Genomic DNA, 144,179 nt, shown 5'->3' with positions numbered 1-144,179 from the left:
CTATTAAAAATGTACAGGGGTGCAACTAAATAGTTAATGAGAAGTTTTTTTTTTGTTTTTTTTTTTTATAGAAGGAGACCAGATAATAAATAAAAATGACAGATTAGAGTATCATTATTTTTTTCCTTTTTAGGTACTGGGGATTGAAGGCAGGGTTGCTTTACACTGAGCTACATCTCTGGTTCTTCTTAAAAATTCTAGTTATTTTATTTTATTTTTTAAAGGTTAAGGCAAAATTTTATTTTCATAATGAATTAATCTCCATGAAAGGTATTTTTTTTTTGCACTGGTAAATACACTTTAAATGTCTCCAGAACTTTGTCCCATCTCCCAAACAAGATTATCAGTCTTTGAAGGCAGGTAACACTATCCTTTCTTTACATTCCTTTTAGCATACACCTCACAGAGGCAGCACATACCTCTGAGCATTTACTGACAAGACTGAAAAATAGCTAGAAAAACTAATTTCCACGTTAGATCCACAGCCTCAGAGCCACTGACAAGCATATTTACAGGTACAATCTGAAGTTCAAACAGATTCATCCCAGGAAAGAACCCCATCTCTAGTCAGTGAGCCTAAAAAAACGGACCCAGACATCTGAGACAAGAGTTTCACTAAACTGTCCAGACTGGCCTCAAATTTACAATCCTCCTGCCTCAGTCTCTCAAATCACTGGGATTACAGGCATGTGCCACTGTACCAGGTAGAATATCATTTTGCAACTCCTAGTGAATTAAACGATCTAAGTTATGATCATCAATGGCTGTGACAGAACACATTACTATTTCCTATTCTTCACACTATCCTGTACACATGCTTTCTGTCATGTAATTTGGTAATTTCTGTTCCTCCGAACTTGAGAGTGATACTGTGTCAACTTCAAGTCTCAACCTTAACAGGTACTTTGTATTTCTGCTTTCCCCTTTTATACTTCTATTGTCACAATGATTAAAAATGTGCCCTTGGGTCAAGAAGGAAGAGAGACAGGTAGAGCAGACCTGACCACCACCTGCATCTTGGAGATGATCTCAGCTGAACTCATACTGATGCATGTATAGGAATAGGGGAGTAGTTTGTTACTTTATTGTGGTAAATCCTGCCTGAAAGAGCTGGTAACATCACAAAACGAGAGACAATCAGATATTAAAAATCCCCCTTCTTTCCCAAACTAAAATTATTAGCAAAATACAAAACAAACCCAAATCTGACCAATTCTCTAGCTTTCACAGGAAATTCAAGGGATTACAGGAACAGACCCAATACTACCAATGGGATGTAGTCAGCATTTTTGAGAAACAGACAAATGACATGGTTTCTTCAGCAAATAAGCTACAAGGGGGATAAACAGACAAGGAAAAAACCCATAGCTTATGTAACTTAAGGGATATATTAATAAGTCATAAAATGTGGATTTTAAGTTCCTGATTCAAACAATAAAATTATTATTTTTTAAGTTATAAAACAAATATAGAAACTTTAATATTAACTAAATATTTGATCACATTTAGGGATTCATTGTTAAGATTTTTTGAGTGTGACAATGGTATAGAAGTTAGGTTTAAAACAAGAGTCCTAGCCTGGTGCAGTGGTGCACCAGCAACTTCGAAGGGTAAGGCAGGAGGATCACAAGTTCAAAGACAGCTTCAGCAACTTAGGGAGGCCCTGAAGCAACCTGGAAATACCCTGTTTCAAAATAAAAAATAAAAAAATTCTGGGGAAGTGGCTCTGGGTTCAATCCCTGGTACCAAATCGATCAATCCAACAAACAAGAATCCTTATCTATAAGAGATATTTATTGGCAGAAATACGATGATACTGGGATTTAATAAAAAATAATCTGGGGCTGGAGTTGTGGCTCAGTGGTAGAGTGCTTGCCTGGCATAGGTGAGGCCCTGGGTCTGATCCTCAGCATCACATATAAATAAATAGATAAATAGACAACTAAAAAATATTTTAAAAAAATCAGAGAGGAGTATAGATTCAACAAGATTGGCAATGAGATGACTATGGAGATTAGATAATAGAATCATAAAAGTTCATTATACTATTCTCAGCATGTTTAGAATTTTTCATTATAATGAACTAAAAGGGGGGGGGGGGATAAAATGGCTACCAGTGAGTAAAATCAAATAATTGAAGACACAAAGTAATCATTACTTTCTCCCACTTACCTGTTCTGTTCTTGCGTTTTTCTCGCTCTGCTTTAAGCTCCTCCATGGCTTGAGATTTCTTATCTAATTTCTCATCCCGTTTGGAACGTCGTTCCTTATTGTGGGACGTTACCTAGGAAGGAAAGGATAAGTAGGCCTTTTTTTGAAAAAATTAATAGTTGATAAGATTCTCTATACCTACAATTAATATTCAGTCTCCCATGTGAATTTCTGTTGGCTACAGAAACTTAAAACTTGTATAAGAGGAGAGTATCCTCTTGTGGACAAAGAAAACAGAACAGCAAAATCAGTTTATCTGCCTAATAAACGGCAAACTAAAGAATTATCCAAATAAACTCTTTCTGTAAGAACACATAGATTATGATCTAATATTTGTTGATAATTCATGATGAATGCAGAGATGACTTATTTTCCTAGACTTATTTTTCTAGACTTTTACCAAGTCTAGAATCACATACACCTGAGTAAACATCATAATCAATCTTACCAACTTTTCCTCAAGTTATGCTCACTCTAGTGGGCTCCTATTGAAATGCAGATTTGAGTGGCGATGTCCTAAGAAGTTAACCAGTTTGGCTAATGGTAAAATGATACATCCAGAGATAAATGAACTAACTAACCTTTCACTAACTATCCTTGGGTGATTAATATAAACCTAACTCTACCTGAAAGAGAAAAGGTAATCTCTTTTTATAAGGACCACTGAATCTCCTACCTGAGATTCTTGAATCTGTGTCAGCTTCTTCTTTTCCTGTTCCTCTTCTTGCTTTTTCTTTTTTTCTTTCTTTTCTTTCTTTTTGGCTGTTTTTAGTTTTTTCTTAATTTCAAACCTGGTTAAAAATATTGTTTGGTTTAAAAAAAAAAAACAATGAAAAATACATAAAGATTGATTTCTGTTAGGCGAAAGGAAGTAAGGATAGGAAAGGAGTTAATAAACACTTTGGCCTCCTGCAAGAAACTCCAATATACTTTGTAAACATATCAAAAATACTGAATATAAGTACAACAAAAATACTTGAAGGCAGTAAATTGGAATAGATTTTTTTAAAAACAAGAAAAAATACACAGGATACTGTTGTACTCTTCTTTAGACTTATGGTAATACCAGTTCTTTAGTTTTCATGTAACAGAAGAAAATAATTTATTCTTGGGTCAAGTGAGAAAGCAAAATTACAATGTCACAATTATTGCTGTTATTTGTGTTATAGAGGGTTGAACCCAGGATCCTGCACATTCCAGGCAAGTGTTCTATCACTGAGCTACGTTCTCAGCCATCTTTATTTTATTTTGGAATAGGGTCTTCCTAAGTTGCCCAGGCTGACCTCAAACTTGTGAACCTCTTGCCTCAGCCTCTGGAGTAAGTTGAGATTAAGGTATACATCACTACATTTGGCATGATGTCACAATTTTAGCGTTCAGGACAAGGATTTTTTTTTTCTCTTTCTGAGGTATTGGGGATTCAACCCAAGGCCTTGTGAATGCTAGGAAAGTGCTCTACCACTGATCTAAACCACTACCACAAGAAGTATATTAAACTGGGGGTGGCAGCACATGCCTGTAATCCCATTGACTCAGAGGCTGAGGTGAGAGGATCAAAAGTTCAAAGGCAGTTCAGCAATTTAGTGAGGCCCTAATAACTTAGGGAGACCCTGTCTCAAAATAAAAAATTAAAAATGGGTTGGAGATGGAGCTCAGTGGTAGAACACTTTCCTAGCATGCTTGAGTCCCTGGGTTTGATCCTTAGCAACACACACACACACACAACCACTATCAAATTGTACACTTTAGTGGGTTACTTTAAATAAAGTATTTTAAAGTGTTTAAGAGCTTATATTTACATGGTGTTCTTAAGTATATCATCTCATTCAAGGCTTTCAACACCACCTGAGGAAAAGCTGAGCCAGGAGGAAGGTAAGTCATTTAATTCAAGATCACTGACCAATGGGGTCTGGATTGAACCTAGACCGTCTTCTGACTAACATGTCAACTTTTTCTTTTGTTTTGTTTGTTTTTTGGGGTTACAGAATATTGAACCAAAAGCAATGCAAACGGTAAGCAAGCACTCACACTATCACCAAGCTAAGGTTCTGACCCTAAAATGTCAGTGTTCTTTCTGTGATTAGGCCATATTGTATGCTGCCCGTTCCCCTGAGGAATCCAACACCTGAGAGTAACTTCACTACTGGTATTGCTGATTAGAGAACAGGACATTAATGGTGCTTATATAAGACTGTTATATCTGGGCAGAGTAGTACATGCCTGTAAACCCAGCAACTCAGGAGGCTGAGGCAGGAGGATTCCAAGTTTGAGGTCAGCCCCTGCAACTCCGGAAGACCCTGTCTCAAAACACAAAATAAAAAGGACCGGAGGGGGGGATCCAAGATGGCGGACTAGAGGGAGGCTGTATTCCTTGTCACTGCGTAACTCCGATTTCAAGCAGAGCAGAGGATATCTGTTTCTTGGTAAGGCAGTTTTTGCTGCTTATCAATCCCCCTGCTATTTACCTCATTTGTCTGCTGTGACCACCTGCAGTCTGTCAGTATATGGAGGCATTTTTTGAGTGCAGATTGCTCACTGTCAGGCGCCTATGATCCGCCATTTGCCTGCCTCTCGCCTGTCCATCGCCTGCCTTACACCTATCTATCACCCAATGCATGAGGTTCACCTCCTGATCGTCCGACAACAGTCAGCAAACTGATCACCGACCGCCAGTGGAGCACCAACTGCCTGCTGTTGCCTGGAAGTTCACTGTTACAGTACCTGCAGGTTTGATTACACGTGGCTGTCGCCATTTTGAGACAACAGCCAGGCCCTGTAGGACACCTGGCCGGACTGACTGAGCTCTGTCTCCAGGATCCCTCAGCCCGACTGATCACTCCCTGCATCTGGAGCCCTCACATCGACTGACCGCTCCCTGCCGCCAGGACCCCCAGACCAACTGATTGCAACCGGCCTCCAGGATGCCACAACCACACCAAACACACCCGACCTCCAGGACCCCTGCCTGACCAACCGCATCCCACCTCCAGGACCTCCTGCTGACCACGGCCACACGCTGAGCTGCAGCTCCCTATTTGCCAACACATTTTGAAGCCAGAGCAGCCATCTTGGATAATCCTGGAAGCAGTAGCTCTGATCTTTAGGTGGGACAAAACCCATCCTGACTTGCCTGCTGGAGGCTTGAAGCTCATTGTCAGGTACCTCTCATGCACCAGGCTACTGGACTCTGGGAGGTTTCATTACTATATGACTGTTATACTGTAGATTTTCATTTTTCTCCTTATTGAAAAAATTTAAGTTTTTATTTCTTTACTTTTCTTGCTCTCTTCTCCTTTAGTTTATCTGTTCCCTGAGTCTCTTTCTCCCTTTTTTGCATGCTAACATCCAATTTCTTTTGATTACACTCTCACCCTTTCTATTATCTAGAACTTCTGTATATTCTTTTCTTATCCCATTAACAGCCACATTCTACATCCCTCTGCCTCCTCTTTGTCCTCCATTTGAAATCGCAGACCTTATTGCAAATTTGTTTGTTTTACTGAAGATAATATTTGAACTCATTCTGTTTATTATGACAATTTTGTTATTGTCCTCATAGGGGCTATTTGGTCTAGGATTGCATAGTGTCTGAATTGGGCACTGCTAATATTGGTCTCCCCTTAAAGAAAGGGTTTTGGAAATGTATAGGGCCACTATAAGCCTATAGGGGGAAATCTGTAATACCCCAAATCTGCACTACTAGAGGGGAAGATACATGAACAACATGAAAAACCAAGGGAAGAAAATGATCCAAATAAATCTAGATTCTATATTAATAGAATCCAATGACAGTATGTTAGAAGAAATGTCAGAAAAGGACTTCAGATTGTACATGAATAAGATGATTTGTGAAGCAAAGGATGAGATAAGACAGCAAATGCAGGCAATGAATGATAATACCAATAAGCTGAAAGAGCACCTGCAGGAAGCAAAGGATCATTTCAACAAAGAGATAGAGATTCTCAAAAAAAAAAAAAAAAAAAAAAAAAAAACCCAAACAGAAATCCTTGAAATGAAGGAAACAATAAACCAAATAAAAAACTTAATGAAAACATCACAAAAAGACTAGACCACTTGGAAGACAGAACCTCAGACAATGAAGACAAAATATTGAATCTTGAAAATAAAGTGGCCCAAACAGAGAATATGGTAAGAAATCATGAACAGAATCTTAAAAATCAATTATTTGGGTTGAGGGAGGCACAGAGATATAAACCAAAGGAATGAACAAAATATTCAATGAAATAATATCAGAACATTTCCCAAACCTGAAGAATGAAAGGGAAAATCAAATACAAGAGGCTTACAGAACACCAAATGCACAAAATCACAACAGATCCCCACCAAGGCACATTATAATGAAAATGCCTAACATTCAAAATAAAGATAGGATTTTGAAGGCCGCGAGAGAAAAAGCATCAGATTACATAGAGGGGGAGACCAATACAGATAGCAGCCGACTTCTCAACCCAGACTCTAAAAGCTAGAAGGGCCTAGAACAACGTATTTCAAGCTCTGAAAGAACATGGTTACCAACCAAGAATCCTACACCTAGCAAAACTAACCTTCAGATTTGAAGATGAAATAAAATCCTTCCATGATAAACAAAAGTTAAAAGAATTTACAAATAGAAAGCCTGCACTACAGAACGTTCTCAACAAAATATTTCATGAGGAGGAAATGAAAAACAACAATGGAGGTCAGCAAAGGGAGGAATTACCTTAGAAAAAAACCACTCAAAGGAGAAACCAAGCCAACTTAAAAACCAAAAATAAGACAAATGACTGGGAATACAAATCGTATCTCAATAATAACCCTGAACGTTAATGGCCTAAACTCATCAATCAAAAGACATAGACTGGCAGAATGGATTAAAAAGAAAGACCCAACAATATGCTGCCTGCAAGAGACTCATCTCATAGAAAAAGACATCCACAGACTCAAGGTGAAAGGATGGGAAAAAACCTACCACGCACATGGACTCAGTAAAAAAGCGGGGGTTTCCATCCTTATATCAGATAAAGTGGACTTCGAGCCAAAGTTAGTCAGAAGGGATAAAGAAGGACATTTCATACTGCTTAAGGGAACCATAAATCAGGAAGACATAACGACAGTAAATATTTATGCCCCAAACAATGGTGCATCCCTGTACGTCAAACAAATCCTTCTCAATTTCAGGAAACACATAGAACACAACACAATAATTCTGGGTGACTTTTAACGCATCACTGTCACCACTAGATAGATCTTCCAAACAAAAACCAACCAAAGAAACCACAGAACTCAGTAACACAATCAATAACCTAGCCTTAATAGACATATATAGAATATTCCATCCATCAACGAGCGGATTCACTTTTGTCTCAGCAGCACATGGAACCTTCTCAAAAATAGACCATATGTTATGCCACAAAACAGCCCTTAGGAAATGCAAAAAAATAGAGATACTGCCTTGTGTTCTATCACATCATAATGGACTGAGAATAGAAATCAATGACAAAAGAAAAAACAGAAATTACTCCAACACCTGGAGACTAAATAATATGCTATTGAAGGAAACATGGATAACAAAAAACATCAGGGAGGAGATAAAAAAATTCTTAGAGGTCAATGAGAACAACAATACAACTTATCAAAATCTCTGGGACACTATGAAAGCAGTACTAAGAGGAAAATTTATTGCATGGAGCGCATTCCAGAAAAGAATGAGAAGTCAACAACTAAATGACCTAACATTACAGCTCAAAGCCCTAGAAAAAGAAGAATGGAATAACAGCAAAAGTAGTAGAAGACAGGAAATAATTAAAATCAGAGTTGAAATCAATGAAATTGAAACAAAAGAAACAACTCAAAAAATTGACAAAACAAAAAGTGGGTTCTTTGAGAAAGTAAACAAAATAGACAAACCCTTAGCCACACTAACAAAGAGAAGGAGAGAGAAGACTCAAACTCCTAAAATTTGTGATGAAAAAGGAAATATCACGACAGACACCACTGAGATACAGAACATAATGAGAAGCTACTTTGAAAATCTGTATTCCAACAAAATAGAAACTACCGAAGACAATGACAAATTTCTAGAGACATGTGCTCCTCCCAAACTGAACCAGGAGGACATACACAATTTAAACAGATCAATATCAAGCAATGAAATAGAAGAAGCCATTAAAAATCTACCATCCAAGAAAAGCCCAGGACCAGACGGATTCTCAGCCGAGTTCTACAAGACCTTCAAAGAAGAAGTCATTCCAATACTTCTCAAAGTATTCCAGGAAATAGAAAAGGAGGGTACCCTTCTGAACTCATTCTATGAAGCTAATATCACCCTCATACCCAAACCAGGAAAAGACACATCAAGGAAAGAAAATTTTAGACCAATATCCTTGATGAATATAGATGCAAAGATCCTTAACAAAATATTGGCAAACCGTATCCAAAAACATATTAAGAAAATTGTGTAACAATCAAGTGGGGTTCATCCCTGGAATGCAAGGATGGTTTAACATCCATAAATCAATAAACGTAATCCATCATGTCAATAGACTTAAGGATGAGAATCATATGGTTATTTCAACCGATGCAGAAAAAGCGTTCGACAAAATACAACACCCTTCATGCTCAAAACACTGGAAAAAATAGGGGTAGTAGGAACATACCTGAACATTGTAAAGGCTATTTATGCTAAGCCCATGGCCAACATCATTCTTAATGGAGAAAAAATGAAACCATAACCTTTAAAAACGGGAACAAGACAGGGATGTCCTCCTTCACCACTTCTATTCAACATTGTCCTCGAAACTCTAGCCAGAGCAATTAGGCAGACCAAAGAAATTAAAGGGATACGAATAGGAAAAGAGGAACTTAAGCTGTCACTATTTGCGGATGACATGATTCTATATTTAGAGGATCCAAAAACCTCCTCCAGAAAACTTCTAGACTTCATCAATGAATTCAGCAAAATAGCAGGCTATAAAATCAACACGCATAAATCTAAAGCATTTTTATACGCAAGTGATAAAACAGCTGAAAGGGAAATGAGGAAAACAGCTCCATTTGCAATAGCCTCAAAGAAAATAAAATACTTGGGAATCAATCTAACCAAAGAGGTAAAAGATCTCTACAATGAAAACTACAAAACATTGAAGAAAGAAATTGAGGAAGACCTTAGAAGATGGAAAGATCTCCCATGTTCTTGGATAAGCAGAATTAATATTGTCAAAATGGCCATACTACCAAAAGTGCTATACAGATTCAATGCAATTCCAATTAATATCCCAATGATGTACCCTACAGAAATAGAGCAAGCAATCATGAAATTCATCTGGAAGAATAAGAAACCCAGAATAGCTAAAGCAATCCTCAGTAGAAAGAGCAAAGCAGGGGATACTGCAATACCAGATCTTCAACTCTACTACAAAGCAACAGTAACAAAAACGGCATGGTATCGGCACCAAAATAGGTAGATCAATGGTACAGAATAGAGGACACAGACACAAACCCAAATAAATACAATTTTCTCATACTAGACAAAGGTGCCAAAAATATGCAATGGAGAAAAGATAGCCTCTTCAACAAATGGTGCTGGGAAAACTGGAAATCCATATGCAACAGAATGAAACTAAACCCCTATCTCTCATCCTGCACAAAACTCAACTCACAATGGATCAAGGACCTTGAAATCACACCAGAGACCAGAGACCTTCTTATAGATGAAAAAGTAGGTCCAAATCTTCAACTTGTTGGCTTAGGATCAGACTTCCTTAACAGGACTCCCATAGCACAAGAAATAAAAGCAAGAATCAATAACTGGGATAGATTCAAACTAAATAGCTTTCTCTCAGCAAAGGAAACTATCAGCAATGCAAAGAGAGAGCCTACAGAGTGGGAGAAAATCTTTGCCACTCATACTTCAGATAGAGCACTAATTTCCAAAATATATAGAGAACTCAAAAAACTCTACACCAAGAATACAAATAACCCAATCAACAAATGGGCTAAGGATATGAACAGACACTTCACCGAAGATCTACAAGCAATCAACAAACATATGAAAAAAAAAATGTTCAACATCTTTAGTAATAAGAGAAATGCAAATGAAAATTACACTAAGATTCCATCTCACCCCAATTAGAATGGTGATTATCAAGAATACAAGCAACAAGAGGTGTTGGAGAGGATGTGGGGAAAAAGGTACACTCATACATTGCTGGTGGGGCTGCAAATTAGTGCAGCCACTCTGGAAAGCAGTGTGGAGATTCCTTAGAAAACTTGGAATGGACCCACCATTTGACCCAGCTATCCCACTCCTTGGCCTATACCCAAAGGACTTAAAATCAGCATACTACAGAGATATGGCCACATCAATGTTCATAGCTGCTCAATTCACAATAGCCAGACTGGGGAACCAACCCAGATGCCCTTCAGTTAATGAATGGATAAAGAAACTGTGGTATATACATACAATGGAATATTACTCAGCCATAAAGAATGATAAAATTATGGCATTTGGAGGCAAATGGATGAAATTGGAGAATATCATGCTAAGTGAGATAAGCCAATCTCAAAAAACCAAAGGACGAATGATCTCACTGATAAGTAGAAGATGATACATAATGGGGGGTGGGAGGGGTTAGTGTTAGGGTTAGAGTTAGGGTTAGGGAGGCAGGCAAGAATGGAGGAAGGACTATATAGAGGGAAAAGAGGGGTGAGAGGGGTGAGGGGGAAGGGAAAAAATAACAGAATGAATCAAGCAACATTACCCTATGTAAATTTATGATTACACAAATGGTATGCCTTTACTCCATGTACAAACAGAGAAACAACAAGTATCCCATTTGTTTACAATTAAAAAAAAAAAAGAAGAAAAAAAAAAAATCCAAAAGATGAATGATCTCACTGATAAGTGGATGATGACACATAATGGGGGGTTGAAGCGGGGCAAGAATGGAGGAAGGAGGGACTGTATAGAGGGAAAAAAGGGGTGGGAGGGGTGGGAGGGAGGAAAAAATAACAGAATGAATCAAAGATCAAAAAAGAAAAAAAGGGCTGGGGATGTGGCTCAATGACAGAGCATCCCTGGGTTCAATCCCTAATACTGTAAATATAAAAACAGACTGCCCTCCCACACCAAAAAAAGGCTACCATGAGATCCATATAATGATTGAATGACAGCCACATAAAGAACTTAAGTAAAATATATGAATGAAATTTTCTGAGTTATTATATTGTAATGCCCTAAAGCTAAACAAATGAGCTACAAAAATATCAATTTCCTGTGCAAGGCTCTGCATCTCTGTCTTAATTATCATAACCCTTCTAGTACTAAAAATTGTTGCTGAAGCAATCAACTGCCTTATTCACATAAGGCAAAAAATTTAAAAACTGAATGGGAGTGTAACTCAGTGGTTGAGGCTTGCCTAGCATGCTGATGCTATGGGTTTGGTCCCAAGCACTAAAAATAAACGAACAAACAAATAATTCAAACAAACAGATGAACAGAAAAACGAAGCTTGAGGTGAGCCATTCATCACTCTTGAGTTACTGTGATTTAATCATAAGGTCATATTGGCATTATACAACAAGCTTTTTTTATGGTCTTCACAGTTCAGAAATATAATTTTTACAAGTCATAACCAATCATCTGGCAATTCCAACACACTTTAAGTTCTGTTGGTTCCAACACAGGTAACCTTGGAAGCATTCAGTCAAAGCAAATGTCTACTACTTTCTGCTGACTGAAAGCAAAAACATTCTTGTCTAGGATAACTCACCACACTTAATATGGTCTCCAGAAAGGACAAATAGGCTCCCAGATGAAATGGAACTAACTGCTGAAAAAAAAAGTGCTTTGATTTTGTTTTAATGATATTGGGTAACTAGGAAAGGATACTGGTTCTGAGGACTCTTATTTCCAAAGACAAAAGACAAGTTTGTGGCAAAAATTCAGAAAACCGAAGCATCTTTTGATTACCAAGAAGCAATCTGACATTTCAGATTTGAAGAAAATACAAAGACTGCCAGGCACAGTGGTGCATGCCTACTGAGGTACAAGTAGTACCTCAACTGCTTGAGAAATCAAGGCAGGTGGACTGCAAGTTTAAGGCCAGCCTGGCAACTTAGAGAGACCCAATCTCAAAATAAACAATGAAATGGGCTGGGAATATAGCTCAGTGATAGAACACCCTTGGGTTCAATCCCCAGTGCTTTTAAAAAAAAAAAGGACAGATACCTAATGTGTACATAATGAGTAATTCCAAGTCTTAAATCTTATGAAGACCACATTCCAAATGTGAATTTTAGAAAATTATTTCTACTTTGGGAGCCTGGAAAATTTAAAATCAAGCTGTAAAACATAAAGCTGTGAAACACCATTTGTTCATTTAATTTTTACATATCATCTGATGTCTTCCCACCAAATGTGATCCTAAATATAAACACATTATTTGTTTTTGATTTTATTAACAATACCATTTCCAAATGCATCTTCATATACAGATGCTCCTTAACTTATAACCACATTATAAGGTGAAAACACCATAAGATGAAAATGCAGGGAATACACCTAACCTTTCAAACATCATAGCTTAGGCCAGCCTGCCTTAAATGTGCTCAAAATTTCACTGAATATCTCATGTAATTTACTGAATACTGTACTGAATATGAAAGTCAGGCTGGTTGCACGGGTATGTTTTGACACCCTTGTAAAGTTGAAAAATCTTAAGTTGAACTGTTGGACCACCTATATAGGTCAGATGTGAAGGACAGGGGAAGTACAAGAGACAAGAAATAAACAGAAAAGGCAGGGTAGCTACACAACCTTACCTTCTTTTCAACACCTCCCTCTTCTCTATGCGGTTGAACAGCTCTTGTTCTCTCTCCTTCTCTGTCATCTGTTCCAGACGGGCCCTGTCTTCCTCATCTCCCATTAGATCCTCTCCATAGCCATCATGGAACTCTTCATCTTCTGAGGAAGAATCTGAATCTGAACTAGAAGAGGAGCTATTGCTGTCAGAATCTGACACTTCACCTGCAACAGAGACCCAACATGCAATCACATGCTACGTTCCAGTGACTCCACAATGTTGACAAGCATTACCCTCTGCCTCTCCCAGGTAAAAAGGCAAAAGGCCACCTCAACTTCTTTGGGACCAGTCCATAGACTGCTCTTGGTAAATGCAAATAGAGGTTAGAGAAATTAAGGCTGGAAAAAGAAACTTGCTTGTTCTTTTCCAATTCTTTTATGCCTTTTTTATTTTGAGACAGGATCTTGCTAAGTTGCAGAGGGTAGTCTTTTTTTGTTCTGGTACTGGGAATTGAACCCAAGGTGGCTTAACCACTGAGCAACATCCACAGTCCTTTATTAAATATTTTATTTAGAGGGGCTCGGGTTGTGGCTCAGTGGTAGAGTACTTGCCTAGCATGTGTGAGGCACTGGGTTCAATTCTCAGCACCACATATAAATAAATGAATAAAATAAAGATCTATCAATATCTGAAAAAAATATTAAAAAAAAATATTTTATTTAGAGACAGGGTCTCACTGAGTTTCTTAGCACTCCACTGTTGCTGAGGCTAGTTTTGAACTTGTGATCCTCCCCCCTTAGCCTCCTGAGCCGCTCAGATTACAGGCATATGCTACCTTGCCTGGCTACTTTCTCTGTCTATACATATAAAAAATTGTAGCTGTGTGAGGTGGCACAACTCAAAAAATAACCATTTTTTGGGGGAGAGGACTGGGCATTGAACTCAGGGGAACTTGGCCACTGAGCCACATCCCCAGCCCTATTTTGTATTTTTTAATTTAAAAACAGGGTCTAACTAAGTTGCTTAGCACCTCACTTTTGCTGAGGCTGGCACTGAACTTGCGATTCTCCTGCCTCAGCCTCCTGAGCAGCTGGGATCATTGGCGTGCACTACCGTGCCTGACTCTCAAAATTTTTTGAGACAGGGTTTCACTAAGTTACTGAGACTGGTCTCCTGCCTTCTGAGATCACAGGCATGCACACTGTGCCCTGTGAAAGAAAGTTTCTTACATAACAAACCAGATAATTGTCAAATTTAGAATATTTATCATTGATGCAATTCCATTATCTAACATATTTTTACCAATTGTTAGTACTCAATTTTTACCAATTGTTTCAATACTGACCTTAATAGTCACTTTTTATACCAAGTAGGGTCCAATCTAGGATCACACATTGGTTGCCATGTCTCTAGAGTATCAATTAATCTGGACCGTCTTTCTTCTTTTTTTTAATATTTTTTTCAATTGTCAATGGACCTTTATTTTATTATTTATATGCGGTGCTAAGAACTGAACCCAGTGCCTCACACGTGCTAGGCAAGCGCTCTGCCACTGAGCTACAACCCCAGCCCTCAGACTTTATTAAAAAAAAAAAAAAAATTTAATTATTATTTTTCAGGTGTTACTTGGGATAGAAGACAGGGCTTCATGTAGCTAGGCAAGAGCTCTACCACTGAGTTACATCCCCAGTCCTTTTTTTTGTTTGTTTTATTTCAAGATAGGGTTTCACTTGGTTGCCCAGGCTGGTCTTAAACTTGTGGTCCTCCTGCCTCAGCCTCCTGAGTAGCCATGATTACAAGTGTACTCATCTATAATTAATGAGATGGAACCTTGTGATTTTGTCCAGACTGACCCAAACTCCTGAGCTTATGCAGAAGATTACTTGAGCCCAGGATCCAATCTAGGGGTTCACCATGTGTGGCTTGGACTAGATTTTGTCTTTCAAGCCTCTGAATTTTTGAAGAGTATAAGTCCACAAAATTGTCTAACAGAATTTTGTAAGGTAGTGATGAAAATATTCTCTGAACAGTAGCCAACACAGGTGGCTAATGAACAACTGAAATGTAGCTAGTGCAACTGAGAAACTAAATTTTAAATATTAATTCTAATAACAACAGCTATTAAAGGTCTTGGTTTGTTTTGCCAAGAAACAATTTACATTATGAATTTTTGGCAAGAATATTCTCTAAATGATTGTGTCCTTTTAAAGATATCACATCAGAAAGCATCTAACATCCAGCCAGGCAAAGAGGCACACAACTGTAATCCCAGAAACTCGGGAGGCTATGAAAGAAGGATCACAAGTTTAATGCGAGCCTCACCAATTTAGCAAGACCCTGTCTTCAAAATAAAAAATAAAAAGGGCTAAGGATGTAGCTTAGTGGATTCAAGCTCCTGAGTTCAAGCCCTACTACAAAAAAAGAAAAAGAAAAAAAAAAAAAAAAACAGAAGAAGCATCTAGTATCTGTATCATTACTGGTAATGTTAATCTGTATTACTTGATTAAGGTGGTGTTTCCCAGATTTCCTCTCTGTACAGGAACCTTCTTCCCTCTGCAGTTAGTATGTATAGGGAGATGCTTTTAGACTATATAAACATTTTGTTCCATATTATATCAACAGTTACCATTAAGGTTGAAAAATAATGGAGATTTTCCTAACCCTATAATTTCTTCAACATTTATTAGTGTCATTTAAAAAAAAAATTTTAAAGAGTCATAAACTAATTAGTCATTTCCTAATGACACTGGGTCTTGAAAGGTGGCATGTAAAGAGTCGATATATATTATTAATGAATATTAAGTTAAAACCAGCCATTTAATAAGAATTATGTTTAATTCAATTTGAGCCAACATTCACAGATATGGTCTTTATTTATTTATTTATTTATTTTTTATTTTTTATGGTACTGGGGATCAAACTCAGGGCCTTGTGCTTGCAAGGCAAGCACTCTACCAGCTGAGCTATCTCCCCAGCCCGAGATATGGGCTTTAAACCAGGTTAGGACAATATTCTATCAGTTGGTTTGCCAAGTGAACTTTACTTTTTCAAGAAAACTTAAAGTTTATTATTCTGGAACAAGTTCAGTTGTTAAACTAGTGTTATTGAAAAGTTCTGGAATTTGGTTTATGAAAAGAATATTTCTTCTAAATTTTCCATCTGATTCAAGGATTTACCTCCATGGACAAGAAAAAGACACTCAGGAAAAAGTGAGTGGAGACTAATGCAGGAACTCCTACTACTCCTGGGTTCCTTGGTTGGGTTCCCAGGTTCTCAACCACCCCTCTGGAAATGCATGATTTTTCTTGCTTTTCTTCAGATTCTCAAAGGATCCATGACCACTGAAAAAGCTAAGGACTACTGTCCTGAAGGCGGAGATCAAGCTGTAATGTGGGCTCCTTTCTTCCCTACTTCTGCCTCTGTCTCTCCAACCTAAGAAGACTAGGAATTCACAGCCCCAGGTCTGGGTATTTGGCTCACCTTCCTCAGGCGCTGAGCTCTCAGCAGAACTGTCTTTGTCTGAACTGCCTGAGGAGGCAGTTTTGTTGGCTTGTTTCTTCATGGTTCCTTTCTTCTCTATTTTTCGGGCTTTTCCTTTCTTCTTATTTTTATTACTCCCAAATGTCCACTACAATGAGAAAAGAAAAAAGGAAAACTGAAATAGGAACTTTGCTGAAAAAAAAAAAAAAAAAAGAAAGCGGAAAGATTCAGGAGTGAAGACTCTCTGTCTTTCAACAAAATGATTCCAAGAATCTCTACCACTTTGAACCCACCCCAAAATATATATTTACATGAAGAAAGATACACTTTTAAATCAGTTGGTCACCTAGCTGGCCTCCATGCTGTCACTGTGTTGTATTCTGCAGCCTACAGTCTCTGTATGTCTCAGCAAAGGTCATCTGATATGAGCAGCAAAGAAAGATGGGGAGGTTTCAGAAGAGGAAACATAACAACTTCCCCATACAACCAAAGAAAGGGGAAGGATATTGGTTCACCTTTACCGGTGATGGCCTTCAAGTCATTTCAGCAAGAACTGGATTGCAAGGCATGACAAATATGAGAGACTTGTGAAATTGGTTGGGATATAACTGTTGAAAGTTTAAGAGGATGATCTTTCTCCTCTGTAGGATTACAAGTACTCCTGAAATATTGACTGAATTATAAATCACATTGGATGGTATCAGACAAAAAATATGACAGGTAGCCCAAGAGCTATCAGGAGATCAGTTCCATCTAGCTTTCACTACAGGACTGCAGGAATATGCACTGCCTCTTTTTAACACTTCAAACACAATCATTAGCCAGTATGGATGAAATTAACAACTGCTATTTACAAAAGAAGATAATGGGAAAGCAAACAAAACTCCCTCCTCTGATGAATAGGATAAGCAGCTTGTCACTTGAAGACTGAAAGTCACCCCCTTTTATTGCTTTCTGGGAGTGGCTGATTTAACTGCAGAGATGAAGTGGATGTGTATTAATAGTGTGAGGAATGGGGACTCGATACTCCCTTTGAAGTGAAACTGGTTTTTAAGTCAGATTTAGAATGGGTTCTCCTTCACGGGCCAACATTCAGTATTACAAGGTCTCTAAGAAGCTGTATACAATAAAACAACGTCTGGTCAAAGTGGAATGCTTGTTATGTTCTCAAAGTCCACAGTTTAGAGATTCCAAAGCACATGCTGACAGATGTATACTCAGTTAAAACAGAAATGAGTGATCAGGAAGAGCATATTTCCTAGAACAACATCACTGGCTATTATCTGAAGAGAGACCAGTTTGTAAGACAGTTACTCAGCAATTCATCTGAATTTATTGTGGCATTGCCAGAGAAACTTTTTTTGCGGAGCTGGGGATTAAACCCAGGGCCTTGTGCTTGCAAAGCAAGCACTCCACCAACTGAGCTATCTCCCCAGCCCACTAGAAACTTTTTTATTTATACTTTTCTTAAATTGTATACAAGCTATACACAAAATTATCAAATGAATCAATTCTTGTTATTCATGGAAGTATACATACAAGTGTTTGTATGTATGCCTATTTGACGGTTTTTGCTAGTTAACCTTTATCACTGATCTGTATTATGTGAACATGATTCAGACTGCACTTTCTCCCATACCATACTTAATTTACTTTGTATGAATTTTGGAGTGATAATTAAAAAAAATTTTTTTAAGTTGTAGATGAACACAATACCTTTATTTACTTATTTTTATGTGGTGCTGATGATCAAACCCAGTGCCTCACGCATGCCAAGCAAGCACTCTACCACTGAGCCACAACTCTAGCCCATGGAGTGATAATTTTTAACGAAAGCAATTTAAATTGGTGATTTTGTTAAACTTTTTTGACTGAACTTCAGACTTGAGCTTCCTACCTAAATTTCTTGGCAATGTATTCCACACCTCCAGAATTGGCTTAATCCATAGAACAAACTATTGTAAATTAATAAACTATCAACACCTGTAATCCCAGCAGCTCTGGAGGCTGAGGCAACAAGATCACAATTTCAAAGTCAGCCTCAACAACTTAGTAAGGCCCTACGCAACTCAGTGAGACCCTGTCTCAAAATTAAAAATAAAAAGGGCTGGGATGTATCTCAGTGGTTATGTTCTGATGGGGAATTGGAACTAACATTTTAATGTTTTTACTGATAAAGTTGAGTTGAATTATATACTTGTACATAACTGAAAAGCTTTCATTATTGATTATTTAGAAGGATTTTTCCTCCCTTACCATTATATTAGACATACTTGAAGGTTTTCCTATTCTAGCATCTATCAGAAATGAATTACAATGAAATTTTGAAATACTAAATGAATCCAAACTTTTATAGTTGTCCTGTAGTATTGATAAAGTTGCCAAAAGAAAATGTATCATGCACAGTTCAGCAATAAGACAACTGGCCATACAGTTGAGAGTAACAACAGAGCACGGTGGTGTACACCTGTAATCCCATCAGCTCTATAGGCTGAGAAAGGAGGACCTCAAATTCAAAGCCAGCCTCAGCAAGAGCAAGGTGCTAAAAGCAACTCAGTGAGACCCTGTCTCTAAATAAAAAATACAAAATAGGCTGGGGATGTAGCTCAGTGCCAAAAAAAAAAAAGTAAAGACAGTAATAGTCTCTAGCACTCTTTAGAAATGAACTTGCCTACTAAAATTAGCTATAGATTATTACTTGTAAAGCTGACTTGAGCATGACAGTACTTACTGGCTGACAGATATTTCTAAACCAATTGGTTTTGTGAGTTTTGAGAATCTAGCTACTAATTATCTCTGTTTGTAAGAACTGATTCTTGAACAATGTAATTTTTCAAAGAATACTACCTAAAGGAAAATAAAACACAGATATACCTGATAGGTTAGGTTTGTTGTGGTGTGGGTGGGTGTCTCCCTGCACTAAGATCTATACTGCTAAATTATAATTAATCCCATTATAGTTTTGTGACTTCTACCACTTGAATTTGAATTTATAATGTTAAAAGTAAAATAATAGTAATCAGTATTTTACAAATGTTTAAAACAAGTCTTTTGAGTGAAATATTAAAATTTCTTTTCTTTCTTTTTTTTTTTTTTTTTTTAAAGGAACACCCTTAAAAGCTTGTTTAAAACTTTATAACAACTAGCTTGGAATTTCTTACTAATAGAAAATTTAGATAAAACATAAAATCTAATTAATTAACTTTCTATTGCAACAGAAAAATAAGTATACTAACTTTATGACAAGTCAACAAATTTAACCAAGTGAGAGAAAATGGCTTCTCATGTTTTCTGTGGTAGAGATGGCAGGAACTGCTAAGAGCTGGTATATCAGGACTTCAGTACATAGAGAATGGTTTAGTGTTGAGGTGGGTCTCAGGAAGGCAGGGAAAAAAGCTTGTGCCTAGGAGAAAACTGCACAATGCACTGAGAAAGGATACGAATCACTTTTAGGTATAGATAGCAGTACCAGCAATAACTCCAAGAAGGCAGAAGATAAAGTAGATCATTAAGCATACGTGTGTATATCTTTTTTTTTTTTTAAATATATATGTGCTATTTTTAAAAAATATTTTAGTTGTTGATGAACCTTTATTTTATTCATTTATTTATATGTGGTGCTGAGAATTGAACCCAGTGCCTCACAATATGAGGCAAGGGCTATAGCACTGAGCTACAACCCAAGCCCATGTGTGTATCTTACTTAAAAATCTAGGGCTAAGAATGTAGCTTAGTACATCCTTAGCTTAGTAGAGGTCTTGCCTAGCATGTGCTAGGCTCTGGGTTCACTTCTCAGTACTACAAAAAATTAAAATAAAAATCTGGATATATTACACTATAACAATGTTTAAACTGGGTCAGAAACAGGAAACCTCTACACATAAGAAACCTTCAATTTGTATCACTGAAGTAAGAGGCAGACAACTACAGTTAACCACTCCTGGACCAAAACAACCATCTTGATCAAGCATTTTAATTAAAAGGTTGAAAGTCTGTATAATCATTTAAAACTTTCACAAACACTATTTAGTTACTATTAAACCGTATCTCCTTTGATATGTTATTTATTTTTTTATTTTTGGTACTAGGGATTGAACCCAGGGATGCTTTACCACTGAGCTACATCCTTTCTCAGTCTTTAATTTTTTATTTTATTTATTTTAAAATATATTTTTACTTGTAGATGGACACAATAACTTTGTTTATATATATTTTTGTGGTGCTGAGGATCCAACTCAGCACCTCACATGTGCTAGGCAAGTGCTCTACCATTGAACTACAATTCCAGGCCCTAATTTTTTTATTTTGAGACAGGTCTTACACTTGGGCTCCTCCTACATCAGCCTCCCTAGTAGCTGGGATTATATATGTGCACCGCCATGCCCAGTACTTCTTTGATATTTTGACTTATTTATTTACAATAATTTTTGGTGAAAAATACTTTAATATTTTAAAAAAGCACAGTCTTTCCTCCTATTATAATAGGATGATAAATTAACCTCCCATTTCATAATAGCCAAGATCAGAAGTAAATTTATTTTGAACTTTTTCTTGGAGTGGGGAGAGGTAGGCATAGGAGCTATTCTTAAGAACCACAGTCTGGCCAAGTGTCATGGCACATGCCTGTAATACCAATGACTCTGGAGGCTGAGGCAGCATTGCAAGTTCAAGCCTGGACAACTTAGAGAGACCCTGTCACAAAATAAAAATTTAAAAGTCCTGGGGGCTGAATGCAGCGCACAGGTCTGTAATCCTAGCAACTCAGGAGGTTAAGGCAAGAGGATTACAAGTTTAGTGAGGCTCCAAGCAACTTAGTGGAGACCCTGTCTCAAAATAAAAAATAAAAAGGGATGGGTGGGGATGTGGTTCAGTGGTAAAGCACCTCTGGGTTTAAATTCCTGGTTACCCCCCCCCAATAAATAAATAAATAAGAATAAGAATATAGAAGTAAAGTGCCCCTGGATTCAATTACTTGTATCAAAACACACAAGTAAAAAACCCCACAGTCTGTTAAAATATTGTGAAAAGGGTGTTATTTTAATCTATTGATTCTAATTTTAATTTAGTTATTTTAATTGTTATGCTCATAATACAGATATTACTAGAATTAATAATATATAAGATATCTTTGACACTGGTTCTTTTTACAAGAAATAGCACAATCATACACATAATACTCAGTATTTGTTTCTTGGTTATAAAAATGGCCATGACCCACCTTTTCCAAACAGAGTATGGAACTTCTACCCAATAGGAATATGAAGAGGTTGAGAGCAAAAGGTTGAGCTATCAGGGTCACATGTGTGTCAGAGTGGCTAGGTCTATTTTTGTCTACAGGTTTGGGTTTCTCATATGCAATATAGCCAAACTCTGTGGAGTCCCTAGGGGGTAAAAAAAAAAAGTGTTTATGAGAGCAAAAACGACATAAATGTGAAGTTACACAAGTAAATCCAATTTAGGAGGTGCTAGGAAGCCACCTGGCTTCCTTATCCTTCTACCCTCTGTCTGCTGTAATATGCCACAGCCTGATCTTAGCAACTGTCACTCATTTGTAGTGTACAATGTTTATCCCTTGCAGGGGAGGGAGAAAAAGCAAGGGTTAAAAATAGAAGAAAAAAAAATGCTGTCATTTAAAAGGAGCTTTCCTGGCTAATCCTGAATGTGAGAAGAGTATTTTTTTTTTTTTTTTTTTTTCCTTACAGCAATTTTTGAAAGTAAGATGACAAAGCTGTCTTACCTCACATGAAGCTGACTTGGGGTTAGGAGGGAGGTGAATCAAGCCAAATGCAGACAATCAAGACCTCAATCTGTGGCAATGTTTCAGGGGAATTGTACTGCAGATGACTTTACTTTTAAAAATAGAATTTTTTTTTCAGGTGTGGCAGCACACTTCTATAGCCCCAACTACTCTGGAGACTAGGGCAGGAGGATCATTTGAGCTCAGGAGTTTGAAGATAGCCTAGGCAACACAGCAAAACCCATTTTAAAATAATAATAATTTTTTTTTTTTTCAATTTCTGAGGCTGGGGATGGAGTCTGGTAGAGTGCTTGCCTACCATGTGCAAGGACTTAGGTTCTATGCCTAGCACTGCAAAAGGAAAACAACAACAACAACAAAGAAAACTTTTTAAAATCTGTATTTTTACCACCCCAAGACAAATAATTGCTTGCAATATAGAGGTGAGTCTTATTATTATTATTATTATTTTTTTTTTTTTTTGCGGTGCTGGGGATCGAACCCAGGGCTTTGTGTTTGCAAGGCAAGCACTCTACCGACTGAGCTATCTCCCCAGCCCTATTATTCTTATATAATTCCAAGAAAGAGACTCGAATGGGTCCCAATAATTATCCTTAGTTTTTTTTCCTACTTGGAGAATAAATCACGGTTGTAATATTTTACATTTTGTAAACCAGAAATTCCTGAATTGTTTTTGGTCTAATCACAAATTTTAAATACTTGCCCAATACCTCTTCTTCTAAGAGCACAGAGTCTTGCAAAAGTCTTATTCTCATGACTCTAAGACAGTGGGAATATGATTTCTTTCATTGCCAGAGTATGGTAGTAAATGGAATCTAAAGAGTAAAAAACAGAATTAAAAGAATGCTCATGTGCTCTCTCCAACTAGGAGGGAGCAGAGAAAATGACAGAGCATTTTAAAATTTGTGGGCTGTACCAATAGGCAACTCTGTTGTAACCTTAAAAGGTGAGAATGCTGGGGTCGTAGTTCAGTGGTGGAGCACTTGCCTAGCATGCATGAGGCCCTGGGTTAGATTCTCAGCATCACATATAAATAATTCAAATAAAGGTCCACTGACAACTAAAAAGAAAATTAACAAATTTTTTAAAAAGTGAGAATGAGAACAGAGTGCCACACTGGTCTGCATCTGAATTCCAGGACAGAGGCCAGAGCATCCCCTAAAGAGTTGTTCAAAAAACACTGGGGCAAGGTATGGTGGCACATGCCTGTAATCCCAGCAGCTCCAGAAGCTGAGGCAGGAGGATTTCCAGTTCAAAGCCAGCCTCAGCAATGGCAAGGCACTAAGCAACTCAATGAGATGATCTCTAAATAAAATACAAAATAGGGCTGAGGGTGTGGCTCAGTGGTCAAGTGCCCCTGATTTCAATCCCCGGTACCAAAACAAACAAACCCACCTGGGAAAGGGTATTAGACACATTGACATTCTGCTTTCCTAAGCATAAATGTATGCAAGCTTCACACAACACCAGACAAGTATTATGTAAATAAGAAGTAAGGAAAACATAAAATAGAACCTGGAAGATGTTTTGTTATCTAATAAACAAACAGATTAGCTGTTTGACCCTCTTTAATATAACAGATATTCTAATGGACAGTAATTATCTAATGATACAGGAAGGTATGTGCTACAAAACTCTGTGTCACCCTGAGTGTATGGGGATATTACAAAGTAGTCCCTATTCTTAGAAGTTGCTGTCTTTCCTGGTACTCAGATAAAACGGGATGGAACATGGGATAAAAGTGTTGCCTTTGGGGTTAGGGGATGGGAATAAGAAAGAATGAATTGGACATAACTTTCCTGTGTTCATATATGAAATACACCACCAGTGAAACTCCACATTATTACAAACATAAAAACGTGATCCTAACTAGAATAAGTTAAAATCCATGTATGCATAATTTGTCAAAGTGCACTCAAATATCATGTATATCTAAAAAGAATAAAAACAAAACAAAGTGGTTGCCTTTGGACTTGGGTGGCATTGAGATCCTGAGTACAATGAGCATCCTGGAAGCAGAAAATCAAATACTTCAAGATTTATCTCTAAGGGGTGAGGAATATCCATATTCCTATGTTTTAGAAGAGTAGAAATAATTTCTACCCAGTTACTCTGAATTGAATTTATAAGTGAAATGAGCCAGGTGCAGTGTCACACACCTGTAAACCCAGCTACTTAGGAGGCTGATGCAGGAGGATCACAATTTCAAGGCCATCCTCAGTAACTTAGCAAGGGCCTAAGCAGCTTAAAGAGACCCTGACTCAAATTTAAAAATAAAAAAAAATAAAAAAAATTTAAAAAGGGTTGGAGATGTGGTGCAGTGGTAGAGTGCCCTGGGTTAAATCCCCAGGACCAAAAAAAAAAAAAAAAAAAAAAAAACAACAACCAAAAAAAAAAAAAAAACAAAACCACCAACAACCAAAAAACAAACAAACAAAAAAAAAAAACCTGAAAAGATAACGAAGAAATGTAAAATATAATTAATATTATATTCCCCTTGAGAATGTGTCAGAATTTGTTGTAAACAAATTTGAGCAAATGGTCCATGAAAATCACTTCATTATTTCAAATTCTTTGGTTGAGATTTTAACTGTGTCTAGATAAATATGCTACTGTACAGTTTCTACCTCACCAAAAGCCTAAAAGTACTGTATAAAATAAGGCTTATGAGCAATTCAAATAGCTATCACTAAGTTCAAGTACTGAAGCAATACATTCCAATCTAAATTCTACCAGGTCCTCTTGTTTTCCTGACCCCAGAGCAGATCACATGCAGGAAGCCGGAAGTAGGTTACCAGGAGATGAGCACTTCTTACCTACAGTACTGGAGAAAGAAAAGCTATAAAAAGCAGTACCACACAGCTTGATATTTTGGAAGGCATTCTTTCCCAGTACAAGAACTGCCATTCGGCCCGGTATGGTGGCGCACACCTGTAATCCCAGCAGCTCAGGAGGCTGAGACAGGAAGATTCCAAGTTCGAGGCCAACCTCAGCAACTTAGTGAGGCCTTGTCTCAAAATAAAAAGTAAAAAGGGCGGGGGATGTGACTCAGTGGTAAAATACACCTGGGTTCAATCCCCAGTACAAACAACAAAAAATAAAACTGCCATTCATAGTTGTTTTAAATTTCAACCAGAAAAGCTACTACATAAAATAAAAAAAAAATTTCAAATATAGCATCTCATATTTTAAACTTTCAAGAGTTTAGTTTTAGTATTGGAATTCATCTATGTGGAAAATCTTGTTCTAGAGGTATATATAATATGAAAAGTTTACTAAACCAATGTACAAACAGGAAAACATCAGCAAAGCAGTGAAGGTCTTTTTTCTTTTCTTTTGTACTTGGGATCAAACCAAGGGCCACTCTATTTTTATTTTTATTTTGAGACAAGGTCTTGTTAAATTGCTCAGGCTGACCTGGAACTTGGCAATCTCCTGCCTCAGTCAGCCGAGTTGCTGGGATTACATGTGTGCCACTGCACCTGGCTGAAGAGTAAAGATCTTGAATGCAAGCACGTGGTTAAGTATGTATTATCTCTTATGTATCACGCTCTTTGATATCAAGTCAACTTCCTGGAAAAGTTTTTTCTAAATAAATTTACAAGTAAAAGTTGTATCTTTCTCAGAGTGTTCTATTAATCTTTTCCTATTAATAAATACACTTGAGTCAGCAAGAGATTACAGAGTGTGAATAGCTGCAAAAGTAAATCAAACTGGGAGAGCCTGAAAGACCAGATGAGAGATGAGAAAGAGAAGGAAGAAGCTTCAGAAAGAAAGAAAGTAGAAAAAAATGAAATACAGGAATAGCAAGAAGAAATCCAGTCTTCGAAGAGGCAAGTAGAGGTACAAACAGCGAAGGCTGGGAGATGTTCTAGGGAAGAACAAACAGGTGTGACAAGTGATGAACTATAAGGCTGGGCCAAATCCTTTTATTTTTCAAAAATATTAAAAACAAGACTAAATATGAAGCTTTTAAAATACCTTACATAGAGGGTATTAGATAACAGTTTCTTTACTTTGACTAATATAGTTATATTCCATTCTCAACAACAAAAAAAGTTTTTTTATTGTTAGTTTTTGTTTTTTGGTTTTTTGTTTTTTTTTTTTTTTTTTTAATCCAAAGTGCTGTTTACTCATAACAAGGGGAAATTTAGGTTTCCTTCTTATCTAGCTGGCAGCTATCTATTTCTATATGCTCCAGCTCCTCTTTATAACCTTCCGCAAGAGGTGTGTACTTCACATTTTCCCAGGCTTGGTTCACATAGACTCTATTATTACAAAAAGAATCTTGCTTACTTTTAAATATACCTCAAGAATCACTAAGAATAACTGATTTACCAAAAATAATACACAAGCATATTCTCTGTCACTAAACTTTGGGGGTTTTGCCCAATTCTGCAAAGACCCTATACATGAAACATCTACTTATTCTCTCATTAACTGGACTTAATGACTATTGCAGTACACACTTTTTTCTATATAGGAAATTTTCATAGCTTCTGTTTTTACCTCCTCCCATCAGTTAGCTTGCTGTTATCTTGTTCTAAAATTTCTCCATGTAACACACTAACCCATTAACTTCTTTTTAAAATATTTTGTTTTAGTTGTAGATGGACACAATAACTTTATGCTGAGGATGGAACTCAGGGCCTCACACATGCTAGGTAAGCACTCTACCACTAAGCCACAACCCCAGCACCCCCATTAACTTTATTATTTTTATTTTTAGTTGTAGATAGACACAATGCCTTTATTTTATGTATTTATTTATTTTTTATGTGGTGCTGAGGATTGAATCCAGTGCCTTACACATGCAAGGCAAGCACTCTACCACTGAGCTACAATCCCAGCCCCATTAACTTTTTGACTAGTTGTTCTTGGCCAATTTTCTGTCCTAGCAAATCTGAGGCGGCCAACACAATTCTTTATATCTATAGACACAGCTCACTAATGTAAAAACTAAAGATGGCATACTTTAAAAAACTCCAGAATAGCTTCTGGCACAAGCAGGCTCCATCTGACTGAGGATGGTCACTTTAACAACCAAATTTCTAAAATAATTTACAGGTAATAAAGATTAAAAACCAAAGCAGAATGAGACAACACAGTACACTAACTTCAGTATGTATTTTTCCCCCACAGACAGATGTCTGAATATTCATTATGAAAGAGGAAAAAAGGCAAGAGCTGATACCTCAAATTTTATATCCTAAAGATCTCTCAGAAGTCCCCCACCATCCTAAAAAGCCTATAGCAGCCATAATTTGAGTTCATGGTAATACCACTGAGTTCTAGTGTAGGATCAGTAGGATTTTTCTTTAAAAAAAAAGGTTTTATTTTCCTTTTTCTTTCTTTCCTTCTTCTTTCTCCTCCGTTTTTTTTTTTTTCTCTTTCTTCTGGTGCTGAGGATTAAAATCAGGGCCTCATGCATACCAGGCAAGCAGTCTACCGCTAAGCCACATCCCTGGCCCTTTTTTTTTTTTTTTGAGGTTCTTGGGATTAAACCCACAGCCTTGTACATGCTAGGCAAGTGCTCTACCAGTGAGCTACATCCCCAGCCCTTCTTATTATTTTTGAGAAGGTCTCTCTAAGTTGCTCAGGGTAGACTCAAACTCTTGACTCTCCTGCCTCAGCCTCCCAAGCAGTTAAATTATTTTCTTTAACTATCCAAAACAATGAAATATTTGTTCTAACTCTGAAATGCTCTGTGCTAATAAGCTAGTAGTAGCCAGAGCCAGAGAGAGATGATCTTTAGAATGGCCTTTAATACAGAGGCTGCTATTCTTGGGGTGGAGCAGAGTAGAACTACAACAAACCTGTGGGCCTGGAGGCAGCAGAAGAGCTAAGAACCTTTAGGGGCTAAGTCACTTACATTTTCATTCCCTGATGGGCAGGTGTAGCCAACCTGTTAGCTTTTTTCCTCCTTTAAATACATCAACAACTAAGAAGTAATCTAAGGTGAAGACTTACTGACAAGTTGCTGGAAGCAACAAAAGAAACTCTAAACTGATTTTTAGGGACAACAGCTCTACTCTAAAACAAATTTTGGGCTCCTCTAATGTGGAGGTGACACACATACACACACTACTCTTTTAACAGAAACAATTAAAAAGCATGAAGGGAGCTGGGCACAGTGGCACAAGCTTGTGATCCCAGCTACTCTGGTAGTTGAGGAAGGAGGAACATAAGTCCAGGCTGGGGATATAGAACTTGCCTAGCAAATATGAAGCCCTAGGTTCAATCCCTAGTATTGCAAAAAAAAAAAAAAAAAAGAATGAATAAATAAATAAAAGGGCTGGGAGTCTAGCTCAGTTGTAAAAAGCTTCACCCCTCAGTTCAAACCCCAGTACGATAAAAATAAATAAAAAGATGAAGGGGCCAGATGTAGTGGTGCACACCTATAATCCCAGCACCTCAGGAGGATCAGGCAGGAGGTTCACAAGTTCAAAGTCAGCCTCAGTAACTAAATGAGGCCCTAAGCAACTCAGCAAGACCCTGTCTCCAAATAAAATATAAAAAAGAACTGGGGATGTGGCTTAGTGGTTGATTGCCCCTGGGTTCAATCCCTGTTACCAACAGAAAAAAAGAAAGATAAAGGGAAAGCCAATATTGGTGACACATGCCTCTAGTCCCAGCTACTTCAGAGGCTGAAGCAGGAGGAATGATTGAGCTCAGTTTGAACAGAGTAAGGATCTATCTGAAAAGACAGAAAAGGAATCGGGCAATAACTATATACTCAGGACTCTGACCCAACAATAGGAATTTGGAGAATGAGAGTTCCAAGTATAGTTCTACTACTCACGTTAAGGAACTGTAAAGACCACAAATACAATACAGGGTATTATAGACATAGCAAAGATTAAAACTTAACAGAATACAGAAAAGGAAGGAAGAGCCACAGCAGTTGACTACTGAATGTGAAAATTAGAAGTAGATGCAAGAACAGTTGAAATTATTTCAAGATTTTCCTGTATTCTCTGTGCATTTAAAAAAAGAAAATAGCCAAACCAAAAGCAAATTACATCATAGACCCTACTGCTTTTCTAATAAGTTATTTTATTAATTTGAAGGGAATTATAGGTCCTCCACTGAAAATAAGCAAAAGAATAAACATTCCCTACTCCTTACTATAGAAAGTAATTTTAGCAAATTCTTTAAGACTAAGAGAATATCACTATAGTCAATCAGAATGCAAACATTCCCAATCTGCAATTCAAGGTACTGGTAAATACTGTTCAGCTGTTAATTAAATTTCATGACATTAAATAAACATACTTTTACTGTTAAAAATATTTTCCTAGAAATGTGGTATATATACACAAAGGAATATTACTCAGTCTTAAAGAAGAATGAAATTATGGCATTTGCAGGTAAATGGATGGAACTGAAGCGTTTCATGCTATGTGAAATAAGCCAATCCCCAAAAAACAAAGGCCAAATGTTTTCTCTGAAAAGCGGATGCTGATTTGTAATGGGGGGTGGGCAGGGAAGAATGAAGGAACTTTGGATTGTACAGAGGGGAAGTAGCGGGGAGTGAGGGGAGGGGTGGGGTGGGTGGGGAGGGAAAGGACGGTAGATTGTGAGACAGACATCATTACCCTATATACATGTATAAAAAGAATTTTTAAAAGCATATTTATCACTGTAAAAAAATTAATGAAAATAAATAAATAAATAAAAGTTTTTAAAAAAATATTTTCCTAGGCACACACCTGCAATTCCAGCAACTCAGAAGGCTAAAGCAAGAAGAGCACAAGTTTCAGGTCAGTCTTAACAACTTAGCAAGACCCTATCTCAAAAAAATAAAAAGGGCTGGGGATGTTGCTCAGTGATTGAGAGCCCCTGGGTTTAATACCAGTACAAAAAAAAAAAAAAAAAGTATTTTTCTAGCCTGCCTTGGTGGTCCATACCTGTAATCCCAGAAGGCTCACAAGTTTTAGGCCAGCCTGGGCAATTTACTGAGACCCTATTTCAAAATAAAATTTTAAGAAGAGGTGGGAATATACCTTAGAGACTGAGCATTTACCCAGTATGTGTGAGGCTCTGGGTTCAATCTGTAGTACCAAATAAAAAGATAAAGATAAAAAGATGGTCTGTTAAAAGATAAACAGAACTGGTATAACTCTCTCTAGGAAATGACTAAGAGGGAAAAAGTACTTTAAATCAAATGAGGAACATGTCTGGAGTGTTTCAACATCTTTCTTCTCACTGCACCTTCCATTCAGATTCTGGATCTTTAAGGGTCTTTCTTTACTGGTGGGCAATTTGGGAAAGTCATATTGGTTCAGACAAGGAACAGCTAGATATTTGTTTTTTAAAGTTAACATCATCACTCTGAGAGATATCACATCAATCTTACCAAAGAAATTTTTATGTCTCACTGAAGTATTTCTCACTAAAATATGGCATTCTTAAAAGAATTTCTTTTCTAACATGAAAGTAGGATTTAAAAGATAATCCCCCCCCAAAAGAACAGAAAGGAGAAAAGATGACAATTTGTTTTGGTCATTATTTTGCAATAAAGCTAGAAAGAAATGAACAAATGACCAAGAATGTCTCACAGAGGTACCCACTAGGCCACTAGCAATATAATGAATATGACAATTCGGAGTTTACCTTACACAATTTTCTTTCCCTAAAAAGTTTTCATAGATCTTAGGCTATTAAGCCCTTGTTTTTCTTTCTTTTTCTGGTAAATGTTTACCTTGTGGCTTGGCTAATTCAAGCTAATTAATATAGTCATGAGGTTATTAGGTCTTAAAATAAGGAAACAAGGCCACCAGGATTCACCAACTCAGAGACCCTATCAAATATCCACTGGTCCCAGAGGCCTAGCCCCTTGACACCCACCTCATCATCACTGTCAGATGTCTCTGAGTCTGACGATGCTGCAGGCTGACTCACAGGCGGCTCCTTCTCCTCAGAGTCACTGCGCTTCCGCTTTGCCAGGGACAATAGCTCCTAATAGGGCAGAAACAGTCACATCAGTTCTGCTCAATAGAGAAGGAACAATAAAATGGCTGGGCATGGGGGCAAACACCTGTGATCCTAATGACTCTGGAAGCTGAGGCAAGAGGATCACAAGTTCAAAGCCAGCTTTAGCAACTTAGTGAGATTCGAAGCAACTTAAAGAAACCCTGTTTCAAAATAAAAAATAAAAAGGGCTGTGGATGCGGCTCAGTGGTTGAGTGCCCCTGGGTTCAATCCCTAGTACCAAAAAATAAATAGCCCACATTCTCTACATCTCTTCTACATCTTTGTGCTTTCCACTGAAGGATATCATCACGAGAACGTTTTTTAACACACGAATGAACTGAATGCCAGTATTACTAGGTGCTAAAGAAATGTTTTCAAAATCTGCCCCCTCCTTCATGGGAAATGTATGTCTGAAACAGAAAACTGAACTGAGAGCTACTCCAAATTGTCACTGATTTCTCTCTAAACTACAAAAGTACTGATTCTCAGGGACTGATAAGAACTATTTACATAGGTAATTTGCTTGTTGTTTTACCTGGGATACAGCTAATACTCAAAGGATCCTTTGTATTATATTTTATGTAAATGGGTGTTTGTGGAGCTGTTGTAAAAAAGTTTACAGCTAGATGCAATGGCACATGCCTGTTATCACAACCACTCAGGAGGTTGGCAAGTTCACAGCCAGCCTCAGCAACTTAGCAAGACCCTGTCTCAAAATAAGAAATAAAAACAGGCTAGGAATGCAGCTCTGCAGTAGAGTATGTTGGGAATCAATCTCCCTCTTATCCAAAAGATAAATAAAAAATAAATAAGGAAGAAAAAAGAGAAAGATAAAAGAAAAAGCTCATCAACTATACATTTCTGAGATCATTTTATATTCTGAATGCTTAAGCCAGAAAAAAAAAATGTGTATATTTCTGTCTGGGCCCAGTGGCACATGCCTATAATCCCAGTGACTCTGGAGGCTAAGGCAAGAGGATTGCAAATTCAAGGATAGCCTCAACAACTTTGTGAAACCCTGTCTCAAAATTGTAAAAAAAAAATTTAAAAAAGCTAAGCAGCTTTGTCGTAGAGCATCCCTGGGTTCAATTAGCAAAATATATATATATATATATATATATATATTTTTTTTTTTTTTTTTTTTTTTTTTTTCAAGAGAGAGAGAGAGAGAGAGGCTGGGGAGATAGCTCAGTTGGTAGAGTGCTTGCCTTGTAAGCACAAGGCCCTGGGTTCTATCCCCAGCACCCAAAAAAGAGAGAGAGAGAGAGAGAGAGAGATTTGTATAGTTCTGGTGCTTAATCTAGGGCTTAACAATGAGCAGTAGTGTGCTAGTCATTATATCAGAATTCTAATTTGACAACCCCAACACCCCAATTCACTACTTCTGGTTTGTCCTGGTGACTTAAGTGAGATTAGAAGGAAAGGAAAATGCCTGGGAGAAAGTCATGGCTACAACAGAATCTGCTCTGCCACATGGCTTCCCTATCTCATTACTTTTCCCCTACTCACTTCTGTGACTCAAAAACGCAAAACAGGGTTACTAGTCCTGCTCTCTGCTAATACCAATACCAACCCACAATTATACTATTCTTCCTATATGTAAGGCACTTTTCTCAGCATCTGACATTTTACTACTCACAACCCATGATAAGTGTTGTCATCGTCCCCATTTAAAGATTAAAAAGCTGCTGGTGAAGCACACTTGTAATCCAAGTGACTCAGAGGCTAAGACAAGAAGATCACAAGTTCAAGCCCTGCCTGGGCAATTTAGCAAAACCTTGTCACAAAATAAAATAAAAAGGGCCAGGTTAGTGGAGCATGCCTGTAATTTGGGAGACTGAGGCAGATGGATTGCAACTTTGAAGCCAGCCTCTACAACTCTACAACTTGAAGCCCTGTCTCAAAAAATAAAATAAAAAACTTTAAAAAGGGTTGGGACAGAGTACCCTTGGGTTCAATCCCCAGTACCATATAAAATTTTAAAATAGCTGGGCATGGTGGCACATGCCTATAATGCCAGTGTCTCCAAAGGATGAGACAGAAGGAGCACAACTTCAAGGTCAGCCTCAGCAATTCAGCAAGACTCTAGCAACTTAGTGAGACCCTGTCTCAAGATAAAAATAACATAAAAAAAAAAAAGGAGGGCTGGAGTTGTGGCACCTGCCTGGCATGTGTGAGGCCCTGGGTTCAATACTCACCACCCCATATAAATAAATAAAAGATCCACTGACAACTAAAAAATATTTAAAAAATAAAAATAAAAAGCACTAGGAATATAGCTCAGAGGTAAAGCACCTTTGGATTCAATTCCCAGTACCAAAATAAATAAAGTGCTGGGGGTATAGACTTTGTGATAAAGAATCCCTGGGTTCAATCCCCAGGACTGGGAAAAATAATAAGAAAAATTCATCTGGTGAGGTGGTGCACACCTATGACACCACCAAGTCCTGAGGCTGAGGCAGGAGGATCACAAATTAAGGCCAGCTTGAGCATCTTTGGCAGACCCTGTCTCAAAATAAAAAAAATTAAAAGGGCTGGAATGTGGCTCAGTGGTAAAGCGCTTGCCTACCATGTGTGAGGCCCTGGTTTCCATCCTCAGCACCACATAAAAAAAAAATAAATAAATAATATAAAGGTATTGTATCCATCTACAACAACAACAAAAAATTAAACAAAAAAAAAAAAAAAAAAAAAAAAAGAAAAAGAAAAGAAAAGAAAATGTTCATGGAGTAATTAAAAGAGAAAAAAGCTGAGATGTAATTCATGGCAAAGTACACCTGGGTTCAATCTCTAGTACAGGAGAAGGGGGGAAAGAAAGATAAAGAAGCTAAGGCACAGGAAGGAGGTTAAGTACCTAAAGCTATGTAACTTAGTAACACAGCTAATACATGAGGCCCAGGATTTGAACCTGGGCAGATAGAATTCTGGCTCATAATTTAGTCATGATTTACTAGACTAAAACCTGTGCCAAAAAAGAGAAAGCACAGCAAATACATACTACTAGTAGTATTCCTTGATGATGACAATGCTATACAACTGTAAGTCAAGTGCCAAAATAGATTTTAAAATAATAGACTACTGCAAAGTATCTGCTTTCTTCTTCTAGTCTCTTTCTATTTTAGGAGTAGTCTCCTTCCTTGGCCAGAAAATGACCTTCTCAGATTAAACAGCTGATACTCTCTTCTTCATAAGTATTCACAAAACTACTATTCTTATTTCATTGGAGAGTTAGCACATTAACTTCCTGAAACATAGACATCACAAGAACACTCTTTCACACCAAAACAATAACTCATATAGACCAAAAGAAAATTATAGCAATATTTGCATGTTAATAATTTTTTTTTTAATTTTTAGTTGTAGATGGATACAATACCTTCATTTTATTTGTGTGGTGCTGAGGATAGAACCCAGTGCCTCAGGCATGCAAGGCAAGCACTCTACCACTGGAGTTGCGACCCCAGCCCCTATTTACAGTCTTTTCAAGCTTGAGGTATAATTTACATACAATATGTTTTATCCTTTCTAACATGATTTTATGAGATTGAATATAGTTTAATCATTACCACAATCAAAATATAGGCAGTACTATCATCATACCTGCTTACCCCCCACCCCAATTCCTTATACTCCATCATGCCCCTTATTTTTCTTATACTCCTCTCATCTTCCCCTGGAAACTCTATAGACTCAATTACAGACTTCTGTCCCTATTAATTTCCTATTATAAACTGTCACATAGATGGGCTTGAATAGATATACTTGAATAGATATACCACAGTATGTTTATCCACTTGCCAACTGAAAAACATTTGATTTGTTTCCATTGCAGGGCAATTTTATGTTCATATACAGTTTGTTTGTTTTTTAAGCATATAAGATTTTATTTCTCTTGCGTAAATAGCTAGGTGTGAGATTGCTGGATTATGTGGTGCAACCTTTTCCCCCCATATTACCTTAATGCAAATTTATAAACTTTAGAAAGACTTTTGGCAAGTAATCTCTACCCTGATCCCTCAGGTTCACAAATGCTCTGGAATTCCTGTTTTAATACCAACTCATTATAACAAAGTTTTAGATACAATGTTGGTATAGTTTGAATATGGTTTATAGTCCTGAACTCATGCAGTTTAATCCTCAAAGTCTTATTTAATGGTATTAAGAAGGTAGATCTCCTTGGGCTGGGGTATTAGTTCCAGTGAATGCTCCAGTACAATGCTTGCCTACCATGCACAAGGCCCTGGCTTCAATCCACAGTACCTTAAAGAGAGAGAGGAGAGAAACTTAATCAGACTATGGCAGTGCCTGGTGTTGGAGCTTTGGGAATGTTATTAGGTCATTTAGGTGTAACCCCTATAATTGAATCCTGGTGGTTTTATAAGGAGAGGGAGAGAAACATATATATAGTGATACATATGTGCTCTCACCATGTGATGTAGCCAGAACTCATGCCATGTTGTTTGGACTTTCAGCTTCCAAGATTACAAGCTGAATAAACCTTTTCTTTTTATAAAATAGCCTGCTTTGTTATAGTAATGAAAACCTGACTAATACAGTTCCCAATCAAATCCTTTCCTGAAACATTAACTATGACATGTAACAGACATTGTTAAAAGTTACTGTAACTAAGCCTGGCTCCTGGTGGCCCAGGCCTGTAATTCCAACAATTTGGGAGGCTAAGGCAGGAGGATCACAAATTTGAGGTCAGTCTTAAAAACTCAGTGGGACCCTGTCTCAAAATTTAGAAATTTTAAAAAGGGCTGGGGATATAGTTCAGTAGTACAGCACCCCTGGTTTCAATCACCAGTACCACCAAAAAAATTAAAAATAAAAAAGTTACTGTAACTAGCCAGGTGTGGTGGCTGCCTGCCCTTTTTGTTTTGAAACAGGATTCTGTTAAATTGCCTAGGTTGGCCTTGAACTCAGCCTTCTCCTGCCTCAGCCTCCCAAGCAGCTGGGATTACAGGTATGCACCACACCACACTCAGCTACAAAAACCTTCTTAACAATCTGAAAGATATCCATTCCACATCTAGAGAACTACACAGGAAGCTACTAGGGGAATTCCTGGCAAGGCTACTCTTCATATTTCAGACTTCTATAGACTACTAAATGCGCTAGGCAAACCAATGTGCAACTGAAAGATCTTTATAATACACACATGAAGATATCTGTTAGGAAAGATCTATCCAATACTTGTACTAAAAAAAGCCAATCTGAAACTGGCCCATGCACAAGGGGTAGATCAATGTATAACATTCTCCCACAGCCTACTCCACTGGGCTATACTGGCTGAGACACATTTCTTTTGTCCAGAGGATCTCTCTCACTACTATACCTGTGTGTATTTCATCTTATCCCTTCCTAGTGCAGGCCATTTAGCTCATGTCGTAGAGTTCCTGACTCTCATGCTGGAGGCCTGGGTTCAAGTCCCAGCACTCTGGGATTGTGGAAATAACAAACAAACGAAACAACCTTCCATCTTATCCCTTCCTACTTACCTTGATATTACTTTATGGGAAACAAGTGTGGGTGTCTACATGATATATCAAATTCAAGTTGAACTAAAGATCTGCTTAAAGTAATGCCAGGGCCCTACTTTTTATAAGTATAGATGTGTACAGATGCCACATCTGGCATCTAGAGTAGTTTCATTAACACTGCTTAAAAGCCACATTTAAACTAGACAGCCAAAACTGGAACCCTAAAAGAAAGCAAGAAAAGGAGAATAAAAGTCCATATGAATAAAATTTAAGAACTGTTATAACTAATGACATGCAAAGTTCTTTTTCACTTAGTATTCCAATGAATATAACTAATAAGCCAGGCACAGTGATGCATGCCTGTTAATTCCAGTGACTCAGGAGGCTGAGAAATAAGTTTGAGGCCAGGCTGGGCAAATAAAAATTAAAAAGGTCTGGGGATACAGTTCAGGGGTACAATGCCCCTGGGTTTAATCCCAAATACCACTACTAAATAAATAAATAAATAAATAAATAAATAAATAAAATTAATTACCAGCTAGGGAGACCAAACATCCTGGTTTACCCAGGACTATCCTGGTTTCAGCACTAAAAGTCCTGACATCCTGGAAAACTCCTCAATCCAGGAAAACTAGGGCAGATGGTCAGCTTATTACTAACTAGTACCCACTGTGTACCAAGCACTGTATAGACAGTAGGGAAGAAAAGATACATGAATCCTTAATTTAAAATCAAGTGTGGGAGACAGACAATAAAATGAGAAATAATAAATTACAGATAAAGCTAGGTGGTAAGAAGGAAGTAAAAAAGTAAGTAGGGTGCTTATCTGCAATAGGTGGTGCAGTATGAGGTGTAGAGGAGACTTCTATGAAGTAATGGCACTTAGGCGCAGACTAAAATCTTGAGAGAGGAAAACAGGGTGTAGTGTTCTGGACAGACACCTCCAGATGGGACAGCTAAGGCTCTGAAACTGATAATAGCTGACTCAAAGAACTGAAAGAGAAGCAGTGCAACTGAAGCTTAGCAAGCACAGGGAGAATGGAAGAGAGATGAGTTAGAGGAAGAAGAAACAACATCATTTTCAGATTTACAAAGCAAGGTCAAGAACATGACTATTGTTTGAAGGCAGTAGGAAATATTCAAATAATCTGAAGCAGAGGAGTAACCCTATTCACCAAGGTTTTTTAACAGAGCACTCTGGCAGGCAGATGAACAAACTAGGGGCCAGGGTGCAAGTGCAGAGAGGAATCAGAAAGAACACATAGCAGTCTCAGCAGAGTGGGTAGTGGTCTGGACAAAATAAGTAGTTACAGGGACAGAGATATAAGTGGGAAGACTTGAGAGGTGCTGAGAAAAGAATAATAATTCAGAGAGTTTAAAATGAGATGTTTATTTGTATTCTTTTCACATAAAAACTATTAGAGGAGCATGATTAAACCAGTGAACACTGGTTAATTTTCATGAGTAAGAGAGGGAGTCATTATGTGGCAGAAGGAGGTATTTCTGTATTGTTAGAACTGTTTCAACAAACACATACTATTTTTAATAAAAATAATAATAAAAGAAACATAACAAAATAATGAACACACAAAAACCCTTCTAAGTAGTAATTCCAAAGGGGAAGTCTAACAACCCTTTCATATGATGATAATAATAATAATAGTAGTAGTAGTAGTAATAATAATAATAATAGGGATAGGGATATAGCTCAGTAGGTAGAGTGCTTGCCTTGCAAGCACAAGGCCCTGGGTTCAATCCCCAGCACCCAAAAAAAATGAATAAATAAAAATTTTTAAAAAATTATAATAATAGGCAGAGAATCCATTACTGTCATTTGTTCTTTTCTTTTTTTTCTTTTTTTTGGTGGGGGGAGTACTGTAGATTGAACCCGGGGCGCTTAACCACTGAGCAACATCTCCGGCCCTTTTTATTTTGAAACAGGGTCTCTCTGAGTTGCTTAGGGCCTCACTAAGTTGCTAAGGCTGACTTTGAATTTGCGATCCATCTGCCTCAGCTTCCAGAGCTACTGGGATTATAGGCATGTGACACCATACCCAGCACTTGTTTTAACTTAGTTCTGTTTCCTAATATACTTGCTAACTAAAGAAAGTATATGAAAAAGTATTATAGTAGAGAGGCTGAGGTAAGAACCCTCAAAATCATAATATCCCTTATTTCTATAAGTAATCCCACTGTAACTATGTTAGGAATCGTCTATCATGGATATGCCAAGCAGCATTTGATTACTTGAAGATTTATTAAGTGCCTACTTTTGTGTCAGGCAGACATTATTTTCAACTACCTACCTGATATCTCTACTTGTATATCTCACATACTTAAACTCTACATATCCAAGAATAAATTCATGGAGTTCACTCTAAATTAGACTGTTCTCCAAGTTTCCTGTTTCATGCCATCCCCTCTTATCCCACCATTCCAGTCAAGTCCTCTCAGTTCTACATATTGAAGATAACGTCTAGCTGATTCCACCAAGTCATCTGTATAACTAACTTACGACTCCAGGTACTTCTTCATTCAATGGTATCAACAGGGTGCCTGCTACAAGTACTGTACTGTTCCAGGTGCCGGAGATATTGCAGTGAACAAATATATTTACCCCCTTGGAGCTCACATTCTAGTGATACTTAGGTTCTCCATCATCTCTCACCTGGACTCCTTTATCAACCAACTAGATTCCCCTCTCCATAATACTCTCCATGAAGTAGCCTAGGTGAGCTTCCAAAAAGGCAAATCAGGTATGGTGGCACATATTTATAATACTAATTATTGGGAGGATGAAGCAGGATGATGGCAAATTTAAGGACAAACTGGGCAACTTAGGAAGACTTTGTCTCAAAATTTTAAAAAAAAATTAAATTTAATTTAAAAAAAGGGAATTGAAGACAGGTACAGTGTGACAAATGTCTGTAATCCCAGAGGCTCGGGAGGCTGAGGCAGGTGGATCACAAGTTCAAAAAGCAAGCCTCAGCAACTTGGTGAGGCTCTAAGTAACTTAGCAAGACCCTGCCTCAAAATAAAATATAAGGATCTGGGGTCATAACTCAGTGGTAGAGCGCTTGCTTAGCACATGTGAGGCACTGGGTTCGATCCTCACTACTACATAAAAAAAATAAGTCATTTTGTCCATCTACAACTAAAAATATTAACATACATATATATGTACATATATATATATGCATGTATATATGAAAGGCTGGGGATATTGCTCAGTGGTTAGGTACCCCTGTGGTTTAAAAAAAAAAAAAAAGGGGGAGGGCACTGGGGATGTAACTCAGTGGAGAGTGCTTTCCTAGCATGGGCCAGGCCCTGGGTTCAATCCCTAGTACTGGGGGGAGGGAAATTAAATTTAAAAAACTGTGCATGTAGCCTCAGATCTCAGGAATTTAAGCAGGATAGCTTGTGCCTAGGATTTCAAGGTCAGCCTGGGCAAAATAGTGATAGTGAGACCCTGTCTCTCTAAGAACAAAAATGGCAAATCTGAATACCTCATTCATCTTAAAATTCTTCAATGCCTTATTACTCTCAGACTAAAGTCCAAAGTCCTCACATTACCAACACAACCCTGCTTTAAAATTTTCTTTTTAAACTCAGTCCACGGTAAGATTAAATAATACCCCAAGACCCACTATATACATATATGTGTGTAAATGAAACACAAGTTTCATGGAACATACATAGTAAAGTCTTTATCTTTACTAAGTATGATACACTTGATGTTTGTATTCAATTAATTTCATTTTTATTTTTAAAGTTGGCTAGAACCCACTAAACTTGACTTCTCCAACCTCAAAGGGTCAAAACTGAATTTACCTACGTAATTTCATTTTTACTACTCTCTCTTCAACTAGTGCTGTTCCACTTACCCTGGGCATCTTTCAGTTTCATGAGGGTACTAGGTCCTTCCTGCCTCATTTCTTTGTATACATTAATCCCTCAACCATGAACACTCAACATCCTTCCTTCTACTCTTCAGGTTCCTAATTTCCTTTTCTTCTTCCAAATTTTGGTTTAAATGTCATTTTCATCAGAATAGCATAGGGTCCCTGGTCAAAGACAATATCCTCGCTCTTCCTTCACAGCCTACAGCACAGTTTTAAGGAAATGACTCTCTGAACATACCCGCTGCCCCCACCTCTCTCTTTTTCTCTCTCTCCACTTTAAACTCCTTTAAGGTGGCAACTTCTTCCATTTTGTTCACCCAATAGCCCTAGTGTCTAGCACTATCTAACACATTTGGTAGAAAATAAATGATCTTCACCCTTCAGGAAACAACAAATATACCAATAGAACCTGTGTCTGAGATAGATTTTGTATGTTTCCTAAAAGTCCTGCTGTCAAACCTCCCATGGGACTCCTCCCTAACCATTTCTTTTTCTTTTTGAGACAGGGTTTCACTGAATTGCTGAGGTGTCCTGGAACTTGCCATCCTCTTGCCTCAGTCTCCCAAATCACTGGGATTACATGCTTGTGCCACCCAGGCTAGGCTTCCCTAACAATTTCTTTAAAATAAATAAATAGGGCTGGGGAGATAGCTCAGTTGGTAGAGTGCTCACCTCACAAGCACAAGGCCCTGGGTTCGATCCCCAGCACCACAAAAAATAAACAAACAAACAAACAAACAAATAAATAAAATTAGCAAATGAGTTATACCAAGTAGATGCAACAGTATAATAAATATTAAAAACTTTACAAGTTAACAATGACATTTCTTACCAGTTCACTGTGACTTCAAAACCTGGTCTCACTAAGTTGAAGTTGATTATATTAATGAGAAGTACAAGTTTTAAATTTACTAAGTTTTATGGGGAAGGTTTATGGAAGGATACGTTCTAACAATATCTTTTACACATGTCTAAAAAGACGTCCTAGAAAATACTTAGGGGCCTATGCTCTCAAAGATAAATTTAATTATTGCTACTTCAAGTTGATAAGCAAAGAAAGAGGATGTAACATAATTACCATTTTAAATGAGAAAGAAAACTATGAAATAAAGTCTTTCTATGAACATATGGCCTTTCTTTTTTCTTTTTTTTGTATTGGGGATTGAATCCAGGGGTACTTTACCACTGACCTACATCCCCAACCTAGCCCTTTTATTTTTTATTTTGAAATGGTCTCACTAAGTTGCTGAGGCTGGCTTTGAAAATGAAACTCAGCCTCCCAAATAGCTGGGATTACAGACACATACCACCATATACAGTTTCTTCTTCTTCTTCTTCTTTTTAAAGAAAGACACAGAACTGGGGTTATAGCACTAGCCTAGCATGTATCAGGCACTGGGTTTGATTCTCAGCACCACATATAAAGCACAAGGCCCTGGGTTCGATCCCCAGCACCCCCCAAAAATAAATAAATAAATAAATAAAAATAAAGGTCCATTGACAACTAAAAAAGAAAAAAATATATATATATACACACACATGCATATATATAATATGTATATACACATATGTATATATGTATATACACATGTATATATGTACATACACATGTATATATAGTAACAAAAAAAGGTACAGTAATTTTTAAATTTTATTTATTTATTTTTATTAAAAGGCTTGCTGTGGGAAGTGAAAATAGTTAACCTTAGGGCTGAGCTTAAGAAGAACCAGACCCTCCAACTGGGTTGAGGTATCTCATTTATTTTTTAATGAAGAATATCAACTTTCAATTTTTTATTTTGTTCATTTCATTTATTTATTGTGGTACTGGGGATCAAACCTAGAGTCTCATGAATGCTAGGCAAATACTCTACCACTGAACTATGTCTTCACCCTATTTTATTCAAAAATTATTTTGGGGGAGGTAACAGGGATCGAACCTAAGGGGGCTTTACCAGTGAACTATATCCCTGCCCCTTTTATTTTTTATTTTGAGACAGGGTCTTGCCAAGATGATTGGGGCCTCACTAACTTGCTCAGACTAATCTGGAACTTGTGATCCTACCGCCTCAGCCTCCCTATTTGCAAGGATTACAGGAATATGCCACTATGCAAACTTTTAAGTACTAAATAACTCTGATTCCCCACCCCACCCACCATGGTGCTGGGGATTGAACCCAGGGCCTTGTGCATGAGAGGCAGGCACTCTACCAACTGAGCTATATCCCCAGCCCAAAACACTGATCTGAACAGGGAATTATCTCCTTTATTATCGTGGGTGCTTTTTATTCTATAGAATTCACTGCATAAATATTTTCCACAATGAGTAATACAATATCTCTATGCAAATGTGTGATGATGATAAAAATTCCAAAGATTTGCCTCAAATTCTGCTTTTTTCTTTCCCCCAGAAAGGACCAATGGCAAGTACCTTGCAACTTAAAAATGTTGAGGAAAGGATATGGCTAACACAATAACAGGGTCACTATCAGGTTTCATATTAAAAGAAAATTCTTCAAATTCTCAATTTATGGTCTGAGTTTTAAAAACCTTTGAAAATTAAAACAAATTTTAAACTACTCCATTTTAGTTATTATGTATCTCTTCCTGGAGAGAGAGAGAGAGAGAGAGAGAGAGAGAGAGAGAAAGAGAGAGAGAGAAATGAGCCTCAATTAAAAGCATCCCATGGGGTTGTGGCTCAGTGGTAGAGCACTTGCCTCGCATGTGAGGCACTGGGTTCAATTCTCAGCATTACATATAAATAAATGAATAAAATAAATGTCCACCAGCATCTAAAAATTTTTTTAAAATAAATAAAATGAAAGCATCCCTAGGTTCAGGTATGGTGGTCCATGCGTATAATCCCAGCTTCACGGGAGGCTGAGGCAGGATGGCAAACTCATGGCCAGCCTGAGCAACTTACTGAGACCCCGACTCGAAATAAAATTTTAAAAAAGGCTACCAGGGTAGCCCACCACTTGCTTTGCATGTGTGAGGCCCTGAATTCAATCCCCAATAAAGCATTAAAAAAAAAAAAAAAGAAAAAGAAAAAAGAAACTGGCACTGTGGGGCACACCTGTCATCCCAGAGACTGGGGAGACTGAGGCAGGCGTATCAAACATTTCAGGCCAGTCTCATCAACTTAGCAAGGTCCTAAGCAACTTAGCAAGATCATATTTCAAAATAAAAAATAAAAAGGGCAATGGGCACAGTGGTGCCTGCCTGTGATCCCAGCAACTCAAGAGAGTGAAGTAGGAGGAATACAAGTTCAAAGTAAGCCTCCGCAACCAACTTAGTGAGGTCCTAAGCAACCTAGCAAGACCCATCTCAAAAAATAAAAAGGACTGGTGATGTGGCTCAGTGGTAAAGTGCCTCTGGGTTTGATTGGCAGTACAAAAATAAAAATAAAAACAAAACAGCAGCAAAAGCAGTATTCCTAAGTTCTAAAGGTGCAGCTCTGTGGCAGAACACATGCTTAGCATGCATCAAGTCCTTAGTTCAATCTTAGCACCAAAATAAATAAGAAGCATTCTAACAATTTTAATAGCTTCAGAGATTTAGAAGAACCAGCAACTTTGCCACTTAAAAACATCCCCGTCAAGTTCCTTTGTTTGTATGTGTGCCCTTAAAATGGACATACATGGCAGAATCCAACTACTTATAGTGTCTTACTAAAAAGATTAACTTGAATACAGACAGTAGTCTCAGACATTAACATAAATCATAGTTACCTGGGCTCTAACTATTATAAGTACAAGCTCCAGGGCTCCATGCTCTGAAGGTCTGATTCATTAGGTCTGGGATAGCTATTGCACCTCTCAGCTTCCCAACCTACATTTTAAATAAGCAATCTAGGTGGCTTTTGACACAGGGGTCCTCCCCCAACCACCAGGAAAAACCACCTTTAATATGTACTAAGTTGGAGGTAATACAGTACTATTGATAAAATAGCTTAGATTTCCATCTGGAAAACTCAGGGACAAGGACCTCCTTACTAACTGTGTCTTTCTCATACTAGACACTTGGAGATTTGTTATGGTTTGTTTTTTTCCACAAGAATCATACATTAGACAGCAAGTACAATGTTAAAGCCCCAAAAAAGACTCAGAACTAGAAGGAGCAACCCAAGACATTTTCAGGAAAGGTTCAGAATGTACTGATTGTGTTCTAAGGATTCCTAAAGAACCTAAAATCAGGCCGACTGTTAACTTCTATAAAGTCTTCTGGAAAACATCCAGAAGACTGAGATCTTTGATTCCTCTGAGAACCTGGAACAGGGCTGAACAGACAGAAGACCCTGGTACCCATGTTAGGATGTAGAAGAAAAGGGACTTCTGATCTAATTATCATCTCATAACAAAAATGCCAATAAGTTAAAGGGGCCAGGTAGAGTGGTGCACACCTATAATCCCAGTAGCTTGGGAGGCTGAGACAGGAGGTTAGCCTGTTGAAGGCTAGCTCAGCAATTTAGTGAGGCCCTAAGCAACTCAATGAAACCATCTCTAAATAAAACATAAAAAAAGGCCTAGGCTGTGGCTCAGTGGTTAGGTGCTTCTGAGTTTAATCCTTGGTAAACTTGTTGAAGGGAAGTTGGAATTGCTGTTAAAATGTATTAGGCATTACTTACAAATTTCACATTAATTTCTTTTTACAAATAGATATTTAGAATTAGATTTAAAGCTGCAATCCCCTCCAGTTCCCACTTCAGAAAGTTCTGTGAATCAGGTAAAATATCTCAACCACCAATGGAAGCAATCCACTCACTTTGTCAGAATTCTGTGGAAAACCACTAAGAACAAAATAATTTGCAACGTAGTTCATTCATTTTCAGAATAGATGTTTTGAAAGTACTTTACCAGGCTAGGGTTGTGGCTCAGTGGTAGAGTGCTTGCTTAGCACGTGTGAGGCACTGGGTTCAATCCTCAGCACCACATAAAAATAAATAAATAAAATAAAGGCATTGTGTCCATACACAACTAAAATAAAAACTAAAAAAAAAAAAAGAAAGAAAGAAAGTACTTTACCAAGTCCTGCAAATAATCTTTCAAATCAATGTGCCAATTTCCTTTAAACTACTCAGAATACATTACAACATGAATTCTAGCAACACGAAAAATGGCCATGAAACTTACTCTCATTCTGTAATATGAAAAATTAAAAGACTAACAGATTAAGTTGGTATAACAGAATGAGTATAGGTGGGGCTGGGGCTGGGGCTCAGTGGCAGAGCGCTTGCCTACCACAGGTGAGGCACTGTGTTTGATCCTTAGCACTGCATACAAAAATAATCAAATAAAATAAAGGCATGCTGTCCATCTACAACTAAAAAAAAATTATAAAAAAGAATGAGTATAGGCTTTATACTCGTACAGAGTTAGTTTAAAATCCAATTCTATAACTTACTAATTGTATGAATTACTTAATTTCATCAAGATTCATTTTTTTCACATGTAAAGTGGGGAAAATGATTCCAACTTTACCATGATTTGAAAACTTGAGAATGTAAAGCTGGGTGAAGTGGTGCATGCCTGTAATTACAGCCACTTGAGAGGCTGAATCAAGGGGTTTGCAAGTTCAAGGCCAGTCTCAGCAATTTAGGGAGGCCCTGTTTCAAAATAAAAAAAATTAAAAAGGTCTGGGGATGTAGCTCGGTGGTAGTGTGCCTGGTTTCAATCCCCAGTACAGCTAAAAAAAAAAAAATTAAAATGAAGGGAAAAAAAACCTTGACAGTGTAACTAAAGCACTTAATTAAGGTATCTAGTTTGCACTAAAGTAGCTGATGTTATTATCTGAAACACACTTACAGATCAGAAAATAGTTAAAAATGCATTCTAATCCTCCTGTCAACCCAAAATTATCTTACCAAAAACTTTTATAATGAAGAGTATGTTTTTGTAGATTTCAGGAGCCTTTCAATGAGAACACTTTCAACTTACTCTCTCTATTCCTATCCCACTACAAGGTTTCTATGCCTTAATAGTCCCCACCTCCCCACCACCATTTAAAAAACAGTCCCCTTTAACACCTTTCCAGTCCTTCCTTCTTAAAAGTCCTCTCTTTTTATGCCCAAATACTTTAGTACTAGACCTCTGGCCTAGTACAAAGGACCCCCAAGAAACCATTTATTCAAAAACTTTATAGTCTGAAAATGCTTGCACCAACATGATTCTTACATTTGATCCTTACAATTGCCCAATTAGATAGACAGGGCTGATATTCTACCACGATTTTACAGTTATGACCCAAGATATATACCTAGAAAGCAGCATAAGCCCAGTTTAGAATTCAAATTTTCATATCCAAAGTTCAGTATTCTGTCAAAGTATATAGCTATCATCTCTTGCATATTCTTTCTTTATATCATTTGCTCATTAAAAGATTAAGGAAACCATCTTTGTATCTCTTGGTATCATTAGAGCACTGGTACAAGGGACAGTTTCCTCCCTACAGTATTTCCTGAGTATATAAACAGTTCAAGCTACCCCAAGACACTAAGGCCAAAAGTTACTTTCAATGCTTCCCGCACAATCTTTAAGTAATAAAGAATTCTGGGATGCTTTACAAAAGGTCTAAGATGCCTGGGCCACAAACCCTTCATGCTACCCCACAGTTTCCTCCTCCTAGAGTGTTTTCTTCCTCTGACATTCCAACGGGAACCCATCTCAACCACAAACGACCCTAGTAGCCAACAGACTCCTGCCCACGGCTAAGACTCCCTCGCCAAGCAGGCAGAACTCCTTGGAACATTTACCAGTGCTCCTCCTTTCTGTCCACAACCCTTTTCTGAAAAACTTCATCTTCCAGAGTCCGCACCTTCTCAGCTCTCTCCTCCTCCCACCTCCCCACGCTTACCCTTGCACCTCCTCCAAAACCTCCCAGCTTCCAGGGTTGGCGGGCGATACTTCCTATCTCTCCAGGCCCGGAACGCTGGCTTGCAGCCCGCCGCCCCGATCCGGCCTCAGCAATCGTGGCCCTTTTCGGTACCCCAGAGCCCGAGGCCCATCTGCCCGGTCCCTGCCCCGCCTCCCCGCCCAAGGCGCCAAGTCCTCGGTGCTCCGTCTCCAGGCCTGGGCTGAACTCGGAGGGCCTTGGATGCTGTGGGAAGGACAAGTGGCGGGTTGCAGCAGCGGTCAGGACACCGGGTGGGTCAGACGCTCGGGCCAGGAGGCTCCGGGCCCGGCCGGCTCCGAGCTCCAGTGGCCCGGACTCAGCCCTCCTGCTCTGCCGGCCCGCGCCTCCGCGGCCTGCCCTCACCTGATCCAGGTTCTCGTCGCTGCCGCTGTCCTCCGTGTCTGAGTCGATCACGACGCGGCCTTTCCGCTTCTTTACCATGTTGGTCCCCCGGCTCCCACGCCGGACGCCGCCCGGACTCCCCTCTTGCCCGCCTGCCAGTGGGACCGCCACTGCCGCCGAAGCCGCCGCTGCTCGACCCACACAAAGGCGACCGCGCATGCGCGCTCCGCTCCGCCCCTGACCCCGCCCCCCGCCCGGCGCACGCCGTTCGCCGGCGCCCGGCGCCCCGCCCTGCCCCACCCCCGACGCACCGTGGGAGGCGGGGCCGCATGCTTGTGGCTTCCCGGCAGCTCATCGCCGTTGTCTTGCCCGGCAGCGGCCTCGGAAACTTTGGCTGTTCTTTTGCTGCCAGACCAGTGCTTGGTGGGCTACCTACTTGTAGGGAGCTGGAGCCACAAGGACAAAAGTCAGCTCTGAAGACGTATGCATCTCCATCTTTTCAGTTCTCCAAAACCGATGGAGTGTGGAGGACCACTTCGAGGATTACCCTAGTGGAAAGCACAGTCGTCCGGACCTTATCGAGCACACCGGTTGAGGGACCGAGCCTACCTACGTGGACTGTGCAAGTCACCGCTGAGCTGGGACCGAAGAATGCATCTTGAATTACTCCAAAAGAAGAATGTAGGGAAGAGTGTTCCAAGTAGAGAACTGTGTGGGAAAAGGCCCAGCGATAATAAAGTTGGTTCGATACCCTGCCCCGCCAAAAACAAAAACAAATAAACAAAACCAGAGTGTGGGAAGAGAGTAAAAGACATTGGGATCCAGGAACTGAAATTCTTTATAGCCGGAGCAGCAGGTGTGGTGTAGGAGATGAGGCTGGGGAGGAATGCAGCAGCCTTATATGCTATACCAAGGATTACTTGAGGGAAGAAACGAATCCCAGATAGAGGCGATGTTCAGATTCTGGTTTAGGAAACTGGTGGCAAGTGGGATCTTTATCAAAATAAAGAAATTCAAAAACAGAGAAGATGATGTGTGTAAGAAGTAAATTCAGTTTACACCTTTTCAGTTTTGAGGTCAACTATCAAAAAAGCTTCAGAATTTACTTATTTGTTTATTTTAGAACTTAGAATATAAGGTAAAGAGCGTAAGTAATCATTTGAGACTGATCTCAGAACTGTTGGAGCTCATTAATTCATTAATTCTGGTAGTGAACTTAGGAATTAGAACCTTATCTTCTCTGAGCAGGCTGATAAATTCTTGCTCCCTTTCTTCCCTTTGCCCTTTTGTGTATAAATTTTATTTTTTCCATGAAGTTACAATACACATACAAATGTGCATGCCTTAAAATAATAAAGAAATTATGTCAGAGAGGTTCCTGAAAATCAACACTTATTTCAGTGTCCAATTTACTGTGGTTTCTTGAAAAGGTATTCAGGATTAGGGTGAAGAAAATAACCTAAGTAGGTCTGGGAATATAGCTCAGTTGGTACAGTGCTTGCCTCACATGCACATAGGCCCTGCGTTCAATCCCCAGCACCGCAATGTAATGATAATTACCTGCATAAAGTCCTGCTACCTCTTTACTCCTGAGGACCTTCCCCAAGATAAGCCACTAGACTTTTCACCCCTAGCATATCCTTGAATAAGCCCATGACCAAGAAGAAAATAACCAGAGCACCCCCCCCCCCTTTTTTTTTGTGGTGCTGGGGATTTAAACCCAGGGCCTTGTGCTTCCGAGGCAAGCACTCTATCAACTGAGCTATTTCCTCAGCCCCATCTCCCCCATTTCTAGTCACCCAAAAGCCTCATGCCCTTCTATGAGGATTCTAAATGTGTTAAAACACAAGAGTTGCTAAAAATAAAACCATAATATAATCAGTAACCCTTGACTAGAACTTTAAAAGCTATGTGCTCTTTGAGTGAAATCTGTTGATTTTTTTTTTTTTTTTTTTTTAAGTTTGGTTTTGCTGTATTTGGGATTGAAACCAGGGACACTTTACCATTAAGCTACATTCCCCTTCCTTTTTATCTTTAGATAGAATCTCACTAAGGTGCCCAGACTGACCTTGAACTTCCATTCTTTTTTCAGCCTAGTATGTTGCTGGAATTATCTGCCAGTACCACTGCACCCAGCTGAAATCTTTTGATTTTCATTTTTATTTTTGGGGGATACTAGCATTTGAACTCAGGGGCACTTTATCACTGAGTCACATCCCCAGCCCTATTTTGTATTCTATTTATAGATAAGATCTCACTGGGTCGCTTAACAGCTTGCTTTTGCTGAGGATGGCTTTGAACTCTCAATCCTCCTGTCTCAGCCTCCCCAGCCACTGATTACAGGTGTGCACTACCATGCCCAACTGATTATCTTCTTTCTATAAGGAGCACTCTAATGAGTCAGGCACTAGAGTTACTCCATATTGAGACTATCAGTGTCTAAATCAAGGGAATAGCCATCCTGCACTCAACTCCCTCTTAAATTGGCTTTCCCAAGAACCAAACCTGTACAAGTTTCCCATTAGTAAAATGAGGATGATGATAATGCATTCTTAGGGTTCTTAAAAGGTTTATGAACCCTATGTATATATGATTACATAAATGGTGTGAATCTACATTGTGTACAACTATAGAAATGAAAAGTTGTACCCCATTTGTGTACAATGAATCAAAATGCAGTCTGTAAAAATAAAAAAATTTAATTAAAAAAAGGTTGATGAGTTATCATGTAAAATAGGGGCTTCAAATGCTTACAAGCAAAGAGTGAACACTCAATAAATATCAGCTATAATTGTTATACTTTGAGGAGGGAAACCATACCACAGTGCGAGAAGGTGTTGGAAGAAAGGATTGGAGATGGGCTTTTTATTTTATTTTATTTATTTTTGCATTGCTGGGGATTGAATCCAGGGCCTTGCATATGTTTGGCAAGTGCTTGACTACTGAGCTACACCCCAGTCCAGATTTATTTTTGTTTTAATTTTGGTTTTTTGGTTCATAATAGTTTGTATAATATTAGGATTCATTTCCTAGATTTAGTTAGGAAGTGCTGGGGATGGAACCCAGGGCCTCACCCATGCCAGGCAAGTGTTCTATCACGGAGGCCACGGCCCCAACCCAATTTTTATTTTTTACTTTATAGTCTTTGGTGGTGTTTGAACTTTTTGTACTGAGAATAAAATTTTATCATAATTTTAAAATAGTTTGGGAAAATAGATTTTTATTATAAATAGATCATTTTATTATAAAATGATTTCTCCACATTATAAATCAACTTAGGTATAAAGGGAAAGAAAACTATGTAAAATTCTCATCCCAAGAAATCCACGCATTCTTTTCCAAAACAAAATTGTCTTTGTGTACATGTATTTATTCAACATGTATTTATCAAGTACCTACTGTATGCCTTAACAAGTGACCAAATCAAGGTCCCTGCTCTCAAGAGCTTATATTCACGACTTACACATTGCAAAAGGCATGTACATTTAAAATGCTGAGGACCTCCTTCTATGCAGACCACCCCAGAGGACAAAAGAAATTTTTTACATCTCTTGTTTGAGAAAAATGCAAAATGGCAAAAAAAAAAAAAAAAAAAAAAAAAAAGGTTCACTAACAAATGAATTGGTTTTCTATTCCTTACAACTATATATATATATATATATACATATATATATATTTTTTTTAAATTAAAAATAGGCAGGGGGGGCTGTGGCTCAGTGGTAGAGCACTTGCCTAGCATGGGAGGGCCTGGATTCGATTCTCAGCACTGTATGAAAATAAAGGTCTATTGACAACTAAGAAATTATAAAAAAAAAAAAATAGGGGCTGGGGTTGTAGCTCAGTGGTAGAGCACTTGCCTTGCATGTGTGAGGCACTGAGTCCGATCCTCAGCACCACATACAAATAAGTAAAATAAAGGTCCATTGGCAACTAAAAAATATATATTAAAAAAAAAAAAAAATAGGCAGCCACATGTGATCGTGCACACCTGTAATCCCAGTGGCTTAAGAGGCTGAGGCAAGGGGATCAAAAAGTTCAAGGCCAGTCTTAGCAATTTAGATAGGCCTTACTCTACTTACTGAGACCCTATCTCAAAAAAAAAAAAAAAAAGAAGGACTAAGGATTTATCTCACTGGTAAAGCATCCCTGGGTTAAATCCCCAGTGCTAAAAAAAAAAAAAAAAAAAAAAAAAAAAAATTATGTATGTATATGAACTTTGGCAAAAAGGCTAAGAGAATCATTGCTGTGTATATTTGCCATGGTGTTGTGGGAGCTTCTTTTTGGTATCCTTATCTCTTTAAGACCCTGAATTCAGAATCTGAAGTTTGGCTCAGACATGGAAGTGGGCAAGAAATGTTAACTTGTGTGTGTATGTGTGTGTGTGTGTGTGTGTGTTTTGCTGGTGATTGAACCCAAGACTTTGTGCATGCAAGGTAAACAACCCAGGGCCTTGTTCGTGCAAGGTAAATACTCTATCAATTAAGCTCTATCCCCAGCCCCAAGAAATGCTAACTTTTTACTGGATGCAACTGCTGTCAATTTTCTGACCTATCTCCTGTCCTTGTTCTACTAACATTCTCCACAATTCCCTGAGGGTCAGGACTCCTTCACTGTCACTTTAACCTTTCAATTACAATTATTGCATCTACCTAGTTTCTGGCAGTAAGTACTGCCACCTGGCCTCTTATTTCAAGACCCGGTCACCCCATTTTCACGAGTGAGCCTAGCTTTGTAACAACCTCTCCTGTAGTTAGTTTTGACCCACATGGTAGAAGAATACCAGACCCCTAGTAATCCTGGTGCACCTTTTACCAACATGTTTTCCTTAGGACCTTGGTAATGGTGTATCTTCTAGATATGTCCATGAAACAATCATTTGGTGGATTTTATAGCCTTATATTGTTAACTTAAATCCATTTTTCTGAGCTTTCTGATCCTACACCACACAGGCTATAGCATTCTCCATGCTTTTAAGAGTCACTGTAGTAGCAATTCTGCAAATCTGGGATCCTTGGCAAGGTGATAAATGTTGTATCTCAAGAATAAGTGCTCCCTGGGTTAGGGTTGTGGTCCAGCAGTAGAGTGTTTGCCTAGAACGTGTGAGGCACTGAGTTTGATCCCCAGCACCACATAAAAAAATAAACAAATCAAATAAAGGGATTGTGTCCATCTATTAAAAAAAAAAAGTGCTGCCCAATCAATAAATTCTCCCTTATCCAGGGTTGTTTTTGTTTTTGTTTTTGGGGTCGGGATTAAACCCAGGGGTACTTAACCACTAAGCCACATTCCCCAAATATCTATCTATCTATCTATCTATCTATCTATCTATCTATCTATACATATATATTTACACATATACATATTATACATATATATTATTTAGAGATAGGATCTCACTAAGTTGCTTAGGGCCTCGCTAAATTGCTGAGGCTGGCTTTAAACTCTCAATCCTCCTGCCTCAGCTTCCTGAGTCACTGGTATTACAGGTATGCGCCACTGTGCTCAGCTAAAAAATGTGGTTGTCTTGATAAACACCCTCCTTGTTTTTCTTCCAACTCCTACCATTACTGCTTGACTAGTTCTTGCAGCTGTTTTGGGTATAGTCTCTTTCCTCCTTTATCAGGCCCCCACTGGGTTATGTACTAACAACCCTAGGTATAAGCGTAGTGGCCAAAGCAGAGGGTAAAGGCAGATTTGCTGTGTTTGGGGGCGTGTACATGCAATTTATAGGAGAGAGGACTGTCCACAAGAAAGACAGGCACGGGCTGGGGAGATAGTTCAGCTGGTAGAGTTCTTGCCTCACAAGTACAAGGCCCTGAGTTCAATCCCCAGTACCGCAAAAAAAAAAAAAGAAGAAGAAGAAGAAGAAAGACAGGCACCAGGTGTGGTGACCCACAGCTGTAATCCCAGCTACACTGGAGACTGAGGCAAGAGGATTACAAGTTTGATGCCAGCCTGAGCAACTTTTCCAGACCCTTTTCTAAATTAAAAAAAGGTCTGGGGATATAACTCGGTGATAGAATGCTTCCTAGCATGTGTAAGAACCTGTATTCCATTCCTAGGACAAGAGAAAGAAAAAAAGGGGACCTGAGGATATAGGTCACTTGTAGAACGTTTTCCTAAGCATTTGTTCAATTCCTAGTACTGGTGGTGGGTTTGGGGGAAGGGGAGACAAACCTCTTCAGGAGCATTAACCAACTATTCCTATCCCAGATGCCATTATTTCCTACATAATGCCCTGGACTTTATTTAACAGATCTGCCTTGCTTGGGAGTTCAACCTTATTGGAGCTCAGGCTACTCTGATGATTATCCTGGACCTCCACTTTCCTAGCTCTCAGATTGTAGATATTGAAAGTCTCTTTATATGTGACTAAGAAGGCCCAGGTTTTCACACCTAACTTTCAGTAACAGCCACCCAATTCCACTATCTTTATCATTACTATACCCCCCACGTTTTTTCATAAGTCTGATATCCACCAGCTACTATTTTTCCTTCCATTGGCATACTATGTACCCTATTCATCAACAGTGAAATAGTTAATAATTGTACCACCATCTTGTAGATCTTTGAATGGCCTACCTCCTAAACTTCATTTCATTGCCTGTTTTCTCAGATTACTCCTGGTGACACTGTTGCTGATTGGGTTCTCAAGAAGCAGACTCAGGCTATGCAGTGGTGCATGCCTATAATCCAACCTACTCAGGAGGCTGAGGAGGAAGAATTGCAAGTTCAAGCCCAGACTGGGCAATTTAGGGAGATCCTGCCTCAAAAGAAAAAATAAAAAGGGCTGGGGATGTAACTCAGTGGTAGAAATAGAGCGCAATTGTCAGTATCAGAAAAAATATGTAGACTCAGATGGAGATTAGTAAATTGAATGTTTATTAAAGAGTACCCTGGGATTAACAACTGTGGAAGGAAACTGAGAAACTGAGGTGAAGTGTGAACCTGATTACAATGTCAATCTGTGACATGGCTACTCTGAAGCTTCTGAATGAGGTTCTGCAGAAATGAAGGTGAACAAGATACTACTTTTACAACCAGATTTAGTAATTCTTGAATGTGAGTGAAAAGCACCTACAAACTTGTTAAAATGCAAGTCTAAGTTGGTGATGTAGCTCATTGTCAGTGATAAGAGTATTTGTCTTACTTGGGCACTGTACTTGGTTCAATCCCCAGTACCACCAAAAAAAAACTATTCCAAAAGATGAGCTCAAGATAGCCTCTGAGAATGACACGGGAAGATTAAAAATGAAGAAAAATGCAGCCTTGATAAACATGTTATGTGCCATTATATAGGAGTTTTCAGAAAATACCAAATCATTGACCTACTCATTGGACAAATATTTAATTATTGCTTACTTTGTCCCAGGTACTGGTGGACATCCCTTTTGTCTAAATCTCCTCCTGTATCCTATATTCAGATAGTTCTATGTCTTTAGGTACTTCTGGTGGTTAGGTATTTCTAGTGATTATCGCTTTTATTTTCTGCATCTTTAGTCTCTCTGTTGACTCCTTGTCGTCCATTTCCTTTGTCTGAAAAGTGAAAACTTCTTTCACTTTTGTCTCTTTTTGTCATAATTATGTTTCAATCTTTGGGAGGCTAAGGCGGGAGGATTGCAAGTTCAAAACCAGCCTCAGCAAAAGCTAGGTGCTAGGCAACTCAGTGAGACCCTGTCTCTAAATAAAATACAAAATAGGGCTGAGGATGTGGCTCAGTGGTCAAGTGCCCCTGAGTTCAATCCCTGATACCCTCCCTGCAAAATATTATGTTCCATTCTTGTTCTTCACAACTCTAACAGTTAGGATGTTTTTGGCTGCCAGTAATAGAAAACAGAATATTTCTGGCTTAAACAAAATAATGTATTGATGGGGTTGGAGTATAGCTCCCACATAAGGCTCTGGATTCAGTCTTGTAACACACACACACACACACACACACACACACACCCGCTAATCTAGTGACTTATGTGACCGAAAAGTCCAGAAGTAGGTCTGGCCTAGGAAAGGCCTGATTCAATGGCTCAAACACTGTCAGGAGGAGTCAACCTTCCTTCTGTTTTTAGTTTTGCCTTAATCTTTTAATTAAAAAAATATTATTTAGTTGGTGATGGATATTTATTTATTTATATGTGGTCCTGAATATCAAATCCAGTACCTCACACATGCTAGGCAAGCACTCTACCATTGAACTATAACCCAGTCTCCCACTTAATCTTTGTTATCTCATCCTACCCACATCCAGGCAACTCTAGGTTCTCTCCTCATTGTTGCAAAAATGGTTCATATCGCTGTTTCTGCTTCCTGGCTACCATGAGCTGAATAACTTTCCTCTGCCATGCTCTCCCTCAATGATATTCTGCCTCATCTCAGGCCCAGAGCAATGGAGTTGACTGACCAGGGACTGAATTTCCGAAATCTCTTTTGCATACTAGAAATGGTAAGACACCAAGGGCCAAGATCAGGAAAAACTCTGAGGAAAAGGGATTCACATTACTGTCCTGCCTGCACTTAACTTTGAAAAAGAACTCCCAGAGGGTTACAAGCAATCAAATCCAGGTTACCAAGATAGGAGACACATATAGGACAATGAGATAAAAATGTAAGATCATTGATTTTCAAAGAATGAGTCATAGATAGTCCATTGGCATGTTGCCAAATTTTGGGGGGAAAATGTTCACATCCTCCCACCACATTTCAACATTTGCTAGGGTCTTTTCTAGTAGTCTCCAAGAGAGAAAATTGCTGGTTCTTCGGAGGGCCTTACTTCCTGTCACTGACTAAATTGTCAATCTCTGAACTAATTCCTGGGGCAAGAGGGCTGAAGTATGCTGATTGGATAAAACTACTTAGGACAACATTGGGGTCTATATTCAGAGTCAAATCATGTGGCCAAGAGTGGAGGAACAGTTTCCCTAACAATATTTGGGGTCACTTTGCTACCAGGAGAGGGAATGCTACTTAGCAATTAATAATGGATTCATGGAGTCTCACTTCAAGGGTCATGCTTCTGAGAGTCTAAAACCATGGGTCATAATCATTTACTGGGCATTTACAAAAAAAAAAAAAAAGGCGTACAATTGTAAATATGTATCCTTCATAGCTTAGAAGCATCTCTCAAGGACTTGAGAGTCATTCTCAGGAATGTAACCATCAAAAAAATAAGACCTCAGTCTCCAAGACTCAATGAGAAGACAGAATTCTAACTTTGATAATTGCCAGCCAACAAGCACAGCTGGTCTAATCTCACTTATAATAAACAATGCTTTGTATTTTCTACTTCTCTGATTCTGAGTCTCAATCCTCCCCCCTACTTGCTTTTAGTTCTTTAAAAATCACTAATCTTGGAGTTCACGTGTCTGAGCTATATATTCTTAGACTCCTAGTAGCTTTGCTGTAGGTACCACCTCTGACGTGGGTTATAATGATAAATTAAAAGACACCTCATCGGGCTGGGGAGATAGCTCAGTTGTAGAGTGCTTGCCTTGCAAGAACAAGGCCCTGGGTCCGATCCTCGGTACCGCAAAAAGACAGCCTCATCAATTTAGCAAGATCTTGTCTTGGATGCTAACACACAACAAGGAAGGGGAAGATTAGAAGTTCATTGGACAAGACAAAGGGGAAGGGAAGGAAGGGAGGATGGTAATAGGAAAGACAGTAGGATGAATTGGACATGTTTCCCATCCTCATATATAAATACATAACCAGTGTTAACTACATCATGCACAACCACAATAATGGGATCTTAATTGGAACAAGTTATACTTATTCTATATATGTGTAATATTTCAAAACATACTGTCATGTAAAAAAAGAAAAGGGGCGCATCACACACACACACACACACACACACACAAATCCTGTCTTAAAGAATAAAAAGGGGGCTGGAGTTGTGGCTCAGAGGTAGAGTGCTTGCCTGGCATGTATGAGGCCCTGGGTTCGATACTCAGCACCACATATAAATAAATAAAATAAAAAATCCATTGACAACTAAAAAAATATTAAAAAAAAAGAATAAAAAGGGCTGTGGCCCAGTTGTAGAGCACCCCTGGGTTCAATCCCCCATACCACAAAAAGAAGAGGAGGAGGAGGAGGAGGCAAAATTGTGCTTGCTTTGACAGCACATTTAATGAAATTGGAATAAAACAGAGATTAGCATGGCCCTTGTGTAAGGATGACATGCAAATTTGTGAAGTGTTGCATCAAGATGAAGCATGGGCAGGTATGGTAGTACACACCTGTAATCCCAGCAGCTCTGGAGCCTGAGGCAGGAGGACTGCTAGTTCAAAGCCAGCTTCAGCAACTCAGCAAAGCCCTAAGCAACTCAGTGAGACCCTGTTTCTAAATAAAATACAAAAAAGGGCTGGAGATATGATTCAGTGGTTAAGTGGCCCTGGGTTCAATCCCCTTTACCAAGGGGGGGGGGGGGGGAGCAGCAGCAGCAGCAGCAGCCTGGTACCTAAGTGAAAGACAACTGTGTGTGATTCAGTAAGGAATTATGCCAACCAGAATTCTTCCATTTCTGCAGACACAATGCCTTTCATAACTCCATGCCTTTGTGCACACATGATTCCTCACCTGGATTGCCTTTCCTCTTGTCCTTCAATGCTCACCTTCTCTTTCTCTAGGAAATGCTTCCTGACTCAGATAAGCAGATGAAGTACAAAGCAGTGGACAATGAGCATGTGTCCTGTAGAGAGGAGCACACATGGTTTGAATTCCAGCTCTACCACTTCACCAGCTTCATCAAGCTTGGGACCAGAAAGTTATTTAACAACTATTTCTAAGATTCTATTTCCTAAGCTGGAAAGTTGGTGTCATATTGGCACCCACTTCATGGCATTGTTGTGAAGATTAAAAGAAAATGCCCAGGCTGGGTTTGTGGCTCAGTGGTAGAGTGCTTGACTGGGATGGCTGAGGCACTGGGTTTGATTCTCAGCACCGCATATAAATAAGTAAAATAAAGGCCCATTGACAACTAAACAAATATTTTAAAAAATTTTTCTAAAAAGAAAAAAAGTGCCTGAAGAGTGTAAGACCAGTAACTGACCTGTAAGTGCTAATGACACCATTCATTGGACCTCTCCTATACGTACTACCTCCCTCTTCTATAGTTCTTTTCACATTGCTGCAATAATTTGCTTGATGACCTTCCTTGTACTAGACTCTGTGTTCACTGAGCACTGTCCCAGAGTTTAGCAATAATCATTAGCTTTTTTGAATATTTATAAAAAATTCTAAAAGGGTTGTGGGTAAAACTCACTTGCCCAGCATGCGCAAAACCCTGGGTTCAATTCCCAGAGCTAACCCCCCCCCCCCAGATTATGCTAAACATTTATACCTACTATCCCATTTAATATTGGTTGGAAACTACATTAAGATGCTATCTTTTTTTGTTATTGTTGATGGTACTAGGGATTGAATCTAGAAAGGGCTTTGTTGCCATCATGGGCTTCCCTCATTCTGTTGCCAAAAACTCAGTCCTTGTCCCTGATGCTAATTCAATAACAAGGACACAGTCTTGAGCAAAAGGAAAAAGGTTTATGCTTTGCTAGCAAAGGAGGAACACAGGGGAATCCTGTCCCAAAGGCCCATCAGCAGGAACAGGGGCTTTTAAAGAGGTGACTCAAAGGATACATTCCATGTCCTCTGTCTGGAGTTGTAATTCACTTGTTAATTTGGAACATAGTCATTTCTGAGATCTTCTGGTACCATCTCCAAAGTCTGGGTGACTTCATTCCTATGGTGGGTGTGTACTCTGGGACAGATAACTCTGCTAGGATGGGGGAAAAAGGTAATCCTGTTTCCTCTGAGATTAGGGATGGGAAGAGATTAGGGAGGAGCAGGGAAAGAGGAAGAAAAAATACATGTTCATTTTAAAAATCAGTTGCAGTGACAGACAAGCAAGGGTTATATTCAAAGCATAAACTTGACCACTGTTACAACTCCACCAATTATGACATGCGTTACTTTCATTATCATACAATTTTTTTGTGTGTGATGCTGGGGATTGAACCCAGGGCCTTGTGCATGCTAAGTACACACTCTATAACTGAGCTACATCCTAGGCTTATCATTCAACTCTGTATCATTTATAATGTAAACAAAATTTCCTTTTTAACCCAAATAAGCTACAGCTCAGGCCACTGTCAGTAACTTTTATTGGTCAGCATCTATTTTCTACTGGAGAAACTCTACCCCAAGCTGTTATTGGATCAGGTCCAAGGAGGTCTCCAGAAGCAAGTAGGGGAGCTCGGCTCAGCCGTGGTAGGTTTTTTTGTTGTTGTTGTTTGGTACCAGAGATTGAACCCAAAGGCATTTTAACCACTGAGCCATATATTATTAGCCCTTTTTATTTTTTAGTTTGAGAAAAGATCTCACTAAATTTCCCAGGTGAGCCTTGAACTTTCAAACCTCCTGCCTTGGCCTCTGAAACAGTTGGAATTATAGGCACTACGGCATCCAACACATTCTTTCTTCTTCCTCTTCCTCTTCCTCTTCCTCTTCCTCTTCCTCTTCCTCTTCCTCCTCCTTCTCCTTCTCCTCCTCTTTCTCCTTCTCCTCCTCCTCTTTTCTTCTTTTTTTTTATGGTATCAGGTATTCAACTCAGGAGCACTCAACCATTGAGCCACATCCCCAGCCCTATTTTGTATTTTATTTAGAGACAGGATCTCACTGAATTGCCTAGCACCTCGCTGTTGCTGAGGCTGGTTTTGAATTTGCGATCCTCCTGTCTCAGCCTCCCTTAGCCACTGGGATTACAGAGCCACTAACTGGAATTACAGGCCTGGGTCACCGTGCCAGGCACATTCTTCTTGGTTTGAATAAGTTTCTTCCCTTCAGGTCTCCCTTTCCACACTACTGATAAATATTTGGGGAGTTTCCTATACATAAGAAAAAAAAAAAAAACTAACAACTAATGATAGGGAAATGCAAATCAAAGCCACAATGAGGCACCACTTCACACCCATTTGAATGACTATTACAAAATAAAAAAAAAAGAAACAAAAGAAACATTGGTGATAATGTGGAAAAATTTGAAATTTAATGCACTGTTGACAGAATTGTAAGATTGTACAGTTACTGAGAAATTACTAAAAAATTTTGAAGTTACCTTGTGATTCACCCATCTCACTTCTGGACACACACCCAAAAGAAATAAAAGCAGAGACTTAGAAAAACAAAAACAAAACAATTTAGGAATAAACTTAAGCAAGAAGACAAAAGAAAGATCTGTATATTGGAAATCATAAAATACTATTGAGCCATCATGTGATGGCCCATGCTTGTTATCCCAGCCTCTATGGAGAATGAGGTAGGAGGATCCCAAGTTCAAAGTCTCAGTAATTTAATGATGTCCTAAGCAATTTAATGAGGCCCAGTCTCAAAATAAAGAATAAAAAGGGGTGGGGATAATGACTTGATGGTTAAACGGCCCTGGATTCAATCCCCTAGTACTAAAAAAAAAAACAACAACAACCCACTAATGAAAGAAATTCAAGAAGACACAAATAAATGTAAAGAAATCTCATATTCAAGGATTAGAAGAATTGATACTGTTAAAATGTATCAAAGTATCACACCTTATCCCATACATATGTACAATTGTTATACTTCAATTACAAATAAAAAGCCCATACTACCCAAGCCTATCTACAGATTCAAAGCAATCTCCAAATTCCAATATTTCATAAAAATAGAAAAGACAATCCTAAAAATTTTATAAAATCACAAAGACCCCTCAAGTGACATTTATTCCATTTTTTTTTTTTTTGTACTCAGGCATGCTTTTCCACCGAGTTACATCCTAGTCCTTTTTATTTTTTATTTTGAAATAGAATCTTGCTAAGTCACTTAGGGCCTCACTAAATTGCTGAGGCTGACCTGGAACTTGTAATCCTCCTGCCTCAGTCTCCAGAGTCATTGGGAGTACAGCTGTGTACCACCACATCCTGTTTATACATGCTACTTCTAAATGTGTCTTGTCATCCACAGGTGACCCTAATCCTTAATAATATATCTCAGTCTAACTATTGGTTGTAAATGGTAAAAATCTAAATCACAAATTTAAGTAAAAGAAATCTACTGGTGTTTAGAAGTTAAGGAAAGATTAAATAGCTGAGCCATGTAAGGAGTATAAATACAACCAAACCTTAAGAACAACTCAATAGGCAACATGAATACTAACTGGAACTTTAATTTTATTCTTTGCAATCTGCCTTTATCAGCATCTAGATTTTATTTTCTCCTGCTGCAAACCAAATTCCTTCACAAAATTAGCAGGTAGTTCAGGAGCTCAGCAGGAGCCACCAGGGTCAAAAGGACATTTTTTCACTTTAAGTTCAGCAAATTCTTGAGAACAACTAGATTGGCTCAGGGCAGATCAGGTGCCTACCACTGAATCAATCAGATGAGACATGGAAGATCATGTAAACACAGGAGACCAAATGGTTCCAATGGGGAAGAGAAGTAAAGCTGAGCAGAGGAAGGAAGATGAGCAGAGAAAACCTTAACTTCATTATGAGGAGTAATGAGTGTGGTTTAGGCAGATAGTTGGTATAAGAAAGATAAGTACGAATAGTATAGATGGAGTAGGAGATTATGGAAGGTTTAGAATTTATGCAATGGCACATCTGGAGGCCAAAAGGAATATGGTATTTAGCTTTGGATGTCACATTTTATTTAATTTATTTTTTGGTGCTGATGATTGAACCCAGGGGTGCTTTACCACTGAGTTACATCCCCACCCCTTTTTATTTTTTATTTTGAGACAGGGTCTTGCTTAATTGCATAGGGTCTCACTAAGTTGCTGAGGCTGGCATTGAACTTGTGATCCTCCTGCCTCAATCTCCTGAGTCACTGGGATTACAGTTGTGTGCCACTGCATCTGGCTGGGTGTGACATAAAAAAAAAGAAAAAGACATGTCCACATGTTCTGATTAGGACAATCTGTAGACTGTAGGTTGTGTAAAGGCAATGACTATTGGATTTCACTGGGTTTGAAAGGAAGGACCCAGAGATCAAAGATCAAAGAGAGGGCTGGGATTGTAGCTCAGTGGTTGAGCCCTTGCTTGGCACATGTGAGGCACTGGGTTTGATCCTCAGCACCACATAAAAATAAATAAAAATAAAGGTATTGCTGGCGTAGTTGTGCACGCCTATAATCTCAGTGACTAGCGAGGCTGAGGCAGGAAGATGGAAAGTTCAAAGCCAGTCTCAGCAAAAGCAAGGTGTTAAGCAACCCAGTGAACCCTGTCTCTACATAAGATACAAATAGGGCTGGGAGGGCTGCGATTGTGGCTCAGTGTTCCAGTGCCCCTGAGTTCAAAGCCCCGAAAGGAAAAAAAAAAAAAAGATCAAAGAAAGGAAAAATAGGCTTTGGGGTGTGTGAGAGGAGGTTTTGACAGGAGTTAATATTAGCCAAGGATTTCCAGCCTGGAAGCACGTGGGCATTTATAGAAATATGGAAGATAAAGGGAGGAGTTAATACGCAAAAATATGGTGCATTCAGCTTTAGACATATTTAATTTGAGATGCTGGTAGTGTATCCCACACCTGGAACTGCTACAACAGTTGGGGTTTAGAAAACAATTTTATTAAATTGTCTGCAGATAACTCTTATTTGAAGCTGGAAAAGAAGATATAGGCCAGGCATGGTGACACAAGCCTGTAATCTCAGCGATTTGGGAGCGATCTGAGACAGGAGGATCGCAAGTTCAAAGTCAGCCTCATCAACTTTGGGGATGTAGCTCAGTGGTTAAGCATCCCTGGGTTCAATCCCTGGTGTTTTATATATATATATATATATATATATATATATATATATATATATATATATATATGAAAGACTATATATATGTATATATATATATATCATTATATATAAATGAAAGTATGGAAGTTCAGCTGAGTGGCGACCCCACTGAGTGGGAGATTGGCGAAAGGTTGCTGTGCAGGTGAGGGGTGGTCTCTAAGGGGCAGATTCAACAGAAATACCTTTCTGAGGTCACAGGCAGTTCTCAGGAGACCGAGGGAAGATGAGGCACTAGGGAACCTAGGCACCCGAGGAGTGAACGGGCATGAACAATAATTGGCTCCTATTTGAAAGATACAGAGGGAGTTGGCAGTCTGAGGGCAGGAGGCAGGAAGGGAAGGCAAAAAACTTCTCTAAGTTATTCCCTTTCTCACAAAGGGCAGAAAAGATCAGGAAGATTGAAAGCGAGGCCGTCAGGTTCCAAATCTTCGAAAGCCTGGCTGGAACTCTAGTGCTTAAACACCTCGTTTAACTCCGGAAGGAAAAAGTAGATGGACCTACACAGGAATAGTGGAGAACCCGGCAGGAAAAAGTGGAGGACCCGGGCGGAAACCTTGCTTAGTTTACTGGAAGGTGAGCGGTCCCTGAACAGTAGTTGGAACGTCCGAAGTGTAGGACTGCGACGCACCCCTTGCAGGTGAGGGTTGAGGGAGGCTGTTGCAATATTGCAAGCTTGCATCTTTCGGTAGCTGGGCTACATCCGGCCCGGGTCGGGAGCTAAACGCCTAGGCTTCAAAGTTAGTGTGACCGCGGGTAATTTAGTCTTGGAACCTCAGTTTCCTCGTCTCTATAATTGGAATAACAGTAGTACCTCCCAGAGTTGTGAAGAGTGAATGAAAGAACAGGACAGTGTCTGGAAGTTAGTGAGCTCTGAGTTTAGAGTCTTTACTGACATTAACGTATAGCAGTGTGGATTCCGTTGTCAGAACTCACCATTAACCTCACCTAGGTTTGACTTTATATATGAAAACATGAAGCATTGCCGGCCACGGTGGCATTCGCCTGTAATTGCTGCTACTTGGGAGACTGGAGTGAAAGGATCACTTGCGCCCAGTAGTTTGAAACCAGTCTGCGCGACATAAGCAAGACTCCTTAAAAACAAGAGCTAAGCGTGTAATCCCAGCTACTGGGGAGGCTGATGCAGGAGGATTGCAAGTTCGAGACCAGCACTTTAGCGAGCCTGTATATCAGAAAATACGAAGGACTGGGGATGTATCTCAGTGGTAGAGCGCCACTGGATTCAATTTCCCATGCTGACAAGATCCTCACAAAACATTTGTAACTCAATTTATACTATTATTGGAGAAGTAACTACTGAGGGTTTGGAAAACAGGGTAAATAATGTTACTGATAATTCCATCATCCTACACACTGTTTTGTCTTCTTCCCAAATATTTCTTGTCTGTGCGTTTTTATATATGTAATATTAGCATATATGAAATTTTGGTTCCTTTTAATTTGCAACAGTATTGTAGCCTAAGCATGGGGTTTATAATAATTATTGTACTGGAGATTGAACCCAGGGGCACTGTACCACTAAGCTCCATCTTCAGCCCTTTTTATTTTTATTTTTTATATTTTATTTAGAGACAGGGTCTTCCTGAGTTGCTTAGGGGCTCACTAAGTTGCTGATGCTGGCTTTCAACTCGGGATTCTCGTACCTCGGCCTCCTGAGCCCCTGGTATTACAGGCATGCACCACCACACCAAGCTCTTATTTTTTTATTTCGAGACAGGGTCTGAGTTTCCCAGGCTGACCTCAGGCTTATGATCCTCTTGCCTCAGTTTCCTGAGTCCCTGGAATTACAGGCCTGTGCCACCACACCCAGTTTAAAAGAATAATTTTTCTGATTGTACAAAATTCCATTTTATAGGCTTATCATTTGTTTTTATAAATTTCTGAATAAGGTAAAATGTATATACAACCAGTGAAGGAATTTTATTACCCATTATTTCAGGACCTCAGATCAATTGTTTTTATTTTGACTGGTTTTCTTATGCTTTTAATTTATGTGAAAAAATTTTGTGTATGGTTTTCATTTATTCCACAAACATTACTGAACATTGGTTGTGTTCCAGCCAGAGTCTCTAAAGTTAAGCAGCTCAGGCTTGTTAAACAAAAACAAGATTCTAATGCTATGTGAAATCTATGAGAGGTATGCATGGGTTCTTGTGAGAATATGAAGAAAGAGTAGTGTCAGTACCCTCCAATCAGTGACCACCCGGAACATGCCTGTAGTTGAGTTTATTACCTCTTGTGAGAGGGGGGAATACGCACCCTGGGGAAACATGGGGCACCTCAGTAACAGGGTGTCAGAAGGGATTTTCTGGATTTAATCTTAATATTAGGGAGGGTACTGTCAGGAGGTGGAGATAATTTTATAATTGGGAGAGAAAACTAGAAGTGAGACTAATGCCATGATTGGTCAAGATATAGTAGTCACTCATTAACCTGAAAAGTAGAATGTTTGATTTTTCTTTTTTAACTTTTTCTGTGCTGAGGATCAAACCCAGAGTCTTGTACATGGATTTATTGATTTTTATTTTATTTATTTATTTAAAAAATTTTTAGATGTCAATAGGCCTTTATTTATTTATTTACACGTGGTGCTGAGAATCGAACCCAGTGCCTCACACATGCCAGGCAAGCTCTCTACCACTGAGCCACAACCCCAGCCCTTGTGCATGGATTTAAAAGCCAGGGTTCTAGTTCCAACTTCAATTCTGTTAAGTATTATGACTTTAGGTAAGTTATTTCACTTTGTGTCTCTTCCCTAAAGAAAGGGACTATCTAACTGACTTGTCTTATAGGCTTCTTATGTGGATTAAATAGGATAATACATGCCTATATTGAAAATATTGAGTGGCATTTAAATGTGATAGTATTATGGCTACTGTTGTTTTGGTTTTATCTTTAAGGAGCTCAAATAGTGACTAATAGACTTGCCTGGTTACCGATGTGGATCTTGGACTAAGAGTTTGTGGGATGGTATCAGACTTACTGAATCAGAGAACTTCTTAAAACTATCATTTGGTGGTGATCATCAGCTTCAATTTTTTTTTATCTTGGTATTTTTCTGCAATGCACACATAACAGTGTTTTTCACCTCAGAAGAACTTCGCAAAGTAGATAGGAACCTTACTCCTAAGGAAAGAGAGGCCTCAAAAGATCGTATTAGTTTTAATTCTATGAAATTGAAATTCAAATATTCATCAAATATTTGCACCCTAATAAGTAGGCAGAGCCAGGTGTCAAGTAGATGTTTTCTGTTTCCACATATAATGCTCACTATAGGCTTTCTTTTTGTAGATCAGGTGCTCACTTCTAAAGTCAATTGGCTCAAGTCCTAGAGTTAATTACTTGAATATTTTACTTTTTGGAGTCTGTAAAAATTTGCCTTAAAGTTGACACTATCTTTTGAGGTAGCTTTTGTTATATACTTGAATTATTTTTGTGGTAATCATTAACTCCATGAAGTTGGGACCTATATTTTTAGTCTGCTTGGTATTTTTTGGAATGTTTAACAGTGTTGTGCCATAATAGGCACTGAGTAAATGTTTATAGAATTAGAAAATAAGCTTATGCATTTTATAATAATCTCTGTTGCATTTGAACTTGTGATGCATTCATTTGCTACGCTGATAACTCTTCATTGTTTCTTGTATTATAGGTGGAATTGGGCTATTTGCTGGAGCTTCTTTCTCTTATAGCCTAGGGAGAAATTTACATTTTGACTTTTTCTTACCATGGCTTTGGTTCACAAATTGCAGAATGGCACGTACACTCTCAGAAAATACCTGAACCCAAGTGCTGCCTTGCATCCATTTCTGGGTACTTACTTTGCAAAATATTGTTCCAATAGTCTTCAGAAACCAATGGCAGCTTCTGGTAGAGCCTCCCAGCAGAGGAAGACTGAAGAGCGTTTGCAAGGACATCACCAGAAAGAAGTTGCTTTGGATATAACTTCTCCTGAAGAGAAGCCTGAAATGAATTTTGATAAAGCAATTAAAGATGAATTAAAGGATCATTTTAGGCATTTGAAGGATGAAATTGTGAATCATTGGGTGGGGCCAGAAGGCCGTCCATTGCATGAGGTCTTGCTAGAACAAGCCAAGGTTGTCTGGAAGTTCCGTGGAAAAGAAGATTTGGATAAGTGGATAGTTACTTCTGATAAGATGATTGGAGGCAGAAGTGAAGTGTTCTTGAAAATGGGCAAGAATAACCAAAGTGCACTGCTCTATGGAACTCTGAGCTCTGAGCCACCTCAGGATGGAGAAAGTAGCCAAAGTGGGTACTGTGCAATGATCTCCAGGATTCCAAGGGTAGGTGAGACTTGGAAGCCAGAGTTTTCTAGTGAGCTGGGGTGAACTTTATTGTAGCATGGCCTGTAACAGACATCTTTTTTTTCTGTAAATGAACATATCTGACATGTTATATATGGGCATCTCATCTATATATGGAGATAAATAAGTACTTGGCACAAGGAGGAAGTACTCCTGAGGAATAGTTTCTTATTTCTTGGCATTGTTTTGGGCCAGGGAAGAAAATTGCTATGTTTGAGGAATACTGAGATATTAGATGTTTGAGAGATATCTGGGGAGGTTTCTGTCTCCTCTGACTTGGATCATAGCTTCTCTAGTGGCCAGGTTGCTTAGAATGGACATAAGTTCAGCCTATGGCTTTTTTTTTTTTTTTTTTTTTTTCTTTTTTTGCAGTATGAGGATTGAACCAAGGGGCACTCTACCATTGAGCTACGTGCTCAGCCCCCCCTTTTTTTTTTTTTTTTTTTTTAATTTTGAGACAGGGTCTTGCCAAGTTTGTTTTGTTTTTGTGGTGCTGGGGATTGAACCCAGGGCTTCATGCATGCTAGGTAAGTGCTCTGTCACTGAGCTATGTCTCCAGTCCAGGTCTTCCTGCTGAGGCAGACCTCAAACTTGAAATCCTCCTAGCTCAGCCTCCTGAGTTGCTAGAATTACAAGTGTGTACCATCGTGCCTGACCTTTTGTTTTTTTTAATTGGTGCATTATAGTTGTACATAATGATGGTTATTTGTTGATAAGTATTCATACATGCACACAATATAACAACATAATTTGACCAGTGTCACTCCCCTACACTTCCCCCCTTCCTCTCCCCCCATTCTTTTTTTAAAAATTTTTAAAATTTTTAGTTGTAGATGAACACAATATCTTTATTTTATTTATTTATGTGGTGCTGGGGATCGAACCCAGTGTCTCATGCGTGCGAGGCAAGTGCTCTACCACTGAGCTACAACCCCAGGCCTCTCATCCTTTTTTTTTTTTTTTTTTAGTATTTTTTTTAACATTTTTTTTTATAACTTTATTTATTTTTATGTGGTGCTGAGGATTGAACTCAGTGCCTCACATGTGCTAGGCAAGTACTCCACCACTGAGCCACAACCCCAGTCATTTTCTTCTTTTTTTTTGGTACTAAGAATTGAACTCAGAGGTGCTTTACCACTGAGCCACATCCCCAGCCCTTTTTATATTTTATTTTGGGACAGGGTCTCACTAAGTTGCTTGGGTATCACTGAATTTTTGAGGCTAGCCTCGAACTTGTGATCCTCTTGCATCAGTCTCCTGAGTCACTGGGATTACAGGTGTGCACCACTGTGCCCAGTTTTAGTAGACTTTTTATTTTAAAATAGTAGGCTTATAGAAAAACTGCAGTTGCAGATAGTACACAGAGTTGCCATCTACTCCTTATCCAACTTCTCCTATTATCATCTTACTATACTACATTTGTCATGAATAAGAAACTAACATTGTTATTTACCAACTAACTTCCAGAATTTATTTGGATTTCACTGCCTTTTCCAATAGTATCCTTTATCTGTACCAGGATAGTACATTATATGAATTGAGTTTTCATGTATTCTCTCTCTCTTTTCTTTTTTTTCCTGTGGTGCTGGGGATTGAACCAGGGCCTTGTGCATTGATTCTAGGCATCTAGGCAGGTGCTGTACCGCTGAGTTACACCTCCAGCCCTTTGGGATTTATTTTGAGATGAGGTTTCACTATATTACCCAGGCTGACTGAGCTCCTAGGCTCAAGTGATTCCCATTACAGCTTCCTGAGTAGCTGAGACTACAGAGGTACTATTTTTCATGAGGAAAATACTACTTGTAACTGGTCAGATGTTTTTGTGGAGTTACCCTCAATTTAGTATTTTCTGATGATTTTCCTCCTGGTTAGACTGGGTTTCTGGGTTTTTAAGAATACTACATAGGGGCTGGGGAGATAGCTCATTCGGTAGAGTGCCTGCCTTGTAAGCACAAGGCCCTGGGTTCTATCCCCAGCACCAAAAAAAATAAATAAATAAATAAATAAAAAATAAAAAAAAAAAAAGGAATACCACAGAGTTGTGCTGGAGTTGTGGCTCAGTGGTAAAGCACTTGCCTGGCATGCATGAGGCCCTGGGTTCAATACTCAGCATCACATATAAATAAATAAAAATTTAAAAAGATCCATTGACAACTAAAAAAACAATATTAAAAAGAAAAAAAGAATACAACAGAGTTAGCTGGGTGTGGTGGCACATGCCTGTAATCACAGTGGTTCAGGAGGTTGAGACAATAGGATCAAAAGTTCAAGGCCAGGCTCAGCAGTTTAGTGAGATCCTAAGCAACTCAGTAAGACCCTATCTCTAAATAAAATACAAAAAAGAGCTGAGGATGTGGTTCAGTGAGGTAAGAGGCCCTGGGTTCAATCCCCAGTACCCCAACCCCCCAAAAAAGTTCAAGGCCAGCCTCAGCAATTTTTTAAGGCTCTAAGCAACTTAATGAGACCCTGTCTCAAAATGGAAAAAAAAACAGGGCTCAATGGTATAGCATGTGCCTAGCATGTGTGAGTCACTGGGTCGATTTTCAGTACCACATATAAATAAATAAAATAAAGGTCATCAACAACAACAAAACATTAAAGTAAATTAAAAAAAAATAAAAAGGGCTGAGGATGTAGCTGTGGTAAATTACCCAGGTTCCAACCTCAGTAAACCCCTCCCTGTTTGCACCCCCTGTAGTGTTTGCAGGTACTCTCCTGTAATGTTGCTTCTTTTTCTTTTGCTAAGTGCATTCCATACCTGTGGGGGTGGTAGGAGGGATTAACCTCTTGGAGAGGGTAGTGTCTTCAGAAATTATTTGGAATTCTTCAGTAAGGAAAATTTGATTCTTTTCCTCCTCTCACTTTATTCCTTCAGTCATTTAGCAGGGAACCACATTTTGGGTTGAAATCTAATGCTATGCTATTACTCTGTTGCTCAAATAGTCCCAGCTTTGGGAATGCTCTTTCAGGTTGACTCCTGTCTCTTTGATATGCTTGTTTTTGGTATCAGGAATTGAACCCCACTGAGTTGCTTAGTGCCTTGCTAAGTTGCTGAGGCTGGCTTTGAACTTGAGAACCTCCTGCCTCAGCCTCCCAATCCCCTGAGATTACAGGTCTGTACTCCATGCCTGGCTTGATATGCTCTTATCCTTTTATCTTTTTATTTTTTTAGTTGTTTATGAACCTTTATTTTATTTATATGTGGTGCTGAGAATTGAACCCAGTGCCTCACATATGCCAGGCAAGTGCTCTACCACTGAGCCACAACCCCAGCCCTCCTTTTATTTTTTGAGGACTCTTTGGGGCTACAAAATGCTCTAAGCTTACCTATTATTTTTTCTGTCCCAATCTGAGAATTAATCATTGCTTAAAGAGCCCTTATCACAATTTGGAACAATGGTGTTGTGTGCCAAGATTTGTGTGCTGAGTGTGTTCATGGCTACTGGTTTGTCTCTACTTCTAGACTCTTTCAGTGCTGAAATTATGTTTTAGTTAATAATGAACTATATATACAGTGGTATTCCAATAAACTTAAAATGGAGCTAAAATATTCCAATCACCTGTTAATACACTGTAGTGTACTGATTTACTCACATTTGTGGTGGTGCTAATGTGAACAAACCTTTTGTGCTGCCAACTCAATAAAAGTTTAGTTCTTAACATTCTGTGCAATTCTTTTTTTTTTTTTTTCCAAACCCAGGGCCTTGTGCTTACAAGGTAAGCACTCTACCGACTGAGCTATCTCCCCAGCTGTGCAATTCTTAATACTTAATAATGATAATAAATGACTTCATTACAGGTATATGTATACTCTTTTTTTTTTTTTTTCCCCTCTGTACTTGGGATTGTCCCAGTTCCAGCCCTTTTTTATGTTTTATTTAGAGAAAGGGTCTCACTGTGTTGCTTAGGGCATCACTAAGTTGCTAAGGCTGGCTTTGAACTCATGATCCTCCTGCCTCAGCCTCCAGAGTCGCTGGGATTATAGGCGTGTGCCACTGCCTGGCCTGTCATCAGTATTTGTGTAAGCATACTCTGTGATGTTTGTACAATGAATGTATCACATTTCTCAAAATGTTCCTGTTGTTAAGCAACAAATGACTGTATATACATACATACACTAACTCGTGTATACTGTTCAACCTTTATTAGCTATTGATTCAACCCCCCAGTATACATGTAAAGCAGTTTCAGAATTTTTTTTTGAGGGGTGAGAATGCGTCTCATTATTGCTCAAACTGGTCTTTAACTTGTGGACTCAAGGGTTGAGCCACTACACCTGGCTTTTTTGTGAAACGTGATTAATTTGTTTGTTTCAGGACTGCACTGGACAGGCTCCTATACCTGAGCCTAGCCATAGCCCCTGGATATTTGTTTGGATATTGTGTTTTAAGAAAATAGACAAATATCAGTGGTAGTGTTATGTTCCTTCTCTCCATATAGTAATGAAAAAGAACTCTTGTTCTTTCAAATGCAACAGATGAATGTTTATTTGTTTCTGTCCTTGAAAATCCAGAGAATATTTTTTGTCATTCCAGAGCAGGAAATAATTCCATGGACAGATTGAAGTAAGGAAAATAGTTGATAACATTTATTAATGTATCTTGACAGTCCTTGCCTATTTGTGAGTCTTTGTGTTAAGCACTTTATGCTCATTATCCCATTATTCCTCACAACAATCCTGTGATATAAGATCACCCCAGTTTTGTGGAAGAGGAAACTGAAGCTCAGGGAGATTTAGTAACTTGTCAAAAGGTACATAGCTAGTAAGTATTAATTCATATCTGAGCATTGATGTTTTTAAAATCAGAATATCCTTGAGATTGCTCTAAGTAAAGCATTTGGAAATTAATACTAAATACTTTTTCTTTTTAGATGTTGATGGACTTTTATTTTATTGATTTTTTTTTTTTTTTTTTTGTATGTGGTGCTGAGAATCAAACCCAGTGCCTCACACATGCTAGGCAGGTACTCTACTACTAAGCCACAACCCCCGCCCCCTGAATTCCACTTTTGAAGATAGTATAGATGGTTGTTAAGCATGCAGGTTTGGAAGTATGTGCTGGATATACTGCTTATTAGCTTAGTGCTCAATTTATCTATGATATTGGGAAGGCCGTAATACCTATCTCAGGGCTCTTGTGAAGATTTAAATGAGCATATGCACGTAAGTGTTTAATGTAAGTATTCAGTGGCTGGTGATTATTTTTTATTATTAAGTATCACCTTTAAAGCTTGAGCCTTTTTCCATAGTTTTCTGACATAGGGCAAGGCAGTTTCATAAAATATGTCACTCAAGCCATTGCTCCATGGGACCAGGGAAAAAATGTATATTCATTTCCATTCAGCAAACACAAAGTAAATGCCTGTCCCACAGAAACAATTATAGGCCAATCATGTCTTGAACATCATTATGTTAGAAACATACAACTATGTCAATATTTTGTGCTAAAATAATAATCGTCAGGTTAATCTGTCTCTTTGTGGTGGAGTCTAAAAAGATTAAAAAATGGTTAGTGAATCCTTTTGGTGTTACTGACTTGGTGATGGTTCAGTTTGCTAATAGTGGAGAATGAGGTCAAGTTAACCTATCTTCTGTACTTTTAGGGTGCATTTGAGAAGAAAAAATCTCATGACTGGTCCCAGTTCAACACTCTGTATCTCCGTGTCCGTGGGGATGGCCGACCTTGGATGGTGAATATCAAAGAGGACACAGACTTTATCCAAAGGAAGAATCAGATGTACAGTTACTTCATGTTCACCCGTGGGGGGCCCTACTGGCAGGAAGTCAAGGTAACAGCATAAATCTTTACTGTTTATGAAAATTATGTCTTTTGAGATTGTGGTTATATTGTAGCTAATCCTTCCTGGGAAGTTTGGATGAAGTGGGTAGAAGGAAGAGGAGATAGACTTACATAAATCACTCTTTATTTCATTAATATAAATGGTAGCAGATTTTTTTTTTTTTTTTTTGTACTGTATTGAACCCAGGGTTGCTTTACCACAGAGCTACATCCCAGCCCTTTTTATTTTTATTTTGACACAGGGTCTTGCTAAGTTGCTGAGGCTGGCCTCAAACTTGTGATCTCCCTACCTCAGCATCCCAAACTGCTTGAAATTACAAGCAGATGCCACCTTGCCTGGCATGTTCATATCTTTTCTTCTGGGTGGTCTTTTTTCTTTTTAATTTCTAGGAATTCTTTTTTTGTTTTTGTTTTTTTGGGGTGCTGGGGATCGAACCCAGGGCCTTGTGCTTACAAGGCAAGCACTCTACCGACTGAGCTATCTCCCCAGCCCCCAATTTCTAGGAATTCTTTAAACATTCAGATTAGCTTTTTGTCTGTGATATAAGGAACTAGTTCACTTAAAAAAAAAAAAAAGTCCCTTTGCCTCAAACTCCCATGGCTCCTTCCCAGAAATAAGAATGGTTTGTGGTATATCCTTCTAGTCATTTCTTTAAATATATAAGAACAAGCTGGTCAGTGTGGTAGCAGCACATGCATGTAATGCTAGCAGTTCTGGAGCCTGAGGTAGGAGGATCACAAGTTTAAAGCCAGCCTCAGCAATTTAGTAGGATCCTTTGTAACTTAGTTACACCCTGTCTCAAAAAATAAAAAGGACAGGGGATGTAGCTCAGTGTTAAAGCTACATCTAGGCTCAATCCCCAGTCTAAAAACAAACAAAAAACCCAAAAGACCAACAAGCTGAGCATGGTAGCACGTGCCTTTAATCCCAGCTACTCTGCCTCAACCTTGCGAGTTGCTGAGATTACAGGCCTGTGCCACCACATCTGGTCCTGCTTAGTTCTTATAAAGCTGAAATGAAGATGTGAACAAGGCTGAGTTCCTTTCTGTAGTTTCTGGGCAGACTGCACTTCTTAGATCATTCTGGTTCCTAGCCAACTTCAGTTCTTTATGATTGTAAGAAATGAAGTTTTTTCTTGCTGTCAAATGGGAACTACTCCCAACTCTTCAAAGCCAGGAATGGAGAATCTCCCTACCATTGAATCTCATGCTGCTAATCTGTTTCACTAGTCCCTTTTATGGGTTCAAATGATTATTTATGTTCCGTTTATGAAATATGTGGTTTCTTCTTTCAGATCCCTTTTTCCAAATTTTTCTTCTCTAATCAAGGAAGAATCCGGGATGCCCAATATCAGCTTTTGCTTGACAAGGTAACATTTTCCTATACTTTTCACTCAGAATATGTTTAATGAAATAGAACTCCTGTGACAATGAGTTCAGTCCATTTTGGAAGGTTGGCAGGTGAAAGATGAAAATTCCTACTCAAGGGCACCTGTTATGCCCAGATGGATACTTACTCAGACCTATCCTGTGAGCTCACTCCCTATTTGGAGGAATGTTAGTATGATATATATTTTTTTTTTAATTTTTTTTTAGTATGTGTATATTTTATCTTAACTTTTAAATACAAGTTCAGGAGAATTTCAAGGAATTTCCATTGGGCATCCATGTTGCTCTTAGTCTTATGTAGAACCATCTACCAGGAGGAGGAGAAGTGTGGACAGAAATGCAGTCTTGTATTTTCTCTTCTAATTTGCCACAGCATATGAGAACTATTGTATATTTGCTAAGGGCTAATGATGATATAAAGACCCAGTTATAGTAATTAGCTCATGGATTAAAAAACTCCAGGAATAACATGAATATGTCAGCATATGAGATTTTAATCAATTTCTCTTATTTTAAGTTTAGATCTCCACTATAGGATTCACCTTGGCTGATAAAGTGGATGGTCCATTCTTCCTGGAAATAGATTTTATTGGAGTGTTTACTGATCCAGCCCACACAGAAGAATTTGCTTATGAAAATTCTCCAGATCTTAACCCAAGACTTTTTAAATAGATAAGAACATGTGGTGTGGGGGCTGGTGTGGTAGCTCAGTGATAAGAGTGCTTGCCTAGCATGTGCAAGGGACTAGGTTCCAGTCTCAGTACTGTATATAAATTTTTTAAAAAAAGGATCAGGCTGGGGATTATAACTCAGTTGATAGAGTGCTTGCCTAGCATGCACAAGGCCCTGGGTTCAATCCCCAACACCACGGGAAAAAAAAAAAAAAAAAAAAAAGTCCATTGACAATTAAAAAAATATTAAATAAAGAAAAAAAGAACATATGGCAGTTTTGCATGACTAAATTAAGGATAGTAGTGATGCTGGAGATCTGGGCACTTCACACATTCTAGGCAAGTACTCTACCACAGAGCTACATCCCCAGCACAAAATAAAACATTTGTTAATGGTATTCAATGAATGGTGGTATATAATCCTTTAGACAGGGCTAAATGCTATTCCTAAGAGGAACACAATATGAAACCAAGTTCTAGCTGTTCTTTGGCTCACAGAATACAAGTACTGATGTAAGGGTACTCCACATAATATTTTTATCAGAATGGTTCCTATTAGGAACATTTCCTACATGAGCTTGTCTTCCCAAGATACATGAACCTTGCTAGCTCTTCCTTTATGGTGACTGCTGATAGAATCACTGGAAAAACTAAAGATACTAGACTTCTGTCTCTAAAGCTTGCCAAGTTAAGTATTACAGAGATTGGATATGCTAAAAATAAGGCTCTAATTAACACACTTTGATCAATGTTTGTCAGTATTTTGAGAGAAGGTAGGACACAGTTATATAGCCCGAGTACCGAAAGAGAACCAAAATTATAAATAAATGAAACATACAAAGTTAACAGCTTTTCTTTATTTTATTTTTTGGTACCAGGAATTGAACCCAGGAGCACTTAACCACTTAGCCACATCCCCAGCCCTTTTTTTTTTTTTTTTTTTTTTTTTAATATTTTTAGTTGTAGATGGGCACAATACCTTTTATTTTATTTATTTATTTTTATGTGGTACTGAGGATCGAACCCAGTGCCTCCCACATGCAAGGTGAGCGCTCTACCACTGAGCCACAACCCCAGCCCCCCCAGCCCTTTTTGAGGCAAGTTGCTGAGGCCAACTTTGAATTCGCAATCCTCCTCTCAAACTCCCAAGTTGTGCCACCATGCCCAGCTTTATTTAACTATCTTTACTGAGGGATAGTTGATTAAATTGTACATACTTAATAATTTGGAATGCATATACCCATGAAATCATCATCACAATCAGTATAATGACTGTAATCCCCCCTGACTCATCTCTAGGCCATCATGCTTTCTACCACTGTAGTTGGAATTCCTAAAATTTTCTAGAAATGGGATTGTATAGAACATACTTATTTTTTGGTCTGGTTTCTTTTACTCATAATTGGGGATGGGGAGATAGCTCAGTTGGCAGAGTGCTTGCCTTGCAAGAACATGGCCCTGGGTTCGATCCCCAGCACCACAGGGGGAAAAAAAAAAGCATCTTTTACTCATAATAAAGGAACATATGATTTTAGTTTTTCTTGAGTAACAAGAAGTGCCATGGCTGAATCACATGATAGATAGACATAAAACTTTTTAAAGAACAAGCAAAATTTTTCCAAAGGGCTTGTACCATTTTGCATTCTCAGAAGAAGTATATTTGTTCCAGGAGTTTCTTGATCTTTAGAGTCTTGATGGAAAATCTGATTTTTTTCAAGTGTTCAGGCATGTGCCATATTCTGAACATATATGCAAACTAATAAGTATAATAAAACCTGAGAGGTGCTGTGTAAATAAATACAAAGGAAGAATATGCTATTTCTTCTTGGGATAGAAGTGGATAGTCAGGAAAGGATGTATGAAGGATAATATAAGCTCTTATGATCTTAGCTGATCATCCAAATTGTGGATGAATTACAAAGAATCCATCACAATGAAAAAAACTTTTTATTTATGAAATTCTTGAACAGTATACAACTTGAAAGCTCTATATAATTAGTACAAATAACAAGAATATAATGCCAAGCAACTCTGGTCTTTTCCATAAAGTTTTTAAGATACAAATCTGATAGTGACAGAATTTTAATCCTAAAAGCAGTAATATTATTTTATTTTTTTAGGTGCTGGGGCCTGGTACATGCTAGACAAGTACTGTAGTACTGAGCTATACCCCCATCTGTCTCAAATCAATAGCTTTTATTTTTAAATAAGCAATGCTAGAATAAGATACAGAATTTTACATTAGAGGAAAAGAGGTGGCCTTTTGGTCCAAGCTTTCCCTATTCTTAACTTTTTATTGTTCAGATTCTACTAAAGCTTGTGGTATAACTAGCTGTCATCCAGTAAATGCTATTGCATTGAGGACTGCAGGACTGTTAATATTAGAAACAGAAGGACCTTGATTATAGATCTAGGTTAAGCTCTAAGGTGGGTCTCATGAGAAAACTGGGCTGTACAAGGACTTAGGTAAAAACCATTCCAAAGATGATAATGTCATTCACAGCACATAAGATGCTACACAGATTACGAATAAAAGTTAACAGAGAAAGATCTAACTAAAGTGGGAAAGACAGTATAAAAATATTTACATAATTTCAGAAAACAAGTTCAGAATAAAGGAAAATTTATAGGACATTAACAAATTATTCACCTTTAACCATAACCAAGCCCCTTCGAGCTTCTAAAACTTTTGCTTTCTTCTCCTTTCGTTCTTGCTCATGTTTCTTCCGTTGCTCTTCCCTATGAAGGACAGATCACACGTTAGGTTCTAGTGAAGCCGCACAAGAGACACTTCAGAGCAACTATTGTTGGACTAATACCAAATGTAAATGATATCTAACATATTTATGCAAAACAGATTCCTACAGGGTATTTCTCTACTTACTAGTTCTAACATGTTAATTATTGTTCTAAAGGGTTAAAATTGGTATTTTGCTTTTAATGTTAACTCAGCATTTTAATATGCATAGAACTAGAATTAGAAAGTGCATTGGTGACTGAATTCAACTCCTATATCTTTACTGGTTTGAAATGAGAAATTTTGACTCCTAGACTAGATGTCAGGGTCACAAGTGTCCTGTGAAAGTGCTAGAACTTGAAGCAGGGCTTATTGACTTAAGCTACTAATTTTTGTTGTTTTTAAAAATTTTTTTTTCTGAAGAGGATAAGGTAAAGAGAAAGAAAAAAGCCCAGGGATTACGTTAACTATCTTAATAACAAATACAGTTAGTAAAAGCCTTGGTGGAAGCTGTATATAGTCAAGAGTAATGTATCGGGAAGGTTCCAGGCAAGGGATCTGGACTCATCCAGCTGCATCCCAGCATTAGCTCCAGCTTTAAACTGTTTTCATTCTCAAGGAAGCCACTGACTATATACTGGGTTTTTCCTCTGAGGAAGACCTTCACATCTCATAAACCTGGGATCCTTGGGAGTGAGAAATTTACACCTACCTGCGTATGCAGGTGCCCTGGGTGCATAAGCATTGGTGTCTACAGGGATAGTCATATGCATTGCTTGGGAAGATAGGTTATACAAGAGTAGTTCTTTGAATCTGCCTCTTCTGAATCACTTGTAGAGCCTTGAAAACAATGCAGATATTTGGGTCTCATCCCAAATCTTTGGATTTGAAATCTGCTATGCTGGACACCAGCCCAGGTACTTTAGATTGCATGCTAAGGTATGGATAGTGTCTTCCACAAAGGATCATCTGCTGGAATTTTTGTCCCCAGTATAATGGTATTAGGAGGTGACATGACTTTAAGAAGTAGGTCTTGAAAAAAAGAAAAAAAAAAAAAAAAAGAAGTAGGTCTTGGGGGTACACCTTTCGAAGGGATTAATGCACATCTCCTGGGAGTGGGATGGGTTAGGCCTTGAAGTAGTGGGCTTTTATAAGGCGAGACCACCCATGTATTTGAATTCTTCACCTGCTGCTTCCTACTCTCTAATACTCAACAAATACAGTTATAAAAGCCTTGGTGGAAGCTGGATATAGTCAAGAGTAATATATCAGGAAGGTTCCAGGCAAGAGATCTGGACTCATCCAACTCTACTCATGCTTCTACCCTGCTGACACAGTATGAGACCTTTGCCAGCACCCAATAGTGAACTTCCAAAACTGTGAGCCAAAATAAACCTATTTCTTTATAAAGTATCTGGTCTCAGGAGTATTGTTACACCAACACAAAATAGACTAAGACATTCCACTTCTAATCTTCTTAAACTAACCATTCCACTTCTAACCTTCTTAAACTTTTACTGATAGTATCCCTCAGAGGAGTTTTGTATACTGTTTTTGTTTGTTCTTTTGTTTTTGCAGCACTGGGAGTTGAATTTAGGGCTTTGTACATGCTAGGTAAATGCTCCATCACTGAGTTAAATCCCTAGTCCTTTTTTAATGTTTTGAGACAGGGTCTTGCTAATTTGTCCAGGTCAGACTCAAACTTGGCAATTCTCCTGTCTCAGCCTTCTATGTAGCTGGGATTATAGGCAAGCACCACCATGCACAGCTGTGTGTACACACACACACACACACACACAATGTTCTTTTTGTAATTAGAAAAATTATGAAAGTGGATAATCATGATAATTATGTACTCACCTGGTCTGGAGACAAGGTTGTTTATAGGTTTTCTTGTGGAAGGTAACTCTATTGACATGTTCATTCAGAGAATTGTTTTCTTTAGAGTTCCCCCATGGTTTTAGCTTTCCTAGTTAAGGACAAAAACAGTTTTGAGATTCTTTTATTTATATTCCCAACTTTATTGTCTTCATTTGTAATTAGGTGTTTCCTATCAGTATTTATACTTTGCTTTATAGACATTTGCCAGTATGTTCTGGGGCAGTGTAGTTAGTTACTTATTCTAATTTCACACTCCACAGATACAAATCATGTTTTCCCTCTAAAAATAAAAATATGTGCTGGGCACAGTGTCACATGCCTATAGTTTCCAGTTACTTGGGAATCTGAGGCAGGAGGATAGCTTTTAGACCATGATCTCAAGACCAGCCTGAGTAACACAATAAGACCCAAGACTCAAACAACAACAAAACACAAATGTGAGGGGCCGGGGTTGTAGCTCAGTAGTACAGCACTTGTCTAGCACATGTTCAATGCTTAGCACCACATAACAAATAAAATAATGGTGGAATGTCCATCTACAACTAAAAAAAAAAAAAAAGTATCATATTTTTATAGTCCTTAGAAAGTCACAATTTTATTTTTTCTGTGCTGAGGATGAAGGTCAGAGTTTTCCTGCATGCTAGACAAGCACTGTACCATTGAGCTACATGCTCAGACTGAAAAAATTCTTAGTACAAAAAAATTCCCTTAATGCCAAATCTAATTATCTAGCACATTAAAAGAAACCATTTCTTTTAGTGGGTAAGTATCTTATCCCAAGATTGCATAGGTATTATGTTTAATATTAATTCATTTTAATCTATGTAGTTTGTCATAATCATTACTTATTAAAATATATTCAGAATAGAATGGGAATATTTTGTTGGCAATAGAACTGAGACCAGATTCAGCAACTCCCATTTCTAGGTACCCAAAAGATTTGAAATCGTTCTATTTAGAGATATCTACATTTCCATGTTCACCAGAGCACTGTTCACAATAGCCAAGTTATAGAATCAATCTACGTGTCCATCAATAGATGAATGGATAAGGAAAATGTAGTGTAGCCAGGTGTGGTGGCACATGCCCATAATCCCAGTGGATTGGGAAGCTGAGATAGGAGGATTGTAGGTTCAAAGCCAGTCTCAGCAACTTAGGTTGTAAGCAACCTGATGGGAACCTGTCTCAAAATAAAAATAAAAAGGGCTGGGGATATGTCTCAGTGATTAAGTGCCCTTGGGTTCAATCCCTGTTACCAAAAAAAACAAAAAAAACAAAAAAAACAAAAAGTATATATACATAATGAAATACTATTCAGCTCTAACAAAGAAGAAAATCTTATTTGCAACAACGTGAGTGGAACTGGAGAACATTATGCCATGCTAAGTGAAATGTGTCAGATAACAAAGATAAATACTGCATGTTCTCACTTAAGTGTGGAATCTAAAACAACTGAACTCATAGAAGCAGAGAATAGAGTGGTGGTTAAAGGGGGTTTGGGGAGATGTTGGGTAAAGGACACAAAATTTCAGTTAGGAGGAATAATTCAAAGACACCTGTTACACAACTTGATGACTATGGTCAAAAATTTTTTTTTTTTTTTTTTTTTTTTGGTACCCGTGATTGAACCCAGGGGCAGTTAACCACTAAGCCACATCCCTACCCCTTTTTTGTATTTTATTTAGAGACAGGGTTTCACTGAGTTGCTTAGTGCTTTGCTAAATTGCTAAGGTTGGCTTTGAACTTGTGATCCTCCTGCCTCAAGCCTCAACCTCCTGAGCTGCTGGGATTCTAGGAGTGCCCTACTGCACCCAGCTGTATTATTATATATATATATATATATATTTTTTTTTTTTTAAATTAAATTTTTAAAAATTTTTACAGACTGCATTTTGATTCATTGTACATAAATGGGGTACAACTTTTCATTTCTATGGTTGTACACAATGTAAATTCATACCATTCATGTAATCATACATATACATAGGGTAATACTGTCTGTTTCATTCTACTGTCTTTCTGACCCCCACCCCCTTTTCCTCTACACCATCCAAAGTTCCTTCATTCTTCCCTCCCCCCACCTCCCACCACCCCTCCCCTAGTTATATATATCATCGTTCACTTATCAGAGAAAACATTCGGCCTTTGGTTTTTTGGGCTTGGTGTATTATATTCTTGAAGTAGATTTAAAGTGCTCTCACTGCAAAGAAATATGTACAATTGAAAAAAAAAAAAAAAAAAAGAAACTAAGATGTAAATTGATTATTTTTGCAGTACTTGGGATTGCAGTACAGGGGTGCTTTATTGCTGAGCTACATCCCTAGCCCTTTTTTATTTTGAGACAGGGTCTCAGTAAATTGCTTGAGGCCGGTCTCAAACTTTTGATCCTCCTACCTCAGCCTCCCGAGGAGCTAGAATTACAAATATGTAATAGCATGCCTGCCAGAATTGTTTAGTCTTAAGTCTTTTACAGCCCCTGTGCCCCAAAATACCCCCACATTCCTTTGTGTGGCTCATAGTTGAGTGGACGAGACAAACTTGCTTTGAGATCAAATACTGGCTTCTTACTGGAGACTGGAGTCTGCACTGCCACAGTTGTCAACTTGAATGGTGTAATAACTAAAAACCATCAAAAAACACCAAAAGGATAATTAGAAAAAAAGAAAAAGACCTGTTATAGTTGTCATCAAATTATCACTTTAAAAAAGTTTTGTTTTGTTTTGTTTTTTTAGTTGTAGATGGACACTATATCTTTGTCTTATTTAATTATTTTTATGTGGTGCTAAGGATCAAACCCAGTGCCTCACACATGCTGGGCAAGCCCTTTACCACTGAGCTACAACCCTAGCCCCAAATTATCACTTCTTAGTCTTATAAATATAATGTATGTTAATGGGTTGAATGTTTGTTTCTCCCTACCCCCCAGTTCATATACTGAAATCCTAAATTGCCAGCATTATTACCTTTTTCTCTCATGGAGCTAGGGCTTTAACTCAGAACCCTGCTTATGCTAGGCAAATGCTCTATCATTCCCAGCCTGCATGATTGGTATTAGGATGTATGGCCTTTGGGAGATAACTAGGTCATGAATGGGATTAATGCCATATAAAGAGACTTCACAAAGCTCCTATCTTTCTACCACCTGGGAATACAATGAGAAGTCAGTATGCTACCTGAAAGGGGGGCTTTCGCCAGAACTTGACCCTGTAGGCACCCTGGTCTAATCTCTAGAATTATGAGAAATAATTTTTTTTGTTTATAAGCCAGTCAGTCTTTGGTGGCTTGTTATAGTAGTCTGAACAAGCTAAGACTATCTACATGAACTATGTGAAATACATAAAGGGTCAAAAAGGAGAAAGGGGATAAAATAATGGAGGAAATCTAACCACTAAGATTTGTTTCCTGTTAGTAGCTCTCCAAATATTCTGAATATTATGACATTTTGAGGGATCAGCTAGGAATCTAGAATCCCATTTCAAGAAATAGCTGGGTTAGCCAGGCATGGTGGCACATGCCTATAATCCTAGCAACTTGGGAGCTGAGGCAAGAGGACTGCAACTTAGTAAGATTCTGCCTCAAAATAAAAAATGAAAAAGGGTTGGGATGTGGCTCAGTGGTTAAGTGCCCCTGGGTTCAATCTCCAGTTCCTCAAACAAGAAATAACTGGGGGCGGGCTGGGGATATAGCTCAGTTGGTAGAGTGCCTGCCTCAAATGCACAAGGCCCTGGGTTCAATCCCCAGCACCACAAAAAAAAAAAAAAAAAAAAAAAAGAGAAATAACTGGGGTGTATTTTTCAGTCTATTTTCCTGATAGTAGATATTCTTTGTAAAGATTACATATTATTAACACGAGTAGTATCATTAACTCAGATATAAAGAAATTTAATATATAAAATCCCATATGGATGAAAAATTCATAGCTGTTTGTGTGTGTGTGTGTTTCTGGGGATCAAACCCAGGGGTGCTGTACCACTGATCTACATTCACAGTTCTTTTTATATTTTATTTTGAGACAGAGTCTCACTAAGTTGCTGAGGCTGGTCTTGAACTTGCGATCCTCCTGCTTCAGCCTTCTGAGTTGCTAGGATGACAGGTGTGTGCCACAACATGTGGCATGATTCTGGTTATTAATAAGGCCTGTTATCACTCAAGAATGTGAATTTTGGTACCATAAAGTTAAAAATATATCAGAGTGATGTGATTTAGTAAGCCTGTTTGTTACAGTTAGGCACCAAACATCTGGCACATTTTATAATTGCTTCCCCTCACAGGGGAAACCACTTAGTTGTATCCAGGTCATTGCCAAATGTTACCACTTGCCTGTAATTGTGAAGGAGCAATAGGATCTAGGAACACCTACTTAAAATAAAAAAGATCAAAACCCCTGTGTTTAAGCTATCCCATTGTGTAAATATCCAGCACAAGCAATAAGTGGGACAATGGAAGTTGTCATATACTGCTTGTGGGAGCATGGATGGGTACAATTCAGCGAGAACAGAAAAAGTATGTATATTCTGGAATTCAGCAGTCCTGTTCCCAGTCTAGAAGAAACACTGGAACATGTATAGGAAACCTGCTCAAGAGTTTTCTTAGCTGTGCTATACATAATAACTAAAGCTGGAAATAACCATGTCTTTGAGCAATAAAATACATAAACTGTCATAGAGCCAAACCACTGAAATTGTTTTCCCTGTTTCAGGGAAACATGGTTGAATCTTTTTTTTTTTTTTTTTTTAATACCAGAAATTGAACCCAGGGGTGCTTAACCACTAAGCCACATCCCCAGCCCTTTTATTTTTTATTTTGAGACTTAATTTTAGGGAGTTAATGGCTTAAGGATGAACCATTAAAGAAGTTTGCTTTTGTTTTTGATTTTTACCTGCAGCAGAATTCCCTCTGTTGGACTTTAAGTTGGGTGTCCCAAGCACAGCATGACCTTCTGAGGTTTTCCCAGATGTTGTCACATGTGGAGACTTTCTAGCTGGAGTCTTGGTCACTGAATGCTTATGCTCATTATCTTTAGTAGCAGCTGAAAACCTAAACAGTGGAGTGCAAGACCTGAATGCTTGTGGCAAGTGTAACTTATGTCAGGCTTATAAATAAAACCACTTTTCTATTGCCAGGCAGCTAAAGGGCCTCATTATACTCTTGTAAGAATGAATTTCTTTTAGACAAAATATGAGGCAATCTGAGAGGCTTCCTTTCTCATCCTGTCCCTAAAGACAACATGTCAGACAGATGATTGCTCTGCCAGAGGAGAGATAACAGCTTCCTATAAAAATGTCACTGGAATTGTACATAAATAAATTCATTCTATACTCATGGCAAATTGCCATAAGTGCATTTCAGTGATTCTCTGATATAGATTTTTTCCTACATTTTAACATCTCTGAAATTGGGATGTGCTTTATAATTGTTAACATGTCAATAGTTAACTGGCAGTGATTTTTCTTCATGGTTTATAAAATAATGGTGTATCTTCAATTAATGGTGTCTTAGATTCACTGAAAATCCAATAATAACATATGTATATATCATGCATGGGCCCTACGTTCTATCTCTAGAAGGGCAAAACAAACCCAAAACTGTGTTAGATAATCATGCATGTTGGGAAAGAATCACATGCAACAGCTCTATTAGATATTAGTACTGTGTGCTAACAGATTGCACAACTGGTGCTCCTACTTTCACTTTCACATTTAAGTCAAAAGAAAAATTTCTCTCTAGACATCTTTTTTTTTAATATAGTTTTAAAAATTGTTCTAATTAGTTATTCATGACAGTAGAATGCATTTTGACACTTCATACATACATGAAGTATAACTTCTCATTCATCTGGTTGTACATGATGTAGAGTTACACAGATCATGTAATCATACATGCATCTCTAGACATCTTTGATGGCATATATCAAGCTAATAAAATAAAGATTCTCATATACCTCATATTTTATCTTTACTTTTTTTTTTGGTAGGAGGGATAGAACCCAGGAGTGCCACATCCCCAGCCCTTTTTAACTTTCTTTTCAATTTAGAGATAGGATTTTGCTAAGTTGCTGAGACTGACTTTGAACTTGTGATCCTTCTGCCTCAGCTTCCCAAGCCACTGGGATTACATGCGTGTGCCCCCGTGCCTGGCTTTATCTTTACTTGTCAAAACTGAACCCAATTGTAAGACAAAGATTAGAACTTATAAAAACAGCTAATCTTTCTCTGTCCCTGGTCCTCTTTCTCCTTTCTTTTAATCAATATTAGGACATATTGGATAAAGTCCAAATGAAATCTTATCCCCAATTACATTTTGGAACAACCTCTTTACCTGACACTCATTTTAGTTGCTGACAGAGCAGAGTGCTTAACTGACCCCTTCAGACACATAGTGCTCCGACTTGCAGGGCCATGTGATTGGCCTTTCGAGCGCCGCTGGCTGATGGGTGTACAAGCCACAGAGAGTCTTCCTTTTGGAGGAACTGGAGTTATTACCCCTCCCTTATTGCCAGGCTGCTTCTGAAGAAGAAAAAATGCACCACATTGAAAATTTGGTCCCTCAAAGAGCAAAAGAGTGCTCCCACTTATGTTTCATGCCCACTTGTAACTCAACCTGACAACCTTTCCTTCCCCATTACCTCATTTAAAAAAAATATTTTCTGTGGTAGTAGGACCTGCGTATGCTAGGTTCTCTCTGCTCCTGAGGTACATTCCCAGTCCTTTCCTTTTTGGGTACTGGGGATTGAACTCAGGGGCACTTGGCCACTGAGTCACATCTCCAGCCCTTTCTTGTATTTTATTAGAGACAAGGTCTCACTGAGTTGCTTAGCACCTTGTTTTCACTGATGCTGGCTTTGAACTCATGATCCTCCTGCCCAACCTCCCAAGCTGCTGGGATTATAGACATGCACCATCGTACCCGGCTTCCCAGTCCTTTTTTTGTGGTGCTGTGGATTGAACCCAGGACCTTGTGCATGTGAGGCAAGCACTCTACAAAGTGAGCTATATGCCAAGCCCCAGTCCTTTTAAAATTTGAGACAGGGTCTTGCTAAGGCTCTCTCTCAAACTTACAATTCTCTTGCCTCAGCCTTCTGAGTAGCTGGGATTACAGGCATGTGCCATTAGGCCTGGCTCCCACTACCTTGTTCTATCCTTCTGGATACTGCAGTTACCTGCCACTGCGTTGCTGTGGTGATTCTTAGGTTACAAAGCAACTTCTGGTTGTTATGATACGTTGTAAGAAAGTCTTTCCCAACTTCATACATAGTCCTATATAGCCAGAAGAAATGTCACCTATGAGAGCATGATATACTATTTACTAAATACAAACTAAAAGAATAACCAACTGTATATTTAGCATGTGGGATCTATAAATCCACCAATTCCACCTTTCCCCATTTTAAAGTTCTTTAAAAAAACAAAGAAAGGAGTAATAGAAAGAAATGATCATTTTGAAACTGCTGCAATGGGCTCCACTCAGGTTATCTTTTTTAGATACTGTGAAGGTACAAAGAGTAAAATGATGCAGTGGCGCATGCCTATAACCCCAGTGGCTCAGGAGGCTGAGGTAGGAGGACCGAGAGTTCAAAGCCAGCCTCAGCAACTTATTGAGGTGCTAAGCAATTCAGTGGTTCCCTATTGCTAAATAAAATACAAAACAGGGCTGCGGATATGGCTCAGTGCCCCTGAGTTCAATCCCTGATTTAAAAAAAAAAAAAAAAAAAAAAAAAAAGGTAAATGAGTTGGGTAGGCAGCTACTCAGAGTTGGGTAGGCAGCTACTCAGGAGGCGGAGGCAGAAGGATGGCAAGTTCAAGGCCAGCCTGGGTAACTTAGCAAGACCCTTCTCAAGATAACCGTGTGATATATAGCTCAGTGGTTGAGAGCTTACCTAGCATGTTTGAGATACTGGGTTCAATCCCCAGTACCACAAGAAAAGAAAAAAAAAAAAAAAAAAAAAAAAACACCTGAGTATTTTACTACCATTTGTTCTAAGATTTGCTGCAAGAAAATGTAACTTGGGCTGGGGATATAGCTCAGTCGGTAGGTACTTGCCTCGCAAGCACAAGGCCCTGTGGGTTCAATCACAAGCACCGCAAAGGAAAAAAAAAAAAAAGAAAAGAAAATGTAACTTTACACCTGACGACAGAGACAGGTCAACTAAAATTGATATATACAAAAGAACAACCAAAAAACACGTACCTTAAGGAATAAGCACGGAGAATAAAAATGGACATAAGTATAGGAGCATATTTTTATGATCTTGGGACAGGGAAGACCTTTCTAAGCATGCCAAAAAACTCAGAGCCTGCCAGGCACAGTGGCACATGCCTGTAATCTAAGCAGCTCGGTAGGCTGAGGCAAGAGGCAGTCTCAGCAATTCAGTGAGACTGTCTCAAAATAAAGAAATTTAAAAAAAGTCCCAGGACTCAGTGTGGCTGAGTGCCCCTGGGTTCAATCCCTGCTACAACCCCCCCCACCAAAACAAAACAAAAACAAAAACCCCGAACAAAAACCCCCCAAAACAAAACACAAAATAGACCTCAGAGTCCTAAAAAGGAAAGATGAATATAGTTTAAAAAATAAACAAAAACCTTCCTTGAGGACAAACTGTGGGAAACTATTTGTAACATATAATATCTACCATTAATACAAATAAATAAGAATGGACAAAAGAAAAAGCAAATCTACAGAAAAAAGCCAATTATAGGGGCTGGAGATATGACGCAGTTGGTAGAGTGCTTGCCTTGCAAGCAAGCATAAAGTCTTAGGTTCAATCCCCAGCACTCCAAAAAAAAAAAAAAAAAAAAAAAAAGCCAATTATAAATATAAACAACATGTAACATCAATATAACTAAAGAAATGATATTTCAGAAACTGGGCATGGTGGCGTGTATAATCCCAGTGATTTTGGAGGCTGAGTGAGGAGGATGGCAAGTTGGAGGCCAGTCTCAGCAACTTGGTGAGACCCTGGCTCAAAATAAAAAATGGATGGGGATATGGCTCAGTGAATTCAATTCCTAGTTTAACATTAAAAAATTAATGCCGTCTATTGGCAAAATAAGCACCTTGATACACAAGTTTTCTGATATTTTTAGAGGGCTATTTGGCAATTAAATCAAAGAAAGCTTGTTTTTTCTTACGGACTTCAAGGAAATGTTGTCATAACCAGCTGATTATCTATGCTTACTTAATATCCATCACTATCCAATGACCAATCCCCAAACATGTTCACTGTCAAGAGCAACTTCATCTCAACTGTGGTGAAGTCAATATAATTGATTTTTTATTCTCCAGTCTTCACATAGATCATACCAAATACAATAGACCAATTCCCTCAACAATGGAGATGGAGGGTGGAATTTTAGAACTATACTCATCCAGATGGGAGTTAAACTGAAAAATAGGATAAGCTACTCAATTTATTAAACACATTTTCAAGGCAGTTGTTCCAACCATAACTTTTGCCTGGAATGTTAACTCATCTCTATTACATAAAATAGAAAGTTCTACTGTCAATCAAGAATTTAACAGATCGAGTTTCATGGTAAAGGAACATTTGTGACCCTTCTTCCAGGCAGCTTTGCAGCCTATTCACACCTATGCAGAATGAGTTTCATGTCTCAGTATTTAACTGTGGACAAAGTGATACTTAGCTCTTGCTAATAAGCAAGGTAATTATGAACATACTATCTCTCCTGTGTTGTCTGCTTAAAGATTGATAAACAAGTAATAGCTATATTTTTGTTTGTTTGTTTTGGTGGTCTAGGGATTGAACTCAGGGGTACTCTACCACCAAGCTACATTTCCCAGTCCTTTGTATTTGAGACAAGGTCTTGTTAAATTAACCAGGCTGGCCTCAAACTTGTGATCCTCCTGCCTCAGCCTCCTGAGTCACTGGTAGTTGCTGGGATTACAGGTGTATGCCACCATGCCTGGCAGTATTTTATAAATACTGTTGAAATAAATATTGTTTTTTCACTAAGCTTTTCACCAGAAGCTTATCACCCAGTGTGTCTCTTTTGGCTCTGGGTTGCCAGGAAACTCAAAACTTAGCAGTGACTGATAGCAGTAGACACTGTTCTTGCTAACAGTGCTCATTTTCTGTCCCTCTACCCCACCTCTTTTACAATGCTGGTTGAAGCAGTAGTAGAGGGCTTTGTACAAACTAGACAAGCACTCTTACTAGTTAAGCCACGTGCCCAGCCCTTTTAAATTGACTATCCTGTTTACTAGTATGTGTAATACCACAAACTGCTTTAAATTCCTTTTGAGAAATAGGCAGGTTATTATTTATTATTAAATCATAAATGTTTCTTAGTCCTCTATATAGCACCTCCTTAACCCCAGCTACCAATAACATTGAATTCCTAGGACAGTATCAATTCATTATTCTTTCAACGTTTCAACCTCATGGTTGGCTGCATCACCTTCTCTTACTTGAGGGTCCCACTGAATCCAGTAGGGCCTTGACTGAAGACCCCTGAAGGAGCTGTCAGCAAAGGTTAGCCACTGTGCAGTATCCCATTTCCTTTAGACAAGAGACAAGCAAAAGAAGGTAGCTCCAGTTCACCCTCAACGAAAGGGAGGCAAAACCTATGAATGAATACGAAGGAACTCATTGCCACTTTAGAAGTTCCTCATAGTGAGGATGCACCATTTCATCTGGAGGGTTTTGAAAATGCTCAGGAGTGGAAGAAAGCAATATTAAGATGAAGATATATTAAACTGTGTGTGGTGGTACATGACTGTAATCCCAGGTACCTGGGAGGCTGACAGAAGGACTGGAAATTCAAGGCCAGCCTTGGCAACTCAGCGAGACCCTGTTTCCAAATAAAATTTAAAAAGAACTGGGGATATAGCTCAATGATAGAGCACTTTCCTATTATGTGCAAGGCCCTGGGTTCAATCCCCATGCACAAAAAAGAAAACAAAAATAACGAGATAAAGATATGTTAAACAAAAAACAAATCCATTCCACAGGCATAATAATACAAAGTTGGATGTACTAACTATGGTGTTACATGCTTTTAAAATAAAACTAAATAGTTTAGTCTCATTAAAACTGTGAATTTTATCTGCATACCTTCAGTTCATTAAAGGAGTTGTGTTCTTCAAAATGTTTCTTTTTTCTCTTAATATATTCATCAATGGACTCCATTTCCTTAAAACGAGCTTCATGAAGTTTCTTAAAGTCTAGAATGCCCCCCCCAAATATGAAAATTAATAGGACAAATTCCATTTATTCACCTTCCTTTTGCTTTTGGTGTTAACAATTATTCTCCTTGCATCCCTGACATTCAACTTCAATATCATTTTGGCTAAATCTTTAATTTTAAAACACGTTTTGAAACTCAGAGCAAAGCCTATTCATTACATAAACTATCAAACATTCACCATCTTCCTATTGTTCTGACATCTTGGTTTAGTCTAAAGAAGGGTAACAGATTTGTCTTCTCCCTCACTAATTAGTCAAATGACCTTTATTTAATCACCACAAATTTGATATTTTTTTTTCTTCCTTTGGTGCTGGGGATTGAACCCAGGGCCTTGTGCATAGTAAGTACATATTGTATCACTAATTCCCAGCCCTCAAATTTGTATTTTATAATACTTGGAAAGTCCTATGCCAAAGACCAACAAGATTTTTCTGTTAAGGGACAGATAGTATTTTAGGCTTTGTGGTCAAATACAGTATGATCTCTATCTCATTTTCTTTTAAACCCTTTATAAATGTGAAAACATTCTTAGCTTGAGATAAAAGACTGTCCTGTCTGCCTGAGGCAGGCAGACAGTAGTCTGTTAACCCCTGTCCTATGCTATTCTAACTATGTTATAAATCTTTGTTGAACTTCTGGTATATGCTGAACAGTATTCTAACAACTATAAATACACAACACTCAGTCCACATTTTATGTACTAAGCAATGTTCCAGCAATGCAAGATAAAGAATTACATGTCTAAAAACAGAGTCCCTCATATTTATTAGAAAGTTAGTACACAGTGGACATTGTGCCAAGTACCTTGAAGAAGTATTCATTCATCAGATATTTATTGAATCCCTGCAATATGCTATTTCCTGTACTAGGTAATCATTAACAGAAATGATATTTTCAATCTATATATAAACCTGATGTAACAGAAAGTATAGTCATTTCTACTTTATACCAAGTAAGTTGGTTTATTGAGGGTAAATTCCCCAAGATCTCTAAGCTAGAAAGCAAGAGTGGCAGAACTTAAACCATCATTTCAGCATATGAGCTTTTAGCTGCTACCATCCACTGCCTCTAATATTAGTCTGAACTGGGCCAACCACTCATTACCTTATGTTTCATTGTGTACAAACTTACTTGGAGTAGTGACTGCAGTTCTTTTATTGTTTCCAAGTTTGGAAAACCCATCTGTGTAGTGAGAATTTCTTTCTGAAGGTCCCTTTGAATCTTCATTGTCTAAATCCAAAGATACAGAACTAATGAAGAACTTTTTTCCCCATTAATCTCTGTTGACTGGAATCATAAGAGTTTTTTTTTTTTTTTTTTTTTAACTCACTAAAAAACATGTATGGATCTAGTGATGTGGCTCAGTGGTAGAGCACTTGCCTAGCATGTGCAGGACCTGGGTTCCGTTCCCAGCACCACAATTAAAAAAAAAAAAAAAAAAAAAAAGGCAGATTCTTTTGTCTGTTTCTGCATATGACATGCTATGATATGTCATTTTGGCTGAGGCATATATGAAAAATATCTTGCCTCACAGAGATGTATGGTTGAAAAGGAGAGAGTATTTTAATAGCCTGTTCAGATAATTATGGATATTTTTCTTTGATATTATACTGGAACTTGGTGATAATTTCTTAAAGGTTACAACGTGGAATATGAAGCTATACCAATGAACTTTTTGTTCTTTGTACATTTGTGCAAGAAAGTTCTTATGGTTTAAGAAACACATTTCGGAATAAAGGGGCAGATATATGCAATTTACTCAATTCAGAAAAAAAGTCATATGCAACGTGTGTGTGTGTGTGTGTGTGTGTGTGTGTACAGAAAAGGATAAGGCAAATGTGGTAAAACGTTAAACATTTGAGTGAATATAGGAACTTAATACTGTTCTTGCAAGTTTTATCTAAATATCAAATAACAAAATTAAAAAGTTGAAATAATTTCCTCTCCCCAGAACCTCCATGATAGCTTTTACTCCTTCAAACTACCTGTGTCTTTGCAGAGGAACCTATCTTACCGCTTACTGCCCATCTTCATTTTGTTTCCCCCACCTGCCAAGAACTAGGGATTGAAGCCTGGGGAACTCTACCACTGAGCTATATCACTAGCCCATTTTTAAAAAATTAATTATTTTATTTTATTTTGGTAGGACTGGTTATTGAACCCAGACCCTCATGCATGCTAGGCAAGCGGTCTACCTACTGAGCTACAACCCAAGGCCCCTTATTTTTATATTTTGAGACAGGGTCTTGCTAAATCAACAGAGATTAATGGGGAAAAAAAGTCCTTCATTAGTTCTGTTTCTTTGAATTTAGACAATGAAGATTCAAAAGGATCTTCAGAAAGGCTGGTCTAGAAATTGTGACACTCCTGCCTCAGTCTCCTGAATAGCTGGCATTATAAGTTTGTGTTACTGTACTCCACCCCTCATTTTTTTCCAGGCCACCAAAACCAGATCCTAGAGACTCTCACTGCCACTCTGTCATTTCTTTACATCTTGCTTTATATCATGATTTTTAAATGGGTTATAAGGTAAATGCATCAAAATGATCTGGGGAGGCTTGTTAAAAATTGGGCTGGACATGTTGTTCAGTGGCAGAGTGCATGCTTAGCATTTATGAGAGCCCTAGGTTCAATCCCTAGTAAACCACCCCTCCACCAAACCAAACCAAACCAAACAGCTGGGCACATTGGCACCTGCCTGTAATCCCAGAGGCTCAGGAAGCCAAGGCAGGAGGAGAGCAGGTTCAAAGCCAGTCTTAGTAGTTGTTAGTGAGGCCCTAAGCAATTTAGTGAGACCCTGTCTCACAATAAAAGATAATAAGGGTGTAATAAAGTTATATCCCCTTATTAAAAGATAATTAGGGGATAATGTGGTTCAGTGATTAAGTGCCCCTAGTTTCAATCCCTGGTACCAAAAACACAAAAACAAACCAGTAAATTCCTAGGCTCATATCAGATCCATTGAATCAGAACCATTCTTCCTGCAATTTTCTAGGTTTAGTTGACCTTCAAAATTTGGGGGAAAATAAGAAGGCTGAGGATTAGATGTGCATTTAGGTGGCTGATGGACAATGGAATGGAAATCATCTCTCTCAATCCCTCCTCCCCTTCTCTGGCAAGGCTCAGATCCAGGCAGGTTTATCAAGATGAACCTAATGTTGAGATGCTCCAGGGCCAGTGGCAGCCTTCCTGAGGAATGACAGAGAGCACCAAGTGCTGGTAGGGATAGAGGAACTGAGTGTTGTAGCTTTACTGAAACAAACTGTTCGCTGAAAAAATTTAGGGAAAAGTTTTCAGGAAGTTAGACTCAGGAACATATTAATTTATCATAGTAAAAATAGCTATACCACTCAGAAGGTAAGCTTCACAGCTCCCTGTAACCATCCCACTGGTTGAGGAGGCAAAAGACGTCTTTGTATTGGTCTCTGCACTTGGCTAGAGGAGGTAATGAGACTAACGGAGGGCTCTCCTGTCACCAAGGAGACATTAACTTCCCTCAATTTTCCAGCTACCACTCTTATTCTGGTTTCTAAATAGTTAGAGCTGGGTAGTATAGTTCAGTGATAGAATGCTTGCCTACCATTTTGTGTCCCTGGGATTGATTCTTAGTGTTGGGAGGGAAAAAAAGGTAAAGATGACCTGATAAATCTGTGTTTGGTTCTGACTTTTGCTTAATTACAGTACACTTGGAAATTCTATAACATGATGCTATGGGTTGAACTACAGACCCCCAAAAGATATGTTAAGTCCTAACCTCTGGTACCTAGTACCTATTTCTAAATGACTTCTAAAACAATGGGGTCTTTACAAATGTAATCAAGTTGAGGTTGTTTGGGTGGATCCTAACCCAGTATGACTGATGTCCTTTAAAGAAGAAACAGAGAGAGAATGCCAGGTGTTGATAAAGGTAGAGACAAGAGAAACGCAGCAGTAGGCCAGGGAATACCAGGCATCAACAGTCACCACAAGGTAGGAAGAGGCAAGAAAAATAGCCATTGTTCCAGAAGAGCAGGGTTCTGCTGATACCTTAATTTTGGACTTGAAGCTCTCAGAACTGTGAGAATATCCATTTCTATTGTTCTAAGCCTCTCAGCTTATTACTGCAGTCCTAGGAAATTAATGCACAACTACCCCTAGAAATTTCCTTTTAAAAAAAAGTCATTTGTCATACCATTTGTCTCACTTTTTCCTGAGGAAATGACATTATCATTTCCTTGGCTCTGGTCCAGCAGAGAGAGAACTTTTGCAGTAGTTCCAAGATCCTGGTTTTCCTGCTTTTCTCGATTCTGGAATTCAGTATCATCATTTATGTTTACCTCAGAATGATCCTGCTACAAATTTTAAAAGGAAATAATTTCACTTTTAAATAGAAAGTAATTGCTGCCTTCTAAAGATAGTTGCCATAATGAGGGGAAAAGGGGGGTTAAAAGGAGCAAAGGAGAATAAGGTTTTTTTAAAAAATGTTAATGTATTTTTTATACCTTTGTTTTATTCCTTTATTTTTATATGGTGCTGAGGATCGAACCCAATGTCTTACATGTCCTAGGCAAGTGCTCCACCACTGAGCTACAACCGCAGCCCCAAGAATAAGACTTCTGAGTGGTAGATTTGGTTCTCTGCCTTATCCAGTGACATGAGGATGTCAATTTGGGGATAGGAATTAGGGACCATTGGAAAGAATGTGAAGATTAAGTTCTTTTATAGATGATAAACTAATGTAAGAGACCTAGGTACTCTACTGATCAAGGGACTATATGAAGGCAGAAAATAAGAAATTAGGACTGTCTGGTAAAAGTTACATTTGAATGAAAGGATAAGACAGTATAGCTGGGGCGTGGTAGAACATGCCTGCAATCCCAACTACTTGGGAGCCTGAGACAGGAGGATCATAATAAGGTCAAAGCCAGTCTTAGAAATTTTATCAAGGCCCTAAGCAACTTAAGGAGATCCTCTGTCAAAATAAAAAGGGCTGGGTTTGAGGCTCAGTGGTATAGCACCCCTAGATTCAATCCCCAGTACCAAAAATAAAAGTAAAATTCGAGTTTCGTTTAGAGAGGGAAGCCCCTCACTAGCCACGTAAACGCACTGTTGAAAGACTATGTATAGTGTGATCAGTGGGTAAGGAGAGGGCAAGCTAGGAAAGAGAACTTTAAAACTATACTCCATGTTGGTTTCTCTTTCCTTCATATTTACAACACCTCATTTAAGTGGACACTTAATGAACATTCATATTTATTCAACAAATGCTTAATTTACATGTAATACTTCATAATTGCTTCCTAAATACCAGGGTTTGGGGTGCAATGATGAGCAGCCCAGACACAGGTCTGTCTTTTTGAGGAACTGTTGCAGCACATGGTGCATTTCCAACCATCTGACCTCATAAGGGAATTTAAAAGGAAAGCTAAGAATGCCAGTTTCGGCACATGTAGCTTCTGTTCAAGTTGCACACTTCTGTTCACCTGGGAGTCAGGGTCCCCATGAACTGTCTTGCACCTTCTCCTTTTAGTGACATTGCCAATTCGCTCCCTCTTGTCTTGTTCATGACTGTTAATCTGTATAATAGTTTCATCCTTGGAGGATGCAGAAGTTTGACGTTCATCCTGAAAAGAGAGACATTAATCTACTATGTTCTATATATAGAGTTATAAACTCTGATTTACCCAAGGACTGTCCATATCAAGTCTTTTCACCCACCTAAGGTCATTATTAACAGATTCATTACTTACGATCTGATATCAAACTGAATTTTGACTTTCACCCTGCTCAAAATGGAATGGCCCAAGATGCTGAATTTGAAATAACAGATCATTTTAACTTTGGTCTATCAATTACTACCCCCAAGCAAAATCTTGATTTCAGAGGCAATATACTTATATATTCTTAACCATTACAGGAGGGTGGAGGTGAATAATTTTTTTTTTTTTTTTTTTTAGTACCAGGAATTGAACCCAGGGGCACTTAACCACTGAGCCACATCCCCAGCCCATTTAATTTATTTTGAGACGAAGTCTCACAAAGTTGCTTATGGCCTCACTAAGTTGCTGAGGCTGTCTTGAACTTACAATCCTCCTGCCTCAGCCTCCCAAGTTGCTGGGATTATAAGCATGTGCCACCATGTCCAGTGGATAATAATTTTAATTGATACAAAAACTTTTTAAAGTTCACTTTTTTTTCTTTTGCAGCGCTGGGAATGAAACCTAAGGACCTTGTCGTCCATGGTAGTCAAAAGCTGTATCACTTGGCTACACCCCCAGCCCTTATACCTGAATTCAAAATAAATTCTTATGGCTGGGGCTACAGCTCAGTGGTAGACTGCTTTCCTAGCATGCATAAGACCCTGGGTTCTATCTGCAGCACCACATGTACACACATATAAAAAGGAAATTAGAATATTTAAAGTTTTCAAATGTTTATAAATTGGAATATAGACTTGCAGAGATTGTAAAGACAGAGGAGAAAGTTCCATATTTTGTGCAGGTTTATATTTACCTTAATTTTCAGATATACAACTGATCTCTCCAAGGCCCCAAATTAAAGTCTTGCAACATTTTCTTCAATTTCACTTTTTTCTTTGTTTTTTAAATTTCTTTCAATTTCAAATTGCGAATCCTGGCCAATGATCTATTTAGGTGTTATGCGGTATCAAGTCTTCATTGTAGAAATGAAGGAACCACGACAGCTCTCCCATCAGCAGCGTTTTATATGTTATAAGTCACTTTCACAGTACCTACTTCATTTGCTTCTTGCAGTACTAAATTTAGCAGCACACAAGAGGAATTTGAGTTTTTCAAGAAAGGAGAACTGCGACTTAAGCTGGGTCTTTCTCATTTTAAATTTAGTTCCTTTCCTACTTACACCATGCTACCTTTCATAACATTTGGCAAGTAGTAATTAACTTTTGCATTTGTATAGGGACATTTTATTTGACAGACTGCATGCCTGCCCAAGAGAGTTTATTGTTTTAACAAATAATTATGAAAAAATTCAGTCACTGGCACAATTGCCAAAAGTGATCTCTTGTAATAAAGAGTTTGTCTTAAATCATCACTAATTAGTGATTAGTATTAATTGCTCATTAACTAAACATGATAGTTTTGCAAGCTAATAGGTGGTGGTGAAAAACAATACTTACCTGATTCTTATTTTCTTTTCTTTCTTCATATTTAAGATGGGCTTTCAAGGCTTTTAACAACTTGTCTGCCTGCAGAAAAATCCTTATCATTAGAGTAAAAAGTTAAATGAGCAAGAAAGATTTGCTGAACATTTTTTTGCTCTTCTTTTTTCACTTAATATACTCTGATTAGGCTGTAAGACTATGACCTGGATAGAATTAGCCCTCAAGGACTTCACATCCTGGTGGGATCAAAGAAAAAGGTAACTGCAATATAGAGAGGTAAATGCCCAAAGAATAAAAGTGGGCTCAGCCATCAAAATTTGGCATGCCAGGGAAAACTTCAGCAAGTAACTGGGCACACCAGTTCTAAGATCAAAATGTGCTGGTTCATCAGGAGGAGAGAATTGGATATAGAGAAACCAGTAGAGAAATAGCATGGGAAGGCAACAAGGGTGGAGTTTGAAGAACTAAGTTTAGTGTGGGTGGAGCATACTTTTGGAGAGGATGCAGAGAAAGTTGGAAAAGTGGGCAAGGGCTTGATCTCTCTAGGCCTGCCTTTTAAGCCTCTTAAAATGTGAACTTTAGGGGCTGGGATATAGTAGAGAATTTGCTTAACATGTGTAAGGCTTTGGATTAATCTCCAGTGCAAACAAAATAAAAACAAAGAAAACGAAACAAAACAAAAAACAACAACCAAATAAACAAGGAAAGAGTGTGAACTTTACCCTTGAGGCAAAGAGCAGTCTCTGAAGTACTAGAAGCAGGGAAGTGTTGAAACAGAGCCCCCTGCACAACCTAGCTAAATCTACATATGTATATTTGCTGTCTTTCATTTCTATAAATTAAAACTGTTACTATCAGGCAGATGAAGTAAGCTACCTTCCCAGTTTTGGTCAAATTGCAATTAAATTCATTTTTCCTTTTTATATTGTCTTCTCTCTCTCTCTTTTTTTTTCCTTTCTTTTTTTTTTTTTTTAAACTGAATCCAGTCCTTTGCAACCACACCAGGCTGTGACCTAGAGTGCTGGTAACAGTGGGTGACCAATTTTACATCATTCATAATGATCACTTTGGCCACACAATGTGCAGGATTCATTTGATGGGGATACAGCTGAAGACGGAAACAAGGCTAGGAGACTGAAGAAACCAGAGGTGAATGGCCTGAACTAAAGCAGGGCTAAATAGCAGTAGGGATGTAAGCAAAAACCTCTTAGGAAGTAAAATCAGTGCAAACATGGGTCAAAGAACAGGCAAATTTTATCGTGCCCAGATGGGGGGGCCCCTAAAATAGAAAATGCAAAAGGTACCAGTCTTAGAGGATAGGTACAGGTATCTAGGGGAGAGGTATCTAGTTGTTTCTCTTCATTCTAGGAAATATTCCCTTGTTCTTTCTGAAAGAGGAATATTAATCTGAGTGGATACTTTTTCCATGCTTTAAAAGATCAAATGTATTGGTTGGATTTTTTTTGTCTACACCCCGCAACCTCTTCCATACAAACCAGGCAGTTGAGGGCTAGAGACTTGCTTTTTAAGATGGACCCAGACACTGGGCTGGGCTCTTTTCTTTTATCCTTTCCAGCAGTACTGGGGATTGAATTCAGAGGTGCTTTACCACTGAGCTATACCCTGAGCCCTTTTTGTTTTTTGAGACAGGGTTTAGCTAAGTTGCCCAGGCTGCTCTTGAATTTGCCATTCTCCTGTCTCAGCTTCCTGAGTAGCTGAGATTATAGGCATGAGCCACAATGCCTGTTTTTGTTTTTGCAGTACTGGGGACTGAACCCAGGGCTTCATGTATGCTAGGCAAATGTATATCCCCAGCCCCTTTTTATTTTGAAACAGGGTCTCATTAAATTGCCCAGGTTGGTCTTAATTTGAAATCCTCCCGATTCAGCTTTCCAAATATAACTGAAATTATAGTTGTGCATACCCACACCTGGCTTCGCTTTCTTCTCACACCATTTAAAATCACCCACATGTGCATAAAAAAAAAAAAACATGGGAGAAATCCTGAAATTTGGTTTGGGCTTTGGGGTGCAGGAGAGTTTTTGCTTAGGGCATGAGCCTAAGCCACATCCTTCAATGCCCCAGCACCCATATGCTGGGCATTAAGATAGCAGACACCATCCCAACTAGTAATAAAATAGTACCTTAATTTTCTCTGGGAAGTGGGTGATTGGCAGTGCAGAATTTAGGTATTCATGCTTCTGTGATTCTAACATTTTAATTTTTTAGACCTTTATTTATTTTATGTTGTGCTGAGGATTAAACACAGTACTTCACATGTGCGAGGCAAGCACTATACCACTGAGCTACAACCCCAGCCCTCTAACACATTCTTAACATACCATGAAAACCTCACCAAACATGCAACATTGATGAAGTTAGGTGCCTACAGCAGAGCCAAGTGAGGATATCTAGCAGGTTAAATGGTATGGGGTGATGTTCAAGATCTGTGCTGGAAGTAGAGATGTTAGTTATCAGCATTTACTCATGCTTTCCTTCAACAGCGTTATTGTAATGGACACTATTTTAGGCACTAGAGACACTGGTGAACAAAACAGATCCAGGAGACATCCTGGAGATCCAGGAGATTCTAGCAGTAAACTAGTGTGCAAACTATAAACCAAGTAAGCTAGAAATAAATGATGGAGGCTGGGGATTTAGCTCAGATGGTAGAGTGCTTGCCTTGCAAGCACAAGGCCCTGGGTTCAATCCCCAGCACCGCAAAAAAAAAAAAAGAAAAGAAAAGAAATAAATGATAAGTCATCGGGTGCTATGAAGCAAAACCAATATACTGGGTAACTGGGATAGGGTGATGATGTGGCCTGACTCAGGATAGTCAGAAAAGTCCTCTCTGAGGTGGCAGTCAGCTGAGATGTGAATGAAGAGATTGCAAATGAAGCATTCCAAGATGAACCACTGGGGTGAGTGGAGGGAAAAGAAATCAAAGAGGTGACCAGAGAAAATGTTTTCTTACTGTAATCTAATGTATAGTTCATTATGAATTTCATTGTCTCCAATTTTAGTTGTTTAAAAAAAAAAAAAAATCTTCAAATCAGGATGAAACCAAATTTCTTGTGTTACATTTGGCAGATTTTGGATTTTATTTTATATATGAGGGAACTAGAAGTCACTGAGCAGAAAAATGACATGTTCAGTTTCAAATACCATTCTGACTACAAAGAAAATACTACTGTGAGGTGAGAGTAGAGGCAGGAAACCTAATAGGAAAACTTAGGCCCTGGTTGTCAGACAAGAGTGCTGTGACCCAGGACTGTGCACAAAGGTCTGATTTTAGGTGTAGTTGAGAGAGAGTACAGAGAAGGATGATGGGTGTGGGCAGTGAAGGGAGGAATTAAGGGTGGTCTAAGTGGGTCTGAAACATGTACTGAGACAGGAAAATCATCAGTTTTGGGAACTGACTGTGCTGTGGAAGATGCACTTACATATGTGAGTTCGCAGCTTAGGGGAGAGGTCCTCCTGGATATGTAGATGCATTTGCTTCTAGATGAATTTAAAATTGTGGGAGAAGATCACGAAATGAGAGAACTCTGGAGCACCCTATATTTAGGTATTAGACAGAGCAAAAAGAGCCAAGGAAACTAGAAAGAAGAGAAAAAAAAAAAAAATCAAAGTCTATTAGTTTCTCGCAGAGTGGAGTGTTCAACCATGCCAAATGCTGTTGGTAGGCAGGGGTGAGCACAAAGATGGACCACAAGTTTTGTAGATGGGAGGAGGAGTTGGGATTAAGGAAGGATTTTTCTTTTTTTTAAAATGGGTGGGGAAAAAAATGATGATGGGTGATGCTAAGAAATGATCCTATGCAGTATGGCACTGAGCCAGCAGGATTGGAAAAAGCAAAGCAGTAGGGAGGATCTGATTGTAAGAATGTAGTCCTAGAGGAGGCCAGAGGGCCCCTGGAAGCTTAAGTAGATAGGTAGCCCACAGGTATAGCCTTTCACTAGAATGAGGAGGAGGGGATCATAGGCAATGTGTACAGGTGCAGGCTGACTAGAGGGTTTGGTGCTGGGTAATTCTCTGCTGACTACGTCCATTTCCCCGGGGCCAGAAGAGGAAAAATCATCGAGGGAAGAAAGGGAGCTAATTTAAGGAGGGACAATTGTTAATAGTTCTCCTCAAAAGTGAGATGGTTTCCCAGAACCTCAAAAAAGAAAAAAAAAAAAAAAAAAAAAAAGTGAAAGTTAATGAGTACTAAGGATGTACAGGAGGGGCTGGGGCTGTAGCTCAGCAGCAGAGCGTTTGCCTAGCACCTGTGAGGCACTGCATTCAAAACAAAACAAAACAAAACGAAGGGCTAGGGATATAGCTCAGCTGGTAAAGTGCCCGCCTTGCAAGCACAAGGCCCTGGGTTCAATCCCCAACAACAACAACAACAACACACACACACAGTTAATAAGGAAAAAAATGTACAGGAAGATCAAATGCCCATCTTAAGATTCAGAAGCATACAGGTGTACTGCAAGTTCAAAGCCTTAGCAATTTAGTGAGGCCTAAGCAACTCAGTGAGACCCTAAGCAACTCAGTGAGACCCTGTCTCTAAATAAAATACAAAAAGGGTTAGGGATGTGGCTCAGTGGTTAAGCCCCCCCCCCCCAGATCAATGCTCATTACCAAAAGAAAAATAGAAAAGATTTAAAGTCATAAAATAAGTTGTCGACAAAGTGAATTTTTTTCTCTAGCCAGGGTCAGCTGCGTGAGTAGAGGCAGATTCAAAGCACAGAGCTGAGTTGAATTAGGCTTGGGTTTTGCCAGGTGAGTACTGGGCAGTCTAAAGAAGTAGAAATAGTGCTCTTCTATGTAATTTAAGCTTACAAGAAGGGAAGAGAGCATGAGTGAGAAAAGGACCATGGCCACACAATATTAGTAACTGACTCCTTTCTTTTGCTTTACCATTAAGCAAAGCATTTCCAAAGAAAGAGCCAGGGGCTGGAGTTGTAGCTCAGCACCACATACAAACAAATAAATATAAGTACTATGTCCATCTAAAACTTAAAAAAAAATATTAAAAATAAAGAGCCAATATTTTCTAAATTAAATTCATACTGGTAGAATTTTTTTTTTTTTTTTTTTGGTGGGGAGAGGCACCAGGGATCCAACCCTGGGGCACTCTACCACTGAGCCACATTCTCAGTCTTTGTTTTTCTTTATCTTTTTTGATTTTGAGACAGGGTCTAAGTTGCGGAGGCTGTCTTTGAACTTGAAATCCTCCTGCCTCAGACTCCTGAGTTGTTGGGATTACAGGCGTGCATCACCGTGCCTGGCAAGTTTTAATCAAATCTACATTATTTCTTAAGCAACTTATTAATCTTTTCCTGCTATCTATTTGGAATTTTAAAAGGCAATTGATTCAATGAGCTCCTAGGCTCGACCAACAGAAAATAATTTAAAACATCTTATGGAATATTCAAACATATAAAAAGTAGAAAGAACAGTGTAATGAACACCCATGTATCTGTTACTAGTTTCAATAATTATCAACATTCTGTTATTACTTCACCTAGTTCCCCTTTTTCCTGAAGCATTTTGGAGGCTTCATAACATTTCACATGGAAATACTTGGGCTGGGCACATTTGCCCATTGGCTGCGATCCAGGAGGATCACAAGTTCAAAGCCAGCCTCAGTAACTTAGCGAGGTCCTAAGCAATTTAGTGGTTACGTGCCACTGGGTTCAATCCCTGGTATCAAAAAAGAAAAAGACTTTACTTGGTAAGTATTACTAAGAGATAGGTTTCTGTTTTGTTTTTAAAAAGGAAACATAACCATTGGACCATTATCATATTGAACAAAATAAATATGGTAATATAATTTAATACCTAGCACAATTTAATTTTCCTTAAGGGTCTCAATTTCTTACAGCTCAGTATAATAAAACTTTGTATGATCAGATTTGTCCAGGAAATAGGACATTCCAACAAATATTTATCAATACCTACAATGTGCCAGAAATTGTGTAATAGGAAAGGAATGGGATCTATATTGACAAGAAATAAGGTAAGTTTAAAAAACAGCAACTAATTGGCTATCCCAGATCAGGTGCCTCAAGAGACAATGATGGTAGAACTTTCAGAAAAAGATCTAGATCTTCAGATATTCAATAGTTAATGGGGCCTCAAATGTTAGCCAGAGGTCTGAACTCAGGTGAGAAGCTTCCACAAAATTCTTTTCAAACAAATTATCTTCTTGTATATTATTCTAGCATTGCCAATAAGCAGTTGTAAATTAGCTTTTAAAAAAAATTTTGCTTTTAGTTGTAGATGGACACAATATCTTTATTTTATTTATGTGGTGCTGAGGATCAAACCCAGTGTAGGCAAGCGCTCTACCAGTGAGCTACAATCCCAGCTCTGTAAATTAGTTTTGAATAATTATCCAGCATCTCCTACATAAAATGTACTGCACTTAGTGCTGTATGGACTTCTAAGGTGGATACATGAAATCACTGTTCAAGCAACTTAACTTTTAAAAGAAAAAATAACACATATGCACAAATAACCAGAAGGCAAGGTGGAGTTCAGCAAATCTTCAAAGACAGCATTTGAAAATAAACTTTTAAAAGCAGAGTGTTCCCATGATTGTTCGAGTGGTGGGCCTATGGCCACGGAAATGAAGAAGTGGGGACCAGGAGCCACATCAGGGATAATATTTCTGTTAAACTGTGAAAGGCAACTGCAAAGCATTCATGCAGATGAAGGAGAGGAGAAAATGGAATCTGAGATCAAAGGGTCAAAATAAGAAACTGCACAAAGATGGGCAGGAGTGCCAAGTGTTTAGGGATACAGCCTTGGATAAAAATGATTCCAGCCAGGGGCTGGAGATACAGCTCAGTTAGTAGACTACATGCCTAGCAAGCACAGGCCCTGGGTTCGATCCCCAGCACCACAAAAAGATTCCAGCTGGATAGCAAAAAGCTTACTGGATTTAAGCTTAGGAATTAATTCCTTAAGGAATTAAGGTCTTATTCGTGAAATATTGGGGAGCAATTAAATGCTACAGCCCAGAACATTCCCAGAGACACTCCTTTATCATGAGATTGACCCAAGAGGTACCTGAGCCATGATTGTTCTGTATAAAACATTTGTGATGATTGGTTTAGACATTCACCCAATTTTAAAAATTGGCAGCTTACAGTACAAATCTCTGGAGTATTAGCATTATGTGGTAAATCTCAATTATAAAATATCAAATTCCAGTCCCAGACTGAATCCCTATATATTCTCCCCCCAAACCTTGCAGACCCAGGGCTTTGTGCTTGCAAGGCAAGCACTCTACCAACTGAGCTTATATCCCCAGCCCCAGACTTGGAATTAAAAACCATCGGTTTTGGAAAAGAACACCACTGACAATAGTGATCTGTCGAGCGATACAATTTTATGCACAAGCTGAGCATGGTGTCGCATGCTTGTCACAGCGATTTGGAAGGCTGAAGCAGGAGGATCACAAATTAGAGGCCAGCCTCAGGAACTTGTCTCAAAAAACATAAAAAGGAATGAGGACGTACGTCGGTAATTAAGCACCCCTAGATTCAATTTCCAGTGCCACAATAGATAATTACCCACAGGAGTGGCCCTCTAAAAGTCATTCTTTCGGCCAGGTCCTCCAATAAATTATCAAAAGATTATGGGCACTATCACAATTTACATAAGTACTACTGTGGAGTTTTTCAGAAGCAGATCTAATATCCTTCAACTGGCATTAAAAAGTGTAAAAACCTTTACACTTTCTGGGTCTGTTTCGGGATACCCTGGAAAATATCAGAATATTTTCAATAAAACCAAACCAATCCAAACTAGCCCTTTGGAGCAAAGGCCCACGTGAGTCCTTAGAAAAATCAGCTATGAATAAAGTGACAACTATGGCCCCTTTTTCACTTCACAGAGGTTTAAGCACCGTGAATCAAATCTCGTGCTTCAGGGAAAGGATTCTGCCTCATCCCTGAGGCTCCCGTTTAATTCCTCCGTGCCTTCTCTTCCAGGCTCCTACTCCTACCCCTCCCGTCCAACGGCCAGCACCGCAAACCCCTTACCCTCAGGTTAGCCCGGAGGCCCAGACTCTTGGCTAAGTTCTGCAGGTCACTGTACTTGAAGGACTCCAGCTCCTCCGCAGAAGGGACGGTCATCGCGTTCTATAAACCAGCAGGAGACCCGCAGAGAATCAGTCCGCTCACGTAAACAACGCCGTTCAAAACTCTGGCGCCACTCTCGGCGTTGGCCCAGTAGAACTTTATAATCAGTTTAAACAAGAACGCTGCACTTCCATTGGTTGAAAATGCCTCGAAGGCGGGGTTTCTAACGCTGCCCAATAGAAAAACTGATTTTCCAGCCGAGCAGGCTCGAGCTCTACCCAACACCTCACCAATACGCAGGGAAGGCGTGTGGGTCTTGTCCCAGCTGCTACGGCAGAGCGCACGGCCTACGTTGTCCACTGAGGACACCCGGGCCGCGCTTGGGGCTGAGTTGCGGGCGAGTTTGAAAGAGGAGACCGCAGCAGGAAGATGGCGGCTCGGCCGCGGCGGCCTCGGCCACGTTGTGCAAAGTTGTCCGGTGATGACTTTTGTGACGGCGCTAAGGAAGTGATCGACGAAACCTCTCTTACCACCTCCATGGAGTGGGACACGCAGGTGGTGGAGGGGTCTTCGCCACTCGGTCCGACGGGACACGTAGCGAAGGAACCCCCAACCAGCCCGCTGCTGCCGTCGTGGCTGCAGCCCGAGAGATGCGCGGTGTTCCAGTGCGCGCAGTGCCACTCTGTGCTCGCGGATTCGGTGCACCTCGCCTGGGACCTGTCGCGTTCCCTCGGAGCCGTGGTCTTCTCTAGTGAGTTGGAGGGCGGCTTCTGGAGAAAACTCGCTGGGAAAGAAGACAGAATATAGATTTGGAAAGAAATTAGTCCCTTGGGACGGGGGTGGGGGTGTTTTTCTTTTTTCCCGCCCGGGTGCAGGGGCTGGAAAACAGGGCCTCTAGCTTGTTAGGCAAACGCTCTAAAACCGAGCCACATCCCTTTCTCGTTTGGCTAGGAGGGAGATTTACTTTTCAAGGCCCTCACAAGTGCATGTTGTGACCCGTGTTTGTCGTCTTAGGAGTCACAAGTAACGTCGTTTTGGAAGCGCCCTTCCTGGTTGGCATTGAAGGTTCGCTCAAATGCAGGTGTGTATGGAGAACTGATGGGTTTCTAGCTTCTGACGTAAAGAGACTGAGGTGTAGGAGTAAATAGTTTGTTCCTGTGACTAAAGTTTATTCCGTCCGTACGGTATAATCAAACGGCAGAATGTTTCTTTTACATGTTTGTCTCCGTACGAATTTGACGGATTATGAAATGAAAAAAGATTTTTGTGTAGTTTTTAAGACTTTTTCTGAGGTCCACATCTTCCTAGTGGCATGTACAAGTGAAGTGAGGCTTAAAAAAAAAAGTGTGTTTAGTAGTGGAAATAAGAATAACTTATAAACTACAATCCTTTGAGGTTACCAAGACTTGTTTGTATTTAAAGTGGAATTTGTAATAAATCATGGCAGGACTCAGTAATTTCAGAAATTAGGGGAAAATAAAAAACAAGGAGCATATTAAGTACTTGAATGCTGTCTGACTTAAAAGTGACAGTCAAGTACTCAGTGAATTTATTATTAAAATAAGGCTCCAAAGTTTGTCTTTAACAGTAAGACAGTTCATTCTTTTTATTTTTTTGCAGAGGCGCTCTACCACTAGGCCACATCCCCAGCCATTTGTTTTGTTTTGAAATAGGGTCTAGCTAAGCTGTCCAGGATGACCTGGAACTAACTAGCCATCTTGCCTCAGTCTTCTGGGTAGCTGAGATTACAGGGTGGGCTACTGCACCTGATTCCCATAGGTTATTTCTCTACCAATTTTTTTTTTTCTACCAAATTTTATTCTTCTGTTCCTGGTGGAAGATTTAGTGTAACTAATTTCAAAAAGTATTGTATTACAGTGTGTTGGCACTTAAAAATAGCATTGTTATGCTTAACTTTTGTTACGCTCAACAGAATGTTTACTTTAATGGAATTTTGCTTAAATTGATTATAAGTAAAATACTTCTTTTTAAATTGTTTTGTCAAATTTAAACACACATTTGAACAGAATAATGAGCCCATGTACACCAGTCACTAAGTGAGGACAGTTACCAATTCATGGCCAATCATATTTTATCTATAATCATACCTATCCCTCTTTAATGTTTTTAATTACATACCTGAAATCATTTCATTCCTAAATATTTGTGAGAATATAAGATAGTAATCTTTTTCGTTTTTAAAGATATAATCCAGTTCCCAGAAGAGTATATTACTGGTAAACTACTTTTTAGAATAAGTTAAAGTAGGCATTCATTAATGTTTGTAGATTGATTCTTGTTAAAACTTATTATGGAGAAAAAAATTTTTCAAATAAGTGAGCATTTTCTCTTTACTCTTTTTTTTTTTTTAATAGAGCTTTATGGTTATATTTAGTAGTTGGGTTCATTATTATGGGAAAATTTTAAAATATCTCAAACACGGTAATAATTCACATGTACCCATTACCCAGTTTCAACAATTACCAATATTTTGACAATTTTATTTCATCTATATTCTTCATTTTTATGTGTCTTGGAGAGTTTATTTATTTATTTGATACTAGAGATTGAACACAGAGGTGATTTGCCATTAAGCTAAATCCTTAGTACTTTTTATTTATTTTGAGACAAGGTCTTACTAAATTACTGAGCCTGGCTTCCCCACTTTCTCAGTCTCCCCGGTGACTGGAATTACTACAGTGTACTACCAGTCCCAGCCCCGGGAGTGTTTTAAAACACATCAGAGAATTCATCAATATGTACTGTTATAATGCACCCATTAAAAAATGTGGAAAAAAAATTAGGCAGTTGATCAACTCCTGTGGGGCTGGAGGTTTAGTAGTAGAGCAAGAGAAACCCAGTTCTGCAAGAAAAGAAAAAAATAAATAAATAAATAAAATGTTTCAATCTGACTAGTTATCTCTTTTTCTGTTTTTTTTTTTTTTTCTTCTTTTTGGTAAATTACTTTTCTCAGAGTTATATATCATTGATTGCTTTTATAACCGGAATCCATGAAGGTTTCTGTAATTTAGGGTATAATTATACTAAAATCTGAGTTACCCTTTCTTGAATGTGACATTCAGGCTCATTCCTATTATAGCATAATTTTCTCCTGTGTCTTAGGTGATAGACTTTATTTTTCTATTTATTTACAAATAGTTCAGAGACTGTTTTTCATTTGTTCTGCGATTTCCTTCTTATCCTATTTTGTGTTTTCCCTTCTAGCACTTACAACCTTTTATTCTGTAGTTCCTGTGAGATTCCCATTGGTTTTCATCTGTATTCCACCCATGCTGCTTTGGCTGCCTTGAGAGGTCACTTCTGCCTTTCCAGTGATAAAATGGTGTGGTGAGTAGATGTAGATATTGTTCATTTTTTAAAAAAATTATATATTTCTTTTTGAGCAAAAAGAGTAGAATATCAAGTGAATTTATTCCGTAGGGAAAGAGGAGTCTCAATAGGAGTTGCCTTCAGATAAATTTTAAAAGATCTTTTGGAAAAGACAGTCACTGTACTCAAGAAGATACTAAAGCCAGGTACTCTCATAAAAAAAGTGTAGAATCATAACATTATGATGATTTTAGATGTCTTCTAATCATACCATGTCTTCATAGTGGTACCAAGGAATTATTCAGAAGATATTCTTTCATTAAACAAAATCCAAGAAGGTAAGCTTTTGCAGTTATTTTGCAATAGAAACCTTTTGGGTTTGTTCCCTTGCCCATCTCCCTCCCATAGAGTGGGACCTTATCACCATTTGTCTCATTTATGACACCACTCACATGTATGGGGTCAAGAATTTTTACCTGACCCAAGATAAACCAATCATATTTTCTACACTAGGAATTTGAAATATGGGCTCTTGTCACTTGTAAATGGTGCCGAGGTTGAAAAGTGAAAACTCTTAAGTTATGATAGCTATTTTCTACATTATACATGTAGATGCAGAGGAGTCTTACCTGCTGAAAAAGAATAATGAATCAGATGCACAAAGAAAAGTAAAAGTAGTGATCAAAGGGTCTCCTAGGATCAGAAAAAGTACTTATTTGCTTTTATTTCTCATACGTAACATTGGGTATTTCTTTATCTTCTTGGTAAATTGAACTTTTTAATTAAGCTTTTTTGTTTATTTCAAGAAACTGAAATATACATCAAAGTCTTTTCTTGACCACTAAACAACAACAAACAGCCACTGGTTTCTGCCAGGCATTATGCTTATCAGTTTTTTTGGTTTTTGTTTTGTTTTGTTTTTATTCATGAGACAGGGTCTTGCTATTTTGCCAATCCTTGCCTGGAACTTGGAATCCTCCCACTTCAGCCTCTTAAATGTCTATGATTACAGACTGGTGCCACTGAGCTTGTTTTCAGATTGGTGTTTCTAGCTGAATTATGTTTGACAAAACAATAAAATTTATGAGTAAATCTCATTTATTACCATGAAGCTGTTTAATGTGCATTAGGTGTACTGTTTGTTCTTCATTACAGATTTCCAACAGGATGTATACTTGAGATGCGATTATATTTTACTTTTAATTTCTCATTTTTAAGCAATTTATATTTAAAATGTTTTTTTCAAAAAAATGATGGACACAATACCTTTATTTTTATTTATTTTTTTTATGTGTTGCTGAAAATTGAACCCAGTGTCTCACATGTGCTAGGCAAGTGCTCTACCACTGAGTTACAACCCTAGCCCTAAAGTTAAGTTGAATGAGGAAAAGAAGTATCTCTCAATATGAGCTATAAGTAACCTCAAATCATTTTTAGAAATAGATACAAGTAGATGTTCCAGAAGAACTATAATTGATTTTTTGCTAGAAAAATAAGATTTTATTTATTTTTGGTACCAGGGGTTGAACTCAGGGGCACTCAACCACTGAGCCACATCCCCAGTCTATTTTGTATTTCATTTAGAGACAAGGTCTCACTGAGTTGCTTAGCACTTGGCGGTTGCTGAGGTTGGCTTTGAACTCAGAGCTTCTGGTGATTCAACCATGATTAGGGATCTGGGTCAGCATTTCTGTGTTTCTCTTGGCTTTTTTCTCTTAAGTACAGCATTAACATCTATTGATGATAGCATCCTCAACAGGAAGGAAAAGTGTATGGGGTTATGGGAACACAGAGGAACTTTTATGGGCAGAAATTTCCTTATTCCCATTAGCTAGATCTATGTCACATGATCACCCTACTGGGAAAGCAAATGTGTCAACAGATTTGTCACAGATAGCTTAGAACACTTTTGATTCAACTTCTAAGATTGACATATGACAAAAATCTGGATTTTGTTAGTTAGGGGAAAAAAGTGAGGAATGGCCACTAGCTAAGCAACCAACACAATTTTGTTACAATTGATTATTTTTCCTTTGAAATGTATGTGCTACAGGATCTACTTATAGGACATGAAACTCATGTGCATCATGATTTTTATATGTCCTTTTTTTTGTCTTCAGTTTGTATTGGGATAATTTTGTCACTGGGAAAGAATAAGATGAAAGAGTCTCTCTTTGTTTACTGAGAAATTGTTTTTCCAACAAAATATATCGCCAGTCTTAAAATGGAATTTAGTAAGAAGGCAGGCTTTGCTTGACAGATATGTTTCAGAAGAGAAGTTTGCTTCATTGATAATCTTACTATAGTATGGTACTAATATTTTCTCTCTATATTTTCTATCTAGCTATCTCTTAAAAACAAGAGCTATAGTAAGTGCATCTGAAATGGATATTCACAATGTGCCTCTATCAGAAAAGATTGCAGAGGTAAAATTTCATGATGGCTGAGTGATTCCTTTAATTATAGACAATTCTTGATAATTTGTACCAGTGAACTTTGGTATGATAAAATGGTATGATACTCCAATAATCCTCTGTGCAAGATTTGGTGGTCTATTTTTGAATTTGTAACACAAAACAAAATATTAAAGCCATACTATAAGGTCTACTGGGGGGGGTACTACTCAAATATTATTTTCCTATATTCTCCTTTATGCTGGAAATGGCTGTGTTCATCTTGCATAGACCTGTCCTCTTTGAAAGTGCCTTATGCTTATGTCTTAGAGGAAAGAGTGGTAAAAAATTATTAAGCTGTTTGTCTGTTGGTTTGGTGTCGCAGACCAAACCCAAGGTCTTGTACTCAAGTCTACCACTGACCTACATCCCCAGCCTAAGAATTCTTATTTAAATGGAATTTATGGAGGAGTTGATAGCTTTAAGTTGAAGAATACAAAGTTTTGGTAACTTGCTGGCTCATTATGAGTGAAATTTTGGCTATACCTTTACTACCCTCAGAAGAACCACCTAGGAATTTACCATTGGGGGACTGGGGTTGTGACTCAGTGGTAGAGTACTTGCCTAGCACATGTGAGGCATTGGGTTCAATCCTTAGTACCAAATAAAATAAAGGTATTGTGTCCATCTACAACTAAAAATTTTTTTTAAACATAAAAAAATTTACTATTGGTTTAATTTTAGTAGCATATAATAGTTTATTCTTTGGAAATTACACATTTAGTGACCAATGCCATTTATTTTTCAAAGTTTAATATTAGGAGTAATGTTAGGACAGGAGAACAGTGATTCCCCCACCCACCAAAGCTATCTAGTACTAAGTTCATGGATCATGTTCTAAGCGAGGGGATGGCAAGCTTTTTCTATTAAGGAAAAGTTAGCTGATAAATATTTTAAGATCATGGAGGTTCATTTATACCACTCTGCAATTCTATTGCAAAAGCACCCATAGAGCTGGGCAAGGTGATCTGCACCTACTACTACTATTACTACCACTTACTTCAGCACTTGGGAGGCCTAGGCAGGAGCATCACAAGTTTGAGGCTTGCCTGGGCAACTTAGTGAGACCCTGTCTCAATGAATAAATTAAAAGGGGGCTGATGGTGTTAGTGGTAGAGCTTCGCTGGTTTCAATCCCTAGTACTGAAAAAAAAAAAAGTTATGGGAGATAGCAGAATTTGACAATGTGGGAAACACCGTTCTCTGTGCAGCTGAAAAAAAAAATGACAGAAAAACAACCATCGAGTTGGGTGTGGTGGCACACGCCTGTAATTGCAATTCAGGAGGCTGAGACAGGAGGTGAGGCCAGCCTGAGCAACTTGTTAAGACCCTGTCACAAAATAAAAAGGGCTGGGGATGTAGCTCAGTGGTAAAGCACTCCTGAGTGCCAAAAAGTTCCCTGTACCAAAAAAAGAAAAGAACAATCATCATAAGTCTGTGGAAATTTTCCGCCAGGCGTTCAGCAAATGGAGAAAACCTACTAAACTTCAGTAATAACAGTGAGAGCCTACAGTATCTGAGCCACAACAGACTCTCTCCCACCCTCCAACTTCGAGGGGAGAGGCTCCATCTGAGCAGATGCAGTGAAGAACATAGGGATCTTTTCCCCCACCCCACAGTTGAGGGCTACAGTGTCCTCCCAGTAGGTATGGGCCAATGGCATTTGTCAGCCACCTCCCCTCCCCAATGTTACAGAAGCTGGATTCTAAACGAATGCCATTTGTTGCATAATAGATCTATTGAAGGCACAGTAGGCCAGGAATACTGGAAACTCATTCACCATTGCACAGATTGCTTGTGGAGCAGAAAGTTCATGCTGAGACTAAAGCTGAGATGATCAGAAGCTACTGCCCTTGCCTAGTACCCTGTTATAAAGAAGAATGTCATACTAATACACTGTTCCCACCCTTTAGTTTGGAAGTTTTGGCACAAGGATTTTGCTCAGAATGAGAGGCAGATTGTAAAAACAGAATTCTGAAGCTCTTCCCAAGGGAAATACTTGTAACACTTGGGGAGTTCAGGGCAAAGGGTGCCATTTAAAACAATGAAGATTTGGTGAAAGCAACTAAGAGGGAGCTGGTAGTTCCATGAAAGCAACAAGTTAAACCACAGACTAGATTTACCAGAGAGAATTAAGGAAATAGCTAAATATAACCCTCTTAGTGTTGGTTCGGAAACTCCAAGAATGATTGTTAAAGACTATATCTGCAAAGGAGTCTGAATTGTTTATTTACAACTAAGCTACATTTGTAGCCCTTTTATTTTTTGACAGGGTCTTGCTGACTTGCTGAAGCTGGCCTCCAGTTTGTAATCCTCCTGCCTCTACTTCCTTAGTTGCTGACATTACAGGCCTATGAAGTGCAGCAGGAGTCTAGATAAAATTAGAGAAGACTATGGGATAATTTTTGCCTCAGGGCACTGTCATAAACAATGGAGCAATTTAGTCAACAATAGATACTGACAGCTGGTTGTGATGCCAGTAGAGGCTGTGCACACAGTCTCCCACGTGGCAGGCAAGTGCACAAACTGAAGGCTGTGCCCTCAGGGAGTGAGTGACATCAGATGCTAATAACTGGGGTTGGAGGATGGGAGGATAGGCATCACTAAAACAGTCTAGCTATTTAAACAAACAAACAAGAAACCTGGTCAAGGAGTATAAATTAGTATCCAATTTGCTTCAGTATATTATCTAAAATATTCAGTTTTTATTTTAAAAAGTTATGAAACATACAAAGAAATAAAAGGTGGCCCAAACACAGGTTAAAAAGCAGGCATTAGAAACTGCTTTTGAAAAGGTCGAGATGTTGGGTTTAGCAGACAAAGCTTCAAAAATCTGATAAAAATATTTCCAAGAAGCTATGTGCAGGGCATGCCTGTAATTCCAAACAGCTCAGGAGGCTAAGGCAGGAGTATTACAAGTTCAAAGCAAACCTCAGCAATTTAGTGAGGCACTCAGCAACTTAATAAGACCCTGTCTCAAAATTTTAAAAAATTTAAAAAGGATGGGGTGGAACTTAGTGGTTAAATGCTCCTGGGGTAAATCTCTGTTACCAAAAAGGAAAAAAAAATTTTTTTCCTAAAGAAAAGGAAACCATTCATAAGGAAGGTATGATAATGTCTTACAAATAGCAGGTATCAATAAAAATGATAAAAATGATTTTTAAAAACCAAATGGAAATTCCTGAGTTGAAAAGTATGATAATTGAAATGAAAAATTCACTAGAGGAGTTGGGGAGATAGCTCAGTCGGTAGAGTGCTTGCCTTGCAAGCACAAGGCCCTGGGTTCGATCCCCAGCACCCAAAAAAAAAAAAAAAAAAAAAATCACTAGAAGGGCTCAACAGCATATTTGAATGGCAAGTGAAAGAATCATCAGACTTGAAGATAGATTAAAATTGTGCAATCTGGAGAAAAAAGAATGAAGAAAAATGAATAAGCCTAAGAGTCCAGTTGAAACTATCAAGCATACCTAAATATGCTTTGGTAGTATAAGTACCAAAGGAGAGGGGAGGCAGGTGCAATGGCACACACTTGTAATCCCAGTTACTAAGGAGACTGAGCAAGGAGGATTATAAATTCAAGGCCAGCCTCTGCAATTGAGTAAGACCCAATCTCCAAGCAGGGGATGTAACTCAGAGGTAGAGCATTTAAGTAAGGAAGGTCTTTGTTCAATCCCCAGTACACTGCCCTCCCAACACACACACAAACGGAGATGGGAGACAGAAAGAAGCAGAAAAAATTTAAGGACTATAAATTTCTCAAATTCAATTTTAAAAATTAATCCACATATTCAGAAAACTCAGGTAGAGTAAATGTAGAAAGATCTACACCCAGACACATAGAAAAGATGTTGAAAGATTGAGAGAAGGGGCTGGGGTTGCAGCTCAGTGGTAGAGCACTTGCCTGCCATATGTGAGGCACTGGGTTTGATCTTCAGCACCACATAAAAATAAAAAAATAGATAAATAAAAGGTATTGTGTTCATCTACAACTAAAAATATTAGGGGGAAAAAAAAGATTAAAGAGAAAATATATTTGAAACAGAAAGAAAAATGATTTCCAGTTACCAGAGTACCCCAGTAAGAATAACAGGCTCTAGAGTTAGCTGTAAAACGTAGATTTAGTGTACTATGAAAACTATACCAGAAATATGTATCTAAAAATTGTACAAATGAGGTTTTTTTAACCTAAATTTCAATAGGAGACTAAGTTTTTCATAATTCTATATTTCATGATAACTTTATGAATCAAAGTACATGTTGAAGCCGGGTGTGGTGGCACACACTTATAATCCCAGCAAAAATAAGTAAATAAAAAAGGAAGGGAAACCCTGGTACTTCTATCTCAACCAAACTCTAGACCCCACTTTGTTCTGGTCTTCATAGAAGCAGTGATGCTCAGCAATGTTCATTTTCAAATGAAACTTTACCCCTGATGATCTTCCTGTATACAGGTTTCTTACATAAAATTCTCTCAGAAATAGAACAAATGGCCAACTGCTGTGGCACACACCTGTAATCCCGGCTACTTGGGATTCCAAGAGGCTGAGACAAGAGGATCACAAGTTTGAAGCCAGACTCTGCAATTTAGCAAAACCATTATCTCAAAATAAAAAATAAGCCATGTGTGGTGGTGTATGCCTATAATCCCAAGGAGCTCAGGAGAGTGAGGCAGGAGAATTGAAAGTTTGAGGCCAGCCTCAGCAATTTAGTGAGACCCTGTCTCGAAATAAAAAGCAAAAAGCGGTGGGGATATTGTTCTGTGGTTAAGCATCCCTAATTCAATCCTTGGCTTCAATCAATCAATTAAAAAAAAAAAAATGGCGATATAGCTCAGTAGTAGAGCATCCCTAGGTTCAATCCTAACTACTGCACTCACTAGAATAAAGCAAATGTATTCCTGATATATGTTGAGATATTACCATCTTCCAATCATGACATACTGTAGCATTGCAACTAATAAGTTGAATGTTAAGGGTAAGATACCCTGACATCTCTGTATTTTTTCTTCCCAGCTGAAAGAGAAGATAATGTTAACGCATACTCACTTAAATTCATTAATGAAGATTCTGAATGAAGTGACTCCCAACCAGTCCAAGCCAGAAAACTGAACCAAGCCTTGAATTTCAGCTTCAGACTTTTTTGCTATCTTCAACAGACTGCTCAGTCATTTCTTTAAAAAAAGTCTTCAAGAACAGGATGGGGACTGGGATTGTAGCTCAGTGGTAGAGCTCTTTCCTACCATGTGTTAAGCACTGGGTTTGATCCACAGCACCACATAAAAATTTTAAAAATGAAGGTATGTGTCCATCTGAAAAAAAATTTTTTTTAATGGGACGGGGGTGGGGATTGAGAGACTGGAAAATGTGGTTTATTATGTTTACCTCTAGGCCAATTTTCCAAATTAATTTTGAAGTTGTTCTTAGATGAGAAATTAAGGAGTCTTTTGTCCAGGTTTCATAGCTGTATCCTTAAGAACTTACTGATTTCATAATACTTATGTTCGAAAACATCTTACACTCCAAATGTAGGTATTAAGATATAATATCCCACATGTCCTGAGATAAAGATGCACTGTTGATTTGAAAATACAACTAGACTTTAATGTTGACTACTGGTATTCCTACATGGAGCAACTGTTATATGAATACTGATGAAGCATTTCTTATGTTAAATGCAGATAAATAATATTCTATAGGTAATATTTAACAAATTGCATAACGTAGTTATCTCTTTATTGTTGTAAACTAAGCTTAACGATAATAATGAGAGAAAACATCAAAGTACTGATGGCTGTCTGTTCCACTGGAGAACATATACCAGAAACTGCCACAAGTATGCAGATTGTTTGTCCTTTGACAGTACAGGCCTATGTCAGAATAGGCCTAGGAAAGTCTTTTACCATTACAATTTTCAGCATTAGATGAAAATTACCATTTCAAATAACAGATAACACAATGAAATTTCAGTGCATTCTCAGCCCATGCTGCTTTATTGCTAAAAAATATACATATACACAGGTGCAGAGTTTCCAACTCTTAAAACAGTTCCTTTTTACAACAAGGAATAAAATTTCTTCTTCAAAGCTCCCAAAGATGCATAGATTAAAAAGCAAGCTGCCTTTTGTAATACTTCAAACATAATAAAATCCTTTAACATCTTATAGACCAATGGTACAATGGAATACGTAGAATAGCAAGTAAACACAGTGATGGACTCCTGTATTTAGGGGACAGTAAATAAACTATTCAGAAGGGCACACTAATATCCTGAAACTTTAATTACAAAGATGAGTATGGTTTTAAGATAAATGCCAAGATTAATGCTACTAATACTGTTGTTTAAATTTTGATATCAATGCCAGAATATCTTCCTTACCCTTGGGATGAAGAAAAATAAATAAATTTTTTTATTGGAGGCCCTGGGGATTGGACCCAGCTGTTCAGGCATGCTAAGCAAGTGATCTACCATTGAGCTATACCCCGGCCCCCCAATTTTTTTTTTTTTTTTTTTGCGGTGCTGGGATTGAACGCAGGGCCTTGTGCTTGCAAGGCAAGCACTCTACCAGCTGAGCTACATCCCCAGCCGCAAAATGTATTTTAATTGATGACATGCCATGCCAAGGGCGAAAAACATTTTGAAAATTAACCATAAGCCAACTATTCTGCTATTCTGACTTTAAAGGAATAAGCTTTTAGTTCCTGGAGAAATTTCCTATGATGTTTGGTTTTCCAAATTACTTAAATATGCCTTAGTAGAATAACAAGGAGAGTCTTGAAGAACTCTGACCTTAAATCTTTATTGATTGGCAGACATGTTATCAATAAGTGGCAAAGAACATTTTTTTTTTTTTTTGCGGTGCTGGGGATTGAATGCAAAGAACATTTACATATTGGATACATGTTCCTATATTTCTGTGGAAAGCAAACATCTTAATGACAAACCTAAGTAAATTCTGAACCACCGGAAGTTACCATTCCATTTAATACATTCCCAAAGGTTGATGTAGCAAAGTCCTGAAGCAAACAAAGTTAATTTCAATCTATAGAACAAGAAACCTGGAAAAGTCTAGTGAAAATCATGTAGTCTTACCCTGAATTCTCTATTTAGGTTTTTTGCAGACATCATGAATTCCCTTTGCACATTATTTCTTGCAATCACTTGTGTTACTGGGTTTTTTCTTTTGCAACCCAGGGCCTTGCAAGTTAGTCAATCACCCCACTACTGTGCTACACCCTCAGCCCTTATGCTACAATAAGCTGATGCCTCTTCATGAAATAAATGACAAGGTTATTCTTGCTTTTTAAAGAGAAAACTTTTCACTTGTTTACCTGGGATAAAAAGATTCTAGGGAAGAAACTGCATTCTGACTTAATCATCAGGCATGAAACTCTGGTTACTAAAAAAAGTTTTGAATATAATACAGTAACAAGAGAAATAAACCACAAATCTATCAGTAATTTCATAACTTTATGAATAGAAGTCTCTCTTGCAGGATCCTTTATAGCTGATCAGTATCCATATCATCCAGAACAATTGCCTAAAACACCTGAAATATGTGTATATTATTTTTGGTGATGGGATTTCATTATGCTGCCTATACAGGCTTCAAAATCCTGAGCTCAAGCAATTTCCTCCCTTTGTCTCCTAAGTAGCTGGGAGTACAGGCATATGCCACAATAACTCGCTCAAGATACTAATTTTTTTTTTTCACCCCCAGGAGGGGTAGGTACTAGAGATTGAACCCAGAGGCACTTTACCACTGAGCCACATCCCCAGTCCTTTTTATTTCTTTGAGACAGGGTCTCCTTAAATTGCTGAGGCTGGAATTGAACTTGTGAACCTCCTGCCTCAGCCTCCTGAGCTGTGGGATTACAGGTGTATGCCATCATGCAGGGTTCAAAATAGTAGTTTTAAGAAATCCCAAACTTAAGTCTATGTAAACCTTATCAGACAAACTCCATACATAGTTAATTTACATACTGCATACTGGAATTCCCTACTTTCCTATCCTTTCTGAAACTCTGCACCTTTCTGATTATTATAGCCACCGCAGCTCATTCAACATGCTTATTTGTGTCTTATTTTCAAACATGCTTGGGGGACTACTGGAGCTAGGAAAGACATTAGAGGGTGAGCAATGTTATGCCCTATTCTTGACAGTTTGAATGTCTTGTGGGTGCCCCTGTTTACCTTTGACTTCCCATTTTCAATGGAAGTAAGATAATCTTTAATCAGAAAATTAAAACTAATAATTCAAACAATAAATTCAAGCTATTGGTTTAAGTATCTATTGCTTCATTATTAAATGCATATATAAAATCACTAGTAATCACATAACACTGAAAAATTTCGATCATGCATCAGAATATTAGTATTCTAAAATCAGTTATGGACCCACCACTATTGCTTATACTTTCAATCAGACCCAGCATTAATAAACATGCAGAGTAAAAAAAAAAAAAAAAAAAACTCTGATTCAGAAGAATTATGGAAAATAACAGACATGCAAAATTTCAACTGAAAAGTTGAGTTAATAAAGTAATTGCTTAGAAATGCAGGCAGGTGCTCCACATCTATCACAATGCTGCTTCAGAACAGAAGTATAAGCAATACACAAGAAGGTTAAAATTAGGACCACTTCATTTATAAAAAGCTTATATGTAAAACCTGGCCCTTGTGGATAAAGAACCATGTAAAAACCTTGGATAAAGAGAGAGAATTGAGAGATGCACAGTCTTATGGAACAATGAGTTTTTTTTTGGCCATTTATTGACAGCTGTATCATAGAAAAACATAGGTAATATATGGGATGGTCAAGAAGCTCTTGGGCAGAATAGTTTCTTTTTTGATTCACATTAATGAACATTACCTGTACAGCTCCCTGGGGAGCTGAAGAGCAGAGCTAATACAATGTAAACTCAAGCATCAGTGCCCTGAAATTCAGCATAGCCCTCTGCTTTTAAAAACTGTTGGCCATGGGATTCTTCCAAATTGTATAATTAATAGCCAAGCAATGTTCTGAATAAACTAGAAGCAATTTGCTTGCACCAACAGCACCATGAGAATGTAAACTCCTGAAGGCCAAGGGTCTCTTCATATTTTGCATATGACAGGTACATAAAAGAGTAAACATGAGACTACGATAACTGAAAAGCTTTTAACCACATACGTTCAGACTACAAAAACTTGTAGCATACTTTAGCACTTAGAACTATTAACATGGCTGTTAAGGGTAATATTTAACTGTCTGAAATAACTGTTGACAACATTGTAATTTGTAGCCATATCCTCATAATCATGCAGATGTCTGAATATTGCTTGACTATTCCAATGTTTAACATGGACTGACAACAAAGGACATTTAAAGAGAAGCTACTATCAATATAGCCCTTCCATGTCCATTGGAGTTGCCATATAAGAATGAGTCAAGTGATTCTGAGATCTACAATGCTTATCCTTTAATCCCCACTGCCCCCACCCCAGGAAAACAAAGGTACACAGACCCAATCTTTTCAGGGACCTTCAAGGTGCTAAATGGCCAAGCTTGGACACGAGGTAAAGTAAGTAAGAAGTCACCCTAGTTCCACTATTTTTCCTGATGTGAGCTGTGCAGTTCCTCAAGAAACTTGTTTGATAGGTTCTCCTTAAAATAAGCAGTGAAAGGCCACAGGCATTGACACAACTGCATTAAACAAGGTATCACAAAACCAAGTCTTTGGCTATTCCCCAGTCCTCTTACTTCTCAGCTTTAAACCCTAACTTCCTTAACCATAAACATGAGGAAAAGCAATCTAACCAAGTTCTTGGCTTTTTTCTTTCTTAAATTCTTATCATGCGCACGTGTACACACACACACACACACACACACACACAACTTCCTCTCTAAAAATGTATCCAGGAAGCCAATAGAGAAAGGTGACAAAGCAGAAGAAAATGCCTTTCTATATAATAAATGCCTATTGTAACATGGAACATCCAAAGTAAAAACCCCACCTTGACTTCACTGGGGCTCTAGGAGTGCACTTGCCTCCATATTAAGCACTAGAAACATTTGACTTCAATAACTCTAAACCTCTGCTTTGAGAAACAAATATGGTCTTAAACCTTGAAACACACACAAAGTTATTTCTCATACAGATATATTCATACATTCATACTGTTTTAAAAGAAAGTAACTTTTATAGGCTCTGTACCTAGAACATCTTTTTCATTTTGTTAACTGTTGATTGCAGAGCCCTACAAACCCAAGTAGTAATCACTTAATCTACTGTACAGCAAATGCAGTGTATTATACATGCAAAACTGTTATTGCTGCTAAAAGTCTACCTCTTGAAAACTATTAGTTCATTTTATGGCTTTTTTTTTTTTTTTTTTTTTTTTTTTTTTTTGCAACAGGACATTTCATTTCCTATACACTGTGCTGTTTTATATTCATTACCTTTTCCAGACTTTTAAAATTTAAATTCTTCAGAAATGGATTTTCCCAGGCACAAAACTATTTGAGTCAAAGTACAGCTACTTTAAGTACACTAGGATCTAAACCTGGGTCCCTGGAAATCTACTACTATAATCTATCTATTCTAGATTGCTTGTTCATGAGATGCACCACATTAGAACATTTTTGCATTTCTTAGCATACTAATGTAGAATCTGTGCTAATAAATCCTGGACTCTTAGTACTGAGATTTGAAAAACACTCAAGAAAACTAATACTTCCCAGTTCTCAAGACAATGATTAGAGGTAGGAATTTCCTTTTACAGAAAACTCTTCTGCTTTCAAAACAAAATGACAGTTTTATTTCTAAAAGAAGGAAAGTAGAAAAAGGAAAAGTTATCTGAGGCTTACTATAACCGAGGGCAAGAGTCCACTTATTATTATACGGCAATGTAGGTAGGTTTCATTTAGCTAAGTTTCCAATGCTCGTGAAAAGGTCTGGAATCCCATCAGTACACAATTCAGCAGATTCAGAAACAGGAAGAGCCTGAAACAATCTAGGACACTCCCGAACTATTGGTATTATTCTTGCATTAACATACATGCTGCTGACAGAAGTAAATGGTCTACAGATTATATAAGCACTCTATGAAGCAATTACAGCATCTCAGTAGGACATGCAGAATGTAAAGCTATTTGTAGATGCAAAGAGTAGGAAAAATGAACCCAAGACATAATATGCAATAAAAGAACAAGCTGACCTCAAATTAAAAGCAACACAAAATCATGAAAATGGGGCCTCATTTTGACTTGAAGTTTCATAAGATACAAAGGTAGCTATTTCTAGCTAACTCATGGAAAGTTTTTATATCCTTGAATGTTTCAAATGGTGAGCCCAAATTTCTATGCATAAACAATTGTTTTTTGGCCTTAATCTCCTTCCCCCAGGGAGAATATCACAGATTCAGGTATTTATGGGATGAAAAAAAAAAGTCTATAGAGTTTCCATTCTTTTTACACTATTGGTTATTATCAATAACTCATCCTGAAGTTTAAAATTATTACTGGGCTCATGCACTAACCCCTAACATGGCACTACAATATGCTACCAAGCACTAATGCTTACAAAACTATACACATCTCAAAATGGAAGACATTGGTGATTTTGTTGTTCTTAAACAACTTGTAACATTTGTCCACAAGTATTAAAATATACATATATATATATTTCTATTGCACATATCCCGTTTTTGTTTGACTTTTCAAAGAAAAAACTGCCAGCTAACATGGATGAGCAAAAGAAAGGAAGCACAAATGCAGATTGAAGCATTTCTAAAATTAGTTTTTGCCATCAAGAATGGGACCAACACAGACCAGAGAAAAATACAAATGTATTAAGTAAATACTGGGCAACTACAACTGGAATTCGCCCATGTTGTTAAATGCCATCTAATGTTAATCATGTAAGATGTGGGAACTATTCCTTTGAAAAAGAACATTAACACTGGTTCTCAGCTATAAACTGAAAAATATCTGGAGGGAGCCTGAAACCTGTTCAAACAAGTGGGTCAGAGCTGGTTTCACTGGTGCTCATATCCCTTGCCCAAAAAGTTGCCAAGAAGACAAGGGGAAGATAGATAAAACGCCGGGAAGGTACAACCTATCAATGATGACATTCCCAACATACCAGTGGGACCTATATATATAGGCTTTCTGTCTTAACAATTCCAAATACTAAGGAAATAACAGGAAGTGGCATGTGGGGTTAAAGAAAAATCTAAGTTACCCTTTTTTTTTTTTGAGGAGTGGGTACTGGGGATTGAACTCAGGGGCACTAGACCACTGAGCCACATCCCAGCCCTATTTTTGTATTTTATTTAGAGACAGGGTCTCACTGAGTTGCTTAGCACCTCGCTTTTGCTGAGGCTGGCTTTGAACTTGAGATCCTCCTGCCTCAACCTCCCGAGCTGCTGGGATTACAGGCATGCACCACCATGCCCAGCTCTAAGTTACCTTTAACCAAATTATTTCTATTATGATTTCCCACTCAGTAAATGCTATTAAATTTTTTTTAATTATACATTTTATCTATACTATTTTGTGAAAAAGCAATTACATTAGAATCAAATTGGTTGACCAGTCCAATCATAACAATGCTCAACATTTCCCATTTTTGGCAATTTCTATCACTCTCGATTTTTGGTAAATCTGCTCTATGTTCCCAGCATCACAGCACCCCTGGCCCTTAGCAACCATTCCAGAAAAAAGATGATCCAATAATACTACCTATTCTTAATTTCATCAAATAAGTTTAAAATTCTTTCTCTACTAATAAAGTTTTTCATGCTTCTTATGAAAGATTTGACATCATACAATGGTTCTGTTTGTTTGGAAGCAAGGACAGTTTTCCACTATAGTCTTCATCATATAACTGTTAAAGGGAAAAAAAAGAAGATTCATATTTCTTGAGTTTTTCCAAACCCTGAATTTCTTCTCAATCTATGATGAACAAACACAAGATCCATGCTTCTTATTGGAACTATTTTTCTTATTGAGGTTTTTTTCCAGATCCAGATTTCTTCTAAATCTACAAGGAAACAACCACAGGATTGGGAACATTGTTTCTGAGATAGACCCATTTACTGATGAGAAAGTCCTATTCCAACTGCAGAAATTTACCTGAGTCCCAGCCTTTTCAGTTTAACAATACACCTACTACCTAGAAAAATAAATCCAAGTACCCATCTGGGTTGAAGAAAAAGAGTTATTTATGACTTTGCAAAAAAATGGGACAATGTAATGTAAAATTCCCAAAAAGTCAAATGGTGCTACATAAGACATTTTTGGTTTTTTTTTTTTTTTTTTCAGGAAAAAGGAATTATATGAAAACTTCTCATTTTTTTTTTCTTCTTCTATTTTCTATGTCCAAAGTTGAAGGCAAGTCATACTATAGGGTCCATCACACCTTCTTAACTAAAAACCTACTCGTGCTACTTTTCTTCCAGCTTTGGCCACAATGAAAATTAACTCTACTCTGCTATATGACTCCACAAAAACAGGATGAATAAAACTGTAATACAGCAGCCTCTCATCTTACGTGAACAGGTTTCCATCATGGACTCAAACTGGGTTGTTTGCTTTTACCATTCTTTCAACTAAATGTAAGCATGCATTCACAGAATTAGCTGCTACACCATCTGGTCCTTCAGAAGAAGAATGAAAAAATTTAAAAATAGCAAATGTTCCAAGACCTTTGAAAAAGTCAACAACAGCTTCTTTCTCCAGGAGAAAAATCCCTCCTTTCATCCAAAAATGTGGATATACACATGTAAAAATATGTATTTGTACAGACTCTAGGTATATCAGTTGTGAAATCAATCAATCTTGATACCTTGTCTTTATGATCCTTTATCACATCAAAGGGTTAGCTGCAAAACTGGATCCTTGTTTCTGTCCAGCAAATATATGTCACAAGATGAACCAGGATTTAGAGATATATGTCACTTTTTAACATCTCCTTCTTTTCAAATTACAACAAATATTTGGAATTTACTGCTGCAGTCTCAAATGTGCTTATCATAATAGTGGCCGAAACTGGAAGACATTTTTTAAAAACCCTGAAGTCATCCACACCTGCCATTTATTAGTCTTCTCGTTTCAAGTAAAAGGCAAAGAATACCACAACCTAAGCACCTGTTTCAAATTACACATCAGCCTTCGGCTTGCAAAATAATTTTTTGACAATTAAGCAAGTTGCAGAAGACCCATATCACTTGCTTTTTTCTTCCTGGAGAAGTCAGCAGGATAACTGCACCCTAAGGTCTTCCTTCTGTGTTGAATATGAAAGGTGGAACAAAAGAAAAGCAGTTTTTTCCATTCCAAACCATGGAGGTAATGTGTAGAAAGGTATCCATATTTCAGTGGGGAAAGTGGCTGAATAAAAGAAGCAGGACTACCCGCTCTAGAAGACAACATAGAAATACCTAGAAATACAAAATAAATTAAAAACGGGAAGATTAGGGTATGTACTTCTACATAAACTTACTTTTTAAAGCAATATTTAAAACATACACAAAGAAAATAGTATTTTGGATTACACTTTATAAGAAAAGGTCCAACATCACACTAAATTCAAGATTGTCTTTTTTTTTTTTTTTTAAACTGGGGATTGAACCAAGAGGCACTTAACCACTGAATTACACTGCCAGTCCTTTTCATTTTTTATTCTGAGACAGGGTCTTACTAAGTTGCTGAGGCTGGCTTTGAATTTGTGATCCTCCTGCCTCAGCCTCTTCAAATGCTCAGATTACAGACATGTGCCAACAAGCCTGGCTCATCTTACTTTAATTACTTTCAACTGTATAAGAACAACAGTAAACAATAAAAATTTTGTAAAAATATAACCATATGACAATATACAATATTTGGTCACCAAATGCAAGCATGTAAAAACTAAATAAATCCAGTTCATTGCTGCTAACCTGTTGAATTTACAAAAATAATTCAGAAACAAAATAATAAGTACTGTACAATTTTGCTTACATGAGATACCTAAGTAAGCAAATCCAAAGAAAGTAGAATAGGGATGATTTGGGTTTGAGTGGGCAAGAAAGATGGGGAGTTATTGGTTAATGGGTAGAATTTGGGGTGATATAAAAATTTCAGAAATAGACACTTGTTATGGGATAATATGGGATATACTTAACATCAATATATACTTAAAATAGTTAAAATAATAAATTCTGCTATGTATATGTGACATAAACAGATATATAACAAAACCTTAAATAATTTTAGTTTACAAAAATGGTCAAAAGCTACTGGCTAACTAGTCATTTATTGTACTGTTTTTAGTTTGTTGCATATATTTTTAAAAATACCTTAAAAACAAAACAAAGCAAAACAAAAAAATCAGCTGGGCATAGTAACACGCAGGTTTAATCCCAGTTACATGCGAAGCTTTAGGCAGAAGGATCATAAATTTGAGGCCAACCTCAGTTACTGAGCAAGGCCCTAAGTACTTAACAAGATCCTGTCTCAAAATAAAACATAAAAAGGGCTGGGGATGTAGCTCAATGGTTAAGCACCCCTGGGTTCAATCCCTGATACACCTCCGCAAAACCAAAAAACGAAAAAATAAAAAATAAAACTCTAAACTGAACCTGAGTAGTTCTTTCTGAGGATTGAAGACAAAGTTCTAATGAAAGCCTAAGAAAGAAAAATATAAATTATTTCAGTACCAAATCAGAAGGAAGTAAAGTGTAAAATTTATATTTGTTGTAAAAGCAGCAATGAAGGTTAGAGGAAAGAAGATTCACAACCTCAACAATCTATGGACAGGGGCTGGGGTTGTGGCTCAGTGGTGGAGCGTTTGCCTGGGTTCAATCCTCAGCACTAAATATAAGTAAATAAAAAAAGTTCCATAGACAACTAAAAAAAGTTAACAAAAAAAAAAAAAAACAAAACCTATGGGCAGCAGGCCTGTTTCATTACAGAAATTTAAGCTAACTCAAAGTTAATACCAGTCATTAAGCAGTTCTATAATTCAACTCTAAATACACTTGGCCAACATAGTTAAAAATGTAAACAGACACAAGTTCTAGATATAGGCAAAGAAATCATATATTCTAATGCAAAAAATCTACAAGTAAATTCCCTATAAAGTTGGTGCTTCACTAGATACTTTTGGGTCTCTGAAGTCACTTCCTTGGTGCTAGTGATTAGACAAAGTAAGTCTACTAAAAAACCTTACTAGGAAGATGGAAAGGGTCAGCAGGAATATTCAATATAGCATTTACAATAGCCTGCCTCTGGAGAGTTCCAAGTGACCGTTGTCTCCTGATATTCAAGACCTTTTGTAGTCTCCTCTAACAATGTATCAGTGATACTTTATTGTATAATAAAGAATTTGACTGGCCTTTGTCCTATGAACCCTAAGTCCTTGGAATTTAAAATAAATGAGCCAAAGGAAATTAAACTCCTAAATAATCAATGAGTCAAAGAAGAAATCAGAAATTAGAAAATATCTTGAGACTAATGAAAACAAAAATATAACATACTAAAAATTCACAGAGTGGAGCATATTGGCACTTGCTCCCAGCAACTTGGGAGGCTAAGACAGGAAGAGCACAAGTTCAAGACCAGCCTCAGAAATTTAGCAAGGCCGGAGGCAACTTAGCAAAATCTTGTCTCAAAATGAAAAGGGCTGGGCATGTGGCACAGTGGTAAAGCTCCTCTGGGTTCAATCCCCAGTACTATAAAAGCAAAAACCACACTTATGTATATAGTGAAAGTAATGCTAAGAGGAAAATGTACAGCTATAAACATTTACAATAAAAAAGACCTAGGGCTGGGGAAGTAGCTCAGTGGTAGAGAGCTTGCCTAGCATGAGCAAAGCCTGGCTTTGATGGCCAGTACTTCAAAAAATAACAATAATAAAATTTAAGTGAATACATTCTAAAGCTTGCCTAGTAATATTTATTTTTAATAACTTCATTTCCTTCCATCTATTTAAACCTGTATGTTTCCTATAGCCAATGAAAATTATAGGTTGGGTAATTGATCAAGTTTTTCCTTTTTTATTTTTTATATTGCTTTTGTTAAAATACAGACTATATGCCAGGAGTAGTGGCAGTGTGTAGTCTCAGCTACTAGGGAGACTGAGACAGGAAAATCATTTGAGTCCATGAGTTTAGGGCAAGCAGGGCAACAGAGCAGACCCTGTCTTTTTTAAAAACAAGGATACACATATGTAAATAAAGTACTCAACTATCAATAATTTGCAGTGATTTTTGATGTTCATCTTTTGTTGCTGCTTAAATAGTATTTTTTAAAAATATTTTTTTAGTTGTCAATGGATCTTTTTATTTTATTTATTTATTTATATGTGGTGCTGAGGATTGAACCCAGGGCCTCACACATGCCAGAAAGTGCTTTACCACTGAGCCACAACTCCAGCCCAATAGTATTTGAAATACTATTTACCTGCCACTACTTACCTGCCACATCCTGAGTTCAGAATTTTGTTGAGATGAATAGAAAAGCACCTAAATATCAGGAAAGTGTTCATCCTGTGTGATAAGGATTCTGAAAATAAAAATAGCATTAAGGTAAGGACATAGCACTTGCTGGTGCTATATATATTACTATAAAAAAATCATTAATACAAACAATTCGGAAGAAACAATTAGCAAGAAGTTACTGCATTGGGACTGACTTTCAAAAGATTTCAAAACTCTTGGAGCAGTAGTTTTTATGAAACTCTTTCCTCTTTTAAGACTCTGATGATACTAGGAGACTTTCTTCCTCCCCCAAAAATGTATGATTGTGCATAATATTTCCAGGAGTTTATAGTCCTTTACTTAAAATCTTTGCTTTAGTGTACACACACTCTCCTCTGTAAGAATGTTACATTCTTTTCTTCTGGCCTGATCTGGATGAAATGAAAAAAAAAAAAAAAAAAAAAAAAAAAAAACAGACAAAAGCAAGAAAAAAAAAAGGTCTCATTTAGAAGTGCTTTTTTACTGCTATTTTCACCTCTCCCAAATCCAGGGCCAGGAGAGAGCACATAATCTACCCAAAACATTCATTTGTATTGATATTTCCATTTGAACTGGACTCAACTAACGTACCAGTTTTAATAAGGCCTCACCAATTCAGAAACCCAAAAGCAAAAACTCACAAAATTTAAATGAGACCCAAAAGAGGTTATAACACTCCAAAGTAGGAACGGATATCCCAGAGTTAAAAAGGAAAAGAATACATATATCTGGCAGTACTGATACTGTGCAATCTTGCCACCTTACACAAATTACTTTCTAATAACATTGTCCAAACTATTTCTCTTTGTTTAAAAAAGCACAGTAACTCACTTCTTTAGTTCTGGATCAGAAATCAACAATGAATACCACTGCGACCTAGCTTCAGCCCAAATTAACACGTCATACAGCCATTATAAGACTTTCAAGGACAAGGACAAAGCTGCTTTCTCCAATCATAAAAGTTTGAGAGGTGGGAGCAGAAGTGACTGATTAGTAAAGGTTCAAGTGCATGTCTGTGATACACAAATTCTAATGCAAATCCAGGTGTAACCTGTTACACCAAGTCTCAAGGTCAACGGGCTGGAGAAAAAAGTACTCAGGGCCACAACAGGATTCAACTGACACTAGAGCCTTAGACAACAGTGTGGGCACCGAGGAGTGAAAATAAATCAGTAAAACAAATTATTAAAAAAAAAAAAAAATCGGTGGCCAACGCTGTGTCTGCCACGACAGCTCAGTGTGGGTGAAATCCCCTAGGAACAAACCAAAGCACAATGGCAGCCAAAGGCAAGGCACAGGGAAGGGCGGGGAGCCGGGAGGGGACATGAAAGAGTAGACTGAGGGACACGCCAGGAAGGCGATGTGGACTGCCCTGAGGCGGGCAAGGATGGCAATTCCAGTTCCGCAGGGCCCTATCAGTTGCCCGCAGGCTCCCGTACAGTCCCCGGACGGTTGGGCACACCACCGCCTTATTGCCACATCATTCCCTCATCGTGTCCCTTCTTGGCTCACCTCGCATGGTCCAGCAGACGCAATCGGCATCCCGGGGGCCTGCCAGCCCCCGGCCCGGAGGCCAAATGGCCAGATGGCCTCTCCTCTCCTCACTCCGCCATCTTCGCTTCTTCTCACGTCTGCCAACCCTGTGACCGGCGGCTCCCACAAGTCCCACCCCCCACTGAGTATTGATTGGACATTGACTTGCTCTCTCTCGCGGGCGCTCGCCTTCAGGCACAGGTTGGTTGGAATGCACGTCAATCAATAGCGGTTTTCCCTCATTCGATCTCTTTTTTTGATGGATTAGGTCATTGGATTGAAGAAATTGGAGAAAACGCCTTTGTAATTCGTTTTTTAGGAATGTAAAATTATTTCCGCATAGAAGGACTGTCACATCCTACTGAGAGTGTGACTAGAGGTGTGACTTTTAAGGTACTGTTAGGTTAAACTATAGACTAATAATTTCATCCTCAGGCCGGAAGGTTATTAATTCTAGGCGTTAACACAACACCTTGGGAAACAATAGTTCCTGTTGGTGTCTGATTTTGATCCAATTATACTTTTTTAATTTTTTTTTGTACCAGGAATTGAACCCAGAGGGACTCAACCACCGTGCCACATCCCCAGCCCTTTTTATTTGTTTATTTTGAGACAGGATCTCGCTAAATTGCTTAGGCCCTTGCTAAACTGCTGAGGCAGGCCTTGAATTTACGATTCTCCTGCATCATCCTCCCAAGTGGGATTATAGGATTTTGGCCCCGCCCCCAGCCACCAGTGATGCAGTTGTATTCTTAAAAAGCCAAAATGTTTACTTACTTTGTCTGTAAGATAAGGAACGCATTGGGCTGGGGCTGTAGTTCAGTGGTAGAGCATTTTTCTACCATGTGTGAGGCACTGGGTTCAACCTTTAGCACCACATAAAAATAAATAAAATAGGGGCATTCTGTCCATCTATAAGTAAAAAACATATTACTAAATTTTTTTAAAAATCAGGAACAAAGCAAGGACATGGACTCCCACTATTTCTATTCAACTTTGTAGTATAGGGTATAGCCAGTAAAAATAATTAAATAAAGGCAAAGAAACAAAAGACTGCATTTAGGGCATGAAAGATTTCAGGCCTAGATAGCCGAATCCAGGAAGGCTACTAGATTAGGACTGGCCTTTGGCAAACAACCAATCGGGAGCTAACAAGCCAATGCCTAACATTCCAAACCATATATGTCAATATGTTAAGACCTGGGTACCCTAAGCCAATGGAAACATGCCAAATCTCACATGTTGGAAGATCAGCCAACTGTGTACTTTGCTTTGTTCAAATTTCCCCGCTCTACTGTGGAGCTCATAAAAGTCCCACTGAATGGAGACTTGGGACTCTTAGTCAGTACCTGCTGTGTCAGTGAACGCTATGAGTCCGAGCTCGAGCTTGCAATAAAGACCCTTTTGCTTTTACATCAGAGACGGCTCCCTGGTGGTCTTTGGGGATTCGCGATCTGGGCACAACATTTGTCATGGTCCCAGCATACAAATCAGTATAAGAAATCTAATATATTTTTGGAATTTATCAAGACCCTGTCTCAAAAATTTAAAGAGATAGGGCTGGGTGTTATGACACACACCTATAATCCCAGTGATTTAGGAGGCTGAGGCAGCAGGATCACAAGTTCAAAGTCAGCCTCAGCAATTTAGCAAGACCCTAAGCAACTTAGCAGGACCCTGATTCAAAATAAATAAAAAAGAGCTGGAGATGTGACCTAGTAGTACCAAAAATAAAATAAAAAAGGGCTCAGGATACAGCTCAGTGATAAAACACTTGCCTACCAAATGCAGGACCCTGGTTTTGATTCCCAATACTGAAAAAAAAAAAAGACATTCTTTAAGCACTTCTAGCAACCAAGATCTAGTTTGGGGGATATTGTTCCTAATTCCAATAGTTCTAGTTATTAGGAAAATCTTCCTTAGAACGCACTAGAATCTGCCAATCTATAATTTCATTCCATCATTATATTAAATTTTATATAATAAATGCTTACCATATGGCAGGCACCGATTTAATCCTCACAGCAACCCATGAGATTGGTATTGTTATTATCATCATTATAACCCTTATTTTACTGTTGAGGAAAAGGATACAGGAAGGTTATGTGAATTGCCCAAGTTCATGTGACTACTTAAGTGGCTAAACCGGAATTTGACCCCACATACACTCCTAACTTATACATTAAACTACCCTATTCTGTCCTCTAGAAAAGTAAGAGACCAGGAATCAAATAGACCACAACACAATAATTCTCGGTGACTTTAACACACCTCTGTCACCGCTGATAGATCTTTCAAACAAAAACTAAACAAAGAAACCATAGAACTCAATAACACAATAACTTAGACTTAACAGACATATATAGAATCTTCCATTCACCAACGAGCAGATATACTTTCCTCTCAGCAGCACACAGAACCTTCTCGAAAATAGACCATATGTTATGGCCACAAGCAGACCTTAGTAAATGCAAAAAAATAGACACTACCTTGTGCTCTATCAGATCATAATGGATTGAAATTAGAAATCAATGACAAAATAAAAACAGAAAATCACTCTAAACACCTGGAGACTAAATAATATGCTATTGAATGAATGAAGCATGGATAACAGAAAACATCAGGGAGGAGATAAAAAAAATTCTTAGAGGTAAATGAGAACGACGATACAACATATCGAAATCTCTGGGACACTATGAAAGCAGTACTAAGAGGAAAAATTCATTGCATGAAGCACATTCAAGAAAAAAGTAAAAACTCAACAACTAAATGACCTAACACTACAGCTCAAAGCCCTAGAAAAAGAACAAAACAACACCAAAAGTAGTGGAAGACAGGAAATAATTAAAATCAGAGTTGAAATCAATGAAATTGAAACAAAAGAAGCAATTCAAAAAATTGACAAAACAAAAAGTTGGTTCTTTGAAAAAGCAAACAAAATAGACAAGCCCTTAGCCACACTAACAGAGAAGGAGAAAGAAAACTCAAATTACTAAAATTCGTGATGAAAAAGGAACTATCACAACAGACACCACTGAAATACATAACATAATAAGAAGCTACTTTGAAAATCTGTACTCCAACAAAATAGAATATATCGAAGCCATCGACAAATTTAGAGACATATGTTCCTCCCAAACTGAACCAGGAAGACATACACAATTTAAACAGATCAATATCAAGCAATGAAATAGAAGAAGCCATCAAAAGCCTACCAACCAAGGAAAGTCCAGGACCAGATGAATGCTCAGCCAAGTTCTATAAGACCTTCAAAGAAAAATTCATTCCAATACTTCTCAAAGTATTCCAGGAAATAGAAAAGGAGGAACCCCTACCAAACTATTCTATGAAGCTAATATCACCCTCATACCCAAAACAGAGAAAGACACATCAAGGAAAGACAATTTTAGATCAATATCTTTGATGAATATAAATGCAAAAATCTTTAAAAATCCTGGCAAATGGCATCCAAAAACATATTAAGAAGATAGCGATAATCTCACTGATAAGTGGATGATGATACATAATGGGGGGTGGGAGGGAGGCAAGAATGGAGGAAGAGGGACTGTATAGAGGGAAAAGAGGGGTGGGGGGGTGGGGGGGAAGGAAAAATATAACAATGAATCAAACACCATTACCCTATGTAAATGTATGATTACACAAATGGTATGCCTCTACTTCATATACAACCAGAGAAACAAGTTGTACCCCATTCGTTTACAATAAAAAAAAAAAAGAAGAGTAAATCTGCCTGTTTAAAAAAAAAAAAAAAAGAAGTGCACCATGATCAAGTGGGGTTCATCCTGGGAATGCAAGGTTGTTTCAGTATCAGAAATCAATAAATGTAATTCATCACATCAATAGACTTAAGGTTGAGAATCATATGATTATTTCAATTGACACAGAAAAAGCATTCACAAAATACAACACCCCTTCATGCTCAAAACACTAGAAAAAATAGGGATAGTAGGAATATACCTCACATTTTGAAAAGGCTATTTATGCTAAACCCACGGCCAGCATCATTCTTAATGGAGAAAAAAACTGAAAGAATTCCTTTAAAAACTGGAACAAGACAGGGATGCCCTTTTTTACCCACTTCTAATCAACCCTGTTTTTGAAATATTAGCCAGAGCAATTAGACAGACTAAAGAAATTAAAGGGATTCAAATAGGAAAAGAGGAACTCAAGCTGTTACTATTTGCTGATGACATGATTCTATATCTAGAGGACCCAAAAAATTCCACCAGAAAACTTCTAGACCTCACAAATGAATTCAGCAAAATGTCAGGATATAAAATCAACACACATAAATCCAAAGCATTTTTATACACAAGCGATGACACATCTGAAAGGGAAATGAGGAAAACAACTCTGTTCACAATAGCCTCAAAAAAAATAAAATACTTGGGAATCAATCTAACAAAAGAGGTGAAAGATCTCTACAATGAAAACTACAGAACATTCAAGAAAGAAATTGAAGAAGACCTTAGAAGATGGAAAGATCTCCCATGTTCTTGGATAGATAGAATTAATATTATCAAAATGGCCAAACTTCCTAAGGAACTATACAGATTTAACGCAATTCCAATTAAAAGCCCTATGACATTTCTCATAGAAACAGAAAAAGCAATCATGAAATTCACATGGAAGAATAAAAGACCCAGAATAGCCAAAGCAATCCTGGGCAGGAAGAGTGATGCAGGAGGTATCACAATACCAGAACTTAAACTCTACTATAGAGCCAAGGTAATAAAAACGGCATGGAACTGGCACCAAAATAGACAGGTAGACCAGTGATACAGGATAGAGGACACAGAGACATACCCACATAAGTACAGTTATCTCAAACTAGACAAAGGTGCCAAAAACTTACAATGGAGAAATGATAGCTTCTTCAACAAATGGTGCTGGGAAAACTGGAAATTCATATGCAGTAAGATGAAATTAAACCCCTATCTCTCACCCTGTACAAAACTCACTCAAAATGGATCAAGGATCTAGGAATTAGGCCCTAGACCCATCACCAAATAGAAGAAAAAGTAGGTCCGAATCTCCATCACATTGGCTTAGGACCAGAGTTCCTTAACAAGAGCCCCATAGCGCAAGAAATAAAAACCAGAATCAATAACTGGGATAAATTCAAACTAAAAAGTTTTTTCTCAGCACAGGAAACAATCAATAATGTGAAAAGAGAGCCTACAGAGTGGGAGAAAATCTTTTCCACACATGCTTCGGACAGAGCACTCATCTCCAAAGTTTATAAAGAACTTAAAAATTTTTACACTAAAAATACAAAGAACCCAATCAATAAATAGGCTAAGGAACTGGGCAGACATTTCACAGAAGATATACAGATGATCAACAAATATATGAAAAAGTGCTCATCATCCCTAGTAATTAGAGAAATGCAAATTAAAACCACCCTAAGATTTCATCTAACTCCAATTAGAGTGGCTATTATCAAGAACACAAGCAATAATAACTTGGCATGGATGTGGGGAAAAAGGCACACTTATACATTGTTGGTGGAGTTGTAAATTGGTGCAGCCACTCTGGAAAGCAGTATGGAGATTGCTCAGAAAACTTGGAATGGACTCACCATTTGACCCAGGTATCCTACTCCTGAGTGTATACCCAAAGTAATTACAATCAACATACTATAGTGATGCAGCCACATCAATGATCATAGCAGCTCAATTCACAATAGCTAGATTGTGGAACCAACCTAGATGCCCTTCAATTGATGAATGGATAAAGAAACTGTGGTATATATACACAATGGAATATTACTCAGTCATAATGAAGAATAAAATTATGGCATTTGCTGGTAAATGGATGACGTTGGAAAATATCATGCTAAGTGAAATAGGTCAAGCCCAAAAAACCAAAGGCCAAATGTTTTATCTGATAAGTGCATGACAATATATAATCAGAGGGGTGTCAGGGGGAAGGGAAGAAGAAGGAACTTTGAATGGTGTAGAGGAAAATGTGGTGGGAGGGGTTGAGGTCAGAAAGGTAGTGGAATGAAACAGACAGCATTACCCTATGTATATGTATGATTACATGAATGGTGTGAATCTACATTGTGTACAACCATAGAAATGAAAAGTTGTACCCCATTTGTGTACAATGAATCAAAGTGCAGTCTGGGGGCTGGGGAGATAGCTCAGTCGGTAGAGTGCTTACCTTGCAAGCACAGGCCCTGGGTTCGATCCCCAGCACCAAAAAAAAAAAAAAAAAAAAAAAGCAGTCTGTAGAACTAAAAAAGGTTTTAATAATAATAATAAAAAAAAAATTATCTGGAGAGATAGCTCAGTTGGTAGAGTGCCTGCCTTGTAAGCACAAGGCCCTGGGTTCGATCCCCAGCACCCAAATAAATAAATAAATAAATAAATGTAAGAGAGCCTTTCAAGAACAGATTCTTAATAACTTGAATATAGATAATGTGGCTCTTCCAGGGTTAAAGTCCTGGTTCCCACCACTGTGCAAGATAAATTTCCCTAATTCCTTCACCATTTTGCTTCTTAGAAACACATTGTTGCCAATGTCCTTCTTTATTTTATTTTTTATTTTTTTATACCAGATATTGAATGCAGAGGCATTTAACCACTGAGATTACAGACATGTACTGCCATGCCCTGCTTGTTCTTTAATTAAAAGGTAATGGGGGCTGGGCATTGTAGCTCAGTGGTAGAGTGCCTCCCTAGTACATGTGAGGCGCTGGGTTCAATCCTCAGCACCACATAAAAATAAAATAAGATTATCGTGTCCATCTACAACTACAAAAAAATTTTTTTTTTTTTCGTAAGTAATTTTAATGGCTGGCCATGTAGCTTGTCTGGTAGAATGCTTGTAGAATGCTGGTAGAATGCTTGTCTAGTATGATCAAGATCATGGGTTCTGTTCTCAGTACCACAAAAACAAGTACACAGATGCACAACTGTAATCCTGGCATCTTGGGAGATGGGAACCGAAGAATTACAAGTATGAGGCCAGCCTGGGCAACACGGACACTGTCGCAAAGTAAAATAAAGGGCTGAGGTTATGGCTCAGTGGTAGAGTACTTGCCTAGCATGTGTTGAGACACTGGGTTCGATTCTCGGCACCACATATAAATATGTAAAACAAAGGTCCATTGACAACTAAACAATATTTTTTTTAAAAAGTAAAATAAAAAATGCTGTTGGTATAACTCAGTGGTAGAGCACTCCTAAATTCAATCCCCAGTACCACCAAAAAAAAAAAAAAAAAAAAAAAAAAAAAGTGGTGACTTTGTGGCTTTGAAATTTGAGATATCTTAAAATACACAGGTGTGTCTTACTTGCTATCTCTTTTTAGGCTAATTAGAATAATTTACATTTATCCTCTTCAAAGTCTAGGTAGTTTGAAGAGTGAAGTGATTAATAGCATGGGCTCTGCAATCAGAGTTCCCAGGTTTTAATCCAGATTATGTCACAAACTAGCTATGACTGCTCTAGAAAGGAAAAGAAAATCATCTCTCCATGCTTTGATGTATTTGGTATATACATCTAGGAAAATAAATAGAGATCATAACTGTACTCATCCCCTAAGATTGTGAGGATTATAGTTAACATGTCAAACATACACAACAGTGCCTTATATGTAGTAAATGTCACATAAATATTAGCCATTCTTCACTGAACATAAACTATTAGGATAGTCTCTTGTTTTAAGGAGGGGACAGATTGTCAACTTTTATAGCTTCATGATACCTAAAAAGTGAATAAACTCCACTTTTATGCCTTCATCTTTGGATGCTGAAAATTTCTGGACAATAGGAATAGAAGGCCATGGCATGTCATGGAAGGCTTTCCTTAAGTCTGACACTGATCTTTTTCTTAAAAGAGCTTTATTGAGATATAACTCACATACTATACTTTCCATCCATTTAAAACAAACAACTTGGGCTGGGGATATAGCTCAGTTGGTAGAGCAAGCACAAGGCCCTGGGTTCAATCCCCAGCACCACCAAAAAATAAATAAATAAATAAAAATTAAAAAATAAATAAACAACTTGGCCAGGTGTGGTGGCACCTGGATATAATCCAGAGGCTCAGAAGGTTGAGGCAGGAGGATCATGAGTTCAAAGCCAGCCTCAGCAACGTAGCAAGACCCATCTCTAAATAATTTTCTTTGTGGTGATGGGGATTGAAACCAGGACCTTGTGCATGTGAGGCAAGCACTCTACCAACTGAACTATACCCCCAGCCCTAAATAAAATATTTTTTAAAATGTCTAAGGATATGGCTCAGTGGTTAATCACTCCTGGATTCAACCCACAGTACCAAAAATAAATAAAATAGGCCTGGGTTTGTGGCTCAGTGGTAGAGCACTTGCCTAGCATGTGTGAGGCACTGGGTTCAATTCTCAGCACCACATATAAATGAATAAAGGTCTATCAACATCTAAAAATAAATAAATAAATAAAATATACAACTCAATGGCTTTTACAATATATACAGAGTTGTGTGCCCATCAACACAATTAATTTTAGAAAATTTTTTTTTCTTTTATTTTTTTTCATACTGGGGCTTGAACCCAGGGGTGCTTAACCACTAACTGCATCCCCAGACATTTTTATTTTTGAGACATGATCTCACTAAGTTGCTTTAAGACCTCACTAAGTTGCTGAAGCTGGCTTTGAACTTGTGATCCTCCTTGCCTCAGCTTCCAGGGCTGCTAGGACAGGGGTGCACCACCATGGCTTGCGAGAACATTTTCATTATTCCAAAGAAAAATCTCATGTAGGGTTGGGCATGGTGGTGGATGCCCATAATCCCAGTGATTTGGGAGCCTGAGACAGGATGATCACAATTCAAAGCCAGCGTTAGCAGTTTAGTGAGACCCTGTCTCAAAATAAAAAAGGCTGGAGGGCTGGGAATATAGCTCGCTTGGTAGAGTGCATGCCTTACATGTACAAGACCCTGGGTTCAATCCCCAGCACCACAAAAACAAAACAAAACAAGAAGGGCTGGGGATGTGGCTCAGTGGTTAAGTGTCACTGGGTTCAATCCCATCAGGGGGAAAAAAAACCCTCTATATCCCTCAGCTCCTCAGCTATCACTCCACAATCTCTTACTCCCTACTTCTAGACAACCACTAATCTACTTTCTGTAAGTGTAGATTTGTCTGTCTTGAATATTTCATATACATGGAATCATACCACATGTGGTCCTGGTCCTTTGTGACTTCTTTAATTTGGCATATTTCCAGGGTCTAATAATTTAATTTTTATTCCCACCTAATATTCCAAGTTATGGAGAGTCTCTATCTCCCCATACATATGTATATACACATACATATACGCATTTAAAAAATATATACATATACACATACACATATATGTATATATTTTAAAATATTTGTGGTACCAAGGATTGAACCCAGGGGCACTTAACCACTGAGTTACATCTCCAACTCTTTTTTGTATTTTATTTAGAGACAGGGTCTCCTTGAGTTGCTTAGGGTCTCACTAAATTGCTGAGACTGGCTTTGAATCTGTAATCCTCCTGCCTCAGCTTCCCAAACTGCTGGGATTACAGGTTTGTATCACCATGCCTGGTTGAGAGACCATATTTTATTTATCCAGTCATCACTTGATGGACATTTGAGGTGTTTCTACCTTTGGACTATCATAAATAATGCTGCTGTGAATATTCTGGTGCACGGTTTTGTTGTGAATGAATATTTTCATTTTTCTTTGGTATATACATCTAGGAATAGAATTGCAGAATATGATAACTCCATCTAAAGAACTGTTTTCTAAATTGGTTGCATCATTTTACATTTCCCATCAGCAGTAAAAGTTCCAATTTCTCTACAAGCTCACCAACACTTATTATGTGTTTTTTAAAATTATTGTTCTCTAGTGGGTATGAGTTGGTTTCCCACTTTTTTATTTGCATTTCTCATGGTTAATGATGTTGAACATCTTTTCATAAGGTTATTGGCCATTTGTATATCTTCTTTGTAGAACCATCTATTCAGATACCTTGCTCTTTTTTTTTAACTGGGTTTTCCTCAAAAAGCTTTTTAAGGGCTGGGGATATAGCTTAGTTGGTAGAGTGCTTGCCTTGCAAGCACAAGGCTGAGTTCAATCCCCAGCACCACAAAAAAAAAAAAAAAAAAAAAAAAAAAAAAATTTTTTATTGTTTGGTTTGGTTTAGGTTTTGATGCTGGGGATTGAACCAAAGTTCTCAACATGGTAGGTAAGCCCTAGCCCTCTTCTATGGAGCTACATCCTTAGCCCCTCAAATTATTATTATTATTATTATTTTTTTGCGGTGCTGGGGATTGAACCCAGGGCCTTGTACTTGCAGCAAGGCAAGCACTCTACCAACTGAGCTATCTCCCCAGCCCCCCTCAAATTATTAAAAGAATTTTTTTTAGTGGTTGATGTACCTTTATTTTATTTGTTTGTATGTGGTGCTGAGAATTGAACCCAGTGCCTCACACATGCTAGGCAAGCGCTCTACCATGGAGTCCCCAAATTATTTTTAATTGTGGTAAAATACATAAAACTTAAATTTTAACATCTTAACATTTAAATGTACAGATTGGTGACATTAAGTATATTCACAATTGTTGTACAACCATCACCATCATCCATCTATAGAATTCTTTTCATCTTTCAAAATCGTACCCATTAAGCAATAACTCATCACAGCCTGTGGCAAACACCATTTACTTTCTATATCTATGAATTTGACTACTCTAGTCCTTAGATGAGTGGAATCATCAATATAGTTGTCCCTTGATGTCTGTAGAGGGTTGGTTGCAGAACCTTCCAAGGATACCAAAGTCTGTGAATATTCAAGTCCCTTATATAAAATGAAGTAGTATTTGCATATAACCTACACACACTCTTCCCCTATGCTTTAAAAAAAGTTTTTAAATTGATACTTAGTTCCTATTTTTTAAACTTTTATCTCTCCTATACGTTTATTTATTTATTAGATTGAACCCAGGGCTACTCAACCACTGAGCCACATCCCCAGTCCTTTTTATTTTTTGAGACAGGGTTTTGCTAAGTTGCGTAGGGCCTAAAGTTGCAGAGGCTGGCTTATGAACTTGCAATCTTCCTGTCTCAGTCTCTGGACCAACTAGGATTACAGGCGTCCACCACTATGCCCAGCTTCCCCTATACTCCCTGCCCCATACTTTCGTGGGTGTGTGTGTATGGTGCTGAGGATCAAACCCAGGGCCTTGTGCTTGCAAGGCAGGCATTCTACCAACTGAGTTATGTCCCCAGCCCCTCCCCATACTTTTAAAGATAACTTACACCTGACACAATGTAAATTCTATGTAATAATTGTTATATTGTATTATCTAGGGAGTAATGTTTTTTTTTTTTTTTTAAAGTATGTACACATTCAGTACAGGTATTATTAAAAAAATACTTTCAATCTGCCATTGGTCAAATTCATGGATACAAAACCCAGACATGGTGGGAAAACTCTATTTGTCCTTTTGTGACTGGCTTATTTCACTTAGCATAATGTCAAGTTTCATCCATGTTCCAGCATTTCATTCCCTTTTAATGCTAAATAATATTCCCTTTTATGCATACCACATATTGTCTATCAATTCATCTATAGATAGATATTTGGGTTGCATTCTCTTTTTTTTTTTTTTTCTCGCAGTGCTGGGGATTGAACCCAGAGCCTTGTGCTTGCAAGGTAAGCACTCTACCAACTGAGCTATCTCCCCAGCCCTGCATTCTCTTTGGTTATTGTGAATAATGCTGCTATGATCACAGGTATACAAATATTTCTTCAAGTTCTTGCTTTCAATTATTTTGAGTATATACCCAGATGTACAGTTGCTGAATCATACAATAATTCAATTTATAATTTTTTTTTTTTTTTTTTTTTTTTTTGCATTGCTGGGGATTGAACTCAGGGCCTTGTTCTTGCAAGGCGAGCACTCTACCAACTGAGCTATCTCCCCAGCCCTAATTTATAATTTTTTGAGGGTCCTCCATATTGTTTTCCATAGTATCATCTTACATTTCCACAAATATTGCAGAGTCTATAATTGGGTTGTCCCTTCATTATTGAGTTGTAGTAGTTCTTGATATATTGCAGGTACAAGCCATTTATCAGATATATGATGTGCAAATATTTTCTCATCATGCAGGCTGTCTTTTCACTTTCTTGATTGTATCCTTTTTTTTTTTTTAATTTTTAGTTGTCAGTGAACCTTTATTTTGTTTATATACAGTCCTGAGAATTGAACCCAGTATGTCACACATGCTAGGCCAGCACTCTACCCCTGAGCTACAATCCCAGCCCGATGATATCTTTGAACCATGGAAGTATTTAATTTTGATGAGGTCCAGTTTATTTATTTTTTTATTTTGTTGTCTGTACTGGGTATGATATCTAAGAAAATACTGCCTAACCTTTGTCTATTAAGATTCCTGCCTATGCTTTTTTCTAAAAGTTTTATAGTTTTAGCTCTTATATTTAGGTTAGATC

At 38.2% G+C, this 144,179-nt stretch overlaps 4 protein-coding genes, 2 long non-coding RNA genes and 1 pseudogene across 19 annotated transcripts in view; 4 read left to right on the top strand and 3 right to left on the bottom strand.

Annotated features, from left to right (window-relative positions):
* RTF1 (RTF1 homolog, Paf1/RNA polymerase II complex component) overlaps window positions 1-48,070 on the bottom strand; it is a 63,661-nt gene extending 15,591 nt beyond the window's left edge. The window contains exons 1-7 of one of the 2 annotated variants that reach the window (XM_079128765.1): window positions 47,867-47,885; window positions 31,102-31,212; window positions 21,712-21,874; window positions 16,494-16,641; window positions 13,033-13,237; window positions 2,888-3,002; window positions 2,173-2,284 (exon numbers count right to left, since the gene is read on the bottom strand). In XM_079128765.1, coding sequence (XP_078984891.1) covers window positions 2,173-2,284; window positions 2,888-3,002; window positions 13,033-13,237; window positions 16,494-16,641; window positions 21,712-21,874; window positions 31,102-31,109 — 751 coding nt within the window. In that variant the 5' untranslated portion in view covers window positions 31,110-31,212; window positions 47,867-47,885. Of the gene's footprint in view, window positions 1-2,172; window positions 2,285-2,887; window positions 3,003-13,032; window positions 13,238-16,493; window positions 16,642-21,711; window positions 21,875-31,101; window positions 31,213-47,866 lie in introns of both variants that reach the window. The other variant, XM_079128764.1, reaches the window with a different exon arrangement.
* LOC306655573 (translin-associated protein X-like) lies at window positions 16,699-18,999 on the top strand (annotated as a pseudogene). The gene has a single exon. The product of its transcript is annotated as a translin-associated protein X-like (transcript).
* A 16,101-nt stretch (window positions 48,071-64,171) lies between the features above and the next one.
* Window positions 64,172-76,196, top strand: NDUFAF1 (NADH:ubiquinone oxidoreductase complex assembly factor 1). Of its 4 annotated transcripts, none has more exons than XM_079128791.1 (5): window positions 64,172-64,232; window positions 67,330-67,981; window positions 73,607-73,792; window positions 75,099-75,173; window positions 75,715-76,196. In XM_079128791.1, exons 2-5 carry the CDS (start codon window positions 67,406-67,408, stop codon window positions 75,862-75,864), a joined length of 987 nt encoding a protein of 328 aa, XP_078984917.1. In that variant the 5' UTR covers window positions 64,172-64,232; window positions 67,330-67,405; the 3' UTR covers window positions 75,865-76,196. The 4 variants fall into 4 exon arrangements, with proteins under 4 accessions (XP_078984917.1, XP_078984916.1, XP_078984915.1 ...); XM_079128790.1 differs by having other exon boundaries at window positions 64,185-64,292; XM_079128789.1 differs by having other exon boundaries at window positions 64,200-64,296.
* Window positions 76,197-76,952: 756 nt separating this feature from the next.
* NUSAP1 (nucleolar and spindle associated protein 1) lies at window positions 76,953-106,988 on the bottom strand. 6 transcript variants are annotated; one of them, XM_079128783.1, is made up of 11 exons: window positions 106,848-106,986; window positions 98,821-98,889; window positions 97,148-97,288; window positions 95,857-96,016; window positions 92,817-92,915; window positions 91,553-91,662; window positions 86,800-86,987; window positions 85,361-85,518; window positions 82,986-83,100; window positions 80,461-80,571; window positions 76,953-78,602 (listed from the first exon to the last, which is right to left on the bottom strand). In XM_079128783.1, exons 1-11 carry the CDS (start codon window positions 106,938-106,940, stop codon window positions 78,506-78,508), a joined length of 1,341 nt encoding a protein of 446 aa, XP_078984909.1. In that variant the 5' UTR covers window positions 106,941-106,986; the 3' UTR covers window positions 76,953-78,505. The 6 variants fall into 6 exon arrangements, with proteins under 6 accessions (XP_078984909.1, XP_078984911.1, XP_078984910.1 ...); XM_079128785.1 differs by having other exon boundaries at window positions 86,845-86,987; XM_079128784.1 differs by having other exon boundaries at window positions 95,857-95,971.
* Window positions 78,602-80,013, top strand: LOC306654846. The gene is made up of 2 exons (XR_013762076.1): window positions 78,602-79,630; window positions 79,669-80,013. It is a non-coding gene; the product is annotated as an uncharacterized lncRNA (long non-coding RNA).
* Window positions 106,989-107,315: 327 nt separating the features above from the next.
* OIP5 (Opa interacting protein 5) lies at window positions 107,316-119,042 on the top strand (the record flags this gene model as incomplete). Of its 4 annotated transcripts, none has more annotated exons than XM_079128794.1 (6): window positions 107,316-107,637; window positions 107,901-107,967; window positions 110,136-110,234; window positions 110,501-110,554; window positions 112,561-112,642; window positions 117,681-119,042. In XM_079128794.1, 6 exons carry the CDS (start codon window positions 107,316-107,318, stop codon window positions 117,774-117,776), a joined length of 720 nt encoding a protein of 239 aa, XP_078984920.1. In that variant the 3' UTR covers window positions 117,777-119,042. The 4 variants fall into 4 exon arrangements, with proteins under 4 accessions (XP_078984920.1, XP_078984919.1, XP_078984922.1 ...); XM_079128793.1 differs by having other exon boundaries at window positions 110,112-110,234; XM_079128796.1 differs by lacking the exon at window positions 110,501-110,554.
* LOC306654847 lies at window positions 107,564-131,799 on the bottom strand. Its single transcript, XR_013762077.1, has 3 exons — window positions 131,656-131,799; window positions 126,495-130,189; window positions 107,564-107,670 (listed from the first exon to the last, which is right to left on the bottom strand). It is a non-coding gene; the product is annotated as an uncharacterized lncRNA (long non-coding RNA).
* Between the last annotated feature and the right edge of the window lie 12,380 nt (window positions 131,800-144,179).

This window comes from Sciurus vulgaris, assembly GCF_902686455.1.
Source record: "Sciurus vulgaris genome assembly, chromosome: 2".
Classification (NCBI taxonomy): Eukaryota; Metazoa; Chordata; class Mammalia; order Rodentia; family Sciuridae; genus Sciurus; species Sciurus vulgaris.
Note: the sequence above shows the minus strand (reverse complement) of the source record. Positions and strands in the feature narration are given on the sequence as shown.

Bases quoted from the DNA above. Each gene is read 5' to 3' on its own strand.
- NDUFAF1 (XM_079128791.1), top strand. From the start codon at position 67,406: ATGGCTTTGGTTCACAAATTGCAGAATGGCACGTACACTCTCAGAAAA. The intron at 67,982-73,606 runs GTAGGTGAGACT...CTGTACTTTTAG, and splicing joins TGATCTCCAGGATTCCAAGG to GGTGCATTTGAGAAGAAAAA. The intron at 73,793-75,098 runs GTAACAGCATAA...TTCTTCTTTCAG, and splicing joins CCTACTGGCAGGAAGTCAAG to ATCCCTTTTTCCAAATTTTT.
- NUSAP1 (XM_079128783.1), bottom strand. From the start codon at position 106,940: ATGACCGTCCCTTCTGCGGAGGAGCTGGAGTCCTTCAAGTACAGTGAC. The intron at 98,890-106,847 runs GTAAGGGGTTTG...ATTTTTCTGCAG, and splicing joins GCCTCCGGGCTAACCTGAGG to GCAGACAAGTTGTTAAAAGC. The intron at 83,101-85,360 runs GTAAAAATCAAA...GATGGTTTTTAG, and splicing joins CAGAGGGAATTCTGCTGCAG to TTATTACACCATTCAAGTTG.